This window comes from Bidens hawaiensis, unplaced genomic scaffold (genome assembly GCF_021521415.1).
Source record: "Bidens hawaiensis isolate Kalapana, Puna unplaced genomic scaffold, B.hawaiensis_p1.1 tig00001575_1, whole genome shotgun sequence".
Classification (NCBI taxonomy): domain Eukaryota; kingdom Viridiplantae; phylum Streptophyta; class Magnoliopsida; order Asterales; family Asteraceae; genus Bidens; species Bidens hawaiensis.
In genome coordinates, this window is record NW_027491088.1 from 1,730,524 (window position 1) to 1,873,769 (window position 143,246).

The 143,246-nt window shown below is 36.7% G+C and overlaps 12 protein-coding genes and 3 pseudogenes across 16 annotated transcripts in view; 6 read left to right on the forward strand and 9 right to left on the reverse strand.

The window, feature by feature from the left end:
- Positions 1–3,605: 3,605 nt before the first annotated feature.
- LOC143587523 (C2 domain-containing protein At1g53590-like) lies at positions 3,606–7,267 on the reverse strand. The gene is made up of 11 exons (XM_077068794.1): positions 6,962–7,267; positions 6,814–6,888; positions 6,404–6,547; positions 6,214–6,309; positions 5,837–5,968; positions 5,613–5,765; positions 5,483–5,524; positions 5,349–5,397; positions 5,151–5,243; positions 4,884–5,067; positions 3,606–4,798 (listed from the first exon to the last, which is right to left on the reverse strand). Exons 1-11 carry the CDS (start codon positions 7,085–7,087, stop codon positions 3,766–3,768), a joined length of 2,127 nt encoding a protein of 708 aa, XP_076924909.1. The 5' UTR covers positions 7,088–7,267; the 3' UTR covers positions 3,606–3,765.
- Positions 7,268–24,941: 17,674 nt separating this feature from the next.
- On the forward strand, positions 24,942–29,535 carry LOC143585561 (persulfide dioxygenase ETHE1 homolog, mitochondrial-like; annotated as a pseudogene). Its single transcript, XR_013144561.1, has 9 exons — positions 24,942–25,316; positions 27,573–27,701; positions 27,782–27,884; positions 27,960–28,094; positions 28,782–28,823; positions 28,914–28,973; positions 29,044–29,097; positions 29,205–29,229; positions 29,311–29,535. The product of XR_013144561.1 is annotated as a persulfide dioxygenase ETHE1 homolog, mitochondrial-like (transcript).
- Positions 29,536–30,680: 1,145 nt separating this feature from the next.
- On the forward strand, positions 30,681–33,836 carry LOC143585569 (large ribosomal subunit protein eL20z-like). Its single transcript, XM_077067332.1, has 4 exons — positions 30,681–30,903; positions 31,524–31,611; positions 32,985–33,099; positions 33,645–33,836. The coding sequence occupies exons 1-4, from the start codon at positions 30,681–30,683 to the stop codon at positions 33,687–33,689; spliced, it is 471 nt and encodes a 156-aa protein (XP_076923447.1). The 3' UTR covers positions 33,690–33,836.
- A 26,222-nt stretch (positions 33,837–60,058) lies between these two features.
- Positions 60,059–63,546, forward strand: LOC143585579 (cytochrome P450 CYP72A219-like). Its single transcript, XM_077067341.1, has 5 exons — positions 60,059–60,400; positions 61,925–62,142; positions 62,272–62,519; positions 62,596–62,959; positions 63,061–63,546. The coding sequence occupies exons 1-5, from the start codon at positions 60,121–60,123 to the stop codon at positions 63,484–63,486; spliced, it is 1,536 nt and encodes a 511-aa protein (XP_076923456.1). The 5' UTR covers positions 60,059–60,120; the 3' UTR covers positions 63,487–63,546.
- A 349-nt stretch (positions 63,547–63,895) lies between these two features.
- On the reverse strand, positions 63,896–67,869 carry LOC143587534 (dynamin-related protein 5A-like; annotated as a pseudogene). The gene is made up of 8 exons (XR_013144909.1): positions 67,391–67,869; positions 66,464–66,655; positions 66,182–66,388; positions 65,691–66,119; positions 65,387–65,614; positions 65,119–65,314; positions 64,482–65,040; positions 63,896–64,389 (listed from the first exon to the last, which is right to left on the reverse strand). The product of XR_013144909.1 is annotated as a dynamin-related protein 5A-like (transcript).
- Positions 67,870–68,914: 1,045 nt separating this feature from the next.
- On the reverse strand, positions 68,915–71,180 carry LOC143587544 (solanesyl diphosphate synthase 1, chloroplastic-like; annotated as a pseudogene). Its single transcript, XR_013144911.1, has 5 exons — positions 70,737–71,180; positions 70,583–70,662; positions 70,258–70,385; positions 69,895–70,182; positions 68,915–69,830 (listed from the first exon to the last, which is right to left on the reverse strand). The product of XR_013144911.1 is annotated as a solanesyl diphosphate synthase 1, chloroplastic-like (transcript).
- A 996-nt stretch (positions 71,181–72,176) lies between these two features.
- On the reverse strand, positions 72,177–74,301 carry LOC143585592 (ubiquinone biosynthesis O-methyltransferase, mitochondrial-like). The gene is made up of 9 exons (XM_077067350.1): positions 73,934–74,301; positions 73,733–73,822; positions 73,490–73,568; positions 73,311–73,388; positions 73,089–73,137; positions 72,919–72,968; positions 72,686–72,835; positions 72,516–72,596; positions 72,177–72,439 (listed from the first exon to the last, which is right to left on the reverse strand). Exons 1-9 carry the CDS (start codon positions 74,155–74,157, stop codon positions 72,332–72,334), a joined length of 909 nt encoding a protein of 302 aa, XP_076923465.1. The 5' UTR covers positions 74,158–74,301; the 3' UTR covers positions 72,177–72,331.
- A 1,466-nt stretch (positions 74,302–75,767) lies between these two features.
- On the reverse strand, positions 75,768–80,973 carry LOC143587554 (SH2 domain-containing protein A-like). Its single transcript, XM_077068818.1, has 12 exons — positions 80,647–80,973; positions 80,219–80,398; positions 79,958–80,146; positions 79,778–79,867; positions 79,585–79,662; positions 79,336–79,500; positions 78,635–78,979; positions 77,655–77,941; positions 77,389–77,551; positions 76,406–76,749; positions 76,240–76,302; positions 75,768–76,165 (listed from the first exon to the last, which is right to left on the reverse strand). The coding sequence occupies exons 1-12, from the start codon at positions 80,803–80,805 to the stop codon at positions 76,135–76,137; spliced, it is 2,094 nt and encodes a 697-aa protein (XP_076924933.1). The 5' UTR covers positions 80,806–80,973; the 3' UTR covers positions 75,768–76,134.
- Positions 80,974–82,552: 1,579 nt separating this feature from the next.
- On the reverse strand, positions 82,553–85,816 carry LOC143587566 (putative sodium/metabolite cotransporter BASS1, chloroplastic). The gene is made up of 7 exons (XM_077068823.1): positions 85,230–85,816; positions 84,496–84,589; positions 84,373–84,406; positions 84,227–84,281; positions 83,697–83,780; positions 83,321–83,608; positions 82,553–82,822 (listed from the first exon to the last, which is right to left on the reverse strand). The coding sequence occupies exons 1-7, from the start codon at positions 85,737–85,739 to the stop codon at positions 82,658–82,660; spliced, it is 1,230 nt and encodes a 409-aa protein (XP_076924938.1). The 5' UTR covers positions 85,740–85,816; the 3' UTR covers positions 82,553–82,657.
- Positions 85,817–87,567: 1,751 nt separating this feature from the next.
- Positions 87,568–89,224, reverse strand: LOC143586455 (protein trichome birefringence-like 42). The gene is made up of 5 exons (XM_077067996.1): positions 89,019–89,224; positions 88,554–88,725; positions 88,282–88,457; positions 88,050–88,208; positions 87,568–87,859 (listed from the first exon to the last, which is right to left on the reverse strand). Exons 1-5 carry the CDS (start codon positions 89,222–89,224, stop codon positions 87,568–87,570), a joined length of 1,005 nt encoding a protein of 334 aa, XP_076924111.1.
- Positions 89,225–90,208: 984 nt separating this feature from the next.
- Positions 90,209–93,277, reverse strand: LOC143587575 (protein trichome birefringence-like 41). Its single transcript, XM_077068829.1, has 5 exons — positions 92,849–93,277; positions 91,618–91,795; positions 91,363–91,541; positions 91,061–91,219; positions 90,209–90,524 (listed from the first exon to the last, which is right to left on the reverse strand). The coding sequence occupies exons 1-5, from the start codon at positions 93,091–93,093 to the stop codon at positions 90,227–90,229; spliced, it is 1,059 nt and encodes a 352-aa protein (XP_076924944.1). The 5' UTR covers positions 93,094–93,277; the 3' UTR covers positions 90,209–90,226.
- A 6,600-nt stretch (positions 93,278–99,877) lies between these two features.
- Positions 99,878–101,941, forward strand: LOC143585601 (uncharacterized). 2 transcript variants are annotated; one of them, XM_077067367.1, is made up of 3 exons: positions 99,878–100,154; positions 100,593–100,903; positions 100,980–101,941. In XM_077067367.1, the coding sequence occupies exons 2-3, from the start codon at positions 100,595–100,597 to the stop codon at positions 101,577–101,579; spliced, it is 909 nt and encodes a 302-aa protein (XP_076923482.1). In that variant the 5' UTR covers positions 99,878–100,154; positions 100,593–100,594; the 3' UTR covers positions 101,580–101,941. The 2 variants fall into 2 exon arrangements, with proteins under 2 accessions (XP_076923482.1, XP_076923476.1); XM_077067361.1 differs by lacking the exon at positions 99,878–100,154 and having other exon boundaries at positions 100,198–100,903.
- A 24,497-nt stretch (positions 101,942–126,438) lies between these two features.
- LOC143587583 (putative LRR receptor-like serine/threonine-protein kinase At1g53440) lies at positions 126,439–134,676 on the forward strand. Its single transcript, XM_077068836.1, has 24 exons — positions 126,439–126,713; positions 129,567–129,747; positions 129,821–129,892; positions 130,015–130,083; positions 130,163–130,234; positions 130,317–130,388; positions 130,473–130,544; positions 130,638–130,709; positions 130,798–130,869; positions 130,971–131,042; positions 131,112–131,183; positions 131,298–131,366; positions 131,437–131,502; positions 131,588–131,647; positions 131,730–131,771; positions 131,860–131,909; positions 132,001–132,359; positions 132,435–132,633; positions 132,715–132,849; positions 132,929–133,050; positions 133,127–133,337; positions 133,417–133,654; positions 133,808–133,958; positions 134,053–134,676. The coding sequence occupies exons 1-24, from the start codon at positions 126,587–126,589 to the stop codon at positions 134,398–134,400; spliced, it is 3,003 nt and encodes a 1,000-aa protein (XP_076924951.1). The 5' UTR covers positions 126,439–126,586; the 3' UTR covers positions 134,401–134,676.
- A 419-nt stretch (positions 134,677–135,095) lies between these two features.
- On the reverse strand, positions 135,096–137,787 carry LOC143587594 (uncharacterized). Its single transcript, XM_077068845.1, has 7 exons — positions 137,137–137,787; positions 136,319–136,558; positions 136,141–136,230; positions 135,908–136,057; positions 135,707–135,831; positions 135,506–135,635; positions 135,096–135,419 (listed from the first exon to the last, which is right to left on the reverse strand). The coding sequence occupies exons 1-7, from the start codon at positions 137,698–137,700 to the stop codon at positions 135,294–135,296; spliced, it is 1,425 nt and encodes a 474-aa protein (XP_076924960.1). The 5' UTR covers positions 137,701–137,787; the 3' UTR covers positions 135,096–135,293.
- Positions 137,788–141,846: 4,059 nt separating this feature from the next.
- Positions 141,847–143,246, forward strand: part of LOC143587603 (protein GRAVITROPIC IN THE LIGHT 1-like) — a 5,141-nt gene continuing 3,741 nt past the window's right edge. Inside the window, exons 1-2 of the mRNA XM_077068855.1 lie at positions 141,847–142,107; positions 142,376–142,461. The gene's annotated coding sequence lies outside the window, so the exon portion shown is untranslated. The remainder of the gene's footprint in view (positions 142,108–142,375; positions 142,462–143,246) is intronic.

The following is a 143,246-nucleotide window of genomic DNA, read 5'->3' on the forward strand; positions in this document are numbered from 1 at the left end:
GGGTTTTAGGGGATATTTATATCCCTTAAATCCCATGGACCTAAGGCTCATTCTCATTTAACCCATCTCAATTAATCCAAGTCCATGATCCGCTCCTTACTCGATATTAAATAATTAATAACGCGAAATCACTAAACATAACTTTCTTTATTCAACATTATAAATTTTAGGATGTTACACTCTTCAATTTCCAGTAACCAACATTAGTTTGTGTCATATTTCACACCCACTGCAAAGCGCGAGCTCTCGGCTAATTTACATTTACGAGGGTATCAATTAGCTGAACTGTAGTCTGTAGGCCACCGGTTCTGACACGGCCCTACTAGGCAACCGACCTGGAACTGGGATCGAATTCTTACGAATCTCAGACCCAAAACAAACTTGTATATGCATTGGTGGTTCGGGTTTGCAGATGGTAAGATGGGTTTCACAGGTCGGTTCCTCAAGAGTCACATGTTTGAACTTTTCTTCATGGTTTTAGATACGGTTCCGAAAGGTTTTTTGGTTTTACAAAAATACCACATTAAATACATTTATGGTATGTCAAATGTCCCATTGTGTTGTGTGTATAAACACAAATTTTCTTTGCCGTTTCCCTCTAAATGGTGTATGGGAAACTATCTACCTTTGAAGTATTAATAGTAGTTTTTTTAGATGCCGAATATATTAAAATCAAAACTGAAACCAGTGACTAGATACAATAGGAAAAACGTACACACAACTTAGTCCAAGTATTAATAATAAATGCCGAGTCATTTACAAATGCGGTAGTAATTCTCATCTACACAAATTACTTAAACTTATATTTAATAGAAACATTATTAAATAAGTGAGGATTGAGTAGTCCCGTCTGTTTTAATTTATGTTTTTAAGTAAACGTGTGTTGGTACTTTTACGGTTGGAGAAGATGATTGCAAGTTTGCAACAATACGGATATATGGATTTATCCAACAATACTGGTGGTATGATTAACTAGAATGACTTCACCATTCGGTTTGGGGTTGGGGTTTCGAGTGAATGATATGCTTGTTTCTTTCGAGTTATTTAACAAAAACCAATAAGAAACGCATTCATTTAGAATAAAAAAAACTAGTTTTATACCCGTCCGGTGGACGGGTAGTTAACGTCATAATGACAGTATGGCACAACTATCTCTGTTTGCATTCTCAATCAAAAACGATATTTGAATAAGATCAAAGTAAAACTCGTTCAACTTATAAGTAAAAAGTTACAAACTTCATTATTAGAAAATGTAAGCAAGAAAAATCCGTCCGATGATATATTAATGTAATTTAATTATTTAGATTGGCCACATTTAATCCCTTTCTCAACCACCGTACACTTGAAACTCCAAGGTCGCGAAGGGCTGCATCTAATACATGAGCAAGGTTTTTTGCACCAAGTACAGTTGTAACTGAATTACTATTAAAACCATCCATACCCTGTTTCAAAACAAATGTAACTTAAAAACTACAAGGAAAAAACATCAAATGAAATGTTGTTATAACATAATACCTTATTCAGAGATTCAGATGAACACTTAAGAATTTGGAATGGATTTTAATTTTGAAACATGCCAAGAATCTTCACCCTATATATCACACAAAATACAATAAGGTGAAAATGTGAAATATAATTTATATAACATGTTAAGACCTTTCCATTATACTAACGAGGACATTCATGTGGTCTATATGATGAACCAGATCCATATCACTTATCATAGAACCATTTTCTTTCGATCACCTATATTAATAATAACGAACATTTTTGTTATTAAAACACTATAAAAGAAAATTTAATAACTTGAAATAATTTCAAAGATAAAGGTCAAATTACCTTCAATCAGTAATAAGTTGCCATGTATGCGTTATAACTATTTGATCCTTGAAAATTGATGATGTGAGGTTTTACTCTATAGCCTCATTGCCATCATTAGTGGGATTATTTGAAAAACAAACAGAGCATACCTAGAGAATACCATGTGCCTAGCGTCTTTATGATGTGTTGATCCATTATGCTTCTTTAAATTCAAATCGGGATCCTTACCAAATGCATCCTGTACGTTCCTGCAAAACACATTATATGGGGAAGCCATCCAACGGTCATGTTCAAGTTGCTCATCACTTGTATATATTAGAGTTATTAAATGATTTTGAAATGAATAAAGATTCCTTTAAACCTAGCTAATCTGACCGGTGAATGCACCTCCGTTCTTAACTTTAATGTGTGGCCTAAGTTATCTCTACAAAATTGGAGGTATACGTGGATTAACAATGTCATTAATCTAACTATATAAGTAGTATAAGTATATATAATATAAGAGTGAGGGACCTCTTAAATTTTAAGAGGTACCACTCTTGTTGCATGAAATACAAGTAACAATGCATAAAATTTAAGAATGTAGGGGTAAAATAGTCTTTGCTTATTCCAAAATAATATACAATAATAGTCCTTCAACTTCAATCAAGTTTTGTTAATATATTAAATAGTTACACATTTCCCCCTAATTATAAACCACCTACCCCACGACTTTTTAACGGCCGTAACTTTTTCACACGTTAATATACTTTGTAAAAAATTACACCATAAAAACGAGCATTCTGTTCTCTTTAATTTGAGTATAGTATTGCTATAGTTTATTAATTTTTAAAAAAACTAGCATGTTACGTGATCAGTTATTACCGACAACGGGTCGATCAGGTTCGGCTAATGGTGTTGGAACATGTTAGGGTTGGAACATGTTAATACTAAAAGGGTTAATTTAGTTCATGTCGAGATGAGTTTAGATCGAAAGGGTTCATGTCAAAACGTTTTCGGGTCGGAATAGGTCCGTCGAAACGGACTGAGTTTTGAATTGTACATTTAATCTTTGCTTCTTGCTTTTCGCCACCAGTTACGCGCGTTTAAGTATGACTTTGTTTATACATACCAGGTTGCTCGCGTATAGGCATTATGTGGCGCGCTTACTGGCACTAGTTACACGTCTGAAGCCACGTTAAATGCATATCACCTTCAGGTTACACACATACCGTTGCGAGGTTACAAACGTACTAATACCGGTTGCGTGGCAACTGACTAGTTATATAAAACAATAGTGATCATGTTACTTAAAAGATTGACCAATAAGCGCTGAAATTGCTTACATACAACATCTTCAGAGTGATTCCATTCTGCGACAAAAATTGTCAAATCAACAAAAAGAATCATGTGTTTCATAATCAGTAAACCTAAATCTCAGTAAACCTAAATCTCAGATAATCAGTAAGCGTCAAAAAGCGTACCTTGACGGTTGGGCGCTGCCGGAAATTAGGGATTTAAACATGTTGCCGGAAACAGGGAGGCTTCTCTACAAACACTGTGGGTCCTCAGTTTCGGGGAACTATATATTATATAATGCGTTTGAGAACCACAAGAATCGCATAATGCATTTGTACATGTAACCTCCCACTACTTAATTATGTCATATACAATATGTACAAGTACATCATACGGTTGCACAGTTCTTAATATATTACTGATTTTAGAATAAACGTGCCACAATCTTGATATAGCGAAGACGAATAAAACCGCTATGGTTTATGTCCTTTCATGGATTACTCTAATTCCACCCACAAATCCATCTAATTTTAGAGCAAAATAACTAAGTAGATTCACCATACCGAGTTATAAACAAGCAAATCTTTCCATTTACATATAACAAATCCATTGAAACAAAGTACAACCACATCAAAGACAATATATTATCTCCTTCACAGTGAACTTTCAACATGTTTCTTGATCTGCTCTTCTGGAATCATCAATTATATCCGCAACGTCGGTTCTGACCCTATCTGGATCATCCGCATTAACTTCACCCGACCTGACAGGACTCATACCAGCTTCTTGTGAATCCACCTGACCCGGACCAGACAAACCATTCGGGCTTGCCTCACCGTCACCTCGGTATCCAGGTGAACCAACAGGCCCAACCTCGCTCGAAGTGTCTGACTTCACACCTATATCATTATCTTTCCCTTTACTAGACACCTTACGTGATACCGCATGCATCAAACCACGAGCTGAGTTCCCGGTTTGCTTCATAAAACCTTTGACCGTCTCTCTTTTCCTCTTATCCGGACTATTACTCACTTCACTTCCATCCGGGCTCTCTTCAAACCGGACTTGCGGGTCCCGACCAGGTACTTCAAGTTTATCCACCATCACCAACTTCACGTTAACCCCCTTTTCATTAACCGCACGCACGTTTTTATGCAGAATTTCAGTGTCTGCGTCTTCTTGTTTCTCAAAGTTTCTTGATTTATTATCATCCTCGGGTTTCGGGCTTCTTTGAAACAACGAGCCGACTTTATGGAACCCTCTCTTAACCATGTTTCTGGACTTCGGTTTGGCTTCCTCCACACTTTCATCAGTGCTGCTCGACTCATGTGGGAACGGTTCAGAACCAATGCTACTAATCACTGACTCACTGTCTTTATTGATCACCCGATTCTTCCCCTTTCTAGGCTCCCAAACTTGTGCCACCTCAGCACCCGGGCGTTGAACCCATATGCCAGTCTCCCTTTGCCCTTCGACATCAATCGGTTCAAGATGATCGGTTTCTGTTTTATTAGGTCTTTCAGGCGGGTTTTGTGACCCGTTTTCTTTCTGGAATTCGTTCTTAGGTGTGTCGATATCTTCTTTAGCTTTAATAACTGTAACTGCAATATGCAATCTTCCCGTTTTTATGTTTTTAAGGGGCAGCCACATGTCATGTCTCTCGCCATCTCTAAAATCATTAATCTTTACACAACAAACCCTGTATAAAACATGCGCATTGCAATCATATGAACACGAGTTCAAAGTTTAAACCGATGGTCAGGAACTTTTGAATAAAAACGAACCCGAGGGCGTCGTCATAAATGTGATCTTTATCATGGACTTCAATTTCAAGAAGATTAGGCAAATCCCATGAAGTGACAGGAATTTTGAACTCTTCAAGCCATTTTGGAGATAGTGTCTTCTTTTGCGTCTTGGTCTTGAACCGGTACGCACCGAACTGGCCTTTTATGTAAGGATCAGCCAACCCTGAAACACGGTTCGGTTAGCCCATAATCCACGTGTTGACTACACGGCAAGGAATATTAATGAACTTTTTAAAGTAAATTTACCGTTTATGTCTGATCGTTTCATATCTGATCCTTCCACAATTTCCACTAATGCATAACCAACCGGCTCCTTTGCGTCAACTGAAAACCAAGTTTCTAAAACATAACAAAGAAAAGAAAATAATTAGATTTAAACTTTATTACAATACGCGTTAAGAAATAAATTTCATTGTAAATTTCGAGTCAAAAAATCTTTCGTACCTTGTTCGGGTGACACAAATTTCTCAACATCCACCACCAACATATTAGGCTGCAAAAACAGTAACCACCATTTGGGTTATAGTTCATCCTTATCAGGCCAAAAACGTTATATGGGTCAAACAAAAGAAAGTTACCTCCACCAGTGTCTCCTCAAATGCAACTGTCAGAAGCTTATCCTAATAAAGTAAAACAACAGATGACACACATTAGATTGTGTTCATCTGTAATACACTCACTAGTAGATCAAGTTAACCGAGTACTAACCAGCCATCCTGCAATCCCAGGAACTTCAGTTACATCGACACCGTGAGAAAAGATCGGTTTCACTGTCATTTGAAAATATGGTGGTTCAACAAAACAGACCCTCATGCGTCCCAGAAACGGCCATTTTGGGAGAAATTTTATTCCCGCCAATACCTAACAAATTACATAATTAAAGAAGTAAATCTTGAGTTTAAGACAAAAAAATTAATAAATAAACAGCCGACCTTTCCTTCGACATGCATTCCTGTTATATGCATTTTAGCTGACATCCCAAAACCCAATCTTTTGGTCAGTTTCGCTGCTAATATCGCGCTCATGTCATCGGCCGTCTTAAAATTTAATCCCAGTTCCAAAACCTTAAACATAATATATTAGAAACCAAATTAGAATTAGAAATCACCAAAAAGATATTGGTAAGTGTATGTCTATGATTCCCTTCTAACACAGGTCTCAGATTTAAATAAAGCTTCCACTGGTTTTCTGCCTTAACCCGTTGAAGGATACGTGTCACGTAAGCTGTACTTTACCAGACCAACAGGTGGGGTGCGTGAGTCTTACCTAACGGGTTCTCATGGCAACCCAAAAAAGAAAGTTAACTTACCAAATGATCATCACCAGTAGATTGACGACAGACCCTCATGTCTGTAATCATAGGAGGAGATCTTCCCAGATACAAATTCTGAACCATAGCTTCTTTCTGTATATATCGTCACATACAAACATGAAACTATAAAGAGTGCAGATTCGATCATACAAGATTAAAATGAATAATATTAGGATCAGATTCGTACCACGGTCCACGGTTTGTACTTCTCCAGGAACCAAGGTATGATAGGGAGGAGAATCTTCTGTGAGACTATATTTTCCATACATATTGGCCAAATATTTTCAACCAAATGGTTCAACCACCGAACCGATTCTGAATCAGATAATACCTACACAAAACCAAAAAGGGAATTAATAATTTGATAAATTTCAGTTTTTGGGCAATTATTAACCTTATTACAATAAATAAACAATAACAATAATAATAATAATAGTAATAATAATAGTAATAATAATAATAATAATAAATTTACAAGTAAAAAGGGAAAGAATTCACAAGCCTAACAATTTACTAAATTAATTATCTGTAATCTAAGAGCATCATTAAAGCTTTTTGTATAAATATCTTGCAAAGTAATATAAAACAAAGATTTACCCTTTTTTGATTGGCTTGTCTTCTTTCTTCAAACCTCACCTTTCTTCTGAATCTTATTGCAAAGTTCTCATGAACCTTGTAACACAGAACACCAATTAAACTATGCAAACATAATAAAAAAATCTAGCTTGCTTTCTTGCTTACTTACCAAGTAAAGATAGATGAAAGAGATGAAGTAAACCAATGGGTGGCAAGAATTGAACGCAGAAAGCAACCATATCACCAAGAACACAATACCCACATGATGAATAATCGAAACCTCCGTTATATCCATGGAGTTGAGTTTTTGACTTTTCTATCGTTTTGTCGAATTTAGCTGTTTAAACCATGAAATCAAAGAATTAAAACAAACCCAGTTCAAAAAACACTCTATTTAAGGTTTTGAATGGAACCCAGAAACAGATTTTGGATTAGTGAACGGACATGAAAACCCCTAAATTTAACTAAATGGGTTTTGATTGACGAAGCAGCAGCTAGTGTTGGACTTATGGAGTCTGATACGTGTCCTACAAGTGTATTAATCACATGACAGACGTGTTGTCCTTGCACTGGTTTATCTTTTAACTTTGTCCATTTGGCAATGTGTCGGCATCATACGTGTAATTTTGTATTTCAGACGGATCTAAGAAATACTTTAAATAAATATATTTCAAATATTTGGATACGATTCTACGATTTTTAACAAGGTCAACTTTTCAACCTATTTAAATGTTATTCATGATAATTTCTTTAGGGTAGATCGAATATGAGATCGTGAAGAAACACTAACCGGACCCCGGACAGATTACTGATAACCTGGGGGTTAGAGAGATGTTTCCCACGAGGGGTTAGACCCTTGGAAAATGTTTCTTCTGATAACCTGCAAAACAGACACCGTGAGCTCGTCACTGAGAAGGGGGGGTTCCTCCTTGTGACCACCCTCCGGCGTGAGAATCAGACTAGATTGCTCTTTAAATATAAAAGTATATTAAGAGATTGCTAGAGCAGATATCAGGTATAATATGATGATATAAGATAAGATATGATGGTCATACCATTTGTGATATTTATAGCCGAAGGTAGGTTTCCAAGGAGGTATGGCCGGCTGCAACAGTGTTCCTGTTCCACCAACAGTAGCCTACGCACGTGTCCTGCTGGTAGTTGGTGGGTAGGTAGCGGCTGATAGTGACCAGACCTGCTGTATACTATTCCTTTCCCACCAACTGCCGGCTACGCACGTGGTATGACAAGAGTTGGTGAGTAGGCAGCGGCTAATAGTGACATACAGTGTAGGAGCATGCTGCTCGCCATACTGTTGTCCATAAGCTGTCGTATCTTTAGTCAGATCTTTTTCCCATACCTCGTCAGGTACAGTACAGAAGATCTTCCTGTATCGTACGGACTGGCTTATTTGGGCGGGAGTATTCCCCCTCCCGCCCTTGTGCGGGATAGTTCCCGGCTTCGCTCATTCCTTCAGGTGACACTGAGTGATTGAGAGCTAAGTGTCTTGTGCGTGTAGCCTTGCTGCGCGGGTGGCCTTCCCTAATGGCTTGTATCCGAGGCTGCGGGGACAGGCGGAGTCCTTCACCATTGGGAGGCATTTCCTGCGGGAACAGCTTGCGTACTGCGCGTAAGGACGTCACGTCTCTGAGCATGGTTGGTCCTGCGGATCCAGTTGGTTTCTGCGCAGACGTTCTTGTTTAAGGTGAGTCTTGCGGGTCCAACTGGGCTCTGCTGGGACCTACCTCTTCAAGTCCCCCCAGTCCAATGTTCTTCTCATGCGTGTTTAATAAAGTGAGGTGAACTTTTGGACTTAAGCAAAGGGTTTTGAAAAGGGGTTTTTTAAGGTTTTCCATAGGGATTCCTCCCGCGGAAGTCCTTGTCACTTGCAGAAATTCCCGAGTTTCCTGCTTGGTCTTTGGGTATGATGCGGGCAGGTCTGTAACCTCCTCGCAAGTCAGGAGCGTTGAGTCCCACTTGTGTGGATTCTCCATGAGGTTTTGGTAGTTTTGAACATAGTGATCAATTATGTTTAAACCACCAATTCCATCCTGGAGCTTCAAACAACCTAGTTCTCGACGTTCCCGCTATGCGGGGATGTTATTTCCGTTCCGCAAGCATTGCCCAGAAGATCCTTCTTGGTTTCAATTTCCAGCGGAGCGCTAGGTATGTGAAGGGTTTTGCCTTAACACTGTACCTGCGCTCGTCTTACGGTTACTTTACTTCCAAGGTATTCCTGGCGTCAATTCCCTGCGGGTGCTAGGTATGTGAAGGGTTTTGCCTTTATACTGTACCCGCACCCGTCTTATAGTTACTTGGTTGCCGAGGTACTTGGCTTCAATTCCCTGCGGGTGTTAGGTATGTGAAGGGTTTTGCCTTTACCCTGTACCCGCATCCGTCTTACGATTACTTGTTCGCCAAGGTTTACTTGGCTTCAATTCCCTGCGGGTGCTAGGTATGTGAAGGGTTTTGCCTTTACACTGTACCCGCATCCGTCTTACGGTTACTTGTTTGCCAAGGTAAGGGGTATTTTCCCGCTTACTATTTAATATTTTCAAATTTTGAATTTTGAAATTCGAAAGGTTGGTGGAAAGGTAGGAACAGTCCAAACCTCTGAAACGTCGTGCGACAGTTTCTTCTGACTGTGTCAGGACGTGCAGGAAGTTATGGTGACGTGACATTATATGGTCATTCCAGACGCTTTTTACGGCGCGTGGGCGCGATTTTTCGGGCGCGTGGCCGCGAAATTACTGGCACACGTCCTGTCAACAGCTGTTGCCAGCCTGCTTTTTGCCACGTGTCATAGTTTCATTGCACCTTAGATTTCTCTCTCCTCCGCATTAAATTCATCGCATTAATTGCGATTAGTATATAAAGGGGGAGAGGCCTCTTTGTAATCCACACTTTCACCTCTCTTCTTCTTTTTAGCGATTTCCGGCAAATACTCCCCTTTTCAGGCAAGCATTTTCCCGAAATCGCTTTCTTTCTGCAAAATGTCTTCTCATGATGCTGAAGCTGTAGCCGACGATAGGAGTACTGCTGGCGAGTGCCAGTGTGCTCTACCTGTCGATCAGTACCAGTACATCGTCAGGAAGTTCATGCTTGAGTCTCTTGAGCCTGAGTTTCCTGAACCCCACCAGACTGTGTACGATGCCCCCAGTGGCAAGATCGGGGTATATGCTGCATTCTTTGTTTATGGGAACCTTAGGTTCCCATTGACAAAGTTTATGTACCGTGTCCTGGAGAGGCACGGTGTGCACCTAACCGAGTTGCATCCGATGGCGATTGCCAAGATCCGGCACTTCGAGTGGGTGTGCCGGATTCTGGGTATTGAGCCCTATGTGGACCGCCTGATGACCTTCTATACTTGGAGGTGCATCCAGGGGTGGTACACCCTGACAACCCGTATTAAGGGTTTGAAGATCTGCGTGACCGAGCGCAGTCTCCGATCGTGGAAGCGGGAATTCTTCTACATCTCTGCCCGCGCCATTCCCATTGCCATGAAGTTTAAGAAGGGGCAAGCGCTTCCGAGCCTTCACGCTTCCAGCTACCAGGAGGCGGAATGGTTCGCGAAGATATCCCGGGTCCAATCTCCGGTTTACCAGTTTGCGGAGTCCGGGATGGTGATGCTGGGGATGAGCCGGGTATGGAAGGAGGCGTCTCGGTTTCCCATCCTTCTCGAATACGGTTTGAACTCTATTCCTTATGGTATGTCTTGTCTTTCTTGCTTATATTAGTTTGTCTTCTAACTGTTTCTTTTCTTTAGAGGGGAATGATTTGGAGTCGCTCCTGTACCCGCGGGAAGCTGACGGTCCCGTGCGGGTGGGCACTCGTGCTTTAGACGAGAATGAGTTGCCCATCCTGGAGCAAACGGCGGATCGGTTTGTGGAGGTCTATCCGCCGGGCCAAGAGATCCTGAGCCACCGGCGGCCAGGTAAGGCGCTATTCTATCCTCAACCCCTCAATGCTGTACCCGCTGCTGGAATTCCTTACATCCTGTCTTCTTCTGAGGAATCCGCAGATGGTCCTCCGCTGGTGCGGAAGAAGAAGGCTGCCGGCGGGAAATGGAGGGAGAAGGTGGCCTCCACAGCTGATCCGGTGCTTCTATCTGACACCGAGTCAGATAGTGAAGAGGTGGCGGGGCACCCCGGTGGTGAGAAGACCACTGCTCCGGAGGCTACGACTGTTACCTCCGGAGAACCAACGACGACGACGGTGACCGGCATCAAGAGACCGGCTCCATCGGGTTCGTCCCCGCCTGTCCGTACGTTCAGGCTCAAGAAAACCCGTAAGTACAAACATCCTTGTTTTTGTAGATTTATCATACTTCATAAATTTATTGTTAACACTTATCTTCTTGTGCAGGCGTGGATGTTGACGCATTCCAGGGTGGAGTGCCGAGTAGTACCTCTCCGCCGATGACGGTAGGCTTGGTCAGCCTACCTGAGGCGTCGACCCAGGCGCCTGCGCCTGCTCCCGCTGGTTCAGTTGCTCACTCTGAGCCGACTGTTCCAGCCGAGTTTATGCCACCGCCGGCCGTGAGTGCGATTTTTACGGCATCCTTCACTGAGCCGGCGGTTACGATTGCTGCGGATTCTGCGGCAGCGACTGCGGCGGCTGCCACCATGCCCCCGCCACCGGCACCGACGGCCGGCTCATCAGGTACGCATGGGAGTACTCGCCAATCCTTGCCACCTTCCCATCTGCCTGACCTTTTGGATGGGTTTCCTTTGGGTTCAGGTGATGGGTTCGGCGGCTATCGGCCTGTTATAGACCCTACAGGTGCGTAGGGTTCCTTTGGCCCTTTTTCACTTTTATTTTTTATTTTTTCCTAACTGCTTTTTTGTTTTTTGCAGTGTCGGATTCCAATGAAGTGTATGTTCCGCGATGGAACATACGCCGAGGAACAACCCTTCGTACCCCTGTGGAGTGCGTGGACTGGGCTCGCCACGCTGCTCCTCATGGTGCGTTGGGGGAAGCCATGGCTAGCTACCAGGAGGGTAGGCTAACCAATGAGCTTCGGGTTCTCCAGGCCCGGATGCAGCCGCGCGTCGAGCTGCTTTGTCGTGAAAACGACAAGTTGAAAGCAGCTCGCGCCAAGGACGTATCTCAGGCGCGGGCTCTTCGGGAGGAGAACCAACGGTTGGCCGCAACTGCTGCGGAGAAGGAGAAGGCCTTCAAGGCCCTCGAGGTTGAAGTTCAAGCGCGACTCGAGGCCCGCTCCAAGGCTGCCCAAGCTGTTAACGAACAGCTTCGGCTGGCTAAGGAGACTGCGAGGAACGCAACTGAGAGGGCCACCAAGGCTGAAGCCGTTGCTGAGCCTTTACGCGTGGAGAACGAGGAGCTCAAGGCCAAATTAGAGGCTCTCCAACGTGCTCATGATGCCTTGGCGATGGAAGATGCCAAGAAGCTCCAAGAGATCCTGGACCAGAGGGGCGTGCTTGACCACACCGAGCGGAAGCTTAAGGGCGTTGAAGAGGCTGCTGCAAAGGAAGTGCTACTTGCCAACCTCAACAAAAGCGAAGCTGAACGCGCCTGCACTCAAGCTCAAGCCGCCCTTCAAGAAGCTCTGGTTGCCAAGGAATGGCTTCTTCGAGAAGCGTTGCCTCAGGTATTTTAGCTTTGTCTTCACGCTTTCTTTTGCGACAGAAGTCTTACACTTGTACATTTTCTTTGTAGGTTGTGCATCGGGTCTTTTCAGAGACATCCTACGACGATGCTATGAGCGCAGCCCTCAACGCTTCTCACGAGGATGGGGAACGGGCTGGCTTCCTGCTTGGTCTAGGGTTCGTTGAGAAAGGCTTCCCGCCTTCCAACTTCCCTTTGTACAATGTTGATACTGAAGCCATATATGACCAAGCAGTAAATCAATACGCTGCCTTCCCGCATCCAGTGGTGGAGAAGGTGAACCAAGTAGCTGCTGCTGATGATGGGTTAGCTATCCTTAAAGGTTTTCTCGAACCGCCCCGTTCTTCTGATGGAGCGGGTCCAAGTGGAAGCGGCCCTGAAGCTTGATCTTGAAGATCCCTTCCCACTGTTAGGATAGTCTTGTATAGATGTATTTATTTTCTTTTCGTAGGCGGGTAGTTACCCGGCCATTCTTGTAATAATTCATTTGTGAAATATAAATCTTTTTGCGTATAAGATTGTTATTTCCTTCTTTGGGTTCCTTGCTTTATAAACTTATGACTTGCATACTTAGTTTAAATTAGCAATTTTCCAAGTGTTTAGAATAAGTTAACCTGTTGAACGTGGTTAATGGGTTAAAGTTTTGCTTCCTCTTTCGTGATTGTGCGGGTAGAACCGTCACTTGCACTTAGTAGGATGGCTAAACTTTAATCTTCATCTGACCTGCGTGTAGGTTTTCCTCATCTTTTGAGGATAAGTTAACCTTTGAACGCGGTTGATAATAGGTGTGAAGTTTTGCTTCCTCTTTCGTGATTGTGCGGGTAGAACCGTCACTTGCACTTAGTAGGATGGCAAAACTTTACCCTTATCTGACCTGCGTGTAGGTTTTCCTCATCCTTTGAGGATAAGTTAACCTTTGAACGTGGTTGATAATAGGTGTGAAGTTTTGCTTCCTCTTTCGTGATTATGCGGGTAGAACCGTCACTTGCACTTAGTAGGATGGCAAAACTTTACCCTTATCTGACCTGCGTGTAGGTTTTCCTCATCCTTTGAGGATAAGTTAACCTTTGAACGTGGTTGATAATAGGCGTGAAGTTTTGCTTCCTCTTTCGTGATTGTGCGGGTAGAACCGTCACTTGCACTTAGTAGGATGACAAAACTTTACCCTTATCTGACCTGCGTGTAGGTTTTCCTCATCCTTTGAGGATAAGTTAACCTTTGAACGTGGTTGATAATAGGCGTGAAGTTTTGCTTCCTCTTTCGTGATTGTGCGGGTAGAACCGTCACTTGCACTTAGTAGGATGGCAAAACTTTACCCTTATCTGACCTGCGTGTAGGTTTTCCTCATCTTTTTAAGAATTTTGTTTTGAACCGTTCGACGCGCGGTTGTCAATAGGTTATTGTTCAGTTTCCTTTCATGATTCATGCGGATAGACCGGCACTTTCATTTAATGGGATAATTGAACTCTTCCCCTTCAACTGACTTGCGTGAAGGTTTGTCACGTTATTGGGTTCGTGCGGGTAGGACCGCCTTCCCACGCAACGACTTCACGTAATGTGAATGCCGTCACCAGTGTTGCATAGTTTAACCGTTCGACGCGCGGTTGTTGATAGGTTATTATTCAGTTTCCTCGTTATGATTGGTGCGGATAGACCGGCACTTTCATTTTTGGGTGCTGAACTTTTTCCCCTTCAACTGACCTGCGTGAAGGTTTGTCACGTTATTGGGTTCGTGCGGGTAGGACCGCCTTCCCACGCAATGACTTCACGTAATTATGCGGTGAAAACCGGCATATTAGTGTTCAGAAAAGTATAAATGTAAAATCATCAGCTTCGATGTTCTTAAAAGAGAATCATTTCCATTAGAAGTGGCTCTTGGCCTTTTCTTTACAAATTGGAATTGATTTACATGCAAACTGTGTAAATGAGCTCCCTTCCATGTTGTTGGGATGGGAGTGCCATCGAGCCGATACGCACCTGGTTCGGGATCTCGTTCTTTACGCAGCATGTAGTCTCGATATTGAAGCTGGAATTTTGATTCGTGTTTTCCCCAGCTGGGGTTCTACACGCACCCGCCTGCTCAGCCTTTATTGCGCCACGAGGTGCGCGAGCGTCCCATCTCTGACAAATGCTTCGACCATGTCTTTTACGTCTGTGCATTCTTCAGTGTTGTGGCCTTTTGTCTTGTGAAAGTCACAGTATTTGCTCCGATCAGCATCGTGACGATGTCGGATTATTGGAGGCTTTGGCCACGGGAGCTCTTCAGTGGCGAATATCTCAGTGACGCTTTTGCTGAGTGGCGTCCATCTGGAGTTCCTGTGCGGCTGTGCATTATCCCTTCCGCCCAATCGATGTTGCAAGCCGGATGAGGTGTCAAAGTTTACCCTTGACTGCCAAATGCCTTGCTTCCGCTTTTTATTTAGTCGGGCGGTGAGGACGTTGTCTTCTCTCGTCTTCTGAGTGTAGAGGTTTGTGCTCTGTGGGAGATCTCTACCCAGTTGCTTCTCCGTTTCCGCATAGCGTTTTGCTGCTGTCATGATGGCATCCCATGTGGATGGCATGCCATCTTTACCCGTTAGGGTGCGGATGAGCTCTGGGTCATGCGCGCCCTGGATGAAGGCAGCGCGAACAAGATCTTCGCTGATATTGCCCAAACTTAGCTTCTTTGAGTTGAAGCGAGTGATGAAGTTTGGCAGAGATTCATCTTCTTCTCGTATGCATTTGAGGATTGTCCATTGCTCCTCGGTATACTTCCGTTGCTGGCTGAAGTGTTGGCTAAACTTCTGCTGGAAGTCTGCCCAGTCGTAGATGTGGTTGACCGGTAGACGATCAAACCAAGCTCTAGCAGCCCCAACAAGCGTCATTTGGAACATGTAGCACCACGTGGGTTCCGTCCAATTGCTGACGGTTGCCCCCGCTATGAATCTGTTCAAATGATCGTCTGGATCAGATATACCGTCATATGTGCCTATGTTAGGCATTTGTTTGGCACTCTTTGGGGCGATTGCTTCCGCAATGTCTCTTGCAAATTTGGACGTTCCCGCATTTGCTACGTTTGGTCTGAACGTTTTGGAGAAGTCTCGTGGACTTCCACCTGTGCTTTTTGGTTTGAAGGCTTGTCCAAAATGCCTTTTCGGTTGGGATTCCATTTCCTTACGCTTCCCTTTTGCCCTATGGCGAGGGTTCGCGTCGGAGTCGGATTCCTCCGAGTCATCCTCCCAGTATTCGAATTCGTCGGCCTGTTGTACGGAACGCAAGCGTTCGTCCAACTCAGCCTGGAATTCCTTTTGTCGTGCCTCCGCCCATGCCTTAACTTCATCGAGAGTTTGGCGGGGGAGTCTTCGTTTCTCAAGCTGGGTATCAGTGGATCCCAGTAGGCGATCATTTACTGCACTTGCCCCAGCTTGAGTAACTGGGGTAGTGTTCGTAAAATTTACTTCACTTGTCCCGGCTTGGGTAACCGGGGTAGTGTTTGTAAAAACTGTGTTACCGTTATTCACCCCAGTAGCTGGGGTTGTGGTTACCGGAATTTCTCTAACCATCTTTGTAGAAGTTTGAAAAAACTGGAGAAAAATAAAGTTCTAGCTTTATGCACGGATGACGCCAATGAAGAAACACTAACCGGACCCCGGACAGATTACTGATAACCTGGGGGTTAGAGAGATGTTTCCCACGAGGGGTTAGACCCTTGGAAGATGGTTCTTCTGATAACCTGCAAAACAGACACCGTGAGCTCGTCACTGAGAAGGGGGGGTTCCTCCTTGTGACCACCCTCCGGCGTGAGAATCAGACTAGATTGCTCTTTAAATATAAAAGTATATTAAGAGATTGCTAGAGCAGATATCAGGTATAATATGATGATATAAGATAAGATATGATGGTCATACCATTTGTGGTATTTATAGCCGAAGGTAGGTTTCCAAGGAGGTATGGCCGGCTGCAACAGTGTTCCTGTTCCACCAACAGTAGCCTACGCACGTGTCCTGCTGGTAGTTGGTGGGTAGGTAGCGGCTGATAGTGACCAGACCTGCTGTATACTATTCCTTTCCCACCAACTGCCGGCTACGCACGTGGTATGACAAGAGTTGGTGAGTAGGCAGCGGCTAATAGTGACATACAGTGTAGGAGCATGCTGCTCGCCATACTGTTGTCCATAAGCTGTCGTATCTTTAGTCAGATCTTTTTCCCATACCTCGTCAGGTACAGTACAGAAGATCTTCCTGTATCGTACGGACTGGCTTATTTGGGCGGGAGTATTCCCCCTCCCGCCCTTGTGCGGGATAGTTCCCGGCTTCGCTCATTCCTTCAGGTGACACTGAGTGATTGAGAGCTAAGTGCCTTGTGCGTGTAGCCTTGCTGCGCGGGTGGCCTTCCCTAATGGCTTGTATCCGAGGCTGCGGGGACAGGCGGAGTCCTTCACCATTGGGAGGCATTTCCTGCGGGAACAGCTTGCGTACTGTGCGTAAGGACGTCATGTCTCTGAGCATGGTTGGTCCTGCGGATCCAGTTGGTTTCTGCGCAGACGTTCCTGTTTAAGGTGAGTCTTGCGGGTCCAACTGGGCTCTGCTGGGACCTACCTCTTCAGATCGGTTTTTGGACTATTGGGTTGACGAATGAACGATTGAGGGTCATTAAATGTTTTTAAAACCGGACCAGTAATAAATCCGTTGTCTTACTAGTTTTTAGATACTAGAAAAAAAAACATCAATCTAACTGTCTTGATGTTTTTTTTATATTGTTTTTTGAGTTATGACTCTTTTTTAGCTTACTGTTATGGAATTAAATATTAGCTGGTTAAAATAATAAACTGATTTAGATGGAAAGATAGCACCCCCTCTACGCCACAACTTTTACCTTCTTCTATCTGTTAATCGATTTTACAATTGATCTCTTTTCTTCTGCTTTCATCTATACCAATTACATTGTAACTCATCGTGCCTCATAGAAGGTGTCAATATTCTACACACTCGCCGTATGAGCATAGACAAACGTAGATTGAAAGCTACCTTCGATCGATACGAGTGAGATCTACGGATACATAATCTATAAATTTATTTGCCATCATACTCGGCATTTTATACAACAACCTGTATTGAGTAAGATCACTAGATATGATTATCAGTATTGAATAATGATGGGTCGACCTCTGATCATGATTCGGTGGTTCAACCGTCACGCGTAAAAACCATCCGGTTCAAAGTTCAAACGATAACAGTTAAAAAACACTTAACCGAACTAGTGATGTTTTCATTCCATGGTCTAATATGCCCATGAAAAGATTGGTGTCACCAATTAATCTAATAAGATATCCAAGTTTGTAGAAAAGTTTATAACTAAACTCGTGTCATGTTCTAGTGAAAAAGTTAAAAAGTGGAATATGTTAAGTGAATAAGGTTAAAAGAAAAATCTATTTGAATGTTTGATTGGCCTTTCCTGTCGTTGTAAATGAAAATAAAAATAAGGTTATAAAAATTGGTCCATACAATTGGACCCGTCTTGTTTTAACTTTAGATTTATGTATTATAAAAATCAACTCAACAACTAAACTATAACATAGTAACATACTATACTATACAAAATATCTTAGAAGGGCCCTCAAATGCTAATTAAAGAAGATGGCGACGTGTGAAAAGGTCCGTGGAGCTTCAATTGTCGGCAACCCAAATAATGGATGATATATTAACTTTTGTTATTTAAGAAAATTAATAGCATTTGAAATTTGAAGGCATGTTATTATATATTTATGTCATTATAATTTTAAACTAGTTGTTTTAAACACGGGTTAGAGGAGAGACAATGTGGAAACTAGATCGACATCGGTTTGTTACAATATTGGTTCATACCGTATTAAAAACTTACAAAATTGTTTGTGTAACTTAATAAAACTTGAGGGTTACTAGTTTTAAAAAAAATTATATTTACGAGGTTAGGTATGTAACTTGTAACGGCCCTTATTTCATACGACTCAAACTGAGATTTTACAGTAAGTTGAATGTACGAAGTAAAAATGGAGATTCGTATGTTAGGTACACATTGTTTTATGCTAGAAGTATAGGGAATATATAATGAGAAGCATGTGCAATTACAAAATATATAAACAAGTCTCAATGGTCACGAACATTCTTGGTTAAGATGTGGATTTTCAACCCAGCATTTGAGAATATGCCAATGAGTGAATCCACCTTAATATTGTGGATTAAAAATAAGGAACACATGCGAAAACATTACTTAATTCTAAGTTATGATGAAACAGGAAAACGTAAATTAGTATTTTGAACGAAATGGTTTTAACACATATACCGATGAATTTGTGAAACAAATATTGTCGTCGTATTCAGGGTTTATTATTTGAGCAAAATAACTTGAATTGGGATATTAAAACAAAAACAAACACATAATTTTAGAATACTCTTGTATCATTATAAACAAGAAATTGACTTAAATCTCAATCGATTACCTACACAAATAGGCCTATTATAAGAAAATTACCGACAACAGTATTAGTGGTAGAGTGTAGACATGTTTTAATCTTAAATACTTATAAACGAAACATTTAAAATCTATGGTTTCTCTCTACATTATCTTAATCCACTATATTGCTTTATTTGTAAATGAAGGATACTAATGCATTTGATCTGAATTCTCGAGTATGAGTCTCACCAAACCCAAAATGCTCTTAAACGGGTTATAACATCTCATTAAATTAAAAATTATTATCACCAAATATTTGATATGAAAATCCTAATAAATAGGATATACTAAAAATTAATATATGATTTTGTAAAAAAGATATTATTTATAACTAAGAAACAATTTTATAATAATATAATAAGTGGTCGTGGGTCTCACTAAACCCAAATGATTTTTAAGCCGGGTTTTAATACCTCATTTATTTGTGAAACCATTTTATCATTAAATTCTAAGTATATTATTACTTTACTTACAATAAATAAAATTAAAATCCAAAATATCTAAATATTAAAAACAAATAATATAAAACAACCCCTGTAATAAATAAGATAAAAGCTAGTAATATATATAAATGAAACATTTAAAAGCTCTTTGGTTGATCTCTGCATTTTTCTCAAGCCACCAGATTCCATTATTTACGGGTATGGGTCTCACCAAACCCATATATTCCTTAAACAGGTTATAACATCTCATTAAACTAAAAATTACTCTCATCAAATATTTGATATGAAAATTATATAAAATAGGGATATACTAAAAATTAATATATGATTTCTGAAAAAAAAGATATATATTATTTATAATTAAAAAACAATTTTATATTATAAAAAGTAAGCGGGTCATGGGTTTCACCAAACACAAATAACTTTTAAACCGGGTTATAATATCTCATTTTGTGAAACCCTTTCATCATCAAATATTAAGTATATTATTAACTTTTATATAATAAATAAACTTAAAATTATATAAATATTATAAAAGAATAATGTAACACAACCCCTATAATACGGGGGATAAAAACTAGCATTATAAAAGGGATACAAAAGGCCCAACATTAAAATAAAAAAAAACCCAATGGGCATAGGCCTTGGGCGATGATGTTAATCCCAATTAAGGCTGTTCACGAGCCGAGCCGAACCGAGCGAATGGTTGCTCGTTGCTTGGCTCGTTTACAACCGAACCGAACCAAGCGGCTGAAATTCGAACCGAGCGAAAACCGAAACGAGCCAAAATCGAATCGAGCATTTTTCGATCGAACATCGAGCGATTTCGAGCATTATTTATTTATTTTTCACTTTAAAAACTTCAATAAGAAACAAATTTAAATGTTGTAAATAATATATTTTATAAATAAATTAGTAGTTTTTAGACAAACATGTAATATACTGTAATTTTTTATTATAAATAAGCTTAGAGTGAGATATAATGATCATGTAAACAAACTTTTAGTTTTCTAAAAACTTGAATTGAACAATCAATCAATCAATCATGCCCAGTAAAATCCCACCGACAGCAAAGCTATAAGTAGGGTCTGGGGAGGGTGGGATGTAGGCACACCGTACCTCTATCCAAAGGAATAAAGAGGTGGCTTCCAGAGAGACCCTCGGCTCTAAGTACATGTGTATGAAGCAAAATAAAGGAAAATAAAGCAAAATAAAGGAAATCAAAGTTTAACAGTTATATAAAAACTACTACTAATTATAATAATATTAATAATAAGATCACAGTTTAACAGCAATATAAAAGCTAATAATAATTATAATAATAATAATAATATATGTAAGGGAAATACCATTATGGTATGTGGCCTAAATAAGTTAAGTCTAAGCCTTAAGGTATTCAATTCTCTCTAAAAATCCTTAACTTTAATTCTACTTCTCCACGAATTCCTATCCTCAACCATGTCCTCGGAGAGGTTTAGGTCTATCAAATCATGCATAATCCTCTCATCCCAAGTCAATTTCGGTCGTCATCTACCCCTCCTCCCCTCTATAGTAATGTTTTCTACGGATCTAACAGGATTCGTCGTCTGTCTTCTCTTTACATGTCCAAACCATCTCAATCTCCACTCTCTTATCTTGTCTGCTATGTTCGTCACCCCTAATCTCTCGCGAAACACAACGTTTCTTATTCGGTCTAGCCTTGTGTGCCCACACATTCAACGTAGCATTCTCATTTCTGCTACCTCCATCTTCCGCACTTGTGCCTTCTTGATGGCCCAACAATCTGTTCCATATAGCATTGCAGGTCTAACTGCCACCCTATAGAATTTTCCCTTTAGTTTAGTCGGGAAACTCTTGTCGCACAATATACCTGTGGCTGCTTTCCATCTACACCATCCTACCTGAACTCGGTGGGTCACATCACTGTCTAATTCCCCATCGCTCTGTACAAATGATCCTAAATACTTGAACTTCGTTACCTGCGGGACCACCTGCCCTTCAATTGTGATCTGTGCGTCTTCATTGTCGTTTATCCCACCAAAATCACAGTGGAGGTACTCCGTCTTAGATCGGCTAATCTTTAAACCTTTTGTCTCTAAGGTTGTTCGCCACTCCTCAAGCCTCATGTTTAGATCTTGTTTTTTCTCAGCAAGTAACACAATATCGTCTGCGAACATCATGCACCACGGGAGAGTCCCCTGAATCGACTTTGACAACTCATCCAAGACTACTGCAAAAAGAAACGGGCTCAACGCTGACCCCTGGTGAAGAGCTACCTCTACAGGAAAGAAATCAGTATCCCCCACTGGCGCACGGACACTTGTTTCACTCCTGGTATACATATCCATAATTATCTCTATGTATTTCCTGGGCACTCTTCTACCCTCCAAGCACTCCCAGAGCACCTGTCGTGGCACACTGTCGTATGCCTTTTCTAGGTCAATAAACACCATATGTAGATCACGCTTCTTCTCCCTATACTTTTCCATTAATCTTCTTATAAGGTGTATTGCCTCTGTGGTGGAACGCCCCGGCATGAAGCCAAATTGGTTGACCGTAACCTGAGTTTCTCGTCTAAGTCTACCCTCAATCACTCTTTCCCATAGCTTCATAGTATGACTTAGTAATTTGATTCCTCGGTAGTTACCACAACATTGGGCGTCTCCTTTGTTCTTATAGATAGGAACTACAACGCTGCTCCTCCACTGGTCTGGCATCTTACCTGATTTGAGAATACTATTGAACAGAGTAGTTAACCACATGACTCCTTCCTCCCCCAGACACTTCCACACCTCGATGGGTATGTTGTCTGGGCCAACCGCCTTAGACCTTCCCATCCTCCTAAGTGCATCCTTCACCTCTTCTCGTGTGATCCGACGACAGTAGCAGTTATTCGATTGTTGTCGTTGAAATTTTGTGTTGTCATGTTCTTCTTGGAAAGCTGTCCCATTGTTAAAAAGATTGTGGAAGTAGGTTTGCCATCTTAGCTTGATGTCCTGCTCCTTGACCAGTACATGCCCATCTGTATCCTTTATGAACTTCACCGGTCCTAGATCTTGCCTTCTACGCTCCCTGTCTTTGACAATCTTAAACATAGCATGTTCCCCCTCTTTTGTTTCTAGACTTTCATACATCCGTTTAAAGGCCGCCTTCTTTGCTTCCGCCACTGCCTTCTTCGCCTCTATCTTGGCTGTTTTGTAGTTGTCCCTCAATTCCACTCGCTCCTCTTCATTCGTGCACCTCATTAGCTCCCTAAAACATCTTTGTTTGTCCCTTATCTTGTCTTGCACTGCGTCATTCCACCACCAAGACTCCTTATGCCCACTTGTCTTTCCTGTTGTGACCCCGAGAGTCTCCTTTGCTACTTGGATGATCTTTGTCTCCATAGCTTCCCATATATGAGTTGAGTCCCCATTTAGTCGAGCCCGCGTATGCAGCATGAGTTTATCCTTAAACAGTAGGAGATTTTCATCCTTCAAATTTCCCCATCGAATTCTCGGTGTACCTTTCTTCTCTCGAACAGTCACCTTATCTCTGAAGGCTATATCTGTCACTAGTAGTCGATGTTGAGTCACAACTGCCTCCCCAGGTATGACTTTGCAGTCCTTCCACCAACGTCGGTCTCATTGCCTCATCAAAAGGTAGTCAATTTGCGTGTCGCGTCCGCCACTGCTAAAAGTGATTAAATGAGAATCTTGTTTCCTAAAAAAAGAATTTATAATACCTAGGTCATGTGCCACCGCAAACTCTAGAAGATCTGTTCCGGTCTCATTCCTATCACCAAAACCGAAACCCCCATGAACGGCTTGAAAACCATCGTTAGCCTTACCAATGTGTCCATTAAAATCACCTCCTATGCAAATCCTCTCCCCCTAGGTATGCCCCCTACCACTGCGTCTAGGCAATCCCAAAATTCTCTCTTTTCCTGATCCCCTAGGCCTACATGAGGCGCGTAGGCGGAGACTACTGCCACTACTTCCTCTCCTAGTACTAATTTCAACACCATAATCCTGTCATTATGTCTTATCACCTCCACCACACTAGTGTGTATTTCCTTAGCCACTAGAAACCCCACTCCATTCCTAGCTCCATCAGACCCCGAGTACCACAACTTATACCCATTACACTCAGCCCCTCTATGTCCTTTCCACTTAGTCTCCTGGAGGCATGCTATCTGAACCCTACGTCTTTTAAGCACATCTACCAATTCTAGCAACTTACCATTTAATGTTCCTACATTCCAAGAAGCCAAACGCAATATACGCTCCCTATCTTTACTCTTTCCTACACCCCTCGTTTCAGGACATGGTCTCAAGTAATAGTCATGGTTCCTACGCTCTATGGTTGCAACTAATCACACAAACACAAGCAATAGAACACCAAATCAATAATAATAATAATAATAGTAACAAAAACTAATAATAATAATAATAATAATAATAGTGTGTAGCAATAACAATAATAGTCAAGAGATCTTAAAATGAAAATAAACTCCAAAGATCCGGATCACGTATGTTCTAATGATAATAATAATAATAATACTAATAATAATAATAATAGTGAGAAATGAACGAGTATACCGTGAAGATGATGAAGGCAGATACAGCTCAACCGGGAGAACACCGAGATATAACGAATCGAGCTAGATAACCCAACAAGGTGAACCAACAATTCCGGCGACTTTTACGGCGGCCGTGGGTGGTGACGCAGCGGCAGGAGGCGGCGCGACAGCAGATCCGGCAAGCTGTGAGATCGGCGGACAGGAGTGGCAGCACACACCAGTGGTAGCAGCAAACAGATGAATTCCGGTGGCTGCAGCTCGTCGAAAATGGCGGCGGCGCGTCGGAAAAACAAACAGCAGTCGGTGGCAGTAGCGGAATATGAAAAATTTTAAGGGGTAAAAATAATTGTAAGCTTATATTTATGTGTTTTGTCTATATATTTATATATTTGTTCATATATAATTATATATAATATAAATTAAAAATATTCGAGCCGAGCCGAACCGAGCATACCCTTGCTCGTTGCTTGGCTCGTTTACAAACCGAACCGAGCAGAGCGGCTCGTTTTCAATCGAGCGAAAAAATGAGCGACCATTTTTCGAGCAATTTTAAAGCGAGCGGCGAGCGAGTTTGAGCGTCGAGCGGTTTTGACAGCCTAATCCCAATCAAGAGTCTCATTTTACTGGTACAAGGCCCAATTTCCATTCAAATGTTTCAGCCCACTTCTCAAAAGATAGAATGTGTGTGCTCCTTGGCTTTTGCCAAACTGGTTTGGGTCAAAGTCAAACCCATCTTTATATGAAGCCGGTTCGATTCAAACCTGGTTTCAAAGAGAAAAGATCAGGCTTGACCTATTTAAAACCACGGTTACAACCATTTCGGCTTAGGATCAGTTCAACCCGATTACAACCCTGCGGATTAAAATTGGGTTGGACTCCGGTTCCAAACCGGGTTAGAATCATAATAATTCAATGAAATGTCAAAAACAGAAGTTGTAGGTACAAAAGTAAACAATCACTAAACTCAGAGGGCAAAAGTTGCATTCATAATAGACGGAGCAATAATAAAATAACAAAAACACACACCCAATGAAGTAACAATTAGCCAACCGCACATCAACCAATTGTTTATTCGCCAACTAGCAATGAAGATCAAATAACATTACAGTTGGTTTAAATAAATAAATATTATAATTAAAACCGCCTGCCTGCACATAGAATCAGAATCTGTTGTTGATATTATGCTACGATTACGAAGTTTATTGCTCACCAATTACAATTCTCTTCCATTTAAACATCATCATCAATTTCATCCTATCCTATCGTGTTCATCATCAGCATCAGTTCGATCGAAGATGGAATCAAAGTCGTATACAACTCGATCATCGAACAAATTGCTGTTTCGTCAGTTGTTTGAGAAGGAATCGTCGACTTACACGTATCTTCTAGCTGATGCTTCTCATCCAGATAAGCCTGCTCTGGTTCGTACTATTCGATTTTACTGAATTAGGTTTCCTTTTGATTTTGCTAATTTAGGTTAGCTTGTCTTATTGTGAACTTTTTGTAGAATATAGCATCCTAAAGATGAATAGCAATTTTAGTTTGATTAGTTATTAGCTGGCTTTTGTGTATTGAAATTTAACTGAGTTTAAAGAGCGTCGAAGAGAAAATTATTTACCAAATTAGTGTTAGTTCAAAACTATTTAAAAAAAAGTGTTTTTAGGAAGAATAAATTCTTTCTCTCTCCTGCTATCATTTATTAACTTATATTTTATTTTTTTAATACCATAAAACCTATTTGTTACTATTATATATATAATAAAATATTTTTCTACATGAATAATAAAAATTAGTATACAGATCATTGATTCTAATCCAATTAGCATTAACGTAACAATTATTTCAAACCATTTAATGTTCTAATAGATTTTTTCTTTGTTAAAAGCAGTTGTATTTTTAACAATTTAATAATCTAATAGTTTTAATAAATCATTGTGTAGAATTCTATAATGTTACCAAATAAGAGGTTTTTCTACACCATACAACATTTTTATTACTATTATTATAATATATTTCCATATTAAACATGTATATATACACGTAGGGGTGTAAATGAACCAAAGTTTCACCAAATAATTCATTAACAGTTCGACGAGAAGTTCACTTACGTTGATTCGTGTAATAAATTAACGGACATAATTTGAAGCATATGAAAAGCACATGTTTTTTTTTCAAACAATATAAACTACAAGAATAAAAATACTCATGTCATAGATCCCGACATCCAGTGTAGGAAAAAAAAACATAAAAACAAGTTTTCTTTTTCTTTTTTTATATTATTTTTTATAGTTTCACTAGTTTATGGAGATATCTTTGAAATTCATATTCTTGATAAAAAGCTTATAGAAAAAAAATGTATAAGAAAACAAAGATTTCAATCATTTTTCGCTAAACGTTTTTTAAATGAATTTTTTTTTTGTTAAGTTTCTACTTAAATGTTTTTATCATCGCTTATACATACTAATTTGATGCCAATTTTTATTACTTATGTAAAAAAGCCCCAATTGAACAATTTTAAAAGAAATAAAATTAATTGTATTAAAATATATGTTAATTAACGATAACAGGAGAGAGAAAGAAGTTATTATTCTCAAAAACACTCTTTTGGTAAATAGTTTTGAACCAACACCAACTTGGTAAATAATTTTCTCACCGACACTCTTTTGGGAAAAAACTCGAAATTTAACATCCAGTTTTGTATCCATAATTCATAAGCCTATAAACGAACCCGAACTGTTCGGCGGAAGGTTTTTTTATGGTTGTTTATTGAATAAAAATGAGCACGCACAAAATAATTAAACGAACGGACATAAACACGCCTTTTGTTCGTTCATTTATGTTCATGAACGTCCGTTTATTTGCATTCACTTGTTCACTTGTTTATGTTCGTTTAAAATTTAATAAATTCGTAAGTAGTCATATACATATGTATAGTTACCTGGTTACTTCTTATTCAAAAATAAAAAAGATTAAATGATCGTGATCGCCCACTAAATTCTGTAGAACAGTAGAAGTGAAGAAATATGTTTTTTTGTTAGAATCATGATGGATATTTAAATGAATCATTTACATTTAAACCATTCATTTAGATGTATTTTTGGATGAATTGTGATGTATTGGACCTGTATTTGTGTTCATTCAACTAGTTTATGTTCGTTTACGTTCGTAAATTGTTCATTTAGGATTTAATGAACAAACACGAACGAGCACAAACATGCCCATTTACTTAGTGAATGAACACGAAGAAAAATGGTGTTCGATTATACGTTCGTGTCCGGTTAAAGTTAAATGAACAATCACGAACATGCCCCCGTTCGTGTTCGTTCGGTTCGTTTACATGCCTAAGTTGATTCCATATGCTAACCTCACGCAACGTGAAGTACATAAGTCTATAATAGAGGATATATGTTAATGTTAGGCATTCTACTTGAAATTATGCTATTACATTGAGGAACATGAAAGGCTTGATTAAATAACTCAGGAAAGTGTTTGAATCTGATTTCTGTTGATGTGGGTTTTTTTAAAGGTTAATCCGCTTATGTGCCTGAAAGCATATAGATCCACCTAGTTCCCGTTGAATCTTTCAAGAAAGCCAAAGATTGTACAATAAATACTGCTATGATTGTGTTAAGAAGACAATTTATTTGATTTGTTATGTTTTTGATGGAAACTTGCAGTTGGTTGATCCAGTAGATAGGACAGTGGATAGAGATCTTTCTCTTGTAAATGATCTGGGATTGAAACTTGTATACGCTATCAACACACATGTGCATGCAGATCATGTCACTGGGAGTGGGCTGATCAAGGTATAATAAAACAGACTTCACAATGTGTACTCTTTTTTATCAATAACTAAACTTGAACATATATGACATGATCATTGCAGACTAAAGTTCCCGGTGTCTATCATTTCCAAAGCAAGTAAAGCATCAGCTGATATTCTTGTTGAAGCTGGTGACAAGATTCAGTTTGGTGATCTTTATTTGGAGGTATGAAAACTTTAAAATTGAAACTTCAACTAAAATATTTACCAACTAGTTAATTATTATCATGTTTTACTTCAGGTTCGTGCAACACCGGGGCATACAGTAGGCTGTGTTACTTATGTTACTGGTGATGGACCTGATCAGCCTCAACCTAGAATGGCGTTTACTGGCGATGCAGTATTGATACGCGGATGTGGAAGAACGGATTTTCAGGTGCGGGAGTATGACACGGATTTAATAGCAACATAAGTAGGCATGTGAACGAACTGAACATTCAATGAACCATTCTAAACCATTCAACAGGAAGTTTGTTTATGTTGGCTTATTTAATAAACAAACGAACGAACATGAACAAATTTTTTTGTTCATTTTGTTAGTTGAGTGAACATGGACACATGTCTGATCCATTCATTTATGTTCATGAACGTCCGTTTATGTTCGTTCATGTACACTCGTTTTTGGTCATTCATTTACATTCACTTATGTTCGTTAAATTTAGTTCGTCTATGTATTCATTTAATTATTTATGACCCACTGCAATTTAGTTTAGTATTATTAGTTTTTAGACCCAATAGATGTTCAGTCGGTTATGTTCGTTCACCCATGTTCAGTTTTGTTTGTTCCTTTATGTTTGTGAACCGTTTGTTTATACTCATAACAAACGAACATAAACAAACATGAACACACTCATTTACTTAGTGGACGCACACAAACAAGAAAACACCGATAATTTAATTATTCGTGTTCGCTCGTTGTTTGGTTGAAGTTAAACGGACGAACACGAACATGTCCTGTTTGCGTTCGTTCTGTTCATTTACAAGCCTAAACATAACTGGGATAAATTATCGATAATAATTAGTTTGTTTTATTTTTAAATTTTTTATAATATTTGTGTTGCAGGGTGGAAGTTCTAAGCAGCTCTATGAATCAGTCCACTCACAGGTAAAAAAACACAATTTTACCAGTTGAAAGATGAAAGAAATTTTCCCTAAAAATGAAACTGAATTTCTTTTGGTTATATTATATGTCCAGATCTTTACATTGCCAAAGGACACATTCATTTATCCTGCTCATGATTACAAAGGGTTCACGGTTAGTAGATATTTTATTCTATTTTTTAAATACAGAATGCACAGATGCTTACATAACCATTGATTTTTAGGTTAGCACTGTAGGAGAAGAGATGCTCTACAACCCTCGCCTCACGAAAGATGAGGTACCCATACCATAAATTTGTTTTGTGTTCTGCATTCTAATAAAGACTTGTAGATGGAGATTTTGTTTTGTATTCTGCATACTAAACCAACCTTTTATTTATTTCAGGAAACATTCAAAAGCATTATGGAAAGTAAGTAGATGATGGTATTCATATTTATACAAATGCTCAACTTATAACAATATGTCAATTTCTAACCAAATTTCTTAACAGATTTGAAGCTGTCATATCCAAAAATGATAGACGTGGCGGTGCCAGCTAATATGGTCTGCGGGTTGCAAGATTTGGAGTCGAAAGCTGCTTGATTTCAATTATATGGTTCATGTGTGCGAATGTTTCCGTTTATGGAAAAAATGTATGTAAATAAAATGTTTGCAGGATTCGCAAGTGTAACCTACTGTTTACAGATGAATAACTTTACTGGGTGCTTCATGGCTTATTGCTTGCTATGTAGTAGTATTGATACAACATTTAGTCTTGTGTTTGAAAAATAAAACTAAAGTTTATTTGAATGCTTCATTTCGTAGTCTTTATATCTTCTCACAATAGTAACAACAATAGTAACCGATTATAATTCATTAGGTGTTCAAGTGTTATGGTTTTTTTTTTCTTTTGGTATACATTTTTAAAACCAAGTGAGCCAAAAAAAACATATAAAACTAAATTTAAGTAACCATTGGAGTCTACCACACCTTCTGCACCTATGGAGTTATGTACGTGACATGTGTAAGCATAACGTACTCTCTTAAAGTCAACAATCTGAAAAAGTGTCTATGTGCATCAACATGATAACTTGGAGTACCAAAGGAGAATATTGAATCCAAAATGCACAAAGGACATGCTCAGAAGGGATCAAACACAAGTCAAGAATATCAAAAGAAAAAAAAATAAAAAATCTTAGGCGTTTATCCAAAACAAGACAAAGTTTCCAATAACACTCAAGTTATATATATATATATATATATATATATATATATATATTTATATATATAGGTATACATATATATATAGGGTACGTTGACTTTTTCTCTCAGGTATTCCAAAGGGAAAAATCTAGAAGAATTTATATTTTAACGCTACGTGTTGTGGAGGGCTACAAAATGGAATGATTTGTAACATTTGACGCCCAGCCAGCAGAGAAGAGATTTTTATTTTAAAGATGTAATGATTTTTTAGCCATATATATATTACACACACAGAGGTTAATATAATAATATTAAATCAAACAACACTCCGACGACAAAAACTACCCTAAGGTACCGAAATTTTGTATGACTCTGTATGGTGTATACAAAGCATACACATGGTGTCGTATTAGGAGGACCATTTTTGAATTTGATACAAGTGTCTATCTATAGACAAATTTTTTGATAGCAGGCTGTAGTCTCAGTTCTACAACCACGTGTCCACGCCCAATTAGTCAATGACATAGCTGTACAGTATACACAAACAAACAAACAAACAAACAAACAAACAAACAAACAAATTCAACTCATTTTCTGTTATACAAACAAAGATCCAATTCAAAACCCTAATTGAACAATTCATTCAACTTCAATCTCATCATCTCCAATAACAAAACCATGACTGAACCAGAGCAAAACAACAACAATCAACATCACTACCAGCACCATCCAGATCAACCACCGCCAGCAGCAGCAGCAGCTAACCAGTACGGCACATTCCAAGGCGTCCACAACTATCCTCCTCAGCCGGTGATCGGCTTCCCGCAGCCGGTACCACCTCACGGAGCACACGGTGGACCTACGGTCAACGCTTATGTTCACGGCTACCAAACTGTTCCAGGTACTACTAACATATTGCATACAAGTTAAATACTATATGTTCGTGATATTGTGTAGCCTTTAAGTTTAGTTAATTGAGTTGGATTTAGAATATAATATGAAGTATGATTAGTAAGTAGTAACGTTATCTTGCAATGTGGATGATCTGAGTGTTGAATTGGATTAATATTGATGTTTGACTTTTTTTAGTCAAAATTGGAGGTGGTTGTTGATAGATTATGATTGTAAAATTGTAGATCCATGAGATTGACATCAAATTGTTAAGTCTAGATGTATATATTATCTAGCAATGTGGATGATATGAGTGTTGAATTGAATTGATATTGATGTTTGACTTTTTTCAAGTCAAAATTGGAGTTGTTGTTGATGGATTATGATTATAAAATTATAGATCCATGATATTGACATCAAATTGTTAAATCTAGCTGTATAAGTTATCTAGCAATGTGGATGATATGAGTGTTGATTGTTGAATTGAATAGATGTTGATGTTTGACTTTTTTTAGTCAAATTTAGAGGTTGTTGATGGTTGATAATGATCATAATAGCATAGATCCATGAGATTGAAATCCAATTGTCAAATCTAGCTGTATAAAAGCTATGTTGACTTTATTTTGGCAGGTTATGCAATTTCTGAAGGAGTTGCTGAAGGAAGACCTGTGAGGGAACCCCGCCTTCCTTGCTGTGGTATTGGTATTGGATGGTTCCTGTAAGTTTATTCTTGTTACATTAATCACGTAACATATTCATTTTTTAGAACTCTAATCTTGCATCATGTTTTGGTAGTGTCATTCATGTGTTACAAACAAGCATACTTGTGAATTGAAGTTTTATTACATTTTTCATATTAATATGTTATGGTGTAACCTGCCAGAGTTAGATAAAGTTTTCTTTTTTTACTTTTAGTTTACATATTTATTGGTTGCTTTAGAGAGACTTGATAAAAGTTTACTATTTGTAAGATAGGTAGCCAAAGTGGTGTTGAATTCCCACTATCCTGAAATTCCAATATGTTTACTATGCTTGTAATTAGAGGTGGCAAATGGGTTGGGTTGGGTCGGGTCGAACGAGTCATGGGTTGAAATGAGTCATGGGTCAAAACAAGTTTGGGTCAGAACGGGTCAATTAAAAAAAGGGTTGTTTTGGTTTGGGTCGGAATAGGTTAGGGTTGTTTTGGTTTCGAGATTTTTTTTTATGAACGGGAATAATGGCGGAAACATTTTAGTTTTTTAAAAATTTTTGTTTTTTATTTATATTTAAGTTATGATTTTTTTTATTATTTTTTTTGAATTTTTGTTGAGGGGTTTTCTATAAAGATCAAAAACCTCAAAAAAGTATTCAAAAATAATAATAAAAAAATTATAACTCAAAATATAAAGCATAAACAAAAAAAGTAAAAACGCTAAAATGTTTCCTACGTTGACCTTGTTCCATAAAAAAAAAACCCCGAGAATCGAACCGAAAAAACGGACAAAAACGAGTCCCGAATCGACCAAAAAGAAACCAAAACCCAACACGTCACGGGTGAAAACTCGTGTTGGCTTGAAACATGAACCGAACATGTTCCAATCTGAAACCCGTTTCGTGTCGAAACCTGTCTTGTATGAAAACCCGTTCCGATCCGAGACCTGTCACATTTCCTTTGGACGCTAACCCAAATCGACCCAATTCTTTGAACTTGTAAACCCATTTTGACCCAAAAATAAAATGATGGAATTTAAAATGACTCATATTGACCCATTTAGTTAAAACCTTTTACCCAAATCAACTCATTTAATTTTTAAAACAACTCAAATTGACCCATTTGAAAAGGTTTGAATCAAGATTGCCACCCCTACTTGTAATAAGCTTACCCTTTCTTAAGCTTTTTCTTAATTAATGTTTCAAATGCACTTTATACTTTATCTTCTACATGTCACATGTCATATTTTGCTTTTTTAGGAATCAGTTAGTATCTAGTGGGTCTGATTGGTAATAACCACTAAACTCACCTTTTACTAACCTTTAAAAGGAATCACTTTAGTCACTTACTAGTCAATCTGCTTTAATATCTATCTGATTTTTCTAATATTTTTCATAAAGGTTTATTTTGGGCTTCTTCTTTGCTGCAATCCCTTGGTATGTTGGAGCATTCATTTTGCTATGTGCTCAGTATGATATCAGAGAGAAACCTGGATATGTTGCGTGCTTAATCGCTGTAAGATTTCTCGTGTTTTAAGTAGACAAATGTTATTTGATCAAAACATGATTACCTTAATTATCAATTAATTTATGTGCATTTTCAATTATTTTTGTATATTTTTTCAAAAAGAAGTTTTATATACAACATAATAATATTGCTAGAGAAAGAAGAAAATTAATCAATCATTTTTTCATTTTTTAAAAAAAATTTAAAATATAAAAAATGGTTAAAATATAATGTTTATTCATCTTTTCAAACATTATATATAAACAAAATCTGTTTGTTTATAGAACCTATACATGTGTAGGTATATTTCCTTCACATAACCTACACACGTGTAGGTAAACGTTCAAAACTAACAGAAAATCCATATGAACAAAGTAATTTAGTAGGTTTTTATGTAGACTATATTGACATATGTATGTAAGAAGTAAATTATTTTAAATGCATTAAAAATTCCAATTTCTTTGACTGTTTTTTAGTTCCTCAGAAAAGTTAAATGATTAAAGAACCAAACGGTTTCTAGGATATCTAATATGTGACTTGCCAATGCCATGCAGGCTATTATTGGAACAATTGCTGTGATTTTTGGTGTTACAAGTTGATTGCGGATAATTCACCAAGCGTTTAAGGTCAGTTGTGTTTAATTAAGAAGTCTGACCGATGCATATAAGAAATCAATCTAATGGATGGTCCCTTTGTTTTATATTTATATGAAATTTGTTGTATTTATGGTGTGAATTTGTAATGTGGGTCAGTTTTACATGTACGTTTCCTCCTTAGTTGTTAATTGCATTTGCATGCATATAATAACCATGAGTCCTATACAAAGAATCATGTGAGTTTTTCTTATTGTAACTTGTAAGTTTGTCAATTCATATAATGTGTTTCAGTGATAAAAACATTCGAACGGTTTTACTTGGTTTTTATGCCATTGTTACAAAAATAAGCAAATTTAGACAATGCCAACACATTGTACGTTTGAGAAGTGACATTTATCCTAGGGATGAGATCGGTACTGAACCAATACTGGTACTGGAAATACTAATAGCAAGTTTCTGAAAAAGTGGGTATCGAATATTGTAACGAATCTATCGATTGATATTGATACTCATTACAGATATTTCATCTCTATAGGGTATTAGTACCGTAAGCAGTAGCGAAGTTTTGCCCTTTACCGTACAGGTACCAACACTATCTATACTGGATTTTAGATAAATTGAGTAGTAGATACCATAACGGATTAATTAGTATGGTATGGGTACCGGTACGGTGCTCAGTACCAAAGCTCACCCTAATTTAGCCTGGATTTGGTTATGCAGATTATGCTTGGTTTCACGCAAAAAGTTTGGCCTTAGAGTTGGTACGTGGATTAAGCTTTAATTTGATAAATAATAATTATTAGTTAGTCATTCTTTAACATAAACAAAGTGAGAGGAATGTTTTAAAAACATCTTATATATGATGTTAAAATAAAAAAAATGGTGTTAAATGGTAATATTATTGGTTCAAATAAGGTTTATAACAATTGGGAGTGAACCTGTGTAAATTGACCATTAAACGGGTCAGAGGTTGGACTAAAAGACTCAAAGCCAACAAGAGGTGTTAATGTGTTGAACAAATCTAATCACCATATAAAAGTTAATCAGATAATTGGCTAAACTGGCCATTTAGTTGCAAATGAGTCTTATGCTAAAACTTGCCTAATTGAGCTTTGAAGATGTTGAGGACGCCAATCACTTGTAGGAAGAACTCAAGCAATCGAAAGTTCTACGAGCAACAGTGGTTACATGACCTAAGTAGGAGAGCATATGTGAATCCAGTATTTGGTTAGAATATTCATGTGAGATTTTCTCAGATTTTGAGCGTGTGATACATGTTCCTTCGATTTCTCCAAGCAAAGCCCTTCGCATCGCAATGCCTATTGTGTCTGCTTGACCTTTCACCATGGCGTATATGATTGAAAGATAAGTATGGTTATGTGACCTGCGGGTCAGATGTTAATGGAGATCTAACAAAGAGATTTGAAGTAGTCTTGTGTCCTAAGCTCGAACTTGTTAAAAATATAGAACTACAGAACTCACATTGCATTAAAGACTTGAAGTTATGTGTTATTAAAGTAAAATGAAATGAGGTACATGTTTGGGACTAGAGAATGCTCAACTTGTAGTACGTCGAGTAGCCCGCCTACGTACCATACGCTGGTCTAGAAGGCCACACAGCCATATGCCCATTTGGTGCGGGACAATGGGAAGTGTTATCCAATGTTGCGGTATACAATACGTCAGGATGAATTTGTACACGACTACGAGGGGTTGATCAAGATCGAGTCTTGGATTGATCAGCAAACAAACACTTTTGGTAATGATGGCTGTTGGAACATTATTTCAAACTAAGTAGATGTTTTGAGTAATTCTAACGAGGATGGTTAACACTTAACCATTTACAAAATGGTTTAAAGATGCTCAAATTACAATGAGTACATCTTACAAGAGGTTAAAATGTCAAAAATAATATTATGGTCTTTTAAAAGAATACTAATTGGAGCCCCCTTAGGCTTCAAAACTATGAATTAAAAGATGAAACCATAAAGGAGTTTCCACTTTCCAGGGATGATATGAATTATCATGTACATTAGTAGCGAAAAAAAAATACAATAAAAATAATTTTATTTCAATAGCTGCTTGAGAAATAAAAAAGTACATAAATAGAAGTCAGAAATTAGCTGGTCCCCCGCCTATAAATTCATAGGCCTAACATGTTTCATTTTTCGTTTGATGCTTGACTAAAGTGATTGCACCACACAAGTAGAGATTCTTTAACCACTACATTATTTTATTTAATCTATTTTCAGCATCTCAATATTTAATTTCATTTTTTTTCCAATATTATTTTGAATAAAATATTATGGTCATGATATGTGAATATGGTATTTACGTGACAACATCGTATTTCCTTTCCGCTATCTAATATTGGTTTATCTAAACATCTATCAAATTAATAGTTTTAAGTCTATTAAAAAGTTTGTAAGTGGTATCAAGGTAACTTGACAATAAAAAGCGTCTTTAATCTAGTAGTATCAAGGTGATTCAACAACTAATAACTTATGAACTCGAATCCTATCTCAAACATGAGTGTAATTTAGAGGTGTACATATTCTCATAATTCAAAATGAATACTTTATAATCACACCGGTAACTTATTAGTAGCTCATTATTTGTTGCTTATTAGTTACAAACGAATATAAGATGAATTGCCGAGTCTTTTACATTATAATTCTTATGGTTCTGACATTTTGTTATCACATTACATGGACATATAGAACAATCTAAGATCAAATTTTTCAAAAAAAAAAAAGACAAGTTCAATTCACATGTTTTCCATCTTTCGTCAAAAATAATATTTTATCAATAGTTGTTTTTATATAATTTGACTTCAAATAGCTCTAATAGGATGAGTCATATGCTAGAAAGATATATTGTATGTAAACTAAGGTCAAAAGGATGTAAACAATAAATATTGATACAATTTTATTTTTTTTTTAAACGACAAATTTTATTAAAAATAAAAACTAGTTAGTCGCTAGGAACCAAAGAAAACAACTAAATTACAAAGGAAGTGGACTTTTGTAAGCAAGTTGTGAATTTAGAAAGTTAAATTTTAATGGTATGGTTGAGTTGAGTAGCATTATCATATGCCACGAACACCAAATGTTGAATTGTAGTATCAATTTAGATCCATCAACTCCTCACTATAATTGAGTCTAGCATTTGGCATGTGACTCTAAAAGGGTTTTGGTCAACTCCTACATCTATATTCTATACTAAATAAGTTATTATTCAATAAGTTCTCATTTACTATAATTTTATTAGTTGTGTCATGTGGTATTCCTGTTATCAACTGAGAGTTTTGTAAAAAGTGACGTAGTGGGCAAAACGTTACAACTCCTACAATAATTATATATATTCCCTTCTCTCTCCCCTCCCACACACGATTTTATCAAAATGCGTGCCATGGTAGCGTTTTGTGGGAAACGCTATACCCAAAACGCCGAAGGGAAAAGCCGGGGGGGGGGGGTCCTTTGAATATATTTTGATCGACAAGTACATTGTATTTAACAAAGTGAAATGGATAACAAGATTTATTACGTAGGGTGCTTCGGTATCACTATGTGTATTTTACCTCCGTGTGTGTTTCTAAAATCTATTTATAACTTTTTAAGTCCTAATTTTCATATAAGTAGAACAGGATAATATAATATACGACAAGTTTATATATACATGTCATAACGATCTAGTACAAAGAAATAATCGAGGTGTACGAAATTGCATATATTAACGGTTTGTATAGTGATGAGGAAATGGCAAAACCTTTTAATTTCTGTCACATAACTTATTTTTCAATTGGGTTTTAGAAAATAGAAACAAAATGAATCACGAAATCTCACATGTGGAAATTACAATTCGAATTAAATCTATTTGGTATGGAAATTAAACGTAATAAAATGCAAACTAGAATAATAATAATTAAATTTTATTTTTTTTATATTTATTTTAATAGGTAGCAGTAGGGTTGTACGTACGTATAGAAACTTATATATCTTCGTTGGAGTTATCTATAATTCATTAGCGAGTGATCTCTTAATTTCTCACCGCATCGTTGGAGTTCATAATATGAAAAAAAAGTAAGACAATTCAAACGGTAATACTTACGGCATGTTGGTATATATAGAGGACAATATACGAGACCCTCTCGACAACTAAAGAGTCTCAATTAATAGACTCAACAAAGTGATCAAGAGACATAGTTTTCATTGGGTAAATAATAGTGATAGAATGGGAAACATGATGCTTGTTTCCTCTTTGAATACGCGTTGTAATCGTGTGAACTTTATTTGTACTTAGACGTGTATATTATTGACTTACTAGTTTGAGGTCCGTGTATTACACGGGTAATTGATGAAAATTTTATACTTTAACCATTAAGTGAAATACAGTTAACAAAATGATCATATTTTTTATACAGTTACAATTTACATTAAAATTACATAAATTATATAACTAAGATAACACAATTATGATACAAATAGTAAAACATTCCTTGTACACTAAATTTGTGATTGTATTGGTTGGTATACATTGTTTATCACAAATCAAAATATTTAGTCTATGTCTTCTTGTAACTCTTGATAAGGTAACATATACGTATGCTTATAACTCTTTATATAGCCAAGTATAGTTGTCCGTGTGACAAATAAGATTCTTCAATTACATACCAATCCTAGTTGCCCGTGTGACAAAGAAGATTTAAATATGTATAAAGTGAAGATAGTAATTCTTATATATAATAGTTGAAAGTATTTGATAAGGAATGTTTAAGTTTTGAATACATTCACGTGTTATTAGTTAATATTACGGGAGTTGTTAGAATATTTAATTAATCGATATATATATTTTAACAACTTATAGGAAAAAAAAGCAAAAATTTCACATTTGTTGGAAGCATGGTAAATGACTTTTAACCGGATTAATTATTTTTTTTATATATTAATGTAAAAATATATGTTTCTGAAGGATTTTGGTCTAAGTTATAGAAGAAAATATTGAAAACTAAATATTGATTTTCTTATTGCTAAAACCCTTTATACTAAACAAAAAAAATCATATAAATAAATGACATATACTTCATATTGTAAATCGGTATACATATAGATTATAATTATAATATTCAACTTTAATAATTAATGCTAAACACCAAGATATATATATTATGTATTCTCCATGTTTGCAATATTTATACAAAACATTTCAAGAAAATTAAGAAAATACACATTCTCCTGAGTTCAAATGCATGCGAGAAAATTTTAAATCCAAATTTGAAACTAATCTAATATAAAAAATTATGCAATCTTGCTTGAATCTCAGTTTAAAAACTAACTTGTAGTTTACAATACAAATCAAAATTCTTCGACAATGATGCACCTTTTATTTGCTTTATTTGCAATTACCCGTGACTTTAAAATTTGATTCGAACAAACATGCAACGTCAATTTTAATATTTTCTTATTCTCTTATTTCACTATTAATGTTAATGAATGAATTGATTAGGATTTACATATAATAAAAACAAATATGAATTCATATATTGAAATGACTTAAAAGATAAGGACCATATATTGAAATAAGTGACAAAAAGGTGAGGGGGACTATGGGATTGACAAGTGGCATAAATATGTATTCTTTTATTAGAATAGAAAGATAATGCTAGTTAAGAACTTTGTTGGGTTGTAATAAAATTTGGCCATTAATAAAAAGATATCATCATAAATTTCATATGTGATTGCAAATACAAATTCAGGAATCTTTCAAGAGAAGAGAAAAGGATGTATATCGGGAATAATCGATCGGGTTAAGTAAAAACTACATCAAAATATAACAAACTTACAAAAGTGACTTTTTAGGACTTATTTTTTTTTTGGAACGACCAACTAAGTAACGTTGGATGCTTTGTACGCGGCCCTCATTGGCTAATGATAGCCTGAGCCGGCCATGAGTCCGGACGGACAGAGCCCCTAACGGTCCACCTATTGAGGGATACCACGGATAAAACCCGACCCCCACGCCCGCCAAATGACACGATAGCGAGGAGCCGGTAAAACCGGGTGAGATCAGGACTCAAACCCTGGCAAGCCAGAGTCATCCGTCACATCTCTCATATAAATTGATGATAATGAGGTTTGAACCCTTACCTTTCACAGTCTCACTATTAAAGTGAATGCTCTATCATTGAGTCACATTCAACTTATTATTTTTTTTTAACTTATTAATAAATTTAAAATTATAAGAGCCTATTAATATAATAACTGTAAGCCGATTATACCTATAACTTTTGGACTGAAGTTGAGCCGGACAATCTCCCACCTCCCCTCACTTACCTTCGCCTCAATTGATCAACACTGATATTATATTAAAAATCATTTTTATTATATTTATAGTAGTTTGAACAGAATAATAATAATAATTAATTATAATAATCTCATAACTTAGAGTCCTTTATGTTGGAGTTAATTCTCGAACCGAGTTATGGGTCGGGAAGGTGGGGCCGGTTCGAGCCAATGGATCGATCTCATTAATTATTTAATTATTGTAATTAGAGATAATTATCTATTTTATTTATTAGATCGAGATGGAATTTTATTTAATAGATAAATATGAGTTTGTATTTTACTCTAATTGTAATCGAGCCTCTATATAACCCTAAAGAATTCATGTAAGGGTTAAGAGAGAATTGATCAAGTTTTAAGTTATTTTCTTGATTAATAAAATTGGTGAGTTGTGCCAAATATATTCTCGTGTTTAATTCGATCCGGGCCATTAATTAGCATCAGAGCAAGGATTGAATAACCCCAAGATCGAAGGAGAAGCAAACTAAGAACAAACGGGTTTGTGTTCGAGCGGCGAGACGAGGGTTGCGGATCGAACAGAAGTTATTTGTTCGGGTTTGTGTGGTTCCAGCAGGTTTCGCAGGCTCCTGTTCAAGCACGGCAGGTGCGGGATTTGTTGTTCAAGAACTGTGTTTGGTTCTACGGCGGGCGAAGGACTCTTCGGCGGCGAGAATTAATTTGTGAGTTTTGTAGCAGGCGAGCGAACGACTTCTGTGGTTCTTTTTGTGTTTTTGTGATTAAAGATTTAAAACAAAGTAGTCACAAAAGTCAAAACTCAATATTCTTTTTGAAAAGTTACTTTGAAAAGGTCTTGTAAATAAACAGGGTATTATTTGTAAAGCAACTGAAGTTGCCTTGAAGCAAGTTTTTTTTTTCAAGAAGGTATTCGTGATTGGGGTGTTGCGAGCGAACGGGTTCGGTTCTGAAAAATTGTTCGGGGATGATTTGTTTGTGTTTGTTCCAACGGACAGGAGCAAGGGAGTTCGACACCGTTAAGTGTTTACCGACGGAAGAGAAAAAAGACGTCAATGGCAGATGCCGATGAAAGACCGATAATCCCATCCAAAGCGAACAGGGGGATATCAGTGCAGGTTACAAAGCTGAACGGAACAAATTACATCACATGGGCGATTGTGGTGGAAGCAATTTTGGACGATCAAGGATTATGGGAAGTCGTTCAACCAGAAGAGGGTGCGGCTATTGATGCGAAGAAGAATATTTTGTTCCAAGTTATGGAAGGTAATATTCTTCTTCAGGTTACTCAATACAAGAATGCTCGAGAAATATGGGCGGCTTTGAAGGCACAGTTTGTTGGGGCCGAGCGAGTCCAAAAGGCTCGACTCCTAACGTTGAAAAGTGAATTTGAGAAACTCAAGATGGTGGAAGACGAGACTGTTGATCAGTTTGCGGGAAAAATAACCGGTATGGTTTCAAAGGCAACGGGTCTTGGTCACGTATTCGAGCAAGATGTTTTGGTGAAAAAGTTACTCGACGCGGTTCCTGATAAATACTTCAATCTGGTAGCTTCAATCGAGCAAACGGTTGATCTCGATAGTATGAGGTTTGAAGATGCTGTAGGAGGACTTAAGGCGTTTGAGGAACGTTTACGAGGAAGAGATCGCGCTGCTTCGGAGTCTCAAAGTCAGTTACTTTTCAATCGATCAGAAGGTAGTTACAAAGGTAAATCGTATGATCAGTCCGGTAACCGAGGTAGAGGTGGGTCGAGTTCAAGGGAACGTGGAAGAGGCCGGGATACCGGGGACAAGGATCGTACCAAACCGAAGGACGGGTAAGAGAAAGGAAAGACCGCTCCCAGATTAAATGTTTTCTGTGTGACGAGATGAGACACTTTGCGTCCTCGTGTCCGGAACGAAGACGAGAAAATCAGGAAGCAAATCTCACTCAAACGAATGAACCAGCCGATCGTGATCAGGCAGGTTATTTAAATCTTCATGAGACGGTTTACTTAAACGAAGAACAAGTTAACCCGAAAAGGCTAGAAGCCGAGAAAGTGGAAAAGGACACTTGGTATCTCGACAACGGAGCGTCGAACCACATGACAGGTAACCAGTCGTATTTTTCCGAACTCAACAAAAATATAACGGGTAAGGTAAAATTCGGGGATGGGTCGTGTGTTGATATATGCGGTAAAGGAAAGATTTTGTTAAAATTGAAAACCGAAGGTGATCGGGTTTTATCCGATGTTTATATTATACAAAGTTTGAAAGATAATATAATAAGTCTCGGTCAAGCAACGGAGAACGAGTGCAATGTTCATATGAAGAAAGATTATATGCTCTTGTACGATGACGAGGGTAAACTTATGATGAAGGCGTTTCGAACGAGAAGCCGGTTATACACGATTAAATTAACCGTGGGAGTTCCGGGTTATGTTAAGAAACCCACGCCGATTCATATTAAGTTAAACGATTTGGGAACAAAAGGGGATCAAGGAAAACTGTTGTTCGCTCGATTACATGACAAGAATCGCAACCAAAGGAGCGGTTATGCGAGTTCATGCGGCCGAGGGAATGGTCGGAGAAAAGGTCATAAAGGAGGTCGAGTTCGGGAGAGCCGAAAGAACAAAGTCATGGATCAAGAGAAGTTCCAAGAAGTGAAGACCAAGATGATAAGGACCAATATGGTTGTGAAAGCCGAGAATGTCAATATTGTGGGTCAACTTAAACAGAACAAAAGAGACATGTTCGAGGTTAAAGGTCTGCCTATTCCGGTTCGGAAATTAAGGGGGTGATTGTTGGAGTTAATTCCCGAACCGAGTTATGGGTCGGGAAGGTGGGGCCGGTTCGAGCCAATGGATCGATCTCATTAATTATTTAATTATTGTAATTAGAGATAATTATCTATTTTATTTATTAGATAGAGATGAAATTTTATTTAATAGATAAATAGGAGTTTGTGTTTTACTCAAATTGTAATCGAGCCTCTATATAACCCTAAAGAATTCATGTAAGGGTTAAGAGAGAATTGATCAAGTTTTGAGTTATTTTCTTGATTAATAAAATTGGTGAGTTGTGCCAAATATATTCTCGTGTTTAATTCGATCCGGGCCATTACAAATGGTTAAAACAATATGTCATTGTAAAGATTGCTCATTTTTCGGATTTTTGAAATTGTGATAAACACAACTAGCATAAGTCACTGTTATTTTTTACTTGGCATGCCTAAGGATCAATGATTGTTATGCCTATCAATGGGTCTTGATCATGAATGTGTGTATAACAACTAATAGAGATGAAACCTTGTGAGTCTTTGTGGTGTGATGAAATTAAAGTAACAAAGTTGAGTCATTGTGCAATTCAAGTTGCTTATGGACGAACTGGACAAAACACAAGTTTGGGTCACATATATAGACCTTCTTTGTGGAATATGTTATCATAAGACATAAGACATAAGATGTTCAGTTTAATGTTAAAACAATATAATAAGATGTGTTCCTCTGTTAAAAGTGCACTAAAAATGACTTGGAATATATTTGAAATATTTTTATATAAATGCTTACATATAACTTCCAAGGTAATAACATGGTATCCTTTGTCTTCTTTAGATCGACATTTTCATCTAGATACATATATGTGGTTTAGATTAGACTTCTTAACTTAAAAGTTTAAGGATCTAAATGACCTTTTTGCCCATCTAATTATTAGCTACGCATAACTAAATAACTAGCAATATAAGTTTACCAAAGCTACATAAACCTATAAAGAAGTACGCATCACTACCCTCTTACAAGTTACAACAAAAATGTAAACACTTACAATTTAACAAAACTGAAAACACTTAAAATTTGTGATGGTGAAAAACACATGTATTTATTATTTTATAATAACAAGCTATGAAACTACGACCCAACATTTTCAACTACATAATAATAATATATATTTTTTTTATTGAATGACAAATTTATTTCATCGTGTTGTTTGTGGGACTTAAACTTGAATTTCTTTCCAATGTGGTGTAGTTGTAAGCAATTTGGGTTTCTTAATGGAGACCCAAGTTCAAACCCCACTAACAGCACTTTGGAGGGGACATGAGTGGCTCAATGATGGAAGACTGGAACCTTTGTGATCTTCAGTTTGATCATGAGGGCGTCCAGGTTTTACCACCAGTGGGTCTTCGGGTGGGTGGGTTTTCTCCAAAACTGGAGATACTTTGGAGGCGCTTAAGGGTTCTGTGCGACTGAGTTGGGCCAGCTGGCAGTGACCTTTTGCCATTAGGTCACCCCGTACGAAGTACCTAGGCAATTCTATTTGTTGGTCGTTCAAAAAAAAAAACTTGAATTCTAGACATTCCTTTCCCATGCCCAAGTGTTTAAACAATTTGCCATGCAAATGAACTACCATCACATTAGTTATACTCATGAATCATGATAGTACTAGATATATCATATTCATACACAATTAACTAAATTAAAACGGTTAGCATTCAACTTTTTTTGGATTTCAGCTGATTTATTCTCTCATCATTATATTCCTGTTATTATATGATACTCCAATATAAATACTTAAATACGAACTTATAAACATATAATACGTTTTAAATCTGTTAATTAACATCACTTTATTGATTTTATATTACTTTCTAAGAAAAAAGATTACCCAAATTCCTAAGCAAACTATGTACTATAATACATCTTAGGCTTTTAGCATCTATCTAGGTTTTCATATATATAAAAACCTTCAAGCCACCTACAACCACTCTTTTCCTTCATCCTTTTTGTTTTTCTTCGAATCAAACAAATCACTGTTCCTTCTTAACATGCAACTTTATGTATAAATATATTATGATGTAGCGTTATAGAAAGAGGACCACACACATAATATTTTAGAAGAAGAAATTTATCATAATCACATTATTCATATCCATTGTTAAATGTAATACATGCTCAGAGACGTGACGTCCTAACGCGCAGTACGCAAGCTGTTCCCGCAGGAAATGCCTCCCAATGGTGAAGTACTCCGCCTGTTCCCGCAGCTGCGGATACAAGCCATCAGGGAAGGCCACCCGCGCAGCAAGGCTACACGCACAATGCACTTAGCTCTCAATAATTCAGTTGTAACCTGAAGAAATGAGCGAAGCCGGGAACAATCCCGCACAAAGGCGGGAGGGGGAATACTCCCGCCCAAATAAGCCAGTCCGTACGATACGGGAAGATCTTTTGTACTGTACCTGACGAGGTATGGGCAAAAGATCTGACCAAAGATACGACAGCTCATTGACAACAGTATGGCGAGCAGCATGCTCTTGTACTGTATGTCACTATTAGCCGCTGTCTACTCACCAACTCCTGTCATACCACGTGCATAGCCGGCAGTTGGTGGAAAAGGAATAGTACACAGCAGGCCTGGTCATTGTCAGCCGCTGCCTACCCACCAACTACCAGCATGGCACGTGCGTAGGCCACAGTTGGTAGAACAGGAATACTATTCAGCCGGCTACACCTTCTTGGAAACCTACCTTCGGCTATAAATACCCCAAATGGTATGATCATCTCATCTTATCATATACAATTTTGTATCTTACATATTATACCTGATATCTGCTCTAGCAATCTCTTAATATATACTTATATTCAAGAGCAATCTAGTCTGATTCTCACGCCGGAGGGTGGTCACAAGGAGGAACCCCCCTTCTCAGTGACGAGCTCACGGTGTCTGTTTCGTAGGTTATCAGAAGAACCATCTTTGCCGGGTCTAACCCCTCGTGGGAAACATCTATTTAACCCCCAGGTTATCCGTAATCTGCTCGGGGTCCGATTGGTGTTTCTTCATTGGCGCCATCCGTGCATAAAAGCTAGAACTTCATTTCTTTTAAGTTTTTTCAAACTTCTGGAAAGATGGTTAAAGAAACCCCGGTAACCACAACCCCAGCTACTGGGGGGAATACCGGCGACTACACAGTTTTTACGAACACTACCCCGGTTACCCAAGCCGGGGCAAGTGCAGTAAATTTTACGAACACTACCCCAGTTACCCAAGCTGGGGCAAGTGCAGTAAATAATCGCTCACTGGGATTCACCGATACCCGGTTAGAGAGAGAACGAACGAGGCTCCCCCGCCAAACACTCGATGAAGTTAAAGCGTGGGCGGAGGCACGTCAAAAAGAATTCCAAGCCGAGTTGGATGAACGCTTACGTTCACTCCAACAGCCTGAGGAATTCGGAGAGTACTGGGACAATGATTCGGAGGAATCCGATACTGACGCAAACCCTCGTCATAGGGCGAAAGGGAAGCGTAAGGAAACGGACTCCCAACCGAGAAGGCGTTTTGGAGAAACCTTCAAACCAAAAAACGCAGGTGGAAACCCACGTGACTTCTCCAAAACATTTACACCAGCTGCTGCAAAGGCGGGAACGTCCAAATTTGCAAGGGACATTGCGGAAGCAATCGTCCCGAAAAGTGCCAAACAGATGTCCAACATCGGCACTTACGATGGTATATCTGATCCAGACGATCATTTAAACAGATTCATAGCGGGGGCAACCTTCAGTAATTGGACGGAACCTACGTGGTGTTACATGTTCCAAATGACGCTTGTTGGGCCAGCTAGAGCGTGGTTCGATCGTCTACCGGTCAACCACATCTACGACTGGGCAGACTTCCAACAGAAGTTTAGCCAACACTTCAGCCAACAAAGAAAGTATACCTAAGAGCAATGGACAATCCTCAAATGCATTCGAGAGGAAGATGAATCTTTGCCAGACTTCATCACTCGCTTCAACTCAAAGAAGCTAAGTTTGGGTAATATTAGCGAAGATCTTGTTCGCGCTGCTTTCATCCAGGGCGTGAACGACCCAGAGCTCATCCGCACCTTAACGGGTAAAGATGGCATGCCATCCACATGGGATGCCATCATGACAGCAGCAAAACGATTTGCGGAAACGGAGAAGCAACTGGGTAGAGATCTCCCCTAGAGCACAAACCTCTACACCCAGAAAACAAGAGAAAACAACGTCCTTACCGACCGACTAAACAAAAAGCGGAAGCTAGGCATTTGGCAGTCAAGGGTAAACTTTGACACCTCATCCGGCTTGCAACATCGGTTAGGCGGAAGGGATAACGTACAGTCAAACCAGAACTCCAGATGGACGCCACTCACCAAAAGCGTCACCGAGATATTCGCCACTGAGGAGCTCCCATGGCCAAAGGCTCCAATAATCCGACATCGTCACAATGCTGATCGGAGCAAATACTGTGACTTTCACAGGACAAAAGGCCACAACTCTGAAGAATGCACAGACGTAAAGGACATGGTCGAAGCATTTGTCAGAGATGGGACGCTCGCGCACCTCGTGGCGCAATGAACGCTGAGCAGGCTGATGCGTGTAGAACCCCAGTTGGGGAAAACACGAATAAAATTGCAGGTAGATATCGGCAACTGGATCCCGAACCAGGTGCATACTGCGTACTGCGTAAACAACGAGATCCCGAACCAGGTGCATATCGGCTCGATGGCACTCCCATCCCAACAACATGGAAGGGAGCTCAATTACACAGTTTGCATGTAGATCAATTCCAAACTTGTAAAGAAAAGGCCCAGAGCCACTTCTAATGGAAATGATTCTCCTTATCACATTAACGCTGATGATTTTACATTTATACTTATGAACTATCAACACTGATGCCGGTTTTCACCGCATACATAAGTGTGAAAGTCGTTGCGTGGGGAAGGCGGCAAAACCCGCATAAACCCAAAAAACGGCAAACCTTCACGCAGGTCAGTTAAAGGAAAAGTTCAGTCATCCCACTAAATGAAAGTGCCGGTCTATCCGCATGAATCATGATAGAGGAAACTGAACACTAACCTATTAACAACCGCGCGTCGAACGGTTAATTTATTCAACACTGATATGCCGGTTTTCACCGCATAATTACGTGGAAAGTCGTTGTGTGGGGAAGGCGGAAAAACCCGCATAAACCCAAAAAATGGCAAACCTTCACGCAGGTCAGTCATAGGTAAACTTTGGTCATCCAACTAAATGAAAGTGCCGGTCCTAACCGCACAAATCATGAGAGGAAACCGAACCTATTGACAACCGCGCATCGAACGGTTAACTTATCCTAAACACTTAGAAATTTCTAAAAAGATGAGGAAAACCTCCACGCAGGTCAGATGTAGGTAAAGTTTAGCCATCCTACTAAGTGCAAGTGACGGTCCTACCCGCACAATCACGAAAGAGGAAGCAAAACTTCAACCTATTATCTACCACGTTCAAAGGTTAACTTATCATAAACACTTAGAAATTTCAAAAAAGATGAGGAAAACCTCCACGCAGGTCAGATGTAGGTAAAGTTTAGCCATCCTACTAAGTGCAAGTGACGGTCTTACCCGCACAATCACGAAAGAGGAAGCAAAACTTCAACCTATTATCTACCACGTTCAAAGGTTAACTTATCATAAACACTTAGAAATTTCTAAAAAGATGAGGAAAACCTCCACATCTGTTAAGATGTAGGTAAAGTTTAGCCATCCTACTAAGCGCAAGTGACGGTCCTACCCGCACAACCACGAAAGAGGAAGCAAAACTTCAACCTATTATCTACCACGTTCAAAGGTTAACTTATTCTACACTTGAAAAATTGCTAATTTAAACTAAAGTATGCATGAGCAAGTCATATAACGTTTATAAAGCAAGGAATCCAGTGAAAGTAGCGGTCTTACCCGCACAAAGATTTATAATATTCATTACAAGGGCCGGGTAACTACCCGCCTACAAGAATATAAATCTATACAAGCTAAACCTATCCTAACAGTGGGAAGGGATCTTCAGGATCAAGCTTCAGGGCCACTTCCACTTGGACCAGCACCATCAGTAGAGCGTGGCGGTTCAAGAAAAGCTTTAAGCATAGCTAGCCCATCATCAGCAGCAGCAACTTCGTTCACCTTCTCCACCACCGGATGCGGGAAGGCGGCATACTGATTCACTGCTTGGTCGTATACAGCATCAGTATCCACATCAAATAAAGGAAAGTTGGAAGGCGGGATGCCTTTCTCAACGAACCCTAGACCAAGCAGGAAGCCGGCCTTTTCCCCATCCTCATGAGAAGCGTTGAGGGCTGCGCTCATAGCATCGTCATAAGACGTATCCGTGAAGACTCGACGCACAACCTACAAAAAAAAATATACAAGTATCAAAACCTTTTCTATTTACAAAGAAAAGCGTGAAGACATTATGAAGCTAAGCTTACCTGAGACAACGCTTCTCGAAGAAGCCATTCCTTGGCAACCAGAGCTTCTTGGAGGGCGGCTTGAGCTTGGTTACAGGCGCGTTCGGCTTCACTTTTATTGAGGTTGGCAAGCAACACTTCCTTTGCAGTAGCCTCTTCAACGCCCTTTAGCTTCCGCTCAGTGTGGTCAAGCACGCCCCTCTGGTCCAGGATCTCTTGGAGCTTCTTCGCGTCCTCCATCGCCAAGGCATCATGAGCCTGTTGGAGCGCCTCTAGTTTAGCTTTAAGTTCCTCATTCTCGAGGCGTAGAGGCTCAGCAACAGCTTCAGCCTTGGTGGCCCTTTCAGTTGCGTTCCGAGCAGTTTTCTTAGCCAGCCGAAGCTGTTCGTTAACAGCTTGGGCAGCCTTGGAACGGGCCTCGAGACGAGCCTGAACTTCAACTTCAAGGGCCTTGAACGCCTTCTCCTTCTCCGCAGCAGCGGCGGAGAGCCTCCTATTCTCCTCCCGGACAGCCCGCGCCTGAGCTACTTCTTGAATGCGAGCTGCTTTTAACTTGTCGTTTTCACGACAAAGCAGCTCGACGCGCGGCTGCATCCGGGCCAGGAGAACCCGAAGCTCATTGGTTAGCCTACCCTCCTGGTAGCTAGCCATGGCTTCCCCCAACGCACCACTGGGAGTTGCGTGACGAGCCCACTCCACGCACTCCACAGGTGTGCGAAGGGTTGTTCCTCGGTGGATGTTCCATCGTGGAACATACACTTCATTGGAATCCGACACTGCAAAAAACAAAAAAGCAGTTAGGAAAAGATGATATATATATATAAAAAAAAAACAACAGGCCAAAAGAACCCTACGCACCTGTAGGGTCAACAACAGGCCGATAGCCGCCAAACCCATCACCTGAACCCAAGGGAAATCCATCCAAGAGGTCAGGTATATGGGAAGGAGGCAGAGGTTGGCGAGAAGCCCCATGCATACCTGAAGGATCGGCCGTCGTTGCCGATGACGGAGGAGGCATGGTGAAGGCTGCCGCGGTAGTAGAAACCAACGGAGGTGAACTCACCGTAGGTGAACTCACAACCGTGGTCGCCGCTGCGGAGTCCGCAGAAAAAGTAACCGCCGACTCAGTAAAAGATGCGGTAAATACGGCACTGACAGCCGGCGGTGATGTCATCACACTTGGAACAGTTGGCTCAACGGGGTGAGCAACTGAACCAACGGAAGCAGGCGCAGCCGCCTGGGTCGTCGCCTCAGGTAGGCTGACCAAGCCTACCGTCATGGGTCCGGAGGTACTCCTCCCCGCTCCACCCTGGAATGCGGCAGCATCCACGCCTACACAGAAAAAAGTATTAATGATGGAAAGCTATGAAGTTAAAAATAAAGGAAGTTTGTACTTACGGGTTTTCTTGAGCCTAAAAGTGCGGACAGGCGGGGACGAACCCGATGGAGCCGGCCTCTTTGCGCCGCTCACCGTCGTCATCCTGGGCTCTCCGGAGGTGACAGTCGTCGAAGCCTCCGGAGCGGTGGTCCTATCACCACCCGAGTTCCCCGCCACCTCCTCGCTCTCGGTCTCTGAATCAGACCGAGGCACCGGATCGGCAGTGGAGGCCTTCGCCTTTCCCTTCCCGCCGGCAGCCTTCTTCTTCCGCACCAACGGAGGACCATCTGCGGATTCCTCATCAGAACACAAGATTAGAGGAATTCCAGCAGAGGTTTCAGCATTGAGGGGTCGAGGGTTGAATAACACCTTACCTGGCCGCCTGGCGCTCAGGATCTCGTGGCCTGGCGGGTAGACCTCCACGAACCGATCCGCCGTCTGTTCAAGGATAGGCAACTCGTTCTCATCTAGAGCACGAGTCCCCATCCGAGCGGGACTATCAGCCTCCCGCGGATACAGGAGCGACTGCAAGTCGTTCCCCTCTGAAATAAACAGGAAAGAAGTTATAAGAGATTCTAAATCAACAAAAAGAGACAGAGCATACCGTAAGGGACAGAGTTCGAACCGTATTCAAGGACGATCGGGATCTTTTGCGCCTCCGCATCCTTCCACACCCGGCTCATCCCGAGCATCACCATCGCGGACTCCGCAAAGCGGTAAACCGGAGATTGGACTCGGGATATATTCGAGAACCATTCCGCCTCTTGGTAGTTGGAGGCGTGAAGGCTGGGGAGTGCTTGCCCATTCTTGAACTTCATGGCAAGGGGGATGGCGCGAGCGGAGATAAAAAAGAACTCCCGCTTCCATGAGCGAAGACTGCGCTCGGTTGCGCAAATCTTCAAACCCTTGATCCGGGTTATCAGAGTATACCACCCCTGGATGCACCTCCAAGAGTAGAAGGTCATCAGGCGGTCGACGAAGGGCTCAATGCTCAGAATCCGGCACACCCACTCGAAGTGGCGAATCTTCGCGATCGCCATCGGGTGCACCTCGGTCAGGTGTACACCGTGCCTCTCTAGGACACGGTACACAAACTTTGTCAAAGGGAACCTAAGATTCCCATAGACAAAGAATGCGGCATATACCCCGATCTTGCCTCTGGGGGCATCATACACCGTCTGATGAGGTTCAGGAAACTCAGGCTCGAGAGACTCGAGCATGAACTTCCTGACGATGTACTGATATAGATCGACAGGCAGAGCACACTGGCACTCGCCAGCAGTACTCTTGTCATCGGCGTACACCCCAGCCTCCTGGGCTGTAGCCTCAAGATCATGAGAAGACATCTTGCAGGTATGAAAGAAGAGAACGATTTCAAGAGAATGCTCGACTGAAAAGGTGAGTATTCGCCGGAAATCGTTTTGAAGATGAAGAGAAGTGAAAGTGTGGATTATAAAGGACCCTCTCCCCCTTTATATACTAATCGCAATTAATGCGATGAATTTAATGCGGAAGAGAGAGAAATCGAAGGTGCAATGAAACTATGACACGTGGCAAAAAGCAAGCTGGCAACAGCTGTTGAAAGGACGCGTGCCATTAATTTCGCGGCCACGCGCCCGAAAAATCGCGCCCACGCGCCTGAAAAAGCGTCTGGAATGACCATGTACTGTCACGTCACCATAACTTCCTGCACGTCCTGACACAGTCAGAAGAAACCATCGCACGACGTTTCAGCAATTTGGACTGTTCTTATCCTTTCACCAACTCTTCGAATTTCAAAAAATTCAAAAAGATTCAAAAGTAAGCGGGAAAATACCCCTTACCTTGGCAACCAAGTAACTGTAAGACAGGTGCGGGTACAGTGTTAAGGCAAAACCCTTCACATACTTAGCACCTGCAGGGAATTGAAGCCAAGAATACCTCGGCAACCAAGTAACTATAAGACGGGTGCGGGTACAGTGTTAAGGCAAAACCCTTCACATACTTAGCACCCGCAGGGAATTGACGCCAGGAATACCTCGGCAACCAAGTAACTATAAGACGGGTGCGGGTACAGTGTTAAGGCAAAACCCTTCACATACTTAGCACCCGCAGGGAATTGACGCCATGAATACCTTGGAAGTAAAGTAACCGTAAGACGAGTGCGGGTACAGTGTCAAGGCAAAACTCTTCACATACCTAGCGCTCCGCAGGGAATTGAAACCAAGAAGGATCTTCTGGGCAATGCTTGCGGAAACGGGAATAACATCCCCGCATAGCGGGAACGTCGAGAACTACATTGTTTGAAGCTCCAGGATGGAATTTGTGGTTTTAACATAATTGATCACTATGTTCAAAACTACCAAAACCTCATGGAGAATCCACACAAGTGGGACTCAACGCTCCTGACTTGCGAGGAGGTTACAGACCTACCCGCATCATACCCAAAGATCAAGCAGGAAAGTCGGGAATTTCTGCAAGTGACATAAGGACTTCCGCGGGAAGAATCCCCATGGAAAACCTTAAAACTAAACCCTTTTCAAAACCTTTGCTTAAGTCCAAAAGTTCACCTCACTTTATTAAACATTCATGAGAAGAACATTGGACTGGGGGGACTTGAAGAGGTAGGTCCCAGCAGAGCCCAGTTGAACCTGCATGACTCACCTTGAAGAGAGACGTCTGCGCAGAAACCAACTGGATCCGCAGGACCCACCATGCTCAGAGACGTGACGTCCTTACGCGCAGTACGCAAGCTGTTCTCGCAGGAAATGCCTCCCAATGGTGAAGTACTCCGCCTGTTCCCGCAGCTGCGGATACAAACCATCAGGGAAGGCCACCCGCGCAGCAAGGCTACACGCACAAGGCACTTAGCTCTCAATAATTCAGTTGTCACCTGAAGGAATGAGCGAAGCCGGGAACAATCCCGCACAAAGGCGGGAGTGGGAATACTCCCGCCCAAATAAGCCAGCCCGTACGATACGGGAAGATCTTTTGTACTGTACCTGACGAGGTATGGGCAAAAGATCTGACCAAAGATACGACAGCTCATTGACAACAGTATGGCGAGCAGCATGCCTTTGTACTGTATGTCACTATTAGCCGCTGCCTACTCACCAACTCCTGTCATACCACGTGCATAGCCGGCAGTTGGTGGAAAAGGAATAGTACACAGCAGGCCTGGTCATTGTCAGCCGCTGCCTACCCACCAACTACCAGCATGGCACGTGCGTAGGCCACAGTTGGTAGAACATGAATACTATTCAGCCGGCTACACCTTCTTGGAAACCTACCTTCGGCTATAAATACCCCAAATGGTATAATCATCTCATCTTATCATATACAATCTTGTATCTTACATATTATACCTGATATCTGCTCTAGCAATCTCTTAATATATACTTATATTCAAGAGCAATCTAGTCTGATTCTCACGCCGGAGGGTGGTCACAAGGAGGAACCATCCCCTTCTCAGTGACGAGCTCACGGTATCTGTTTTGCAGGTTATCAGAAGAACCATCTTTGCCGGGTCTAACCCCTCGTGGGAAACATCTATTTAACCCCCAGGTTATCCGTAATCTGCCCGGGGTCCGATTGGTGTTTCTTCAGTTAGCATTCAACTTTTTTTGGATTTCAGCTGATTTATTCTCTCATCATTATATTCCTGTTATTATATGATACTCCAATATAAATACTTAAATACGAACTTATAAACATATAATACGTTTTAAATCTGTTAATTAACATCACTTTATTGATTTTATATTACTTTCTAAGAAAAAAGATTACCCAAATTCCTAAGCAAACTATGTACTATAATACATCTTAGGCTTTTAGCATCTATCTAGGTTTTCATATATATAAAAACCTTCAAGCCACCTACAACCACTCTTTTCCTTCATCCTTTTTGTTTTTCTTCGAATCAAACAAATCACTGTTCCTTCTTAACATGCAACTTTATGTATAAATATATTATGATGTAGCGTTATAGAAAGAGGACCACACACACATAATATTTTAGAAGTAGAAATTTATCATAATCACATTATTCATATCCATTGTTAAATGTAATACATAATGGACCTTGAAGCAACTAGCAAGATTATATTTTTTGTGAACTTGAGATTGTGTGTTCAAGTCGTGAAAAAAAGATTCATGTACAAAGTGTAGAGTAAGATTTCATACATTAGATCACGAAGCGATCCAGCCACTCATTGACCTATGCGCAAATACGGGAACTCAATCAAGCACTCGGTAAGCCTTAAGTCAACAATCATGCACCTGCCTCTCTATCTTCTAGTATATGTAATTATATTTCATACATAAAATACATGTGAATTATACGATTCTCGTAAAATTGGTTCAGCATTAAGCTCACCAGTTACGAATATTATAAAAAAACATGTATATTAAAACTAAAGTGGTCCAACCCTAGATTCGAAACTTGGTTAATTAACTATTAACTAATCAAACCAATAGTATGTTCGCTCCCTTTAAGGATACCCTTCTTCTATGCTTATAAATTTCTTACCTCCCCAAAAGAAACAAACATACATACATACATACTTCAATTCTGTCCATTAACTATGGCCACCATGTTGTCATTGCTTTCGTCGCTGGCCGTGATTGGCAGTACGTGGTGTGTGTGGACCGTGATCCATTGGGTCTGGCTCAGACCAAGAGCCATTGAAAGAAGTTTAAGAAAACAAGGCCTCAACGGACCACCATACAGATTGTTGCGTGGAGACACAAGCCAGGTTGCAACCATGGCTCGACAAGCCATCACCAATGCCAAACCCATCGGGTTGTCCGATGACTTCCTTCCCGTCATTCTGCCGTTCTACCACCACCTCATCCATACATATGGTAACTTTGCTTTTAAGTGTCTTTATTTTTGTTTTACTACGTTAAATTATTGTTCTAGCTAGCTAACTAGGGTTTTGAATAATATTTAATTCCATCACTAAAATAAATCCAATTAACATCATGACGACGGTCAGTGGCGGTCCTGAGATTCTCGTGTCTTGGCTGAGCCGGAAAAACTATGCTCCCTGGATCTTAACGAACTAAATAATGTAAACTAATTTTTTAAACGATGATTAAAGTTATGGCAATAAACATAACCATTAACAAAATCATGACTGTATTTGAATGAGTTTATCACGCAAATGAGCTTATAAGTGTTCAGGTATTCTAAAAAAATATATATAATAATATCAGGAATTTTTATAAAGTTGTACGTTGTGCTCTTAGAAAAAACGTGCCCTGATCGGGCATCCACATTGCCCCTCCCTTGGGGCTCCTGGCAACGGAGATAATGCGGACATGGAACGATGTTTCATATGTCGGAAGTGGTGGAAGCTTACAGCTAACACACATAATATCTTAAGTACCTAGTTGCATACAATCACATATGGCATATATATACACAATTTAATGAAAACATGCATGCATATGCAAAATTTACCAAATTCAAAGGACACCGAAGCATTTAGCTTGTTTGATCCATTTGGGAATTATCTAATCATTAAAATTTAAATTGTTTTTCTTTTTAAATAATATTTAGGCTTCATCAACTCATCATGTATATTTATACTTACAGTACCCATAAACGAGTCCTAAAGTCCCATATATACTTGCCCCTATCGTACCTCTAAAACTAACAAATATTATAAAAAGAAAAAACAAAAGAAAAACACCCTAGCTCTCTCTCTCTCTCATAGAAACCGCGGGTTTGAGAACCGCATCTTATCTCCAAGGGAGGCTCGGAGGGTGTGCGAGCCGCACCATCGTCCGGGGCACATAAGGCTCGGGGGCACAAATTTTTTAATACATATTACATATAGATGTTTTTTGACCTTAAAAATAAGGTTATTTGCAACCAAGGGTTTGAGAACTGGCGTCTTATCTCCAGTGTAGGCTCGAAGAGTGTGCGAGCCGGACCATCGGCTGGGGCACATAAGGTTCGGGGGTGGGGGGGCACAAATTTTTTAATACATATTACATATATATTTATTTTCGCCTTAAAAATAAGGTTATTTACAATGGTTTATGAGATAAGTATATGCTCAGAATGGTTTCTGCTTATAATAAACCGGTCAATAAAAGTTTTATCCATGTACGCTAGCGAATAAAAAATTTTCTTTAAGGCATACGGGTCTTTTATTTTTGCTCGGCCGAGACATTTAAATTTTCAGAGACGACCCTGCTTATCTCCTACGCATCATGGCCTCTCCGGCTCTCCTCTACATCTTAAAACGCCACAAAAGTACCAACTACCAACTAATGAAAATGTTCATATATCGCTTAATTCAGTTGTGTTTATGATCCACTAATTATAAATGAAAGTCATTAGTCATGTAATCATTATTAGTTTAAAGTGATTATATAGGGAATATGAACAAGTTTTTATAACCAATTCGTAGATTGTCACACATATGCACAATGAATCAATCACCTTATTATAATAAGTTATGTTAGTTGATAAATATGCTTTACAAAAGTCTTATTTAGTTAAAGAAGATTTATATATCTGTACGAAAGACTTGTATATATAAACGATTCCGAGTAAAGAGACTAGGATAAGAGAGATCACACATGCGTACATGCATTAGTGGTTTGTAACTTTGTGTATATATATATATATATATATATATATATATAGAGTAATGATTAATTGTTGACGTTCAAAAAAGAAATATTTCCCACTATTCTGAGCATTAGGTGGTATATTTCCGTTTAAGCTTTTTTAAATTTATTTCTTAGTATTATAAAAATATTTAAAAAATGTGAATGGAGAATAATTGGTATAATATAGGTTGAGTGGTGAGAGCGAAAATAGAGGAAATGGTCAGGTAGCGAATGGTGCAGAATGTAGAATGACGGGTATAAAGCATAACCTAGACTTATTAATTATTAATAGTAATAGCAATTTTCATTCTTCTTTCTTATCAAGATAGCTACAATCTTCAGTTAAGGATCACTAACATTTTGTTAGATATTTTAGTATACGTGATTGGATTGACTTGCAACAATGTAAATTTATAATTTATAATATTTATCAAACAAGTCATGAGGTGTTATACGCACGCCTGTGTTGAGTTTGTTATAATCTTCGGCATTACAAACTCATTGGTAAATACATAATTAATCAATCAATTACAATGTGTGCTCGATAATTGTGAAAATAAAGAGTTTGTTGTGACAAGTTGAAAACATAAGTTTCTCTATCAATTGAAGCTTGCGTTCATCAATTGATTGAATTTTGTTTTATACAAGTTTTTTTTCTCACGTTGACAATCAATTGAAATTAATTGCAACTTTTTAGTTTTGCCTGTATCATCGTTCAATAATGTTTCATTTAATTTTTGTTTTATATCAAATAAAGTAATTATTACATTTAAGTAGTTATGTAAATGTTACTGAGAAATTGGATCATATCATCATTCAGTAATGTTTCATTCAAATTTTGTTTGCTATTAAGAAGAGTAATTATATTTATAAATAGGGTAATTATCTACCTAGTTTTTTGAGTAACAATATAACTAGAGTTATTGTATTTTTTTTTGTAGCGTAAGTATTCATATAACTAGAGTAATTATTTATATAAACTCCGTAATTATTTTATAACTAGAGTAATAATTTTATAAGTAAACAATTAAGCAGTAAAACTATCACATAAACATTTTTCAACTACGTACTCATGATCATGTTAGTTATATCATATTCATACACACTTATGTCATGTGTTGTGGTTAATGGTTAGTCAAAGAAAAGTGATGATTTTTCAATAACTAGAGTAATAATTTTATAAGTAGAGCAATTAAGCAATAAAACTATAACATAAACATTTTTCAACTACATACTCATGATCATGTTAGTTATATCATATTCATACACACTTATGTCATGTGTTGTGGTTAATGGTTAGTCAAAGAAAAGTGATGATTTTTCAATAACTAGAGTAATAATTTTATAAGTAGAGCAATTAAGCAATAAAACTATAACATAAACATTTTTCAACTACATACTCATGATCATGCTAGTTATATCATATTCATATACACTTATATCATGCAAGCGTTGTGGTTAATGGTTAGTCAAAGAAAAGTAATGTCACGTCGCTGCCATATTGTCACGTAGACAGGTGGGGCATTAACTTTGTAAATTTTTAATGTGTTAACCTCACTATATTAACTTTGTAATACTTTCTAAGAAAAAAAATACTCAAATTCCTAAGAAAACCTTGTGCTATAATGCATTTTAGCATTTATCTTAGGTTTTTATAATTGTCAATCTTCGAAGCAAACAATCATTATTCCTTCATATCATCTAACCTAATGTATAAATATATACAACTAGTATATTGACTTCACCGCAATTATGAAACCGTAACAGAAGAAACTAACGATGACCACACGTTACCGTGAAATTGGTCGTTGATCCATTGTTGAAATGGAACTTTTATGGTGTTTCAGATTTTTATTTTTGTTTAACCACCATTTGGATCATTGTTTGGCGAATGACCAATCCAGTTGTCTTAATTCCACCCTCAAGGGGAAACCCCATATTTATTTGTCACACGTGGGACTTAAACCTAGATCTTTCATTTTAAGTACTTGCCATTAACGACGGAATACAATGACAATCTAGAATATGTAATTTCTTTTTAAAGGTAAATATATTTACACAAATGATCTTATGAAGTGAAAATGGAAATTGGGTATTTGTTGAGAACATGGCGCTCATGGGTAGAATGCATAAATGGTCATTTGATGGCATAGGTAAAGAGAGAAAAATAGTGGTGAACATATATTACGTATAAGATGCAAGTGGTGATGCATAAATAAGATTACTTCCTCTAAAGTTATAAGTATATAAATATATGGTATTATAGGGAGATGACCACTACACATATAATATTTTAAAGGTGGTAACTTTGTAAAATAGTAATCGAGTTTGAGGTAACATATTTCCTATTTTAAAGTAAAAAAGTTAGGATAATTAATCACATTAAACTCATATAGTCTCTCTATCTTGTGCTACTTTTGATTCTCTTATATACGTTAAATACAAATGAATTATAGAATTCTCGTAAAATTGACTCTGTAACCAGCGGGGCTTGCTCTAATGGTCAGGAACATGATGGATGACCCGGATTTGAATCCCTATTCCGACCGGATTTTACCAGAGCATTAAAACCTGTCGTGCCTTCGGGCGGGGTGAGCCAACTGGGTTTTACCGGAAACGCCAAGCCAAACTCAGATGCCAGCGTGGATCCCGATCATGTCAACATAGTTGGCCTGAGTGGGGTGATGGGACGTGACGTGTTCGCGCAGTAAGATAACTTAACTATGAAAGTCACCGTTAGGAAAAGAAAAAAAGAAAACTCAAAGTGGTCCTACCATAGATTCAAAACTTAGTTAATTAACTAATCAAATTAACCAATAGTATTGTCTCCCTTTAAGGATACCCTTTTTCCATGCTTATAAATTTCTTACCTCTTTAAAAGAAACAAAGAAACATACTCCTATACATTTAACTATTAGCTAGCTATGGGCACTATGTTGTCATTGCTTGCGTCACTAGCCGTTATTGGCAGTGCATGGTGGGTGTGGACGGTGATCCAGTGGATCTGGCTCACACCAAGAGCCATTGAAAGATGCTTAAGGAAACAAGGTCTCAACGGACCACCATACAGATGGTTGCATGGAGACACGAACCAGGTTGCAACCATGGCTCGACAAGCCGTCACCAATGCCAAACCCATCGGCTTTTCCGATGACTTCCTTCCCGTCATTCTGCCGTTCCACCACCAAGTCATCCATACATATGGTAATTAAGTCATTTCCTTATGTTTTAGTACGTTTTTTAACAACGTTTGGAATCAGCCCCGAGTGAACCTTACTGAGACGTGATGTAAGTATGACTAACCCATAAAAACTATATTTAGTCAGGTTTATAACACGAGACCTTAAAAGATTCAGGCGTATGTTTTAGTACATTTAATCATTGTCCTAGTAGTTAATTAAGGTTTTGAATATTAAATTTTATCCCTATAAAACTAAGTGTAATGATGGTGGGCATGCAATGGTGTTTTTATGTCAGAAGTGGCCGGTGGAAGCTTACAGCTAGCTAACACACATACAATATCTTAACTACCAGTTGCATACAAGATATATTATATATTCAATGAACACATTGTGCAAATTTTACCAAATTCAAAGTACACCTTAGCATTTAGCTTATTGTTTTGATTGTTTATTATTGTTTTTATAATATCTAGGCTTCATCAAGTATGTACGTGCATATATATATATTTTAAGTTTTTAACATCACTCACAACCGAGTCGATCCCAAAGTTCCATTAGTTACACAAAAAGTACCAACCGCGCGCATATTTATATATGATATTCCAAAACTTTTAGTTTAGTTACACAATTAACCTCGCCTAACTATGCATGCTACTTCACAACTTTCATTTACTTACACAAATAACACCATAACTTTTTAATATGGTAACCCTCAAGTTCCATAAATCATACAATTAGCCCCACAACATTTAAGTATGATAACTTTTAAGTTTCATTAAATTACACAAACAACCCCACAAGTTTTTAATATGGTACAAACTGATACCGTAACGATCCGATATCGTCCGAGTTCCCGCCACTTCCTTGCCGCAACACGGCGATACACGGGTTTAAACTTTAAAGCAATTTCTTTTAAGTTGTTTGATGTTATATATTAATAATATATATTGGTTTTTTAAATGCCTGGGTTCGGGTATGGAACCAGGTCGAGGTATGACCGGGCATTAGAAAAACAGATATTGCCAATACCCGGGTCAGGTCCGGTCCAGTTATTGTCTCTAAAAACCATACCTTATGTATCGGGGTCGGGTCGGGTATAGAACCGGGTATTTGAATACCCTATTTCCGGGTATTGAAAAAACCCTATTTTTGGGGTTTTTTGGGCTTTTTCCCGGGTATAGATTGAATTTTTAAAGAGTGCACTTTTTAGGGGTATTTTTCGGATATTTTTTTAGGTATTTTTGGGGTTATATCGGGTATTTGAAAAACCTGGTTCTGGGTATGGAACCGGTTCCGGTTTTTGGGTATTACCGGATACAAATCGGGTCCGGTTCGATTACGGGTTTTGATACTGAAATGCATACCATGTCCGTACGTGTATTAAAAAAAACCGATTATGAGTTTGGGCTTTTTTTGTGCACCTCTATTAATAGTAATAGGTATCAACCATCAAATGATCTGGATGGCTGGACTTGTAAAGTTTCTAACATGAGCCCAATCCAGCCCACTAATTTATAGTTTTATACTTGCATTTTGCACTTTTCAGGTAAAATTTCATTTACATGGTTAGGACCAACTGCAAGGCTCACCATCATGGATCCTGAACTAATTAAAGAGGTTTTGGTGAACAACAAGATTTACAAGAAACCGATCATGAACCCGATGGTCAAGATACTAGTTCCGGGGATGCCTAGCTTCGAGGACCAAAAATGGGCCAAACATCGCAAGATTATCGCTCCTGCTTTCACTCAAGACAAGTTAAAGGTACAAGTGATCATTAGGACTGTCCACATATCTCGTCGAAAATGAGATGACCCAAATTTATATTATACCCGAGCCAAGACCGATACCTGATCATAATTATTCTTTTTAACTATTGTTTTATAATTGTAGCATATGTTTTCGGCCATGTGCATGAGTTGTAACGACATATTGATAACCGAATGGACAAAGCTGGTCTCGGATAATGGTTCGTGTGAAGTAGATGTGCAGCCTTACATCGATGATTTTTCTAGTGATGTGATCTCTAGAAATGCATTTGGTAGTAGCTATGAACAAGGTAGAAGGATATATCAACTCCAAAAGGAACAAGCCTTGCTCACATCACAAGTTTTGAAATCGGTGTACATACCGGGACGAAGGTAAACAATGCTTCGTTATCATTTCTTGGCCACGTAAACCGATTGTTTTTAACAAAACTGTAATCTAACTATGCAGATTTTTACCTACGAAAACAAATAAGAGAATGAAGGAGATTAGCGATGAGTTGAGATCAATTCTAAGCAAAATTATGGAGAAAAAAGTAGTCAATCCGGTGCTTTCATCTGATGAAGATTTACTATCTTTGTTGCTAAAATCCACCAAGAGCACAAATAGGGAGTCAAGACTGAGTGTTGATGATGTGATTGATGAATGCAAATCATTCTATTTTGCCGGGCAAGAGAGTACTTCGAATCTCTTGGTTTGGACCATGATCTTGTTGAGCCAACACCAGACATGGCAGGCGAGAGCCCGAGAGGATGTGTATCGAGTTTTTAAACACAATAAACCGAGTTATGAAGGGTTAAGCCAACTCAAAGTTGTAAGTACACAGTTCATCAATTAGTATACAGTATATATAACAAGCTTACCTTTCAAATCAAGATTCCATTCATAATAGTTTTAAAATATTTGTGGAAGCAGGTAACCATGATTATATATGAAGCTCTTAGACTATATTCTCCGGCAACCATATTCACGCGAATCACATATGAAGAGACCAAACTTGGGAACCTAACCATACCAGCCGGCGTGCAACTCTTGTTGCCGGTTATATTTGTGCATCATGATCGGGATCTTTGGGGGGAAGATGCAAAAGAGTTCAACCCCGAGAGGTTTTCAGAGGGAATCGCAAAGGCGACAAAGAACAAGCTTGCCTTCTTTCCATTTAGTTGGGGTCCACGAATTTGCATCGGGAATAACTTTGCATTGATGGAAGTTAAGTTGGCTATATCAACCATCCTACAAAATTTCTCATTTGAGTTGTCACCTTCTTACACTCATTCACCTTCATATGTTGTTACTCTTCAACCCAAACATGGTGCGCACTTGATTCTGCATAAGATATAAAACCCAAACACGGGCTTTGTTTGCACGACCCTTGACACAGTGACTCAGTTTGCTAGTTTTCGCTATTTTTCTTGTTTTTTATTTTCTTAGAAGTGTGTTTTACATGGTTTGTGATTTGGTTGTGGTTCATGACTTCATGTAATTTGGTCTCTTGTATAATAAAATAATTGGTTTGGGCCTTGCATTCTTGCAGGCCTTTTCATGTATAATGAAACTATTAGCGTTACATTTGGGCCTGGCGGGCTTTTTCATGAGAAGATCTATCAACTGTCTTTAACCAAATCTACTTCAAATATACAACTTTGTATTTAAAATGTTAAGTATTCCATGTGCAGTAGCCTATCAGATGCAGTTAAGATATGAATATGGCCCATTACATTGATGAACAGCTTAAACTTGGCTTGACTGATTTGAGTAGAGACCCAAATTGACCCATTATATAAAACACAAACTGGGACCCGCATTTGACTGATTTTCAGGGTCAAAGAGCCACTTATCCACACGCAAAAATCAAACTTTTTGTTTGAATCACAAACAAGAGAATCAACAAATGCATTATTCATAAGGTTTGTTTGCTCACAAGATGAAAGCAATATCTCACATGACTTCACAGGTAGAATCTATCAATATATGTATGTAGTTTCTCACCAAATTGTACATGAATCAAGATATGCATGTATGAATGGAATATTCATCAGCTTGACTTGTCTCACATTATCACAGGGACGTTGCCACCATCTTAAACTCAGTCAAACAAGAATGTAGTATCTTCTGCCGCTTCAGAAGAGTCTCCCTTTCATTCTTCAGAATGTCAATAGCTCCAGGTGCAACAAACATATCCATAAACTTTTCATCTTTTACACCAAACAATCCAGTCCCAATGCCACCATAAGATCTTCACGGCTGAGACACAAAAACAATATAAGTTTCAACATTGATATAAGTAACTGATTTCATACTTTCATGTTAGAAACATATAAATAAAAGATATATACCATGGAGTTAGAAATCCTGAATTCAAAGCTGTCGTCACACTGCGTTCAACCAAAACTTCACGAATCCGTGCAAAATGTTGTGCAGCTAATGAGCATATCTGATCATAGGTTGACCCTCGTTGTGACCCGTGTTGACTGCCCAACGTTTTGCTGTCACCTAGTATTCTACGATGGCTTTTTCTTGCTCCACCATCAATGAAGTTTCCTTGTTCCTTTAGTGGTTCAGGTGATGGTGTATCAGGTACAGTCATAGAAGCTTCTCCTGCTGCTTTTAGAACCTTCACCGGTGATGTTTCTTGATTACGTACTGGAGATATGTTTTCTTGATCTGAAAAATCAAGGGATGATGTCCGGTAACCGAAACTAGAGTTTGAGCCTGGCCCATATAAAAGATCAGTCTCGTAGCACACTTGAGAATATGGGCTTGTGACCGAATCCAAGTGTTGTCGAACGAGTTGCTTGCGTTGTTTTGCAAGATCTTTTATGAAACAGTTGTAAGATCGCCTTAACGCAGCATGAAAGCCGACATACCCATCCATATCCCCAGTTTTCTTCCCATCTGCGAAAAGCATCCCATAAGTTTTTTCTTTTTTGTATTTTCATACATTGGTATATAAGATAATATTAAAGTTCTTACAATCAAAGTGAAGGTGTTGGTTTTTCTCCATGGCAAGATCAAAAAGGTTACTTAACACAAAAGCAAGTCGGTCACAAGCAGTATCAAGAAGAGGTGCAAGCCATGATTTGGCAGCAGCACGGGCAATCTCTGCAGCAGCCTCTGTAATTCCCCTTCCACCTCCTCTGCCAGCATGCGCAAGTGTTATATTTGACATCTGTCAAAAAGATGAGTCAGGTCAGCTCAACTTGTTTAGATTATTACATTTCAAGTATATTTTTGATATTACCTTCTCCCTTGAAACAGTAGGGTATTCAACTGAATAAGCAGCACATCTAAACTCATGCATAACTCTTTCAAAAGCAGCACCACCATAAAGGCGTATGGTGGAATTGGGTGGTTTTATATCAGCAATTACTCCTGGCCAACTTCCCATACCACTTTCAAATTTCTCTTCACCTGTTGTTCTTCCCCATTGCTCAGGGTCAGGATCTGCAGATCCATCTATCAACGCTCCCTACAACATTTGACAATATGATCTCGTTAGTTGTTAATATAAGCCATTGTTATTGTAATTATGAATGAATTCATACCACATGGTTGCAGATGGAGGATGCAAACAACATTGAAGTTCTTCTAAGGTGAGCAACATCAGAAGTTGCTTGTAATTTGGAGTCCAAGATATTTAACTGAGCAGTCACTTCACTGCAGCGTTGTTCAAGCAAAGCTAATATTGCGGGTGTAGCTTCTTTATATCTCCTGTGAAGCTCAGATTCAAGATAATTTCTCAGACAACCAAAACCTATGTGGGATCTGTATTTTTCTTCATCATATCCCCCTTTGACATTTTCTTTCAGATGGCGGATAACATCTGAATCCACTTGAGATATTTGCTTCCTAAATTCATCATTTGAAACTGCAGTCCTTTCTTTTGGTAGAGCCACAAAGAATGGCTGTATGTTCTCTCCAAGGTAGCCACTTGCACTCAGGTATCGATCAACCTCCCACCGTTCAGTAAATTCCTGCAGAGATCAAATTAAGATTAAATGCTTTGTTCATCAAGTAGGTTAAATCATCTATGTACCTTAAGCCGGTTATCAAATTTGGAGACAACAATTAGTGTTCTTTTAAAGGTTGGATCAATGTCACGAATGGCATCCAACCACAATGATGAGCACCACTCAACACTGCTTTGTTGTAGGAATAACAGGATGCGGTTAGGTGGATTAGCTAAAGATATCACCATTGAGAGAATTTCTTCTGGTGTGCTTTCTGGTTCTCCCTTTTTAGCCTACCAAATGTGGTTCAGATTGTTACAAACATGAACCTTTTTCTAACAATACAAACAGAGTTTGGTATAAATTACCTTGAGAACAAATCCTGGAGTGTCAATGATGGTGAGATTGGGACAATGGGCATACTCAGCTCTCATTACTATCGGTTTAGAAGAGACTGCAGTTTTAGTCTTCTTTAACATTGCATCAGTTCTTGATTTAATCGTATCAGCAATAGCTGATGATGATAAAAGAGGACTGCCATATTCCTCAGAATCCTCTTCCTGATATGTTATTTTCATACTTCAGTATAATTCATACATAGACAAAAAAGAAACAACTAGTACTCGGGATTCTACAGAGTTTCTATAATTCATATCCTCATGATCAACCAATTGAAACTCATTCAATACTAAATATCCAAATTTGAGAAATAGAAAGATTTCAATACGAAACCCTAACTAAACATTCGCTTCATGATCAATAATTCCAAACTCTAAACCCTAACTATGCAGCAATAAAATAATCAAATTCAATTCTACATGATTACTGAAAAGAGTAGCTGACCTAAGCGATAGGAAGCTTTCAATATGAAACCCTAACTACACATTCTCATCATTTTCAATAATTTTCGGAAACTCTGATCCCTAACTATGCAGCAAAAATTGATCAAATTCAATTCTGTATTGATTAGTTAGAATAAGAACAGATTAATATCCAAAGCCTAAAATCACTAAAATCAGCATGTTTAAATGCTTACCAAAGGCTCATAAATCAACCAATTGAAGCACATTTAAGTAACATTAACAGAATAATATCCAAAATTGAGCAATAATCACACAAACTGCTGATCCTGATCATGTATTGTAGTTTATACTAGTAATACTAAAACCTAACTACACATGCTCTCCATTATCAATAATATTCAAAAACTATAAACCCTCACTAAATAAGCAGCAACAAATTCAATCAAGTGATTAACTACTATTATATACAATTAATTCAAATAATGAATTGACCTGAAATCGGCATATAGGATCAAGAGCAGTAGGATCATGAACCATCTGGAGAATAAGTGGCCTGCATGTTCCCATCTCCACCTCACGTACATTGAACTGGAAGCCGAGAAGTGCTTCGAGAAGCGAGCTTTTGCCATCGGATTGGCCTCCGAGTGCCACGATCTCAGGAATCGGAAGCTTTTCGCCAAACGCAACGGCGGCGGACTGAAGGCGGTTGTAGGCGTCAAAGCGAGACTTGGAGAAAGAAGAGGGGTCAGTAGTGTGGTGGTGGTGGTTTAGTGATACTGGAGAAGAAGAAGCAGAGAAGGTATCGGTGGTGGTTGAGTATGCAGTTGGTGGCTTCATGAACACGCCGGTGGACGCCATTGTTGATCGAGTAAGGTTGGATTCTGTTAGAGAACTGTATAACTGGTAGTTAGTTATGGAGTTTGTTAGTTAGTGAAGTAACTACTGTATGCATATAATGGAAAGTGATGAAGAAGCTAACAGAATAACTGTAACCGTTTTAAAACGGAAAGTTTGTTTTAAAAATTTGAGTAGTGGGCCACGTGATCTAACCGGGTCTAGAGTCGGATCCGGGTCAATGGACTGGTGTCTATTGGACCGAACGGGTTTAGGGATTTTTAGTTACGGGTACCGTAGTATAGTTGACAGTTTAAACTTTAAACTGAAGCAAGTCGGTCGGTTTGAGATATCAGTAGTTTGGTTTTACAGTTTGTTGGTTTAATCGGTTCAGTCTGGTTTAAAACTTGAAAACTAGTTGTGTAAACTAGATTGGTCTTTTAAACTTGACTACTAATGTATACGTATTATAATTATAGGCCATCTTTATCATTTTAAAATGTTAAATATAATGAATTTGAAATAAGAAAAGAAAAAAAGGTTCATATAACGGAACCGGTAAAATAGGTAGGTACGGCCAGCCCACCCGACTCAGCAGGTTTGGTTTATCGTTTCTCAAAACCGTAGTTAGCAGTTCAAGTTATAATTTTTGTCATAACCGACTGAACTATGCCATTAATAGAAAAGAAAAGAAGGATAAAGATGGCTCGTTTATAGGGAATAAGAAGCGTGCTCAAGGACTAATGTGGAGGTGGAAGAAAACATGCGAATTTATATGTCAAACAACTTCGCGAGAAATTAAGGTTTCACAAGATTTCCCCAAGTTTATCTATGACAATGAAGTTGCATACATATCACCTCCAATAAAGTAGATGTCACAAAACACACTGGAATTGATTGTCATTTCATCCTAAAAAGCTCACTGACAGGATAATAATGATAACAGTCCGTCAATCTAGTGATTAACTAATAGTTGTGCTTACAAAATCTCTTAGAAATTTTCATGTTGAATATACATGTCATAAAATTGGAGTTTTTAATTTAAATTCTCTAGCTTAAGGTAAAGTGTTAAGAGTAGTAGAGTATATACATACTATGTTGTATCATAATATGTAAGTTACACATTAATTAAAAATCATTGAAATTACAAATGAGAGGTTGCAAGATGTTAACTTGAAATGATGCAAAGAAGTCCCTAGCTTTCATATGCAACCAAAATCAACAAAAAAAAACACTTGGGATCTATCTTACAAAATCTACATAACTTGAGACTGATAATGAGATTCAAATGCCACAAACAAATTCAAAATTGTTTTATATTATATTTATGATCTACCTTTTAAAATTACAAAACTTAAAGAAAACAGGATGAAACCAAGAACTTACATTTATGATCAATGTTAAAGAATATATTCAGTATACAACAACAACCATGAATGTTTCTTTCTTTCTTCCACTTATAAGTTTTCCTATAACTTCATAACATTTTACAGAACCCGATCGGAGATCAACAACGCCTTAAAACCTCCAAAAAATGAGCGTGTTTCAACCGTTCTCCCATTTCAAAATCTAGTCAATCCGCTCAAGATTAAATTTGACCATCCCCTCGAGAGCCAACTGAAACGAGCTCGGAGGAAGGCATTGCAGGCACTGGATTGCCACGTCAGCTTTCTGTTTAGCAAGAATCCGAGCCCTTTCAATCCCGTCACTCTTCATCACTAACTCAATAGCTTCATTAAGAGACCCCGGTTCACAAAACTCTGTCTCGATTATCTCTCTCAGCTTCGACTGTTTTTCAAGAGCGAATATCACGGGTGCGGTCAGGTTTCCTTTCGCCAGGTCACTGCCAGCTGGCTTCCCCAACTGCTCTGCTGACTGCGTAAAATCCAATATGTCGTCGACAACCTGGAATGACAGACCGAGATTCTTCCCATATTGATACATTTGCTCGCTGATGTCATCGTCAACCGAGCTAAAGATTGCTGCTCCTTTTGTGCTTGCAGCTATTAAAGAAGCGGTTTTATAGTAGCTTTTGATTAAATACTCATCAAGTTTAACGTCACAGTCGAATAAACTTGAAGCTTGTTTAATTTCACTGCTCTAATTAAGGTTTTAGCTTCCACTTTCGTTTCTTGATAGTCGTTTCAACTTAGTATAAAAACTTGTAATAGTGTACCTGGCTGATTAGCTTTATGACTTCAAGATTTTCAAGATTCGTGAGGTACCATGATGACTGTGCAAACATAAAATCTCCAGCTAGGACTGCCACTCGTGTACCATATAGCTGGTGGATGGTTTCTTGGCCTGCAAACAGAAAAAAAGACGTTTAATATACGATATCATTACAGGGAGCTAACTGTTTACAAAACTCGTAATAGATTATTCGAAAGTTCTTGGTATGAATCATTTCAATGATCTCAGCCAACCGTCTATGTTCTCTCGTGAGTTCCCTAAGACACAAAAAGGAACTTATTACATATATACCGAACAACAAATCATTCGAGTTTATTAAAAAAGGTACTCACTCTAAACCTGTAAGCTTTAGTGTGGCTCTTGACACTAAGAACACCAACGCCGGTCTCATTCTCTTCCCACCAGCACTAAATATCTGCTCAGCAGCCGACATCAAAACCGGATTTTCTGCACCAACAATCTACCACACAAATTATATACAAAATATCAACAATTTCACAAATTTTCAGAAACAAATTGGGAATAAATGACCAAATTATAATCACCAAATCATAAACTAATTCTAATATTAATCTATAATCAAGATTCTCAATTTTGACTGAAGAAAGTCAAAGTTGTCATTTGTCAACAATATTCAAATTCACATATTAAACTTACAGATTGTAGATTCTTGTTTAAGGTTAGAAGGTCATCAGAAACAGCTTCAAACAAATTTGTTTTAGATTCTTTCTTCTTACCTATTCATAAACAATAAATTAAATTAAAAAAACAAAAAACATTAACTCATTATAATAAAATTAACTAAAACAACCATTAAGCATAGTCTTTGGAGCTTCAGTAGAAAACACTCTACATTTTCCAATATTATTATCACGCCGGAAACATACCAATCTCCGGCCACCACCACAATATCCTTTATTCACACTCCTAATTATTTTCCTTGTATAATTATCAAAACATCACCCACAAGCACCAAAATCAAGATTATGGCATGTGGCCAGCATCATCATCATAAACACCCCAAGATCAGATTTTTATTAAACAACACTCAAAACCCAGTTATAAAATGTCAATAATTTGAACATAAGTGAAATGATGTTGGGACTTGAGAAACTGAGAGTCTTGAATGAATGAATAGATATAGTGTGAGTTTGAGTGGATGAAGATAGTCCACATGTGTGAAGAAATAAATATGGTTTTTAAAATTTAGTGTTTATTTAATTTAGAAGGTGTAGGTGCCACAGAAATTGAGGAGTTTAGCAACAGTGATTGTGTTGAATTGACAGGTGGGTGGTATGTTGTATCTGCCAAGAAAATTTAGGGGAAAAGGACATGGGTAGAATTCGTGTTGTGTGGTCGCTTGAGAAATGCTCGTTGTGAGATTACTTTTATCGTAGTCATGGTTGTAAAATTTTCGATTAAGCGTTGAATAATTATTGATTAATTTTGATTAATCGTTAGTTTATATCTCACTGCCTAACTAGCGACTGCTGGAATCCTGTTTCTTTTTTTGAGCTAATAATATATCAGAAATAAATGATGTGTTGTTATATGATTGTGCAAGTGGTAGAAGAAATAATCATGATAATTGTTTTGTATATTATATTCTATCTCACACAACTCAAGAAATTATTATTGTTTTGAAAACAATATTATTATTTGTGAATAAATGTAGTCAAATGTATGTACATGGTGTGTTTCTTGTATTTCTTTCAAATATAAAGGAACAATAATTTCTTTAGTTGAAAATTGAATTTGTTATTTTAATTTAGTTATTGATAATTGCAAAGTCAAGCCTTTTGAAATTAAAAGGTTTAATAAATAATTTCAAAAGATATTTTCTTATAATATTTGAAGTAAAAACATGAATAAGTATTGGAGAATCAGGGGAAAAAAACCTTTAAATAGTTCAATCTGGCCGGAACCATAGTTTGACCCGAATTAAGGCGTTTATTAAGAAATAACCCTTTCGACTTGAACTCGTTCAACCCGTTACCAATTTGTTTGATCTCAGCGAATGCAGGAAGGTTGAAATCATTTTGTAGAACAGTAGAAGAGACTGGTGTATAATTACTATGAATAACACAAATGATAGTTATAATACTGCATAATGTGCGTTATAGTCCATAATATGCATTTGTAAAAAATTAATTTAGTAAATTAATACGAATGCAATCTTCTAAAAATATAGTCAATCATAAAATTTTGAGACTAAAAGGCCTTCCTCTAGGCATAAGATGTGTTGCATTTAAAATTTGAGGATGTATATTACACTTTCTAAAGCACTAAATGCTTAACTGTAACCAAAGTGCAACCAAAGGGGTTTACTTATTGATACAAAAACAAGAAAATAAAAAACAGGGCCACACCATTCATACTATTGTTAAACCTGGCTAAGCTTATAAATTATTGGCTGTTTTTTGTACCGAATGCAATGAAATTGACACCGATATCATCAGTAAGGGACCATTGACCGGTCAACGGGTCATACGCAAAGCCAGCCATCTCTTCAACCTACAGAAATACTGTTTAATAACTGAACAAAAAGGATTATTATGATGTGATGAACTCAGATTATGTATTTGCTTACAGAAATAGAAGCGCGCTGCAGTATCAATACTAGTTCTTCAGGGGTTAAAAAACTCGACCATTCATGTGTCCCCTTAGGAAGCTGTTAATATATATAAATTCAAATTTTGGAAGAAAAGAAAACAAAAATATATAACTATAACTAGACAAGGTTAATTGTTATTTTCATACCCAATGCAGGATGTATTCTGCTGCAACAATGGCAGTTGCATATGCTCTCATAGAACGGTTAATTGTTGATATGACAGTAGCTCCATTAGATACGGTTAATGCAGACAAGGATTTGCAAAACTCAGCAGGGTCCGCCACGTGTTCAATTACCTGAGAATTGTATAGAATAATATTGATAATTCAGTGATTTTGTGCAAAAAGGTTGCTACATTATAAAAGGTGAATCATCATACCTCTAAAGCAATAACTGCATCAAACTCCATCTGCTCTTCAACCAAATTTTCTGCTCATATAGTTGTACACAAACATCTATTTTTAATATAATTTGTAAAAAGATGGATAACAACATTATAAAACTTAAAAGAGGAAATATTTAAAGATTAGAAAACAGTATAAAAGGTACCTGCGGTTGTACAACGGTAATCAATTGAGGAAGCTACTGGATCCAAATCCTAAACAAAGCAACAAATTGTGGTGGATTACATTTCATTGTGTACCCATAATAATACTAAATAAGAATATCTTCCCTACATTTCAAAGTAAATACAACAATATACAACTTTATATATTAAAACATGTGTATTCCAAAATCAGAGTGCAAATATAAGGTTGCAACTAATCATACCGCATGAAGTCGTGCAATCTTGATATTCTTGTCCACAGCATCTATTCCTGTCACCGAAGCCCCCATTCGAGCCAAAGGCTGACCAGAGTCAACACAAAAATAAAAAGAATTATGTTAAACTTATCTGCTTGACTTGTAGTACAAGTGAACAAATTCAACTTCTGAATATGAACATATACCTCAGATAAAATACCTCCTCCACAACCAACATCTACAAATTTCAGCCCTTCAAATGGTCTTGCAGAAGACGGATCCTTCCTGAGAAAGATAATATATGAAAAAACGAAACCAAAACGAATGTATAATGTGCAAAGGGACTTTCTCTATGTGGTGATGATCTAATCATCATGGATTCTTATGATGCAATGCAAGTCATGCATAATAACATAAATTGAACGCGCTAGATTGAAAGGAAACAATACCCAAAATGTCTGCAAAGAGTGGACCGAATAAAAGCCAGCCTTGCCGGATTCATAACATGCAATGGCTTAAAAGGTCCTTCTGCGTCCCACCTGTCCACATACAATATCTTTCATTTAAATTGATAAACAACAATGGTGATATCTAAAGGAACCAATTTCTTAATGATGCCAATAACTAAGAAAAGTAAATTCGGTTAGTACCAACTATCAGCTATAGCTGCAAATTTGGCTAGTTCAGTCTGGTTCAATGACGAAACAGAAGCAGCCGGCTGTTGCGTAGTTGCATAAAGCCTATTATGAATTAGTGGCTGGAAAGCCGCAAGAACTGCATGTTTCGAACTAACACTTGAATGAATGGAAACACCACTGCTTCTCGATACGTTTTGTAGTCGGTATAAACTCCTCAAAAACATCCTGCGAAACATATTCACTGCCTAGGATTATGATGATAATGTCGTGTTGTTAATCTTATGTTTAATTATTTACTCTCCCCTTGTGTTCTGTAAGTAGCTTGTTTCCAAATTTTCAAGCAGGCATTTCATCCAACACTCGGTGTGCAACAAAAAGACCTAACACATTAAAGAAAATTAACATCAAACAATACCAATTAGAGATTTTTTTTAAATAGATGGAGCCCTAAATCAGTAGACAATTGATTGAATAGATTAACAGATGATATTACGTTACTTTTGTACCTGGTTTTTTGACGCCGCAATGAAATTAAAGGACTGAAAATGGTGGGTATGAATTAAAAATCTGAACTTGAAGATCCAAGAAATCAATTGTGTACGTGGGTGTTGAAGAGGTGGTGGATGGGTATGTGATGCAGTTAACTCCAACGGGGTTATGAATTTATGATGCGTTAAATTAGAAAGGCAAAATGAACACAATGTACGTGTTTGGGATTGCTTATTTTCACAAACTTAAACTTAATTTAAAATTGAATAAGATGTTTGGTTATATTGATATAACTTATTAACTTAAAAATGTATAAGAAGGTTAAATTAGGAATTCCGAACACCCCCTTTGATCAATACTCATCGGTTTTATTATGTCCAACCCAAAAATAATCGGGCCGTTTAGTTATTTTACCCTAATGACCGAGCGTCGCATGCCAATAATGTTTACCGTCGGCCACCTTTTTTTCTGACTGCTGGAAAAAATGTTCACGACGCCGCCTGATTAGTTCAAAACCAGGCGTTGGTTGGAATTTATAGGAGTCGGGTGGTTTTTTTTAGGCGGCTACTAGATTAATCTAGGCGTCGCCTGGTTTTTCAAATTCAAAACCTTTATAATTTTTTTTCCATAAAATTGTTTATAATATCATATTTGATTTTTTTCCATAAAATTTGATATTATTAAAAAAAACGCTATTATTAAACGATCTTACGACGTAAGTTACGAAAATTGTTTGGTTATTTTTTTTATATACGTAAGTTTTCATATAGCATTAGATTTTTTATAATATGAAAAAAAAAACTTTAAAGGATTTAAATTTGAAAAACCAGCTGGCGCCTAGATTAATCTAGTAGTCGTATGGATTCATAAAATCTAACATGCGTCTAGAGAAACCACATGAAGCCTAAAAAAGTCCACCATATGCTAGGAACATCTTTGTCAGGCGGTCAAAAAAGGAGGCGACCGATGGGAAACATTCTTGACATGTGACGCTCGTTTATTGAGGTAGAATAACTAGACGGCCTAGTTGGTTTTGAGCTAAACATAATAAAACCGGTGGATTTGAATGGACATTTTAATCATTTTGAAGATCAAAATAGACAATTTAGTCATTTTCCCAATTAATCAACTCATAATCATATTAACTTAATTAATCGAACCGGTATAACCGAATCTAACCAAACACCGATTAACGGTGTGGATTTTTTTCTTGAAGACGAAATTAGCAGGCATGTTCGATTATTCGTATTTTCATCAGACCCACGATTTAGTGTAAACAAATTAACCGACCTGTCTCGCTACCTTTATATAACTTCTTTGAATGCTAAGTAGACCAAACATTTCATGACCAATTCTAGTTCACGGTTAACTAACCCATAATCATATAGAATCAACATGTATATCATTATTGATCGATAGCTCGGTTATTGCTATGTTTTGGACTAAAACGGACCCAAACCGACCTATGCAACTGGGTCAGCCAGTGAGCCAGGGCAGGGTAATGTTGAGCCTTTAACAACAATAAGATCAGACTATTAGGCTCATTCTACACCAACTAATAAGAGGATAATGTTCCATAACCTCTAGCATATAATCTATTAAAGATATCTATCTAGTTATCAAACAAAGACTTTATAACCATAACACCGACCACAAAGTTAAAATCTGCGGCAAATATAACTCTCGATTTCGCTTAGCCCCAACTATATATAAACACATACGTCTCAAACAAACCGCAAACTTCTCGTTGTAATCCTGCAGTTCAAGAAGTCCCCTAATTAGTCCCGTAAGTGCACAAACATTAACCCAAACAAAAACCGCCACCTTACCATCCTAGTCGAGACAACTCCCGCTCCTCTAGCAGCATCTCTTTCAACGACTTCCCACCACAACTACAAATACAAAAAACCAAATCAACAAAACATATATTGAATAATCAGAAGCAGATAATAATTTTTATATATCAATTTTTTACATGCGAATATACTAATGTACCTGTGAAAGAAGTTGAGTGAGAGGAGCCTATGGTGTATGACAAAATCACTACCGACATAAGTGACGATAAGGTTGCCTGCATCAGGGTGGGGCCAGCTTCTTGATGTTGGGAACCTCAGGACAAATGTACCGGGGTCCACAAGGCTGTTTCCCGGGCCACGAAGTGAAGATTCCGCTTCTTCTTTTGTAACGATTCCTTCAATCCATCTTGAATCCCACATCTCATTAAGCCCGTTTTGTGACAAGCCGAACGCCGCAGGGTATAGCCAACACCATAACTTTTCAAAGTTTTCTTGGGCAACGTGCCCCTGGCAACCACCGATTCTCCTCAAAACTTCCAAATCCTGCAAAAACAAGTAAGTTTCAATATGTTATAATTGTCGGTGCCAATTTCTAGCATGTCGATTTCAGTTGTGTTCTATCTTTAAAGGGTTATACAGGTTAAAAGTTAAAAGCTTTATATTAAAAGGATATTAACCAAGTTGCACTAAAGTCACTCAACATTCATTAGGTGTTCCAATCCTATGTAACTTTTATATAAATGTTACACAGTTTAAAAATTGAGGCAAATTAAACATATATGAATCTTGGTTACTATTTAGTGATTGTTTTGTTAAAGTTTACTAAATTCAACACTTATGAAACTTGACCATTATTAGTGAATTTTGTTTCCTCGCTAAGTCACTATTACCTTCTAATTCAAGTTAATTAAACAAAAATATATTAATTATAAGTAACCGAGATTCATATATGTTTCATTTGGCCCATATAACTAGTGATTATTTAATTCCCGTCATTATTATTATAGGTATTTAAAGGGTATTCAAATACACAAATAAAATTCCAAGAAATGGACAAAACAAAAGTGTTGCAAGAACGGAACCGTATGTCTGTAGCTGACCTATTTTGACCCATAATACAAAATGCCCGTTTAAGCCTGTGACGAATCAAAGATATGATCACACACACATACACACGCTGACCTGTTGTGTCAAGATTCTGTTCCGGCAGCATGAAATTTTCATAAACTGGTCTCGAAGCACGGGAATCACATTATTCCACAAAACATGGTAATTGTTTTGTGATAACAAATTCCAAACCTTTGTTCCGTCCTCTATCATTCTCTTTGAAATTCTTATTTGATCCCTGAAACCCAAAACTCAATTATAAATAAAGATTCATAATCTTGACTCATATATAAAAATATGAGATTTTATTTTATTTTTTCAAAAAATGAGATGCAAATTACCAGTTATGAAGACAACCCGAGAACTGGGAAACCTGCATTGCAAAGTCCATAATGTCTTTCTCAGAAGCTGAATTTGCAAGGTCTTTTAGAATAAGTGACTTTTCGGTTAGGTTTCCGAGGCAGTATTGGAAGACGGTTTGGTCTGAAGCCGGGCTCCCGTTGCTTTCAATGCTTTTACATGAGTTTGTTGCTTCACTACTATCCGAATCATATGATGAATTGTAACTTTGCTCACGTGGTTCATGTCTAGCCTCAAAAGTCAAAGTCCTACTGTTTGGCTTATCACCCTAATGTAAAAAAAATGTCAAAATCAACATCTATCACCCTAGTGTAAATAAAGTCAAAATCAACCTCTTCACCAAAACAAACACCAAAATTTTAAAAGCTAAAACATATGTCCACCTTCGTGTGTGCGTGTGTGTGTGTTTGGGGGTTGGGAAAGGTGTTTGGGGGGGGGGGGGTGCCTTTGGCTTTGATAAATTATCAGTAGGCGTGTAAACAAACTGAACATTCAGTGGGAAGTTCGTTTATATAATAAACAAACAAACATGAATGCATGTCTCATTCATTCATTTATGTTTCTTTGCCTGTTTACATTTTCATTAAAAAAAATTAGGCTCATTGCATTTTATTATAGTTTAATAAAATAAAAGTATCACTAACTATAATTTAGTCTAGTTTTATTAATTTTTTAGGTTCACATATTGCTGTTCATTCATCATGTTAAGTTATGTCCTTTCGTTGTGTTCGTGAACCATTTAGCTATACAATTAATGAAAGAACACAAACACACTCGTTTTCTTAACGAAAAAACACGGACAAGAATCTTTGTTCATTTACTTGTCCGTTTTCAATAGTTTGTTTGGTTAAAGTTAAACGCTGCGAACACGACCATGCCCCATTCGTGTTTGTGTTTGTTCGGTTCATTTACAGGCCTAATTGCCGAACTAGAATAAAACATTTAAATGAACTAGAATGACCTCATGGTTTTGTCGATCCCATTGTTTAGAAACATTATCAGGCATTAAGGTCATAAAGGGATTTCCTTGACCAATCTTGACACGTTTGGATGATGGGGTCGGTTTTGCCTCATGAACAACGTTGTTCATAGGCTCAACACAGCCACCATCAAGCCATGATGTTCCATCAACCACGTGTATGGCAGAGGTTGACCGTTTCCATATCAATGTAGACGGGCGTGCATTTTGGTTACGTGAAATACTCCGAATAGAATGTGAAAATGCTTCAAGAAATGGGTATCCTTTTTCCATCTTGGGGATGAAAAATTTAATGCGAAACAGCTTGTTATCACACTTTGATGATAGCTGAAACGATCAAATAGAAAATAAAAATATCAGCAACATGATTTATAATTAAAGTTAGTAACATTTTAAATACATTGCATACGGTTTTTGTTGCAAAGTAATAATTTTTCTTGCAGAAAGGAAAAAGAAAGAAACATTACACAAGAAATTACATATAATAAGTTTTGAGTTAATCAATTATAACTCTTGACTAATTAAGATCAAAATAATCATTCATTCATTTCTACAGAATATAGCTTCTTTTTTCTTTTTCTTTTTTTTTTCTTTTTCACATTCTCACAAGTAAAATGGTGGCTATTCTAAAAATTATTGACTAGAATCATATTATAAATATAAGTAAAAATTATGTACGATACCTGAGATATCTTAAGCTTAAAGGAAGCACGCCCGTTGACTAGTTGACTTGGTCTATCTGAAGAAGCAAACTCGATTCCATCAAAACTTGTCAGCAGTGGAGCTTCTAAATCATCTTGTTTTTCAACGCGCGCACCATTGTCAGCATATGTAAGTGAAGCAACAACCTGTAAGTAAAAACACCCTATGCTTAACTTTTACAAAATAACGTTAATAATATTAAATGAAAGTCTCGGTAAGCGTTAAAAAACCTCCATTTCTTTGTTCACTGGGCTCCCGAATGCATCCGTTAAAACAACATCCAAGGAGAAATTCCCCCGACACGATGCCTGCATTTAATATGTAAGTAACAACATTTAATGCTGGAGTGAAAAAGGAATCTCGATTTTAACATGTTACGATTTATAACAATTATAAAGCAAAAACATCTGTTTATGAACTAACCGTGCCACCAGCAACAACCCACGCACCGTCACCATCTTTTTCAATATCAGTGCCACTCAAACCATCAACAGTTAGTTGCAATGGAGGGTCCTAACAACATAAACCAGCAACTATAACTATGACAACAAAGGACACGAAAGTAATTTCAAACTTATTGCTGTAAAAATGGCAAACATTCACCTTAACAAAGTAATCTTTAATAGACGACATAACAGGCAACATTTCCACACCATACACATAACCCTTAACTGAAATATCTTCATTAGCCCCAAATATAGAAACAGTTTTTAAACCGTCCGAATCGCAAGTCGCGCACATCTCTCCCGTAACCTCGCCATTAATGTAAAGCCGCATAATATCAGTAGTTACCTGATTTAAACCCAAAATCAAATTAAATATCTAAAATCATTCATTTTTATTATGATTCAATATATGATATACCTCACAACCAATGTGCACCCATTTATTTAAAGGCACTTCATTTTTGGATCTCGCACTCGGGATTTTCGTCTCGTTCCAATTTGTTCCTTCTTGAGGTACAAAACGAGTCGGGTAAAGCACCAATTCTTTATTCGCAGTCAACGCAAGAAACAGGGCATTGCTGCTTGTATCGGAATTACCCTATCAAACATAAAAAAAGGGTTTTAATAAATCATCATTAGTAACAAATACAGATTATACCAGACACAAAAACTTAATCCCAACAATAAATCAATCAACTTTAACATAAATAAATAATAACTTAATGTTCTTGGCCACCAAAACCTATCAATAGCCATGTATACTAAAAGGGTTTCATTAAAATAACATAATAAACAAAACCCACAACGGAATTGAGTCCAATTGTATTAAACACAAATCAAACAAACCTGGTAAAGAATGATTGAGCCAAAAGCTGAAGAATTTGCAGGTAAATAAAGCCAAAAGCAAAGAGACAAGCTGCGATTATTAGCATCGGTGTTGTTGATATCCAATTTGAAGTCTTTTAACGATGAATAACCGTCGTATGTTATCTGGGTGGTGCCCATTTTGGTGGGTTGTTTGAATAATTTGAAGAAAGAAAGTAAAGGTTGAAGCTTGGTTGGATCAAGAAGTGTAAAGTTTGAGTCTTGACGACTGGTGTTGTTTGACGGTTAGGGTGGTCCGGTGGGTGGTGGTTCTTGAAATTAGGTGGAAATTTATTTGAACACCTAAAATTAGTTGCCGTCAAGGTCAGTCAATTTTATTATTATAATATTATTATTACTAGTTATGAAAACAGTCCAATGGGTTTTTGTTAATGGCAATTTTAGCTTCTTAGTTTCAAAGGTTCTAGTCAATAAATCATTTATCAATTACGCTCTGTCTCCGAGATTAATAAAATAACGAAAATAAGATAAAGGAGACTAAGAAGAGAAAAAAAAAGGAAAAGGAAAGTAAAATATATTATTTAACTTTGTGAGTTTGTGTTCCCGAGTTTGAAAGAATGAAAATAAAAAGAAATTTTAAGGAATATAAGAAAAGATTTTGCTTTTGCTCCAAATCCGTTCATTTTGGAAGGAACATTAGGAGGGAAAATATAGTTTCCATTTCTTTTCATTATAAACTCATGATCACAAATATTTTTTGATTTCTTTTCGATTTTCAATGTATTTCCTTGTTTAAAAAAACTCGGGTACATAATGTTAAGTTAGATTCATTTTTCTTGAGTTTTGTAAGTGTCATATACTCATGTATGACAAAGGGAACACCTAAAATGTATAGGGAAATATGTTTTATGTTGTTAAGGGGCTTAAATGTTTGTGTAATACTTTGATGGTGATAGTTGTAATTTACTTTGAATCTTCATATACCTTTAATATTTATAACACCTTCTATATTTATTTATATTTTCAGTTATAAACTATGAATGTATTTATGAAAACTCGATTCTTAGTTTGACATTTAAATTGTTCGGTTCATAGTTTGATTTTGTTGATATATACATGTTTAACGGTTTAGTTAAGTTTAAAACTTGAAACTACAAGTTAACCAAACCAATCGCTTAACTTTTATTATTTATATCAACATATCGGTTAGATCCGTATAAAACATTATTATAGAGGGGATGAGGTGTACATGACAACCTAAGTTGACGTGGGATGAGAGGATTATGCATGATTTGATAGACCTAAATCTCTCAAAGGACATGGTTAGGAATATGAATTATTGGAGAAGTAGAATTAAAGTTAAGGATTTTTATGGAGAAATGGAAACATTAAGAGCCTCTGTTTACCCTTTTTTGGTCACACACCATTATGGTATTTTCTTTTCATATATATATATAGTATTATCATTTTTTACTACGTGCTACTATCAATTACACTATAGTTGAACTGAGATTTCCTTTTTATATTGCCGCATACATATGTAGTCAAGAGCTGAGGGTCTCTCTGAAAGTCACCTCTCTATCCCGTTGGATAGAGGTACGCCACTCTCACCAGACCCTACTTATAGTTTTGCTATTGATGGGACTTCACTGATTGATATCTTTTATTTTTAAAATATGTATTTATGTATATGTTTTATCATTACACAATTTTCAATCTTTGGAAAAAAAATGTTGAACCAGTATAACCGGCCAACCCACCCACCCGACTGGTTTGGTTCGCCATTCACCAAAACCATAGTTAGTGGTTCGACCTAAATTTTTCATCAAAACCGGCATAGCCTGACCGGAAAAGTCCCTTGTGTATTATACTTGATATAGTCTATGCCCTTAAAAAGAGACATTAATACATTAACTTCAGCAACCTAAAACAGAATTTTGAACCAGATTAACCTAATCAACATACAATTAAGGATTTAAGTCATCCATAGTTATTTAATACAACAGCCAGTTTATACAACAAAGATTCAGATTTATGGGTCATTTTTCACTTCCTGAGTTTGAGGTTGCATTCTTCTCCATACTCCTGCTAACGCGCTCCCAAGAATCGAGTGGCAAACACTAGAAACCGCACATGGTACTGCAGTCAAAGGGTTTCCAAAGTGTTGTGTAGCAAGAACTACACCAAGCACCGAATTCTGAAAAATAAAAACAAAATGAGTTACTTTTATCAATTTTAAACTTGAAAAATGGTCAACTCTCGACTTTTCTTAGTCAAATGTAGATACTGTGTCTAGTACAACCACATTTTCGAACATTACATGGAAATAATTAGGTTTTGTGTTGGCATATCTATCCTGTTTAAAAAACGAGTCGTGTTCAGCCCCCCCCCCCCCAGCCCGTTTAGTTAAACAGGCTGACCCACTAATCTGTTTATGACCTATTTAATCCATATTTTACAACCCACCGACCCGATTAACACGTTTACAACTTGATTATTCGCTTGAGACGTTCAGATAAACGACTTAAACAGGTCATGTTCGGGTTACAAGATTTTATGTGTGTGCAGGTTACTAGGTTAGGGTTGATGTTTTTGACCCATCAACCCAAAACGATTGACACCCCTGAATAAAACACAACCCAGATAGGCCCGTTTGAAAGAAACAAAGAAATAAAGATAGTAAATAACTACCCACCTGCATTCCAACCTCGATAGATATTGTTTTTGAAGAAGACACATCAACCCCAAGAATTCTTGAAAAAACATAACCGAAAAAAAATCCACTTATATGAAGAAGAAGCGCAGCAAGAACCACTTGTTGACCCGACATAAGGATTGCAGAAGAGCTTTGAGCAATTGCATTCCCACAAAGTACAGCTACGGTTGCAACCGCAATTGAGGGCATCACAGGAGATACAATTTTCACAGCCCCTTTAAAGTATTGGTTCATAAATGCACCCACCAACACAGGAAGCAGCACAACCTTTAACAAAATTTCACACGTGATTACGTAAAATTACTTATTTATCCATTATCATCATTGGAAACTATTGACTTAAAACGAGTGTCACCTGCAGTGTGGATAGAAGAAGTCCACGTGCATCGACTGCAACATATTGGCCCGCTAACTTAGCGGTCAGCATTGGAGTCATAACCTGATATTAAAAATCTCATATATGATTACAGTTTATGCAAACTTAAATACACACACACACACATATATAGGGAAGGTTCTAGACGGAAACACAGTTCTTTGCGAAAATACGCAGAACAAAATAAATGATTCATTTTTTCAATTTTAAATGATTGGAATGCAATGTTCATTCATCTCCCATGAAATTCAAAAAAAAAAAGGGAACAAGTTTTATTTATATATAGAACCTACACATGCGTAAGTCAAGTGTATATAATCGTTTAAAATTTAAAAATACATACAAACGAATTAGCTTGATGGTTTTTTTATGTACATAACATACACATTTGTATTTAAGTAGTACACAACTTTAAAAAAAACATGAACAATTTGGGCTTGTTTTCTTTGTTCTCACAATATGTGTGTGTGTAACCATGTATACTAAAAAAACAATGGTTATGTACCAACCACAGCTGACACGGTGCTTGCAGCGGTCATTAACACCGAGAGGGCAACATTCCCCCTGGAAAAGTACCAAATTATGAGTTATTACTAGAAAGTAACTGAGGCTGTTTAGCCATATTATTATTATATAAACTTACAAAGTTACATACCTTGCAATGTAAGTCACAATGTTACTCGCAGTTCCTAAAATTAGAAATGACAACTTTAGCGACTAAACGAGGATAAATATAAGTAAAGATCAAACAGAAAGAGAGATAAAAGAAACTACTCACCCCCCGGGCAGCAGCCAACCAATATCAATCCCGCAGCATAATATGAAGGCAAATTCAAAAGTTTACTGACGAAATATCCTGATAACGGCATTATCTGCAACAAATAATACAGCTAATTACTTCAATATTTCAAAAAAAACATTAACTAAAAATCCACTTTTATGTTGATCGCTTCACTATTTCAGTACAGTCAAAAAATCAACAATAAGCCTAATCAAGAACTATAACCATTAGGGGTGTAAACGAGCAGACCGAGCCTAAGCTCGAATAGGCTTGAGCTCGGCTCACATTGACTTATGGGAGCTTGGGCTCGAGCTCGGCTCGTTTCGAGCTCTTTTTCTTAAGCTGCTCGGTTCGTGAGTTGTTTTTCAAACTCGGGTATATACGTTTTTAATTATTTTTATATATTTTGAAAAAGAAAGCCTTTAACGAGCCTAAGCTCGGCGTGGGCACGTGTAGTACCTTAAACAAGCTAGCTCGAGCTCGATTATGCAATGCAAAACTAATACATAGAAGCCTAAAAAAAGGAAAAACTTAAAAGTACACAAGGCTCGAGCTCAGGCTCGATAACTAAACGAGCTTTAACTGAGGTTTGGGCTCGGCTCGTTTCGAGCTTTTAATCGATCCGAGCTCGTTTGCACCACTAATTAAGCTTACACAAATTCACAAGCTTTAATTCCAGTACCAAGATTCATAACAAAATCAAGATTCAACACAAACAATAAACTGCTAACCGAATACTGAAGACAGAAACCGGTCAAGAGCTCTTTAGGCATAGCTAATGCTCCTTTAAGATCATCAAACGTGAGAGTCATACCCATTCCAAGCATAGTAAAAGTAATCCCCAACATAGTCCATTTGGGTTGGACCCAATTGTACGATTCGGGTCTCACAAGACCCAAGAAGCAACCCAATGCGACCCATATCGGAAACGCAGTCGATATCGCCTCCCCAACAACCTCCACGAAGCTCCCACCACTGTTATTATTATTCTCACTTTCGTCGCTTGCACTCAAGGTGTTCGACGAATTGCCGCAGAGAACTGGATGTGGGAAATACCGGGTTTGGGTTAGGAAAGTCGGGTTATTTCGGGTGGGGGTTGGATTTGGGTTGTGGGGTTTGGTGGGTTTTGAGGAATAGGTGAGATGGGTTGATGATGAGTTGGGTTTTTGTGAGTAAAGGTGGGATTTTGTTTTGAATGGTGAGGTTTGAAGGTGGGATGAGACCGGAAAATGTAGCAGCATTGTGTGTTGTTGTAATTCACCGGCGTCGGATGGATCTGACTGAGATAATAATAATATAACCGGAGATGCAGTACGAGGAGTGAGTGATTAGTAATTGGGGTCGTCTCTTTCATCCTGCTTGTCATTTTTATATTTTGTTTGTTTGTTTGTTTCTTGAATATAATAATGTCGGGTTATATAATATTGAGGTATAGTGATGAGCAAATTCAGTATCGGTGTCGAACTAGTACCGGTAAGTTTTGAGTTTCAGGAGTACCAAGAATTGGTATTTTCGGGATCGATATTTTCGGTACTGGTATCGGTACCGAGTTCGTCCCTATTGAGATATGATCTTCATAAACCACTCTCATTGTGACTATAGATGTCTATACGACTCGTATAGGGTTATACGGACGTATAAGTCTAACATGACTGACAATTATACAAAGGGGACACAAAAAATATATTTTCCAGGTTATCCCGTATAGGTCTTCCACAACTCAGGTCCTATACGAGCCGTATAGGCGAAAAATGGTGTGTGAAGATTCATGGTGGTGTATGAAGTTCCTATGTCATAATAATTTGTCATTTTTATACTTGAGTGACTCGCTTTTTCTCACATTAACTAGCCCATATTGATTTACATCATATCTTTCAATCGTGAAAATACTTGTTTTTAATTCTGCAGCTCTAGGTGCATAAGATACAACACACAAATGGGGTGCCTTTATCCAACTCAACGTCGTCATCGTTAGGGGGGACACCATAAGCGACATGATTTTCTGTGGTGTTCCATGCAAACCCTATCGACTACATCAGCCTGCAAGGGGAATGTGATGACCATACAGATGATCTTAAAGAAACGCGCTTAACGACTTTTTTACATACTTAAACTTCTAAACTTGTCTAAAGTGTACGCACTCCAAAAAAATTAATAATAACTTTCATTGTAACATTTGGTTTCTACCGGGTGGGAAGATGAAATCTTACCATAAAAACAAACATGTTCAATATCAAACTTTATGTAGATCAAATTTCAAACTTCAATAAGATTTGAACATGCAACTTTTAATTAGTTACATAACTTGTAGCGCTTGACAAGACTTTAGAAACAAGTCAACCCCATCTTCAACTATTATCATGACCACACATGGCTAAGATTTGAACAAATGAATATAAACAACCCTACAGGCTATAGATGCATGAAAATAACCCCAAAAGAACACACCAATGCGACACATTATAAGTACTTCCTTCTTTTAATATGTTGTTACACTTTTAATATGTATTATATTTTTCTTTTGCTTAATGTGCTATAAAAATGTCTCATAAAAATATATTAATACATTATCCTTTATAATGTGCTATTTTTCTAGAACACTAAACTCACAAGCTTTCTAAACTGCTCTTAAATCTGTATCTTTATGTCAATCATGGGGCTTGAACCTCATCATTTGAGAAGTTGAAGCTAGCAGTTATATCAAGTTGTAATTTGGGCACTTTTTAGGAATATACTTTGAAAGTGACTTGTTCATCATGTATTAGATTGTCCACTTTGCTAATCAAAGGTTGAAAAGATGTAAGCTTGAATCTATGATGCGTGATAATAGATTCTCATGGATCATTTGATTGTTTGGATCGCGCTTATTCTTCCAGTTGCAGATTTTGGTTTATGTAAATACACAACATTCCCTTTATTCTGGTCACCATGACACCATCAAGGGAATATGAATATTTGACCAAACAATATAGTAAATGTTGTACACGACCACTAGAATCTAGAGCATATTAATCAATATAATAAAACTGTTTTGTGATTTTATTTATATTGTAATAACTTAATCTAAACCTAATCCTTGAGCAAAACCGTGTACAAGATTTGATTCCACGTATCAGGAACACCCGCAAGACACCAGTGACTGCAATCCAACATTCCATCAACATATTTTGATGGGTGCCCGTCTTTTCTCAGTTGAGTAAGTAACGTTATATCGAGTAAATAAGCTGGATTTTTCATCTTTGAAATAACATCTTTCACCACTTGTTCCGCTTCATATCTTTTCCCTGGATAATTGGATCCTTGTATAGGCGCGGTTTGCTCGTCACAAGTCTCCAAACTTCCCGCCCCCCAATCCGTGCCTCTATTACAAAAAATAGAAACGCATATAAGTCAGTTACGTTTAAATTATAAAACTTTATGCCAATCGTCTTTTAGTTTTTAAACTCTGGCATAAGATATCCAACCAATCACCAGTTACGACATAAAACCACATTTAAAAAAATAATAAATAAATAAACGGGTCGACCCGTATGGTAAAGGCAAAACTTAACAAATAATGAACAGCGGAAACCCCTTGGAAAAAGACTTTGGTCTTTTTAGGATTAGTGTTGAAGTCAACCCATCTAGCCCATGTGGTCAATGCTATCTTATAAGCATCCATAAGAGCCATGTCTCTATATAACCTTTCACCAACTTGATAATAATCCCAACTGCAACCAAAAGCACTAGTTTAGAAACTTGTTAAGAGTCGGTTTGACTAGTTAGAGATAAAACAAGTCATACGATTTAAGCGGTCCACCATGAATCCACCAATGGTAGCTGTTGAAGATCAAAATATCCGCGTCTTCCCACATTCGTCCTCCGCTGATCGAGTCCAGCCTTATAACCCTTCCCTTTTCCTCGGTCACAAGGTCTACAAGAAACCCGTTTTTCAAATACATAATTGAAACTCCATGCTCCTTCAATCATACAAAACCAATGTTTTAAATCAAGCAACTAATTTGTGTTTTAAAAAAATATTTTTGATGCATGGAAATGAACTAATGAAGACTCACGGGATAGAAAATAGTTGAGAACGATCCTTGATGAGTTAGACGAAGGTTGTATAGTCGATTGTGGCTATAAAGCAAGCATGCTAACGATTGCCACTGGTTATAACTTAACGAGTCCCCGACAAACAATATCTTCTTCCCCGTGTTTCTTCTTAGAAAATCCTCACCGTTAAATCTAAAAATTTGGGAATATTTTCAACTCATGCATGTTTTTGCACTGTGTCTTGAAGTTCGTAAAACCGGATAAATCATACAAGAAATGGGGTTTCTTTTTGTCTTGTAGCAGTTGAAATTGTTATATCATAACATGTCTCATAATGTGACTTCAACTGCTACAAGACAGAAACCTCAAACACTTGTATGACATCAATGACACAATGATCAATATAACGACTAATAATATAAACAAGTAATATTAGTTTAGACATTTGGTTGCGATCAATGAGGAAAGGTGAAACGAAAACGGACCTTGAAAGTGAACAACCGTGAGGCTGCCATCGGAAGTTGAGGTACATGTTATCGGGTCTACCATTTTTCTGGCAATTCAAACCCGGGGTTATAAATGGGCATTCCAACGCGTTATACATTGGGTATGAACCTGATTTGTCCCATACCCACTTGCCTTTGAATAAATCACAATTTTTTTCATCTGTATGAGCACCACCACCTTCCATGGTTGATGATACATAAACAAGAAGAAAACACAGAGTTCTCACTCTCATTTTCAACATGAACAAATTAAGATACAAGAGGCCTTTTGTGAGTGGCTAGAGTGGTTGGAGGGTGTGTTTTTTGTTTTCTTCTTTTTGACAAAATTATGATTTGTGCCCCTGTGCTTTATGGGCGGGTGCACCCTATAGGTCTGATTCTTAATTATTCTTAATTTGAGCGATCCTGTGCCAATAGATGTAACAACTTTTGTCCTTTAGGAAATATGGAGTAGCATTCTAGTTTTGACAAAAAATTGATCCTATTAACTTTTTTGTTTCCATTTCAATTTGTGATCATAAGAGAATGTTTATACATAAATATTTATGTGTGTAACATAATTGTAAGTGAGTCTGAGCTTGAATCCGACATAATCGTGTTAGGTTGAGTACTTTGAATACAAATTGGTGGCTCCGCAAGTTTTCTTGAGTAAATTCAACGGATCGACTAGATCAAATTATTCATTACAATATTCATGCTTGCTTTGATAATAGGAATGCTCTTAAACGTCGAGCAACTAAAACGAAGTAAGTTGGCTGGGTCGAGCGGTTTGAGATATATAGGGTTCCAGCCGACACGGTTTGATTTTGGCGCTTTGATGGTAACGGTCCAGTCTGACAGCTTGGAACAAATTTTTTGAGTTATCTAATTAAGTATATGTATTATTCGCATAGACAATCTTTATCATTTTATTACTTAACATGGTAACACTTGGTGAATACTTATATACTTATGAGATTAAACTCTTGATATTAATTTTCTAGGATAGAAATATTTGCCCAGTCAACTTATCACCACAGGCTCTACCAATAACTTGCTATGATTAATATTTAATAAGTAAAAGCTTTGTTTGTTCTTGCATACTTAACATCAGCTAGAATGAAGAATTAATACCTTTTTTTTGTTTTAACCCCCCCCCCCCCCCCCCCCACACACACACAGAGCATACAACTACATTATACTTGGTTTTATGTGATCATAAGGTTGTAAAGCAACACATTCCAAGTATCAGGAACTCCAGCAAGACACCAGTGGCTGCAATCCCTCCCGGACAGCTTGCCAAGCCCGTACTTTGATGGATGACCGTCTTTTCGCAGCAGTGATAGGTTGGTTATGTCCAGTAGAGTCACTGGTTTCTTGATGGTTTTCAATTCCTTCTTTAGAACTGTCAATGCGGCTGGCGTTGATCCGGGATAGGTGGAGCCGGGAACCGGTAGTTTCTGTCCTATGCAGCCTTGTGCCTTTGGTTCTCCCCAACTAGTGCCACTGTCATGAAAAATACAGGAACATGATAAAATGAACAAATATATGATTACTTATTTACAAAGTTATATTAACAAATTGCATTGGGGTATGAAAATCAAACACATGATCTGAAAGGATTTAAAATAGAATTTTAGTAATTTAAACTATAACTTACTAGCCGATAATATAATTAATACTAAGAGTGTGATCAATAACACTCGTAACTTTTACTATCGTTGTCAAAGGTAATCTCACTAAAACGAAAAAGTAACTAACTCTTCTGCATGAACAACTGTCTATTTTTTCTAAAACGATAAGATCGAAGGTTGTAAATTGATTTTAAAACGACATAAACAAAAGTTTGGGACAAACGACATAAATAAAAGTCTGGGACAAACATCATCGTCGGAAGGTTGTAATATAATTGTTCTTGACAATGAAAGTGAAAGTTAAGGATGTCATTGAACACGTCACATATGTATTATTATAGGCTAAAGAGTTATAGTTTATGTGATTAACATATCCAATTTATAAAAAAAAATTAAAAAAAAACTTACTTGTAATGTGTAGGTGAAATTCCTTGAAAGAAAACCTTGGACTTAAGTGGATCAATGTTGTCATCAACCCATCGGCCCCATGTATCAATGGCCTTACCAAAAGCAACAAGTCGATCCATATCTTTATAAACTTTGTCCCCATCTTGTATAAAGTCAAATCTACATAATCAACATCATTAATTATTCATACACATAACTTCATTCAATACGTATCATATTCTTATGATATTGATGTATATATGTAACATTATTTACTATATACACCATTAGTTATTCATACACATAAAAAAAATGTAACATACGGTTGGGTCGGGCCTCTACGGCTCCACCAATGCCACGTGTTAAACACGAGGTAGTCGACGCCCAACCAATGTCTGCCACTTGTAATCGAATCCAATTTCAACACCCTTGATCCATTCTTATCCTTGACGATATCCACTAAGTATAAGCTATGATGGTAAATCACTTTCGCTCCATACGCCTACAAGTGAACTTGTATAACCACATTTCACAATTAATAAAAAACAACTTGTAGCAAAATAAACTGATCACTATACCTTAAAGATGTAAACACTTAAACCACTGTCCTTGGAGAGTTTCACACCATATTCAGCAGAGGGTACCGATGAATGAATCATACATAACAACGATAACCAATGGTTTTTGCTTAACGAGTCGCCCACAAACATTATAGTCTTCCCCCTTAATTTCTCCAAAAAGTTTTTACCATCAAATCTGTAGCAAATAATATATAGTACAAAGCGAAAAACAATGATAATTAATGATTAAATTTTTCATACAAGCTTTACATGATAGCAGTTTTGTATAATTAAAATTCAAGTAGGTCATGTGTCATCTTGGTATGGTCTAGACGTAAGAAAATTAGCAACAAAAAGAGGGAGATCGAGAATATATATATGGGCAAGATATATGATTATATATGCATATAATTTCTTTCGGGGTGATACTTTATATATTTATTTTTCTATGTTGACATATTATTTTGATGATATGAGATGAAAATGAGTTAACTATGATTCCAATAATTACACATTTAAAATAAAGTATCAAATTAAAGTAAAATAATAATAATAGTAAAATTGATTATTATTATTATTACTATTATTATTATTATTATTATTAATGCTAATAATAAAATTTACAATAGAAAGGTGTTAACATTATTAAACTTTAAAACTGAAAAAGCTTATATTAAATATGAAATTTGTGATAAGGAATACTAAGAAAAGAGTTTCCACACGTAATGATTCAAAAAGCTTTTTGGACTGGTTTGAATATAAACGTGTTGTTATTATCAAAACTGATAATTAGACACTAATTTTATAAAAGTGTTGCGTTACGTATAAAAAGGTGATTTGTTATTTTAAAATGCGTTAGGTGATTAGCGACGTAGTTTGTTGTCCGTTCACACCTTATATTTCGATGTAAAAAGAATATTGATAATGTTATAAAATTATAAAAATCTATTTGGATTACCTAAAAATATTTTTTGTCAGGCCACCCTATATACCGTATATAATTACGAAAATAATGATTAAATCAAATATACTTTGATTTGATTTCATAACTTCAATAATAATAACAATATGTTCAAATCAAATTTTATTGTACGTAAATACCAAAAATAAATTACCATTCATCACTTTAGTTAATTAATCAACAGTTTTATACAATATTTATTGCCTTGACTCATTTAATAATCATAATGGTGCATACCCAAAGTCTAATTCATAATTTTCTTAATAAAACTTGAATATGCACATATACCTTGATAAAGAGCATGCATGGGGTTGCCATCTATATTTGAGATATTGATGATCAGGTCGATTATTATTTAGACAGTCGAACTCTTTACCGACGAAGGAGCACAAAGACGCGTTATAGAGTGGATATGAACGATCAATCACCCAGTTTCCTTGGAACATATCGCAACGCTGATTCTTGCTTTCGACATTGATGAACACAATTGCAAGAAGAAGAAACACAAGATGCTGATGAACCTTAAAAGCCATTTTAATCTCTCATGCAAAGAGAGAGTTGCTTGCTCGCTCTTTGTATTTTGGTATTCAATATGATGAGAATAGGTATTTATAGGGCAGTGTCTACACAATGTGTATTATTATAACAAGCTTATTTTAATTTTATAGCTAGAAAATATTAATTAATCCCTTTAAAAAAGGTATGGTATTAATTATTCAAACCTTCATACAAAAATAAAACATTTTCTTTTCTAGGTAAGATTTTAATTCGTTTTAAGTCTTTATTTGCTTATTACGAATAAGAACAAGATATTAATTAGCTTAAACTTTTTTTTTATTGGCGAATTTATGTTATATGAGATACTTGAACCTAGGCATGTTCAAAACGGTTTGGGACTAGGAACCGGAACCGGTTCCTAACCGGTTCCTATATTCAAAACCCCCTTTTAAACCGGTTCCAGGCTCGAACTGGTTAGGGAACCGAACCGGTTCTCCCACCCTCGGACCCCTAACCTATCTAACCGGTTCTTACCGGTTCCTAACCCGGTTCCTGTACCGTAACCGGTCAAAAAACGGCTATTTTTGACCCCAACGGTCAAAAAACGGCCAAAAAAAACGGTTAGGAACCGGTTCCGGTTCCAGAACCGGTTCCGGTTCGGTTCCGGTTCCTACCCGCCCCCACTCAGAAATGCAAGAACCGGTCACGGATCATCGGGTTGAATCAGATAGGGTCCGGTTCCTACAAAAAACGGGTAGGAACCGGTTCGGGTCCGGTTCGGGTCCACCGGTTCGGTTCCAGGAACCGGTTTCGTTGAACATCTCTACTTGAACCCAAGACTTCTCAATTTTTGGTGTTTTTATATGAGAGACTTGAACCCAAAATCTCTCAACCTCTTGGTGTTTTGAAAGTTTTATCTTTATCGATGGGCCACCAACCCCGTTGTTTAGCTTTAGCTATTTCATGGAATTTTTTTGTTTTTGTACATTAAAAGACACATGTAATTTTTAATTTTATCAATTACAAAATTATGATCAACCTCTTGGTGTTTTGAAAATTTACTTATTTGTTTGTTTGCGCATCTCTAATGACTCATCTGATATTTTTTCACACGGCCAAGATTTAATAAAAACAAAGGTTGGAAACCCCTAGCAAGAAGCTAAGAGTAGAGGAGACAAAATAAACCAGTTAACCGAACCGACCTGATAAACGAACCGAAACCGAAACGGTAAAACCGAGTATGTAGAAACCGGTTGAAAACATAGGTTCGGAACTGATTTGTAATTTTCTCCACCAAAACCGGTTCGAAACCGGTTAACCAGCTAAAACCGGTCAAAACCCGAACCGAAACCAAATATACATCGGTTTTGACTTTCGTTGACCAAACTGAACTGGTTTCACCCAAACCGGTTTTGAGTTTTAAACTAGTTTGTGCACCTTTAGTTACGAGCCCAAAAAACATACAAAAAAGGAAACAAAAACAAAACGGGAACAAAGTTACATGATACCGTCTACAAATGAAAATTAACAAAACTAATTTTGCATAACTCGATCTCTTTCCCCTGATTTCCACCTTCAGTTTTCTGTATTTTTCCGTCTTTGTTTTTCTCCCGACCCTATTATTTTGTAGGTCATAAAATTCATTGATTACTAACTGAATCATTTTCAGCCCATATCAAAGCTCCAACACATTCATCTAAACCTCTCTTTCCAAATCTTCGTTTGAACGAATGTTGCTCGTAGGCACTTGTTCATCTAAGTTGGCTTTCTCATCCAAATTATTGAAGCGTGCCCAACAAGTTAAACGCAAGTTAATAAGCAAATGGAGAATGAGATTGTAGGCAAACATGAACTTGAATGTGTGTACCGTCTGATTTCCCATCTCCATTCTCTCTGTTATAGGATTTCGTTTCCCGTCTCTTTTTGTATCCAGTTTCTTGTGAATAAATGAAATTTGAATAGATTACTCTATAGATCTCGTGTTAGATTATTAGTTTGTATTGATTCGCTTCATTTTGTTTTGACATTTGACGTACAACATATTTTCTTTAAAATGAGTCAACTTTGTTATATATATATATATATATATATAGGGTAAGGATCCTAAGAGAACCATTTGCAAATTGAGAACTTTGAGAACCATTTTAGACCACTAAAAACACCTTAAAAAAATATTTAAAAAAATCATAAAACAAAAAATAATAAAAGTTTTAAAAAAGTAAAAAAACCAAAATTCTTATATTTCATTCCGGTTTCATTAAAAAAATAAAAAAAATACAAAAAAATAAAAAAAAAACGTCGTATTATACACATATGTATAATTTTATATAATCTTCAGTTACGTAATATACACATATGTAAAGTATCATTTATCTTAAATTATACACATGTGTATAAAAAAAACATGTAAATATACATATATGTATATATTATACATATGTGTATATAATTTAGCTAAACCAAGTTTTTTTTTATGAAACCGGGATGATAAAATAAAAAATTTGGTTTTTATACTTTTTTGATTTTTGTGTTTTTTTTATTTTATGATTTTTTTTCATTTTTGGGTTTTTTGTGGTCCAAAATGGTTCTCATAGTTCTCAATTTCAAAAAGGTTCTCTCATGATCCTGATCCTATATATATATATATATATATTTGTCGTTAAAAGGGAAAAAACGGCCGTTAACTTCTTGGTTAATTTTGACAACCAAAAAGTTGACCGGTTGATCAATCAACACTGATGTGCCAAGTAACTATGTGATTATGAATTTTCAGTTTTACGTAAACAAATATGATGTGTGCCCTTTAGGACCAATATATGATGGAGAAAAGATGTAATAAATACAAATAGGAAAGACTTGTGAGTCTCTGGAAACCTAATTCGGGGGAAGTAATGAGCATATTCTATGATCATTAGGTGCTTGATACGTAAAAATATTGGAACTAAACATAAAAAGGTTTGTTAAATTAACATGTTTTAAAAAAAAGTTATGCATGGACGTTGGTAAAACCCAACAGTGAGTCGACATGAATTCGATCAATATCGGCTACGTTCGTTACAGTATAAGCAACGTTGGTAAACCCCGGGCGCTGTCTGTCTTGGACACTGAGGCCGTGAGTTCGAACTGATTTCTTCATGTCTATTACGGTTCGGTAATGTTTATTATGGTTCAAAACTAAAACAAAAAATAACACAAAAGTTGGGGTGGACCAATTGGGTGCCGTAGGTCGTTAAAATCGGGTGTTATTAAAAATCGAGCATTGTCGGTCGTAATCGTTGAGGTGGTGAGCCTACATGAATTTGCCCGGCTTACGTCAGGCTCGTTACGGTATCAGAACTAAAAAAGGTTGTCCGATTACATTTGTCATGATACCATAACTAAAGCGAAAATATATAAAAAGATTGACGTGGGCCAATGGGGTGGCGGGATCACTAAACCAAGGCGTCGTTCAAACACGAGAATTATCGGTCCCGTGCGTTGAGGTGATCAGAGTATGCGATTTCGATCGGTTAAAGCAAGAAAGAATAACAAAAAAATACTTTGACCTGCAGTTGGTATAAAGAAAAAAAATAAACATTGTTATTGTTAGTATATTACCCAAGAATCCAAACATGGCAAATGGACAGAAAAACAATAAATCAAAACACCCACTGCCTGCCATCCAGGTAGAACTTACTTTGTGTTCACATTTCTAAATATCTAATATATTAAATCATAACACGTATAACTTTTGTGACATCAAAAGTCACATTTACTATATAAAATAAAATATAAATATAGGTAATGTCAGTTAAACAGTTAATTGTTTATTTTAAATTTAAACAAAACTATATGTGATTACTTTGTATTAACAATGTATACAGCAATAATAACAATACCTGAAGACATAGGGGTTGTTTTCAGCGAGACTCCGGCTCCAATACAAACAATATAATAAGACAAATAAAGTATAAAATAGAGTATTTGAGTGATGTGGTATTTGAATTTAAAAGAAGAATAATAGATAAATAAATAAATAAGTAATAATAATAACAACCATAGCAAATTTATATTAAGTACGTAAGGTTATGATTCTAAGACATACTTCTAACCAAAACTAGATATTTTCCTTAAAAGTCTTTAACCTTAATCATATGTCTTCGAGAAGTTTTCTCATCAACCATATCCTTAGAGAGATGCATGTCTAAATTGTCTCATCCCAAGTCGATTCAGGTCTGCCTCTAGTTGTAATGTTTTCTAATGATTAAACATTTTTCATCGTTTGTCTTCTCTTCATGTGTCCGAACCGCCTCAATCTTCTCTCCCTTATCTTATCTGATATGCTAGTTGTCTCTAATCTTTCTCGAAAAACGTTGTAACGTATGATAATTAAACTGTTAAATTGTATTTGGTTTTTTTATTAAATATTTTGTTGTAGTTAATTACTTGTGTAAAACACGATTCTCAAACTAGTAAATTAATAAACATAATTTGGATACCGTCACCGTTCTATGTCATCGTATTTACTTATTTTCTTATCTATGTGATATTGAATAATAATATTATTAACATAATATAACTGTAGAACTTTAAAACAAATTTAATTGTGGATACTTATTATTTCATGCAGTTATTACATTATTAACTAAATTTAACATGAAATTAATTATAAAATTTTCAAATAAACTTATATTTTTACTTAATTAAAAGCTATATCTAACTTTCTAAACACCATCAAGTCTAATATCAGTTTCCAATTTCCAATCAACAACGGGCAGATCTATAGGACATACACGAACACATACTTCACAAGCAATGCATTTATCAAATTCAAAGTGGATTCGGCCACGGAAACGCTCGGATGTGATCAATTTTTCGTAGGGGTATTGAATAGTTACAGGTAAACGATTCGCGTGTGATAAGGTAATCATGAAACCTTGACCAATATACCTTGCGGCTCGAACTGTTTGTTGGCCATAATTCATGAACTCAGTTATCATAAATTTGAGTCAGAGATATATGGATATATCCATTTCATGTAACAAAAGATCCCCCTTCTTATTTGTATATTGGGTCTTTAACGAGTCTTATTATCCTTGTCTTTGTTTATGTCTTGAGTTGAAACAAATTACTATAATTCGTCCCCGACGACGGATTAGTTGACATTTTTCACAAATTTTACGAACAGAAGCTCTTATTTTCATATTTGCCACTCCTTTAATTTTGAATCCATTTCTTGGACGAAAAAACGTTTCTTGAAATTTTCGATTTCAAATCGTATTTCCGCGAAAGAAATAATGAAAATACCTAATCTTTTCTCGCGTGTCTACCATTTCACCACCAAGGCATTTTGAAAGTGAATCGTATTCCATGAATATGATATCTATCTAGTGTGATGTATGGAATAGTGGAGTGTTGGAGTCTTTCTATTGATTGGTCATGTCATATAGGCCCGAATTGGACATCCAATTGCTTTGATTTGAATTATCCGGAGAATGCCTTATATAGATATCCAATATATCAAAAAGATGGACAATCAAACCTATTTCTCGATTCAATAGCCATGAGATGATCATATTAGGGTGATCCTTTTGTCGACGGATGCTCCTATTACACTCGTAGTCTCTGAAGGATGAGAACCAACTATGTAGCATCTATACCGAGAATTCAAGTATTGTATACGTCATTAGTCTGATCCTTTGTAGGAACTACCCGTAATAACGAACTTGCAAAACGGGAACCTATTACGAAATCTAATTAGTTAAAATGAAAGTAAAAGTTTTATAAGATTAATGTTCGCTCTAAAATTGAAAATAGATTCGATAAAAAAAATAGTAATAATTTTATAATTTGATTCCATAATGATTCGAAAAGAGTTTCGTTTTAAAACGAAATTACACGACCTAATTCTTATTAGTTGAATTGAAAAATGATCCAAGAATGCATTCGCTGATTGCAAACGCGGTATGCGTAGATGTTACAGACGATTAATCAATTTCTTTTTCTAAAGCTGTGACGGAATGGATTCATCAAAATGATTCTTAGCAACATTTTGGGGGTTTCGGTATCTTTGATTACTTTGGTGCTTACTTTTATGAACCAATGAAATACCTATGATTTGATACATAAAAAACTGTCCATCATTTTTTACACATAGACGAGCAAGTTCCATAATCAAAATTCCCTTTTTAGTTAATTGTGTATGATTTAAACGTCTCCTCATTATATGTATTAAAATTACAAAAGAAAAAAAAAGAAAAGAACAATGATATTTTTTTTTGAACGGCCAACTAAGTAACGCCGGGTACTCCGTACGCGGCCTCCAATGGCTAAAAGAATAACGATATTAACTGTTTTTTATATGTAACTGCTAAATATAATAAAGTATTTAATATGGTTGAATTATTTAATTTAAATAGTAAAAATCAAATAATGAAAAACAAATCCAAGTTATAGTTATTAAATTTGTATATGTATTTATATAATAATAACTACAATTTAAGTTCCTTAGCTATGCTAAAAGTATATTTAAAGAACTAAGTCCACTTTAATTGACTTAACATTTATCAACTGCATAAAATTATTTATTTATTTATTTACTATGTTAGCTACCCGTATAGCACACGGGTTAGAATAAATAAATTTATTTAAACAATAACATAATGTGACATACAAAAAAATATGTTGAACATATATAAAGATATATTATATGGTATAATAAATTACACAACAATATGGAAATAGAAAATTTATAAATCTCTAAATATTTCTTGATGCACAATATGTGTAGTTTTATTTTGTAAATTTAGGCCCTGTTTATTTTTCAGAAAAACCTCTTAATGGCCTCTGAAGTCTGATTCGGTAAGAGGAATTAAGAGGTTCGGCTGTTTGTTTTTTGTTTATTATTAAGAGGTAAAACTTCTAAATGGCTTCTTAAAGAAAAAGAGGTAAACAAACCTCTTATTACTCAAAAAACACGGTCAGAGCTGCCTCCCTCTCTAGGGTTCGCTGTCTCCACCACCGCCTCCCCTCCACCTACGACGGTCTTCACCTTCGCCGGTCTTCACCTCCGCCGGCCCTCCATCTCCGCCGGTCTTCCTCTTTCCCCCAATTTCAGGTGAGATCGATGCTATTGTTTATTATTGGTATGAATGTGTAGATCTGGGTTATCTTTTCTAGTTGAATCTTGATTAATATGGCTGATTTCTTGATGTTTTAAGGTTATTTTGTTCGTGGGTTTGTTAGGGTTTTGAATATTATCTATGACTTTGTATTTTTGATTGTTAAGAAGATGTTATACTTGTTAAATCTGTAGGTTGTAGGGTTATTGATTATCATTTTCTATAGCTTTAATGTAACAATATAGATAGATACTGTAGTTTGTATGCTATACAGATAACAACCCCTAATGCCATGGACTGTTGGTAAACAAAAACATATATACACAATTGTAACAGCTAGTTTAGGTGTTAATTTCTTAACTTTTTTCAAAGTCGAATGCTTAGAAACCTTCTAAAAATATTATGTCAGTGGCCCTGTTTTTTGTTGATCTTAGGCATGGGTGATAAAAGATTGAAACTTACGACAGAGCAAGAAAAACTCTTTTTAGAGACATGTATAGAAGAAACGGTTAGGGTGGGTTATATGGGAGTAAGCTTACAAAGGGAGTCTTGGGCTGTTGTTGGTAAAAAACTATTGGAAGCATATGGCATGGCGGTTGAACAAAAACAATTAAAAAACAAATATGATTACCTCAGAGCAAAGTATTTAGCTTGGTCTTATCTGAAAAGAAAGACTGGAAACATTTATAACCCTTACACAAATATGTTTACGCTAACAAATAAAGATTGGGACGCTGTTTGCAAGGTTTGTTTACAAGTATACTTTTCTAATATATATATATATTACCTATTAATTGTAAACGTCTCCAAATTAAATATAGGTTCATCCTAAGGCAGCTTCCTTGAAAACCACGCCATTAGCTAATCATGAGCTTTGTGCAACTCTATTCGATAAGAATTCAGCAACAGGTTCTATCCGTCGTCCCATTGCTCCCCGTCGAGCTTCCTCATCTTCCCAAGCTTCTGTCATTCCACTTCTTCAGATTGATAGTGGTCCTATTGAGAGTCTAGATGGTGAAAACACATACGAAGAAAACACATATGAAGAAACCAGCTATGATACAGGCTTTGAAGGTGATTCCTCAATCCCCGAACACACAAATGCTCCTAAGGAAGATCGGGGTCGGGCCAATAAAAAGGCTAAACACACCATTAATTTGACTGACCTAGAGGTAGACATGAGAAAGGTAATTGCCAATCTAGCTGAAAACAAACCGGTGAGGCCGACAATTGATGAATGTCATGATAAGTTAAAGGGACTTGGGTTGGAAGCCACAGATCCAATTTTCTTAGCCGCATTTGGTATCTTTAGCCAACCTTCAAACAACTATAGAGAGGCATGGATGACTCTACCATCGAATCCGGAGGTCTTAAAAAATTGGATTACAATGATGGCGAAGACTTTGGGGAGTATGAAGTAGTTATGTTTCGTGTTTTGTGACTTTGTTATGAACTAGATGATACATTTTGTGAACTAGTTGGTACCTTTTTTGAGAATTAGTTGGTACGTTTTATGTGAACTAGTTGGTTATTTTTATTTTTTTTGAACTAGTTGTGCTTATGCTACAAACTATTTGGTGCTTGTTCCATGAACTATTTGGTGCTTATTCCATGAACTATTTTGGTGCTTATCCTATGAACTATTTGGTATTTATGTGACTTTGTGCATTTGTGTTAACAGGTTAATGGATAATACTCAAAAGCTCGCTTTCGTTATTTTTGTTTACTTTTATTTTAAGTACTTCCGGCCTAGGTGTATGAAACGAAATAGGGATAATACATCCGCTATGTCTGGCCATGAAATAGGGATAATACAAAATGATGATATTTGCCAAAGAAGTTATGCGACCAACTTCATTTAATCATAATCCAAATATTCCTGGAAATAATAGGAGGGAACGACGAATTTTCAAGGTAACAATAGTTTAAATGCCACTCTAATATTTTGTATTATGTATATGTATATTGTAATAAACTTTTTCAATCAGGGAGCGGTTGGTGCCCTTGACGGAACATTGATACACGCTATTGTCCCTCATGATAAACAACATTTATATAGAGCAAGAGGTAGGAGTGAATGTTATCAAAATGTTTTGGCAATTTGTGACTTCAATATGGTCTTCACATTCATTGTGGCCGGATGGGAAGGCACCGCACATGATGCTAGAATATTAAATGAATCATTAGTTGATCCTGATTTTGAGTTCCCCTTTCCTCCGACAGGTATCATTACGATTTCAAATATTATATTCGTGATGCTGCATATAAACACTAACATTTTCTATTTTCTTTCAAGATAAATATTATCTTTGTGATGCTGCATATAAACACACTCGGGGATTTATGGCACCATATCGCAATGTTAGATATTGGCTTGGAGATTTTCGTCGAAGACGTGCATTGAATAGCAAAGAAAAGTTTAACCACGCACACGCTAAACTTAGAAATGTTATTGAACGTGCTTTTGGTGTGTTAAAGGCACGTTTTCCTATCTTGAAGAAAATGTCACCATATCCTTTGGTTAAACAAAGAGACATCACTATCGCATGCTTTGCAATTCATAATATATACGAAAAGAAGGCTTAAGTGATGAGCTATTCTTTCAATATGATCAATCTCAAATGCCTATTGATGGTGATGACGACAACGGTGATGATGATGATGACGATGTTGATGATGAGCTTCAATCAAATGGAAGTAGTGCAGATCAACAATACATGATAAACATGAGAGATCGAATCGCGACACAATTAATGCGAAATCGAATTTGAGTGCTTAGATGTTTTGGAAACATTGTAGTTGTGGTTGTACTTTTCTTTTTAATGTTTTATGTTAAGACAACTTTAATTTTAAATTAACTGCAAAAGGTTTTAACATTTAAAATGGTCAAACAGACGTTTATTAATATTCAGATGTTTTAGAAAAAAACAAACAGCATTAATGATTCAGATTTCAGACATTTGAACCAGCTCTTAATATTCAGATGTGGTATTCAGATTAAGACATAATTCTCTTACTGAAAACAAACGGGGCCTCACTTGTTTTTTCAAAACTTAGTAGTTTCAAATTGTTTTTGATTTTAACTCTAAATAATGCAACAAATAACTGGTCATGAGTTAAAACAAATTGTCTGAAAAACAAACCAACAATCTACAATGATTGACCTTCGCTTTTGTTAATCTTCATTCCAAACAAAAATTAAGTGAAAATTTCATTCTTTAAAATTAGTACTTTTATCTAAAGGTGTAGGATTTAAAAAAATAAATAAATAAAATTGTGAGTTCCAATATTATTTACGGATATGATTTCGGCTTCTATAGCACGGCTATCATATTGTATTTTCACATGTAGCTTAATTTCATTGCATAGACCAATTTTCTAGTTAATATTTTAATCAGCATCAATTCAACATCAGCTTTTAGAACTAACTTATGACTTAACAACCTTATATTTTGAGGTCATTTAAAAAGTCAAGAAACTAATAATTTCTTGTACCGTATCATTTTATGTCTGATAGATACCATATGAAGAATATAAGGATATACAAAGTCAATTCATCGTCTGATTTAACAGTGTGCTAACGTTTAACATTTGTATTCCAAAGGTAAGAAGTTGTCTTTACCGCATGAAAAACCAAAACATGTAGTATAGTGTTAATATTTTTGTAGATTTTTAAGATGATGAACTTAACATAAATGATGGGTTGATTAAATAGCAAATTAAAAAATGTTGTAAATGGCTACTTTTTTAAACCAACCCGTGGATCGAAACTCATTCTAATAATAAATTGTTTTGACTTGAACCATGTTCGATACTTTAACCGGTTAAAAAATCAGTCGTTTGAATTAACATAAACATCGAGAATACTTCAATAGTTAATTTGTTTTTTAAGAGTTTGAATGATTAAACAGAAAAAAAAATGTATTTAATATGAGAGAGGAAAGAAAATTTAAAATACAAAATTATTAATAATAAAGATAAATGTATTTAATATGAGAGAGATGAGGGAAAATTTTGTAAGAATTAATATGGTGATGACATGTGCCAATAAGAAAGTTTTGTTTATTATATAGTATAGATTTTTGCATAAAAATATTAATGCGGTTGAAAAAATGTTTCAAAAAATAATATAACAAAATTTATAACTATCATGTCAGAGTTAATTTTTAAAGACATATTTTGACGGTTGTAAATACTAACAAAATACATTATAAAATGCTTTTGCAATTTATGACCATGTGTCCCCTTGTTCCGCAATTACAACATTGATATGGAAAACGATGGTTTTGGGTAGGCCTCTATTCATCGGCTTGTGACTCTCGATCTTACATAGGTTCCCGGCAAGTCTTTGGTGTATCTTGCCTTCTTGGTCTTTCACCATAATTACAATTACTTGGGCCTTCATTCGATCGAAAATCTTCCTCGTTTCTTTTCAGCATAGAGTGTTTTGTCTTTGCTTTTTGCGGGGGATTGAATATGGGTATCACTCGTCTGTTTTGCAAATGATTTTTGACTTGCTAGCAAATTTTCAAATTCTCCAATTATGGGTTGGTTTGGCCATTCCTGAATTGCAGCCACAAAGCTACGGTATTAGGGCTTTGGGTCGTGAATGACATTTTGGTTCATTCGGGCGTCACCATTCGTGATTCATCATCTTGTTCCCTAATCTCCCAACAAAGAGTCTTTACCTTATAAAAGGATTTAACAATGGATAACTCTTGTTGAGTTATATAGATAATAACTCGATTTCAAGTAACTGAAGTTAGGCATCATTTCTTTAGAAAATCTTGGCGAGGACATTCCACACTTCATTGGGTGTCCCGGCCGAAGCTGCTATCACTGGCGAAGCTTAATGGAGACTCGGGGGGGGGGGGGGGGGGCACTAGTTAAAGCACTCTTCTTCGTCGATGGTCTTTTAACATAAACAGTATTGTTTTTTTTGGCCTTGATCCTCCACTTAAGGATTGCTGATCCGTTTAGATCGTTTCTTGGTAGGGTTGTCTTCGTTCCATTAACTACTTCCTGTAAGAATAAATATATAATATAATATATTTATATCTAGCCATTATTATCATTTATATAATAATGTATCAAAGTATTAATTATATCTTATTATATATTACTTTGGTAATTGTTAATGGATCATGTCATCCTTACTAGTTAATAAAGGGTTTCACCTTGAGTGTATATAAAAGAGATAATAGATTAATATCATAACCTAATCACACAAACAAGAATTTTACGTGTCTCTTCTCCCAGAATCGGGTTCCTCTAAAGAACTCCAACCACATCCTTAACTATACATCCTAAAGGGGAACTCGTCTAAACTGATAATCACGTCGTATGGATTATACTTCTATGTTATTGCTACAATTTCTGCTGTAACAGGTACATCATAGGGTTTATGTTATTATCATGTTTTTCATTACTATCATGAAGAACTTATCATCACTTCTAACGTATCCTGTCCTTGCATATACGACATCATGCAAGTTGAGTGTATTGTAGTTTTAATTGCTGAGTTTCCTGATCCCTCCAAATTAATCCATTGACTTGGAAAACCACCATGGTACCAAGTGGGCTGTGATAGTTACGAACCACCTTCTCGACTTCAGAAGCAATCTCGAATGATCTTTGAACTCGTATAGTACATAACTATGCGACACCTTTTATTAAACTTGAAAAGCAAATTTAAATTACAAGACACAAACCAATAGACTTTTGACTCTCTATTTTAACATGTTAATTTAATTTGTATGTTAACTTTTTTCATATCTATACTTTCTAATAAAAACTAAAAGATTTTGCCACTTATTACCTTCATATTAGTCATCACAATTAACTAATTAAATACCTAATACAAGATTCAAAAGACTTATATAAGGAACTAGCTTTTGAACCCGTGTATTACATGAGATTTGTCAAGTGATAAAAATAATAAGGTCGTTTTTTCAATTGTGATTCTCAAAATATTTATGAATTAATTTAATGTACAAAGTAAATTATGAATTTTATTTTTTTTAGTTCACGATTTATGAAATGTATCTTTTCCATATTTCACCACGTGTACTACACATGATCGAAAATTTGAACTTAATGTAATTTCTCGTGTAACAATATTTAAAAGATAATAATTAATGTGTATAGACAATAATCTAGATCATAATGTCATTAAACAATACAAATGCAGACCTAAATATATATTTTCTACAGTGCTGAAAAACATCCACCAACCCAATAATTGATTATATTTAGCATCAATTGTTTTAAAGGTGATTATAAATGTGAAATTTACAAATCTTTAAACAATGAAGAGTTAAGTGCCATTTTTTGTTTATTTTTGTTGTTAACAAAAGTGAATTGGTTCGTTTATTTTTGCTAAAAATAGTGGCTCGGTTCATTTATTTTTGTCAAAAAAAGTGGTTTGGTTTGTTTGCATTTTCAAGTAGTTCAATTCGTTTATCTTTGTTAAAAAAGTAGTTCAGTAAGTTTATTTTTTTGTTAAAAGTGGTTCGGTTCGTTTCTTTTTGTTAAAAAGGTGCTTCAGTTTGTTTTTTTTTTATTAAAGTAGTTTGGCTCATTAGTTTTTGACCAAATGGTTAAGTAAATGAGAGAAACAAAAACTATTTTATCCCTAATGGAAAAAACAAAAAGGTTAACAATAGGTAATAAATATCATGATTTCGGAAACGTCAGGTGTTTATTTGCATGAAATTTAAAAAAAGATACTAAAGTTGCATAGTTGGTCAAACCCCGGGTATAAAAATGCACTTAACTCAATGATGAATAAAAACTACACTATGTTATAACCCAATTAACAAAATGATATTGACCCATGACCCATGAAAATCTAGAATGAATGAGATAGAAGATTAGAAAATAAAAGAAATATAGGGTTGACACCTAAGCTTCAACATTTTCTTTTATTAGTATTGTAAGATAAGATAAGATTCTCGACTATATATCATATATGCCTCACAATGTCACTGCTATCTTAATCCCCTTGTTTCAAGAAGATTTAATATTAACCGACATTGGTGGGGAAAAAAACCTTTCAAAAATCATATAAACATAAAGGTTACTATATTTCACGTTTCATCAAGTATCTTACAAGTAACTTACGAGTCACTCAAATAATAATAACTAAATTAAGTACCTATCATGTGTGTTATACCTTGAAAAAAAAATCATAATATGACATTTAGTCGTTATCGTATTGTCAATTATATTCTTACCTCGTTTTTATAGGATTTGTTATAAACATGTTTGTTTAATATGCCACCGGTTATACATAAGATAAAAAATCATGGTTGGTGTCGCAAGCCCACAAGAACTTTATTGGACCACGTGAAGGAACGTTGTGGTGCCACGTAAGGTATTAAAAAAATATGTGGACTATTGTAATTTGTTGGTATCATTAGAGATGAAGACTTTATTCATCTTGAATCTAGCAATTGATGCATGTAACGAAATAAAAAATGACATGATTAACCAAATTGTAGTATACTCTTGGGATTTATTATTATTATTTTTTTTTTTTGTTGAACATTACTACATTATGAAAGTATGCTCTTTAATTTTGAATTTTTATATAGGGTCCAAGTGCAAAACACAAATACACATTAGTATGATAGCATCAAACTGATGGTATAACCAAGTAAATAATCTCGAGTACGATGCTTACTAAAACAAAGAAAGCACCCGCCGCAAAGATCCCAGGCTTTACAACAGGACACACAATGTAGCTTCTGTCAAAGCGATCATAGCGTACATCCTCTCCTTGCCTGTCATCCATCAACATGCCAGCAACATAAAAACTCAATGCAGCTAACCATGCCACCCTACAAAGGTCATGCACTCATCTTTTTTAAACAAATCTCAAAATTAGGAGCAAAAAGACGATCTAAATTACCATGAAGAAATGAGGCATAGTCGAGCCTTCGAAGACTTGTTACGAGTTCCAGGGCAATAACATCAGAAAACCAAAAGTGTCACAAGTGCTGTGATTCCTAGTTGATATGTAGGGTTGTTAGGGTATATGCAATTGCCAGTTATGCTGTTTTGAACCTCAGAAATCTGCATCCATATTCATGCAACTCTATAGATGAGTTTATGCATATATATTTTAGCTATGTTGTTAAGAACTAGAAACTTTTGCTATGAATGCTATTTTTAAACGACTTAATTAGTTTTGCTATTCAAAAAAGGCTGACGGCATAGTTTGTTGTTGGTCGTTTGCCTTCTATATCGATGCAAACACTACGTTTTAAAAATATTTGTAACAAGCAAAATATTTTTCAGAGAAAAAAAACATGGGTAATTTCTGAAAATAATTTAATGTATCCAAACCTCGCTCCCCCCCCCCCCCCCCCCGAGTTATCTACTTTTACAAAAAAAATTAAACAAACCACCTACAAATACAAGTGGGACACCTAAACCACCTAGAAGTAAAAAAAAATTCGAAAGTTGGGGTACTCCAACAAAACTATCTACCATGTGTGGTACATGAGATGTATGCTAGTTATGTGTATCCACATGAGATGTATGCATGATTTACCCTCGGCGCAGTGGCTTCAGCAGCAAAACCAAGAGCAGCAGATAGCAAGCCTATACTAACGAAGACGATGACAACGATCATTGCGCATTTTGATTCTTTATTGGCATCCATGCTTGTTCTCCAAGAAACTAATGATTATGATCAAACACATGGTGAAGTTTGCATGTAACTTGTGCATATAAATGCATGTACATGCATGATGCCATTAGCTAGAATTAACTAGAATCTGTTTGTTTCAATATTATTTGAGCAAATGGAACCTGCGAAGCAAAACAAGACAACTACTTACATACAAACTGTTGGATATTTTAGTGTTATTGGGTTAACTTGTCGATCGAGGAAATAACGTTATAGATTAAACGAGTTAGGTGATGCAGGAGTGCGGGCTCGATTTAATCCTAAAGGTTATTTGGGCTTTTATAATAACAATGGGTTTGTTATTTATTTACTTAGGTTTAAGTGTTATGTAAAATGGGCTTAACTAATGTTTGGGCTCATGTGGGAATTGACTATATATATATTTATCCATATTTTCCCTGGCACAAAAATAATGAAATGAACGATTGCATGCATACGAAGAGAAAGACGGTTACTCGTTCTCTCTGGTTCATCACATTCATAGAATCATCAAAATCCAATTCCAACTACAGAAAATCTCTGTCTTATCCGATAAATCATTGCATGTAACCCGCAAATAGGTTTATCTGAAAGTGATTCACGATTCAGAGATTAATCCAGGCAATTGTTCAGGAAACCAAGATTGAAATCATGATTACAGGTTTGCATCGTTGATCGAATTCATCCTCCAGGTACGCAATTTATACAACAAAGATAAACCTATTGGGTTTGATTTCAATTTTATTAATCGATTCACTATTTCAAAATATTAAACAGTGGTTTGAATTAATTTTGATGAAATTGGATGAAGTAATTTTCATATATAGATGACATATTGATAAGTGGTCGAATATTTTGATTATATGGTGATTTTAATATCTGACTTTAATTCATGATTTTTAACTGATTCGTGATTTTGTGATTTTAATATAGTGTAGACAAATTTTGATGCCACTATTAAATATGGCGTGAAACCCAAATTTTCATTTATTGAATCTAATATATATAGTTTATATACAGTTTAGTGGTTTGATTGGAATTGGTAATCTTGATTACTCAATTGGTTGTTCCCAAACTGTCTTTGAAATTGGGTGAAAAGGTTCAGGCATCATTATTTCGTTGTATAGGAATTATTTATTTCAAAATCATGATAATGTTTCATATAGGAAACTTTTGATTTTGGTGATTGAAAGGATTCAATCAGAACCTTGTTTATTGCGAACAAGAAGTTTTCTTTTGTTTTGGATGTGCAGCAAATTGGGAATTTTGGAATTAAAAAGAGTGTGATCGAAAATTGATACTGGTTTTGTATCTGAAAGTAACTAGACAGTTTTGTTCTTTGGTTTCAATTCATCGATCTTGGCCATTGAAATATGTGTTACAGTTTATCAATATTTTCAATCTTGCTTAAACAAAAAGAGTAATGATTGGTCAAATAAGAATATTATTCAATAGTGGAATTAACATCCATCCACTCGTCATTCAGGTATGTGTTTTATACTTTCTACATTCAATCTTCAATTTGAACAATCATGTTTATATGATTAACCATCATGCTTATATGAATAAAATTCCATATGATATTACTAATTAATATATGTTATAAAAGTAACATGTTACTATGGTCTGATTTAATTATGAACATAAATCACTTTTGTGTGGATAATATCTGTGTACGGCAAATAAATAATGTTTACTTAATAGCTTGAATGAAATAAAAATATTGTTAAAGCATTTGCCCCGGTAGTACACATATTGGGTTAATGGGCTACAACCCGGATTATATTTAACTCATTAGAAGTATACAAGTTGGAAAACTCTTTGGGGTGTGAAATAAACGGAACTCGATCTTTGGGTTTGTTATTGGACTCGAAAAGTCTATTGGTTCTAAAATTATTCGGTGAAGAATTATTTTGGTTTATTTCTTATTCCTATATGTACAGGATGACATGTTTGCATGGTGGGTAGACTCGGGCGATACGAGTCATATATGCAAGGATCTGAAATGGTTTGAAGTATTTGAACCGGTTGAAGACTTGTATTTACTTTGTGGAAAACAATTGTTTTGGATTATGTGTGTTATGGTTTAGGGATTGAAAGAACCTCTTGTTTGGGTTGCTTTAAAGAGTTTTGAATTTTTAGCAGGTTATTTGGTCAGGTAAATTTATTTTATCTCGACATGGAACCTTTGTTGGATTCCAATATTTGTGTAATGGAGTATTTAAACTAAATATTACTCCATTACACAAATATTAATGTCCCCTTGCTATTGAATCTGTTTGTAAGTCATAATAATTTTAAAGCATATACTATGACATGTCAGGTTAGGCCATGTGAATTATTTTAGAATGAAAGCAAAAATAGAATTTTAAAGGAAATGGTCAATTCCTTGGTATCTTACTCGGGTTTGAGTGATTGATTAGACAAAGAAATGTTGTCTTCTAGTTTTGATATAAAGGATCTAGGGGAGGTGATGTTATCCTAGGTAAACAAAATAAAAAGGGAGTAACAATGGTATAGATGATTCGATTTCATTATTGAGAAAGTATTGAAGAAATTCAATAAGTTTGATTGTTCTTCGGTTAGCACTCCTATATATAGATCCTAATATCAAGTTTGTGGCTAATAAAGGTGATTCTATTTCACAATTAGAGTATTCAAAGTTAATTGGATATTTGATGTATGCTATGATTTGCACAAAGACTTACGTGGTTTCTGTTGTGGGTAATTTGAGCATATATACTAGTAATCCTAGTGCCCAACACCGGCAAGTAGTATACAAACTGCTTAACTATAGATGTGTATTCTCTTTTAGAGAATGTTTCATTTCTTAGGTAATTAAGGAATGAATTTGCATCACTTAACAATGGAATTCGAGTTTCTAGCATTTGCAACAATTGATAAAAGTGGTTGAATGGCTAAGAAACCGTGATTACAAAATTCTATTGTGGTCAAACCGATATCGCCAAAATCTATCAGGTGAGATAGTGATGACTATGTCAAATGTATAATGGAAAGTCTAGACAGTTATATGTTATACAATGTAATGTGTGATATCAGTTGGTGTGTAATATATGAGTATAAGTTGGCTGATGATCTAACTAAAAGGTTAGGAAGAGATATCGTGAACATATCAGTCATGGGGATGGATTTAAAGTCCATACATTAATATCATATGTCAAGACAACCAATTCCCATCTAATACAACGTTAGATGCTGAATTCAATGCGGAAAGCTTGTTATATAGATATTGGAACACAATATCATAAACATCCCAAGGTTTGTGTTCGGACCGCGAGATAAAGTAGGTTGAAGTATAGCTTCTTAATAGTTCATTGATAAATTGCATTGCGGGTGCGAGAATAACGAACTACCTATAAGAATATGAAGTTTAGCAGCTTCAAGAAGCTTTGGACTTGAGCTTTGATATATTCTTTGAAGGATTAGGACACAGGCTAGTAAAATATTATGTCGAGTGGAATTTGGATTTATAAACGTATGTGTATTTTGCCTTGAAGTATTCAAATGGATAGCAAGGGTTCAATCCATAGGACACCCCGATATTCGAATATTTTGATCGTGTAATTTACTAAGATGAAAATTCAATCCGTATGACATTTTCATTTATGCATACGTTTGCGATTCTGTGATGATTAAGTTGATCATGGATATCATTAAAATGGTGGAGGATTGTTGAATATTTTAGTGTTATTAGATTAACCTGTCGATCGAGGAAATAACGTTATAGATTAAACGAGTTAGGTAATGCAGGAGTGCGGGCTCGATTTAATCCTAAAGGTTATTTGGGCTTTTATAATAACAATGGGTTTGTTATTTATTTACTTAGGTTTAAGTGTTATGTAAAATGGGCTTAACTAATGTTTCGGCTCATGTGGGAATTGACTATATATATATTTATCCATATTTTCCCTGGCACAAAAATAATGAAATGAACGATTGCATGCATACGAAGAGAAAGACGGTTACTCGTTCTCTCTGGTTCATCACATTCATAGAATCATCAAAATCCAATTCCAACTACAGAAAATCTCTGTCTTATCCGATGAATCATTGTGTGTAACCCGCAAATTGGTTTATCTGAAAGTGATTCACGATTCAGAGATTCATCCAGGAAATTGTTTAGGAAACCAAGATTGAAATCATGATTACAGGTTTGCATCGTTGATCGAATTCATCCTCCAGGTACGCAATTTATACAACACGAACTAATTCAAAGGTTGTAATTAATTAAGACATATTTATCCTTATTTAATTGGCAATACTAATTGGCCGGATGTTGTTTAACACTTTAACCATACTTGGTTCGTTGGTTATATATGAAGCTAGCTTTATTTGGTTGCAAAGTAAGCCTAAGAAATATGTTAATTTGTTACCCTAATCAAGGGTGGACTCATGACTTATCTTGACAAAGCGAAGCTTCAAGCCACGAGACACCAATGTTTTTGAAAAATTTTTTACTCTTATGTATACATACAATAATTACTATCTCACATACGCATTTCAGTAACGTATTTGAATTACCTACTACAAAGTAATGGAAACCCAAATCCGTGTACACAAGTTGTTCAGAGATCCATATCTTAAATTGCCGAATTAAAAAATAACAGAAATATAATCCTTGTGTGAGCAGTAAATTTTGCGAAAACCTACTATGTCGATTTAGAATCTAATTCGCTTTTTTAGGAGATGAATTTTATGTGTTCATGAGAAAATCTTAAAATGTTCTTGTATTTAAGAGAAATACGTAAGTCAAGAGAAATACACTTTTAGAATCCAAACGACACGGCAGCGAGGAGCCGGTAAACCCGGGTAAGATCAGGACTTGAACCCTGGCAAGGCAAGGTCATCCCTCATATCTCTCATTGGTGATAGTGAGGTTTGAACCCCCTACCTCTCACTAGTAAAGTGAGTGCTCTACCATTGAGCAGCCGATGTCATGCCTATGATGACAAAAGTGACGAAGACCGCTGAGCATTTTGGTTCTCTATGGACATCCATGCTTGATGGTTCTCAAAAAAACTATTAATGATTATTTATAATATTACAATTACAACTAATGTTATGCAATATAGTTTGTACACTCTGCATTGAAAGTTGTACCACTTCTCCATACACTGAACGAATACATATGGCTGAGTAAACATTCTTTCTGCTTTCTCTTCCATTTGTCTAACCTGCTTTCTCTCTATCTCTCTCCCTCCCTTCATATGTGATGTGTACGCCTGTTCGTCTCTTTTTGTTCTCCACCTGGTCATTGCCTACTGTTGCCGGGTTCGATTTTGGAACCCTTGGTGGCGGTAACGGTGGTGTTCTACGGGGGTGGATTTCGATTTCGGGCTCTTTGTTTTCTTGATGGTGTGTCGGTGTTGGTTAGGGTTTCTGGTATAAAGCCCCAAATCGTCTGTGACGGTGCGTGGGATGCCGCAGTTGCCTCATGACGGTAGTGGTCTAATGGTGGGTTTTTCTTGCTGCTCGATTGAACCCCAATGGTTGCCTTTTGTACTTCATGCTTGAAAATTTGACTGATTTATCAGCTTTGAGCTTAGCTTACCTTGAATTGAAAAGGGGAAATTTAATTATTTACAGGCAAATCATGTGTAAGCATAAAAAAAACACTACACACACACAATTTGACTGTGGTGAGCTTAATTTGGGTGTATTTTTTATTTCTCTATTCATGTTTTGGGCTTAAAATTAGAGTTTCCAGTTAGAATTACATATATATATATATACACATTTTTTCAATCTAGTTAATGGCTTGATCTGTTGGTTGAGTTTAGAATCTTTATTATTTACCATTGATTCCTTTTTCTTATAAACATGGAGCATGAGAGTATGTATATATAAAATTATAAATGTATCATGTGTCGCTGTGGTTACCGGTGGCTTTCCGACCGTCCATGGTGGTGGCAACGGCGAATGTAAGCATGTGAATTGTGTTGTGCATAATCGGTATGTACTATTAGGTTTAAAAACCGTTGCAGTCGGCTTTTGGGCCATCTATGGCGAATGTGTTCGTTGTCTTTTGTCGGTTTGGATGATAAAGGCTATGATGATTACATGCATATATCCGAGCCTATTGATGACCGTCGTTTGAGTCGTTTGAGTCAATCAAAAACCTAATTACTCTAAATAGATAGAGCAAGTAGGGTATCGTATCACAAGGAGTATGTGGTCATTGCAATTCGTGTAACAGATTTAATATTATGAAGTAAATGGTTTTAGTGCTGATCACACAAGCAATAGTTTAAATTAAGGGAACTAAGCAACAAACGAACAAGCGAGTTGTAAACAGTTAACAAAGCAAATCACACCCAGGAATTCAAGTAAGCAACCAAACAGTATCTCATGCAACCTAACAGATTTATTATTAACGATTAACTAAAAACTGGTCAACCAGACAAAACCTTAGACGTCAACAATTACTTTACACACGGCACTGGTTATCAAACAGTCCTTGCCAGTGTGACTCAGTTAAAGGTAATTGTAGGTTTTATCGTATTCAATCTAACCAAACAGTTCTATGACTAATTATCTAGCAACTGGTAACAGATCGTTCAGACCAACGTAAACCTAAACCGACCGAACACACAGAAATACTAAACATCAATAATCATATATCAATCATCAATAATCAAAACATAGGTATTCTTAATCACAAGAAAAAAACTGTAGAGGGTTACAAACTATACATCTCGGGTGCGATTCTAGGAGATTAGCCGAGCCTAGACATCATTGAATCTTCGATATGGATGATAGAAATCATATGTAGGATCTTCACACGAGCTAGGATGGTAGAAATCGCCTCTTGGTTGTAAAAACGGAGTTAGGGTTTTCTAGAATGAAAAATATACTTAAAACCTAATTTTCCCGTCTTTTGTGTCCATCGCGTATCGCGATGGCCTTATGACCATCCCATCGCGTACCGCGACCTAAGAAAACCTCATTTTCAGATTCCTCTCGTCGAGAAACCCAAAATTCATATATTATGGCTCTCGTAACTCATTTTCTAGCTCAGGATATGCTCGTTTTACTTCAAGGTCGCATTTTGTCAACCCATCTTGTTCAGTTTTAGCATCGGCTTATGATCACTCATCTATACTCTTCCCGAATCCTTGAAGCACTTCCCAAGACATCAAATAATGCTTCGGTCTTCCCGAGATATCATTCCATGTTCGTACAGGTCTCCAACTTAGAATCTTTAACGATCAATTGCCTGAAATACAAAAGCACGTATGAAGTACCAAAGTTCTAACAATATATTCAATAAAACTACATAATTAATACGCTAATATATATACAAAATACCCGACCATCACCTATTTGTGATTCTATTTCTACAACGAGCTTTGATTGTTAGTTGAGTTCTCTTTAGTTTGATTTTATGTGGTGTTGAGCTATTAACCATTAATAATCCAGAATACAAACTTAATGAATACTTAAGCATTTGTAGGCTTTGTGGGGCCAGTTCTTGCAAAAGAATGTTTCATGCCCAGTGTTCATGATTTGTTTTCTGGTACTTCTCATTCAAGAACTTACTGTTGGCACAGGTTTGAAAGTATATTTTGGAAAAGTCTATAATATGGTAGATTTTTATGTATTATATGCTCAATTTTCTGTACTTTACACAGGTATTCACACATTAGCGTACTGTTGGCTTATATTGCTCTATGCATGTGCAATTTAGTGTTTGATCATGAGGTTCTCCATGCTATTTGGAAATAAGAAGGAATGTTCACATTTTTAAGGGGTTGCAGGCTCCAATAATGAAAACGGTTTTAAGCTCGGCTTTAAAAAGAATAACTGCTAAAACATGGGTGCTCATACTTGCGGTTCAAAGTTGTGTTGTCATACAAGGAAGCTAAGGGATCGATAAAGAGGCAAGCATAATTTACCTTTGGTTAGTCAAAATGAGTTGGTTCACCTCACTAGAACTTTGAGTATGTTAGCATTTTTTGAGCAGTTAGTACTTAAATTAGACTTTGTTTTGACTTGCCAAAGTATAGTGTATGTCATTTATAGTTGTAGGTTTGTATGTGTTTAATTAATAAATGTTTTAGTTCAGGAGTTTGAAATGTCATTTGACTTGAGTGAATTCTTTTTCTTATAGGTTCAGTTTTATATTACAAGAGTTTGGGTGAACTCAAACTTGCTGCTACTGCAATTGTTAAGTGTTAGATGTCAAAGAATGATACTTGCATTTGATTCAACTGTGGCCACGATTTACAATCATGGTGTTTGAAAGCTACAAGCCGAAAAAAAAACCTAGATCACGGTGTATAAACAAACGCTAAACAACATTCAAAATGACAGCCTGCGGGGGGTCAAAATACTAGTATATATTACATTTGTAAAGGTCGGTATGCAGTGTTTGTTGTACTCTCTGCTTCCTATTTTGTACTCTTATCCTTTCATTCCATATGTTGCTAACCACGTGTCCACCCCATCTTGATCTTTCATTCCATCTGTATCATCAACCTTTTCTCTTTCAAATTTAGAGAATTTGGAATCCACCTTCTCTCTCTTTCTCCAGATGTAGCCATCGCCATTGACTTTTTTGTTCCCACCATCGATATCTGCTACGGTTGCGTCGTCCTACACACCCGTCGCGTTTTACTCTTCGATATATTCCGTAACTGTTGCCGGGTTCTATTTCCGGAATCTTGGTAGCGATGGTTTGGGGTTGGTGGTGGTCTCGCAGACGTTCGCGATGGTGATTGTTTACGGCAGTGGCCGATTTGTCTCTGTTGTTGTCCGGTTCCATCAGATTAGTATACGAGGCAATGATGAAATGTAGGGTGAGCAAAATTGGTCTTCGTAGATCCTGTATGCGTCTTGGCTTGGCAATCATGATGGCAATTGTTTTGCAGATGTGAATGAAGACATGGTGGATTTGGGCAGGAAGAAATTTTGTACAGATCTGAACTTTCGTTTTCCTTTGTTGTTTGTGTACGATAATTTTTTTGCTTTATTACGTTTTATGTTTAAGGTATGTTGTGTTTCTTTGGTTTTGTATATGCTAATTTAGCTATTTTGTTTCCGTAGGTTTTAGGATTTTGTGTTTCTAATCCAAGCATTTATTCTGTTTTATATGTTTCCATTACAGTTGGCTATAATTTTGATTCAATTAATCATTTAGGCTACATGTATATGTAAATATATTGTTGGTGGTGTTTCAGAATTTGTTTTTTTTTTTGTTGGTTACTATGGTTTTATCGATAAATATGTTGCATACTTTCATTTTGTTATTGTTTTCTAGAATTGTAGTTTTTAATTTTGTTAAATGTGTTCACTGTACATGTACCATTATCTGTTTCTATTTGCAGTGTTAATAAATATATATCTTCATCTTATATGTTATTGGGTCAGTGTTATTAGATTGGATAGTATGTCAACTAAATGTGATCGTGTTTTTTACATAATATGCTAGTATTTCAGTTCCTAACAATATTAGGTCTTCTTTAAAAAGTTTTGAGATCTAAGTCGAACCCCTTTCATGTGTTAAGTGGACATCTCCTCCCGCAACACGGGAGGTAAAAATACTAGTTATAATTTATAAACAATGGCAAAGTTTTTATGTAAATTTTGCTTTAAAATACATGCATGGTGATGCAATTAGGAAGAAACTAAACACAATCTGCTTGTTTTGTTTCAATATTATATAAATATGAGCAAGCGGAGCCTACGAAGCAAAACAAGACAACGACTTATATGCAAAAGTACTAACTATTTAAAAAGTTGTAATTGAGACATATATAGCCTTGTTTCATTGGCCATACTCGGCCGGTCATTGTTTGACACTAATTTTTAACTAGCAATTATATTTTGGTTTTGTAGGAACTATACTAATTAGTTATGAAATTTTTCGCGGGTATATAGAGATGCGTGTACCGATTTATTAAGTGACGCCTGAAGAGGTAGGTCCCAGCAGAGCCCAGTTGGACCCGCAAGACTCACCTTGAAGAGGGACGTCTGCGCAAAGACCAACTGGTTCCGCAGGACCCACCATGCTCAGAGAGATGAAGACCTTACGCGCATTATGCCAGCTGTTCCCGCAGGAAAAGCCTCCCAATGGTGAAGTACCCCGCCTGTTCCCGCAGCTGCGGATACAAGCCATCAGGGAAGGCTACCCGCACTAATAGTAACGCTACACGCACAAGGCACTAACTCTCAATAATTCAGTAATGTCACCTAAAGAAAGAATGAGCAAGGCGGGAATACTCCCACCCAAATGAGCCAGTCCGTACGCTTATGGGGGATCTTTTGTACTATACCTGCCAAGGTATGGACAAAATAGACAAGATCTGACCAAAGCAGCCCATCACAGGGTGACAGCTCACTGACAACAGTACGACGAGGAGCACGCTCTAGTACAAAATGTCACTATCAGCCGCCGCCTACTCACCAACCCTCATCGTGGCACGTACATAGCCTGCAGTTGGTGGAAAAGGAATAGTACACAGCCGACCATGTCACTATCAGCCGTTGCCTACCCACCAACCACCAGCATGGCACGTGCGTAGCCCACAGTTGGTAGAAAAGGAATATTATACAGCTGGCTGTACCTGCTTGGAAACCTACCTTCGGCTATAAATACTCCAACACCTTGGAACGGTATCCTATACTATCTTATACCATCATATATCATCTGATATTATCTAGCTATTTCTCTTAATATACACTTATATTCAGAGCAATCTAGTCTGATTCTCACGCCGGAGGGTGGTCACAAGGAGGTACCACCCCCTTCTCAGTGACGAGCTCACGGTGTCTGTTTTGCAGGTCATCAGAAGAATAACCATCTTTGCCGGACCTAACCCTCGTGGGAAACATCTACTTGACCCTAAGATTATCCGTAATCTGCTAGGGTCACTTAGTGTTTCTTCAACGCCGATACACCATATTTTTTTAGCCGATGACTTGAATTTTCATTATTCGTGAGAAATTGCTGTCAATAAGATAAAATTTGAAGAAGATAACCAAATGTGTTGAAGTGGGCCAATGACGCCACCCAGGATTTTCCTTTTCAAAGAATTGGGAGAAAATGAAATGCTTGGGTGGTTTTACAGGAGAGAGATGAAAATATTTTGGTTTCTAAGCGATCTGTTATTTAAAATGGCGGATCCTAATATCGTTGCAACCCTAGTTAGGAACCTTTTTCTAGTAAAATCATCATTTATTAAGGTTGTCGGAACTCTAGAACCACCATAAAAGTCAGTTGGTGGTGCCCAACTGGTGACGGTTGGTTGGTGGTGAGTAAGTTGGTGGTCTCAAGGTGATGGGTGTCAACGGTGGTGGTGGAGGTGTTCAATCAAGTCTAGAATCAATAAATAAACACGAAGTAAACGAATAAATCTCGTTTATTGAAGAGAAAATATAACTCAAAAACCCCTATTACACATAACTCGTGTTTCTTTAGATGAACCATAACTCGATTGCATTTCATGTGTATCTCTAATGTCTAACCATAACTCAGTTTATATAAACTAACCTAACTTGATAGCCAAGACATTACCAAATATAATGAAACCTAATTGCAGCCTCATAAACCCATTACATCGTTAATGAATCCCATAGGTCCAACCCGGTCAGGCAGTCACCAACACGTGACGGTGGTTGGTTGGTGGCGAGTAAGTTGGTGGTGGTGTAGTGTTCATGTTGTGGTCGTCGGCGGTGGTGTTCAGGTGATGGTTATAGACAGTGGTGTTGATCAGGTGGTGGTTGAAACCCAATTATATATTAATTTTCAAATATTTTTTCTATTTCCTTTTTTAAAATTTTTAGTATATGAAATACATATTCACCTATAAGATGTACATTAAGATTTGAAATTTTTAGTACCTTGTTTGGTACATGTGCTCTAAGCTAATAAATATATCATAATGTATAACGTATCCAACAAAAAGATAGTTGTTAAGTGTTGATACGTGATATCGTTAAATTACAAATTTACAATTGCGTGCTTTTGTAAATCTATGAATTCAACACCGAGAATTAAGAATACATTTCAAACCCAACACAAATCGTGGCATGCAATGTTTTAAAAACCAGCGTATATCGGCCGGTAATACCCAATTAAACCGGATGCTGGATAACAGGACAAGTGGCTTGTACGTTTTAGCCCGGTAAATTTGGCGAATAGCTTGTAGTTTGAACCGTATGTTACCTGTAATAGCGGTTTATAACATCGTACTTGTTTAAGCGCAAGGTAAATGTATTTGTTGACTTTAGATCAAATACTATTTATGGCCCATGTTTACCTCCAGTTAAAACTTTTAGCACGGCGGTCTTTCCTATACCATCGAGTCGACTAGTTTTAGCATATCAGTCTTTCCTATACCATGGTTACATGTACTATAGATTATTTTTTGAGTTGAAGTTGTAGCGTTATAAAATTATAGGGTTAACTAGTTAACCAGGTTGAAACGGCCGATACAACCCAGTAAGGTTCAATAACAATTAAGGCATTTTAGGGTCTATTAATTTCTGAACTTACGGAAATAAAGATTAGTTATGTAATATTTTAAATATAACTTTTTGTATAGTTTGAATATAAAACGTGGAAAGTTGAAAAGAGTTTTAATTTGGAGGCAATCGTTTTACGTTGTACCTAACTATTCTCTTTAAGGTAGTCGCTTTCGTTGTTCGTATATTATAATGGTTATCCTTGCATTATTGCCTTTTTTGATTGAATTAAAAAGGTTAAATAGATATTTGTATATTAGAATGGTCACCAAACAAAATTCGGATCCATAGTATATTGGTGTTATAAGTTGCTTTTTCACTTCGAGGTCAAGTGTTACAAGGGATATTTCTATAGCATTATTAAGAGTATATTAGATTGTCATTTTTAAAATTAATGTATCAATTAAAACAAATAGGACAAAACATGTCAAGTTCTGTACCTTTTAAAGGTCATACTCGACATAACATGTGTAATATCACTATTAAAATTTCACACGACACATTTAACTAAACATGTCATGTTTTTGAAAACCTAACACAAACATGTTTAATAAGTGAGATGCACATCACGTTTAACCCGATTAATATAACAAGTCCAGTAACACGAATGCCGTGATTAAATATAGTTAGTTTAAACTTTAATAATAGGATTGTTGATACGACTCACTAAACATGATTAACACAATGAAGTAAAACTTATAAAAAGTTAAAAACTTATAATCCACATCTGGGTTTAATCTATATTTTTCTTTATAAAGCTAGAGCGTTTTAACAAAAGGATCATAAATGTGCCATGTTGAACTATTAACCTATTTAACACAATAAGTTAAACCTGTTACTTATGTCATAAATAGGTTAAGCGGGTTGAACTCATGTCAGGTGTCGGCTTATTTATACCCCAAACTCGTTGTCCAATCACTCATATGTTTGACTTCATGCGATAACTTTCGAAGATGTAATGCGTTTAACCCGGTCTATCGTGACATAATTGATATTTTAAAATAGGAAAATTGGTTTTAAATAATCCCAACTATGGCCTATTGGTAAATATTCATCCCAACTTTACACTTGCCTGCTGGCAGTACCAACTACCTGTGCATTTGTTTTTAACGGGCCGCGACTAACGGATGTTAACTCCGTTAGTCTTTGTCTGACGTGGCCATCCCAGTTGGCAAAAACTTGATTACGTGGAACGCGACGTGGCGGCTGACTGTGTATTATTATTATTATTATTAATTATTATTATTCTTGGTCCAGTACCCCACCACCACCCCTCGTTTCCCGGCGAGCCACCACCAACACCCCTCGTTTCCGGCGAGCCACCACCACCACCCCTCGTTTCCCGGCCCCAGCAACTATTGCCCTAAAACCATCACAATCGGCCACCACCACCCATACCCAGTTTCCGAGCACCCTAATTCAACCTTCACGGAGCCCTAATCAGATTTCAAAGATCGAAGTTCAACCTTCACGAAGCCTTAGTCGGAGTTTGAAGACCCAATTCAATGTTCATAAGCCCTAATATGATTTTGAAGCTCCAAATCATAAACACTCAAATCTTCATGTTTTGGTCACCAAACCCTAACCGGATATGACAAACTGAAAATTTTTCTTACTTTTTCAGACACTCATCACGACTTGACTCAAATTTTCAGGACGAAAATTCTTTAACATGGAAATGATGTGACAATCGTCAATTTCAGGTTAACTCCGTTAACTCAACTCCGTCAATTTAAACTTAAAGATCACTGAATCTATAACGCACACCTCATTACATTTAAACTAGGGTTTAAATGACGCTTGACACTTACTACATGTGTAGTCTTTCGGGAATTGCACCGAAACGCAAACGAGTTGACGCAAACAATTGGTGAATAAACGAAAAACGTCAAAACAATAATTATGTGATAATTATGTGTTAGACTTATGTGTTATGTAATAACATTGTTATAAACGTTAACTCAATGTGCTAGAACTAGTTATTTAAGCTAGAAAAGTACAAACTAGAAGTTGAGGGACTAAAGTGTAACATGTTATTATTATTAATAAATATAAACCCTAACCTCTCCTCCCTCTCCCTCTTCCCAAAACCGACGGCCAGCCCCCCTTCCCCCTCCTCACGATCGGCTCACACACACACACATATCTTTTGGTTTTTGATCTTGTTTTTCACAATTGAAGCCTTCTACACCCGATTCTAGTTATCTTCTACCTTCCTCTTGCTTATTTTTGTGCTTTTGAAGGTATAATTATAAACCCTAAAATCTGGAAATTTCATATATTGTGTTCATATGATCTTTGTTTGATTTGATGATGATTTGATAACTAGAATTGATATTATTACATGTTAATTGTTGTGTCTTTGATTTTGAGATCAAATAAAACCCTAACCATGTATGTATGGTGTAATTGATATGCATGGATGATGGTTATGGTGTCTAGAATGTTATATGAACGGATTATGGTCCATAGATAGTTAATATATTGAGTTTGGATGCAAACAGTTTCTTGACAGATTGTGTTGTTGATGTTCAATTGACTGTAACGGGGTGTGAATGTGAAAATTGGTTGAGATTATTGATACTACAGTAAACTAGGATGAGTCTAGTTTCTAAAGAATGTAAATTTGCAATTTTTGGACGTGTAAAAGTTAACCTTTATGATTTTACAAAAACGTTGTGCAAAGCTGAGTTGTTAGACCTGCTGTTAGGTTGTTTTGTAAATGTTATATCTCATGAACTACAAGACCAATTAGGTTGGTTCCACTTCTGGAAGTTGACTTGTTGAGTTAGGAACCTAACCCAAGTGGTCTTGCATTTGTTGGATTTTTCATTTAACGGGAATTGAAAATAACTTTCTGTTGCGCATAAATTTGACTGTTATGAGTTTGCTGTGGTAAATTGATCATTATGAGAAATATATATGGAATAAAAATACAACAAAATATGTTCTGGAAACCTAACACATATATGCTTTTGTGATGATTTTTGGTAAATTAATTGAGATGCTATGATCGGTGGAATAGTACAATCTTTCAAGTAGAATTTCTGTCTCGGTGAAACTAGCTGCTGAATTTTGTGAAAATGCATGAAACATGATAATTGCTAGTTAATTGTTATGTTTTGACCAAATTGCCCATGTGGGGAATACTTTCTAATTGTTATGTTTTGACCAAATTGCCCCTGTGGGGAATACTTGCTATATAATTGTTATGTTTTGATTAAATTGCCCCTGTGGGGAATACTTGCTAAATAGTTGTCGTGTTTTGACCAAATTGCCCTTGCGGGGAATAATTGCTAGTTAATTGTTATGTGTGACCAAATTGCCCTTACGGGGAGTAATTGCTAGTGATGTACATTATTAATACATGACACGTAAATAACTGCTCACACATGTAATGTATCACGAATGTACTTGTTAAAGTCACACGCTATTCACAAACGAAACACGAAACACATTGTGTGCATAGGTATTATGTGCCGAGTCTAGAGACTCGATAATAGTTCCGACACTTAGAAAAATCTCTTTGTTGTTTTAGAACGCTAGAGAGAGTTTTTCTGTGACGCGCATCCTTTGGTGATTTATTTTGGGAATTCTTCGCAAACAGTGAGTTCACTTACCCCTCTAAACTATTTTCAAACGCTTTTCACTTGGGGAGATAACATACTCCGAAAACGCATTTAAGATTTTGTTAATATAAATTATATATCACTTGTAAAGACTAAGTGGCAAACGCAATAACTAAAGTCCTTCATTCACATCGAACCATTTAATATTGGATAATAGCGAGTCATTGTTGAGTAGTACTACTGGGTTTGACAAACCCCACCCAACGCTAAACTCGACTGGAGGTCGAGTGGGTGTAATCTTGGCTAAACACATACCATGGTCGGGATAGACCTGGTGGCAAGGCAAATGATAAACAGTCAGCTTCGGTGTCGAACACTTAGTAATACTTGTTTTATAGGCTAGCTACCTATAGATATATAATTGACATAACACTATCTGGTAACGCAAAACGCTGAACGCTAAACGCAAAACGCTGAACGCTAAACGCAAAACGCTGAACGCTAAACGCAAAATGCTGAACGCAAACGTAACGCTTTATTGATATAAGCTTGTGAACTCACCAACCCCGTGTTGACAATTTTAGTATGTTATTCTCAGGTAGCCGAGGTGGGCGCGCGGTATAGGATCATGCATTGCTTGAAAACGATTTTGTTATGCAAACTATTTTAAAACTGTTATCATTGGGTTTAAGTCGTCCTGCGTGACGCAATATTTTTTTTTATGGTTTTTACGCTTCCGCATTTAAATACTCGTAAACGTTTTCATGGTTTTGAAACTTTGTTTTATGGTTTGATTATAACTAATGAATCCGATCCTGTTAGTTCACACCCTATGACGGTAAAACTCCGTTAGTGGATTTTGAGGGTGTGACACCGGACGATTTTGAAGCTCTAAATCACAAACAACCATAACCGGACGATTTTGAAGCTCTAAATCATAAACAACCAAACCCTTGCTGTAGGGTTGGATTTTCCCGACGATTTCTCTATCGGAGATGGGGATTGGTGGTATACAAGTTAAGTTTTTATGGTACAACTCTTATAGTGCGATAAGAGAGGTTGATGGTGGCAGGTGATGCGATGGCGGTGGTCGGTGGCAAATGGTGGTGACAGGTGGGGTGGATGAAGATGAAGAGAGGTAGAGAGAGAGGGGGTGGGGGGAGAGAGAGTAAATCTCTCTATATATACATATATTTTAAATACACAGTCAGCCGCCACGTAGACGTCCACGTAATCTGATTTTTAACAGCTAGGATCGCCACGTCAGACAAAAACTAACGGAGTTAACATCCGTCAGTCACGGCCCGTTAAAAACAAATGCATAAGTAGTTGGTACTGCCAGCAGGCAAGTGTAAAATTGAGATGAATATTTACCAATAGGCCATAGTTTGGATTATTTAAAACCAATTTTCCTTTAAAATATCATGTAACAGTTACACTAATTTGAAAATTTAGAAGGTCAAAAGTCAACAGGATCCCGCGATATTTAGTTGAAAACCGGTCAAAAGAAATCAATAGTAGCATGTAGCAGTTTGTATTTCAGCGGCTAAACTATAACACGTTATATTCATATTCATATTCATATTCATATCCTTCCACTTCTAGTTTCCGAAATCCATCACTCTCTCAGTAAAACCCTAACTTCAATCACTCCTCATTACATCATTATCCGGCCAAATTCCGATTAACAAACTCTTCAATGACGTCATCTCACCGGCCACCTGCAACGCCGTCAATCGGATTGAAGCTCATAACCTTTGCCATAACTCTATTAGCGTTTCTGTACGAGTTCAGATCCTCTGCTCAGCTTCTGCCTGCTGAAGAAGGTTTAACTTTTGATTCCGTACACTTTTATGTTATGAATACTTGAAATATTATGGAGATGGAGGCTTAGCTGAATTTGACCTCATTTTATGTTGATTTAGGCATGAATTACACTGTATGTATGATCTGATTATTATTATTATTATTATCTGTTTCAATTGTGTGTTAAAATTATGAGTTCTTCTTAATTAATTTTGTTTATGTTAAAATTATGAAATATTATTTCAGTTGTAAAGAGAATTATTGGAGATATGCCGGCCAAAAATTTAAAATACGTGATGTTTGTCATGTTGTCTTCTTCTAGTTGTAGGCTTATTTGTTTTTGCATCTATTTTGGATTATATTATTAAATATTGACAGAATTACAAATTTTGTCCTTTAAAATAAGACGAATTACGGTTCGTGTCCTTTTCTAAGTTTCCTTGCAGGCGGTGTACTTTAAACATTTTTTTCCTGCATGTTATGTCCTTTACGCTAACTGGGTTAGAAAAACTCAGTTAAATACCCTCACGTGAGGCGCACGTGAGGGTATTTTTGTCTTTTCGACTGTACCTGCAAATTGATAACACCTTCTCCTCCTTTCTCTCTTCTTTCTCTCTCTAAGCCACCACCATCACTACACCATCATCATACCACATATCACAACCACTTCCTTCTCTCATCCTTCTCTCTCTATGTTCTACCACACCATCACCATATCACAACCACTCCTCAAACACCATCACCACCGCCACCATAGCTTCGCCACCAGCACCATCAAACACTTAAAACTGTTGCCCCTGTTCATCTTATTTGTACCTCCCAACTTCATCGATTTCTTGAGAGCTGTTTTGATGACCGAAGACAGTACCGGAAGTTTGGATTTTGACCGGATTTGTAATTCATCATCAACTCCCTTTCTTCTTAAATCCGGCACCATCTCCGGTCACCTTCTCCGGCGAGGAAGACGAAACCCTAATTAACTGCAACTATCCTTCTTGTTCGCTACATCTCGCTACATCTGGATGGGTCGGGTTAGGGTGGCGGCAGCGGGGTTAACTGGATCTGGGTTTGAGATTTTTAAGGGTAAAAGTTGAAAAAGAAAGAATTTATTGTTATTGGATGGGTAAACTGGATCTGGGTTAAAGGGGAGGTGGATATGGCGAAAATCATGAAATTAACATCTGACTTGTGTTCGATTTAGCGGTGAACGGTGGTGGTAGCGGATTTGGTGAAAGGGGAGGTGGATATGGCGGTGAACGGTGGTGGTGGCTGGTTGCAAAAAAGGCAGTGGTTGCCGGAGGTTGGATGGGGGCAGGTGATAACACCGTATCGAGGATCCAGTCCGTGAGTATGAAGAATAATGATTGCTGACGTCACGAATTAATATCCGGAAAGGATTACCGGAGTTAGTTATCACCGGAGAAAGCAGAGCAGCTTTCCGGTGGTTTAGATTAGAGAGAGAAAGAGGAACAGTGGAAAGAGTATGGAGTCAGAAAGACGAAAAGACAAAAATACCCTCACATGCGCCTCACGTGAGAGTATTTAACTGAGTTTTTCTAACCCAGTTAGCGTAAAGGACATAACGTGCAGGAAAAAAATGTTTAAAGTACACCGCCTGCAAGGAAACTTAGAAAAGGACACGAACCGTAATTCGTCTTATTTTAAATGACAAAATTTGTAATTCTGTCTTAAATATTTGTAATAGTTTAATATCTTCAGCTAACGGTTGAAAAACAGTTTTGTGTTGATTCATATGGACAACAGTTTCTCTTTCTGCTAATTTCTTAATTGGTGGCCTAGACAAATAGTCATTAGAATCCATTATGGGAGCAAACAGATAGCTGAAATTGATGTTATTTGCCTTGAATAATAAATAAAAAGGTGTTAGGATATTTTGAAAAATTCCTAGTTCTTGGAATGGGTAGTTGGTAACTTGGTATCTCTTTTTTGATTTTGTACACGTCAACAGTGGGCTGATTCATTGAATGGCTGGCATCTAGTTGGTCTCATAAATGCCTAACCCTACATGAATGGCTGATTGCTTATGGTCTATACTGGTCAAACATGGATATCTGTTTTATTAAATGGCTAGTTTAGTCAAACATGCAATATTTAAATAAATTGTCTACTAAGTATTAAAACATACTCTTGAACAGGACATGTGATGTTTGGCTTAGCTTTTTTAATAAAGCTTTTAGCTTTTTCAGCTTTTTTTTTACAAAATAAGCTTAACTTAAGGGGTGTATGGTTTAGCTTTTTTGACAAAGCTTATAGCTTTTTTAGCTTTTTATTACAAAATAAGCTTAACTTGGTGTTTGGCTTAGCTTTTTAAGCTTATGCTTATTAGCTTATATAAGCTAATTTGAAGAAGCTTATTTGAGTATGGTTTTTTAGCTTATTTGTTTAATGGTGTAAATTTCTCATTTGTCCTCAAATGGTGGTGGATTAGTAATTATTGAAGCAACTTATTACTCACAAATTAAAGAATGGTGGATTTAACAACTTATTAAGACACATAATTAACTCGTAGAATATACGCTAATCCAAACACTTAAAAAGAGCTTATCAAAATAATAGAAAATAAGCTAATTTGTTATATAAGCACAAGCATAAAAATAAAAGCTAGGCCAAACACCCCCTTAGTGTTTCACTACAAAACATTTATGGTGCTTTTAGCATGTAAATAATCTGTAGAGTAAATTACATGAATCATAATCTGGTTATAAGATGTCACATGAACTTTTATGTTTCACTACAAATCATTCATAATACTAAAAACTGTTGACCTCTTCCATTGGGGAAGAAATCTATTTTCAACACGTGTTTATAGTTTTAAATCGTTAATATTGTTTTATCTTATGCTACTACAATAGTTGAAGCTCTTCAGACAATAGCCTCAAGGCTGCAGTATAGTGATTGGCGGGTTGCTAGAAATTCATGCAGTGGAGGTGGAGGTCTTAATAGAACATATACTTCAAACAGCCAAGGCGCTGTTAGGTTTGGCAGCAATGTAACCTGCACATGTAACACTACAGAATGCCACATTACACATATGTAAGAATCTATCATAATAATACAGTTCAGTAAATCGCAAGTTAAATATTAACAACTAATATATAAATTTCAGCCAGTTAAAGGGGCTTAATTTGACTGGAGTTCTACCTGAAGAGTTTGCAAATCTCACTTTTCTGCAAGAATTGTAAGTGTACATTTTCAACTTATATTAACTGTCTATATCATCACATGTGAAAAGGCATTCTACAAAACATTTATCTGAAGGTTATCTAATATTCTGACCTAATCGAGTTTATATTGTCACAGAGATCTATCTCGCAACTATATCAATGGAAGTATTCCAGCACGTTTTGGGCGACTACCCCTTACCACATTGTAATAGTTACTGATTCCTTTAGTCATTATTTCATTTCTTATAATTTAAGACATTTTTTTAATATATTTTTCTTTACAGAAGTCTTTTGGGAAACCGAATTAGCGGTCCAATACCTGGTGAAATAGGGGATATTGCTACACTTGAGGAACTGTAAGTAAGAATCTTGATTTACTCGATAAGTCTTAAATTGCATCACAATTTTCACCTAATTATTCACACATCTGAAACCCAGAGTCTTGGAAGACAATTCACTTGAAGGACAGCTTCCTTCAAACCTTGGTCGTGCGCGTAGCTTGAGAAGAATGTAACACCGCCTCTATTAGTTATTTATTTATCATAAATTACAAAAATCGTATTTGTTATTCACATTTAAAAGTTTTCCTTGCAGCCTTCTTTCTGCAAATAATTTCACAGGAAACGTTCCTGAATCATTTGGATTTCTCACTAATCTAACAGATTTGTAAGTAGTAGCAATCATCATATTCTTTTACTAGTCCCTCAAATTTCTAATCTTGATGATCTAATATTCAATACTCATTTACAACACTTGCAGTAGGATAGATGGGAATACATTATCTGGGAGATTGCCGAGCTTTATTGGAAACTGGACCAGACTCGAAAGACTGTGAGTATTATCTTGCTTTTTCTTTCATCATTAATCTAATTGCATTTAAGGTTAATTTTTTATACAATTATATTATATTACCGTGCAGTGATTGGCAAGGAACATCAATGGAGGGACCTATCCCTTCTACAATATCTCTGTTGACAAATTTAGAAGAATTGTGAGTTCACTTTGAATCATCGTATATTTTTGTAAGCGGGTGGATTTGGATTTGACTATTTAACCAAATAACTTACTTCATATTTGTATAATGGTTCTTAGGAGGATAACAGACTTGACTGGACCAACTTCAATCTTTCCTGATCTGCAAAATATGACTAGAATGATAAGACTGTGAGTTGATTTCATTATTAGACTATTTACCCTAAGTTATATTAAAATTTCTGACTAATTTTCTTGCAGGCACCTGAGAAATTGCATGCTTACAGGCAGAATACCTGAATACATAGGACAGATGTCCGAGTTTAAAAACTTGTGAGTCAATTACATTTTTTTGGAACGGCGTGAGTCAGTTACTAACACTGATTTTCAAGAAAAAATGTTGTTCATTCTCTTTTTTATTTATATATTTGAACTATTTGTTTGCAGGGACCTAAGCTTTAACATGTTGGATGGTCAAGTTCCCGATTCAATAGGGAGGGTTGACTTTGAGGCTGTGTATGTAAACTAATTAGAAGAAATTAATATCATAACGTATAAAGAATTCTTATACTTTTCATGGATTCAGGTTTCTAAACAACAACTCGCTGTCGGGAAACATTCCCCAATGGGCTTATGTTGGCAATAAAAAGATGTTAGTTATTCTTCGCCCTCAATAAAGTACTGTTTAATACAATTATTACTGGATATTTCGATTTATTACCTACTTCTTATTATAGTGACTTATCCTACAACAATTTTACGCAAGCAGACCCACGCGGTTGTCAGCAATCTAGCTTGTAAGTTTTCTTTACTTCCACCACATGAAAATTTTCTATCTTATGCTTATTCAGTTGTTTTACACTTTTTGTACATTCACAGGAATTTAGTTGCTGCTCTTTCGCCTTCAGAAGCAACGGGCCCGTATGTTGCTGTCTTCAGCTTTTGAAACTATGATTTCATTTTGATTTTTGTTTTCTACAATTGTTCTAAACATGATTTTGTCATGTAGAAATACTTGGTGTTTAACGGACGGACTTACTTGCAGCCGAAATCCTGATCGTAAACCATTCTCCTTTTGTGAAATTATATTTTCTATTCCCATAACTATAATTAACTATCTCTAATATTATATTCTCTGTTGACATCTCAGGTTATAATTTATTTATTAACTGTGGCGGGAACAGATTAGAATTTGAAGGAAATGAATATGAACAAGATGCAAGCAGTGAACAGTCTTACTTTTATACTGCTTCTGAAAGATGGGCTTATACCAGCAACGGTAATTTCTTGGGGAATGATGATGCGCCATTTGTCGCGCTTCCGATAACTGATGTGACAGGTGATGATATTTACAGAACCGCCCGTCTTTCGCCTACTTCACTCAGATATTACGGACTGTGTTTAAGAAGTGGTAGCTATAGAGTACGCCTCCACTTTGCTGAAATACAGTATACAAATGATACAAGTTTTAGTAGTCTGGGAAGGCGTATTTTTGATATATCAATCCAAGTGAGTGATAGATACTATTCACATTGTGTGATATTGTTTTGATCATACTTATATAATTTGGTTTTTTCAATATAGGGGGAGCTATTAGTGAAAGATTTTAACATAAGGGAAAGAGCTAATGGAACCGGAAGGAGCATCGTATTAGATTTTACTGATGTTCATGTTAATGGGAGCACGTTAGAGATTCACTTGTACTGGGCTGGGAAGGGGACTACTGCAATTCCCGATCGGGGTGTATACGGGCCGCTTATATCTGCTATAACCGTAACTCCAAGTTAGTAAATGAAATTACAAATTTTTATTTATTTTCAAAGATAAAAAACGGTTGTAAACTTATTTATTGTCTTTTTTATAGACTTTGAAATACCAACTGATGGGCTCTCTAGTGGAGTGATAGCAGGAATCGTTGTTGGTTCATGCGCGTTTGTCGCTTTGGTTCTATTTATTCTTTGGAAGAAAGGTTATCTAGGAGGGGATAAAGAAGACAAAGGTTATAACTTTTTTTTACAAAATTGTTTCTATAAATCACTTTTGTTTTCTAATTATTCTGATAATTTTGGATGTCACAGAACTTCGAGGTGCTATTGAATTACAAACGGGTTATTTTAGTTTGCGACAAATTAAAGCTGCTACACAGAACTTTGACCCTGCAAACAAGATCGGTGAAGGGGGATTCGGACCTGTTTACAAGGTGGGTGTCGACCGTTTACATATAGTGCATATAATCAACATTATATGTATTGAATTTAATTTTTTATTTCTTGTAGGGTGTACTCTCAGATGGTTCTGAAATAGCAGTTAAGCAACTCTCCGCAAAGTCAAAACAAGGGAACCGTGAATTCGTGACTGAAATAGGCATGATATCGGCTTTACAACATCCAAACCTCGTTAAGCTTTTTGGCTGTTGTATAGAAGGAAAAGAATTGTTACTAATATACGAGTACCTGGAAAACAACAGTCTTGCACGCGCTCTGTTTGGTAAACAGCTTACTTTTCAACATTAACTCGTGTATCCTAGTTAATGATATTTAGTCATCACGGGTTGTTTCATGTTCAGGTAAAGAAGGCCAGAGGCTAAATTTAGATTGGCCAACAAGACAAAAGATATGTGTTCAAGTAGCCCGGGGCTTATCATACCTACATGAAGAATCAAGGTTAAAAATTGTTCACAGAGATATTAAGGCGACTAATGTGCTTCTAGATAAGGAACTTAACGCCAAAATATCGGATTTCGGTCTTGCAAAACTTGATGAAGAAGAGAATACACATATTAGCACACGAATTGCTGGAACTATGTGAGCCAACTCTTATGTTAGTGTTTGATAATATATATAATGTATATATAGGGACAGGATGATGAGAAAATTCATTCTTCCAGAAACTCCATACTACATATATATATATACACACACACATGAGAGATTTATGGTGTGATTTGTGATTTGCAGTGGATATATGGCTCCGGAATATGCTATGAGAGGATACTTAACAGATAAAGCAGATGTTTATAGCTTTGGAATCGTTGCATTAGAGATTGTGAGTGGGAAAAGTAATACAAATTATCGGCCAAAGGAAGAGTTTGTATACCTTCTTGATTGGGTAACATTTAAATTTACAATTTTTTTTATTATTACGGTAGCACACGTGACTTAGAGAACAATAATAAATATTTTTACGTTGGTCGAACTTGAAGGCGTATGTTTTACAAGAGCAAGAAAATCTACTTGAACTGGTGGACCCGGTACTGGGTTCAAACTACTCAAAGAAAGAGGCAATGAGGATGTTGAACATAGCGCTTCTTTGCACCAACCCATCACCGACCCTTAGACCCGCCATGTCAGCAGTGGTGAGTATGTTGGAAGGAAAGATTCCTGTTCAGACACAAGTAATGAAACGGGGTGCAATGGATGCTGACATGAGGTTTAGAGCATTTGAACTGCTGTCACAGGATAGTCAAATGGTGACCTCTATTGCCTCAGGGGATAGTCAAAGAGCGATGCGCGGGTCGACTGATGAACTGTCAGGCGATTCTTCTGTTTAGAGGACGCCATTCTTCCTCAGAATTTATTGCTGTGAATTATAGCAATTCATTCTAAATGAGTTGCATATATAAGTTAAGCTTATAGAGAGATGTCCCTGTAAATTTCACTTTTCATGCATTTTTTTATTAAAAGTATTGGTAAGATGCTTACTATGAATGTATCTGTGATTTAATTATTTTAGTACATGTATAACATTGCAAATTTAGTCAGTGTTTGTTTTGTTTACATTTGTTCACATATTGAGACAAAATATAAAAGAAAAAACTTTATTAGGGAATAATTGATGGTTTTTGAAAAATAAAAACTATTGTAGAGGAATTCTGAAATCAGTATTTGACAAAACTTAAGAAAGCAAAATTGACCATCTAGAAATAAAATTAAATGACTTGATAAAAAGATATTACCCTACTCCGGGGACGAGCAAATGATACCAGGATCGAATTCGGTACCATCAGTACCAATTCAATACCAACATTATGATACCAGTTCGGTACCGATACCAAGCTCATCCCTAGTCTAGAGCAGTGGTTAAATTAAATGTCTAAATAAAAAAGATTAATCAATGCAATCTACAATTTACACATTTTTCATTAAAAATAGATTATGCATGTCAAAACTCAAAAGTATACAAATGCTAATAATATAAGTAAGATTATTACTATTTAAGTATTTATGGTTGATTTGAGACAGTTAAACTTACACAGGATGTACGATTCATTTATTTTCCAACTACCAACCAGAATACAAGTTTACCACCATCCAAACATGGTTTCAAGCTCCGGTCATACAAAAAAAGCTGTATGTTCACAACATCACTTATATTTACATTAACTATAACCATTATAGCTTTAAAAACATAAGACTGGTTATAAATACACAGTATCCTTCATGATCAAAACTCAATACCACTATTTAACTGAACAGAAAACGAGGGCCGGCCGACATTCCCAAGAGGCATTTCAGCTCTCAATACTACCCCGGTTTTCCCAACATTCCCGTTCCACTTTGATCTACCTAACTGCATATACGGTCAAACATCCATCTTAAAAACAAACAAACAAAAAATACATAACTTTAATAATATCAAGAATTCAAGAAACTTACCGACAATGATGCAAAAGCAGTCGGGTGTGAAACTAAACAACACCCACCGATTAGACTCAGTTCCTCGTTTAGTGAATGCACAAGTTCGGCCTTAAGTCCAGGGTCACTTCCACCGAATGTTGGCTGCAAACTGGTCAAATGACAAAAGTAAGCCGATTAAAACACATGAATATGCGTTCGGTGCACCATATCTGATCATACCTGAACTGGACCGTGGGCCTGACCATGAGACCAGATCGTTTCCAAGCCAAAGCTTGTTCAAACCCCAAAGTAAATGACTTTGCAGGCCATTGAACCATGGGTGTGATCCGCGTTCCCCATTTATTCTGCCAACATATTCATATATTAAAAAAAATGGTTATAAAAATCAAAACTTTTAAATCTAACAAGTTAATAGCTCACCTTGCATGAGTAACTGAACTTCATTTCCCCGGGATATTGACCTTGTGCTTGAAGCAAACCACCAAAAAGAGGTAAGAAAGCACTCGTGGATATGCCTTCACCAGCAACATACGTGAGCTGCCCGTTTGGAAACTGGAAATCCATAAACGTCTACAACATGTAATAATAATATATGTTATGCTCAATGCTTCAAATTACAAGATTATCATCATCAACAGTTTGACTGGACTTACACAAGCCATAGGATTGAGACATAACATTGACATCAATAAATATCTTCTATGCTTTGACCACACAGCTGGACACAGAGAATGTATTCCATTCTAATAAATAACCAACAAACGATAAGTTCGTTCTCACACGGGCATAAATTAAAAAGATTGGAGATTGATTAACGGTTACTCATTATACCTTTCTGTCATAACCATACCAAAGTAAATGTTTTTTCGACAAATGAACCGGTAAAAGAAGAGTCGAATCACGAATAAACAGTACGGGTCCAAGCTGGACAAGAAAAAGAGATGAATTCACATTCCCTGAATTCAAACTTCCATTCGACGCTTCAATCCTCCATATATCTCCTCTTGCAGCTAAAGAACTTTCTAAACCACACGTTCGACTATCAAACATTGTCGAAAAATTAAGTACTCCCTGTAATCAATCACACACAAACTACATATCAAAAAAATACATATAAAAGTTATGCTTCATCTACTTAACTTGCAGTGTCATAAAAACCCGTGATCAACCACCAAACAGTGAGTTACTGACTACTTTTCAGCTAAACAATGCAACTAATCACTAGTCGGCCCAAATTAAAAAAATTATATGCAACTTTACAAAATTATATAAAACTATTCTAATCCCGATTAATTGCTAGTCAGTACCCCACCGCCCGACTAGCCCCTAGCGGGTTCTACAACACTATTCAGCTAATCAGTGCAACTAATCACTAGTCGGCCCAACTCGAACCTTGGTTTTAACACGTTAACCCAAATTATTGGTTTTTTCTAATCGATTTGTTATGTACTTATGTTCACGTATAACTGCTTATGCTTGAACTATACTATACTACAAGTATTTATGTGAGCTTTTATATATAACTTTTCAAAATTATATATAAACTTTCAATATGATTAATCCCGATTAATCGCCAGTCACTACCCCACCGCCCCACTAACGCCTAATTCAAAACCACCATTAAATTCTTAAACTTGATTTAAATTTACCTGATTCCTGCCCGAAAAGCCCGCAGCTTTTAAATTAATCCCGGAACCCTCGTCACCACCGGCATCATCCTTCCCCTTGTCGGTCTCATCAAACCCGAACTCCTTAAACCGTTTTGCAATCGTGCCCAAATCCTCATGAACCTGCATACTAATCCCCAAATCAGCGGCCCTCTGGACGCCATCATCCACTCTCAACATAACCGTATCCTCGTCATGCCGAAACGGGACGGGCAGCCGCCTGACAAACTGCTGAACCACACCGTTCAAACTGGCTCCAAAGTCGGCACCAACCTGACCCAACTTATTCCCAATATCAAGAATCGCAGAAACCCCATGAATCCCATGACTGGTGTTATCAACCAGCAGCCTGAAATCACGTTCTGCGAGGTGGGTGTTGAATTCGACGTCGAAAAGCTTGGGTGGGTTAGGGTTTGGCCAGGTGAAAGATGGTGGGGTGATGTGGGTGTGGATTAGATCGGAGAAGCCGTGGGTTAATCGGTCGGCGAGATCTAAGCCGTGACGTTGGACTTCTTCCCATGCTTCGAATGATCGTTCAACAGACATCGATTGATTGATTGATTCGATTGGATTGGATTGAAATTGGAAGACTAGAAGCTCATAATAAGTGGATTGATTGAAGATTTGGAATAAAGATGTGATTTTTATTATTTTTAGGTCAAAATTATGAGGCTGAGAAATGGAAGATATTAAATACGGAAATGGATGTATTTGACTCCGTTACTTGTCGGTTGTTGCCTTGTTGGTGTGTAAATTAGGGCAAGAATAAGAATTTGTGTTTCACACGATTAACCGACCCGGAAATCCCAACCCGGACCAAATTTCAAACACTTCGGTTCGGTAATCGGGTTCGTATGGGCCGAACGAAGACCGGCCCAAAGTGATAACTACAATATAGAAGTGGGCAAACCGGGTTTTTTTTTCTAGAACCGGTTTTAGGTTCGGTTATGAAAAGTCACTACTTGGGTCGGGTAGAAACTGAGGTCCGGGTATGATCGGGTTTTAGCGGGTTTGGGCCGGGTTGGGTCCGGGTTTTGATCAGGTAGAGGTGGAACTGGTTCCAACGAATCCGGATCCGGGTACAGTTTCTTTAGAGAAACTGAAGCCTGGTTTGTACCAGCAGGTTTAATAGGACTGAGTCTGGTTCAAAATCGAGTTTTATGTCCATCTCTACTACAAGGTATTCTTATTTTGACTAACTATGTACTAATCTAGTGTTACGTACCATGAAACACAGACGTACAAAGAAAATGTTAAAAAAAAGTACTTTAATAACTATGTTAATATTAAAATAATTTTTGTTACATTATGGTTTTGAAGAACAGTAATAATAGAACTGATAACAAAATGAATTAGACTTGTTATTACCACTCTGGTTTAAAACTACTTGGTAATAGCAAAAACTCTAAGACTAGCATAATTATTATAATGTTTTTACAATTCTCATGTTAAAAGTTGTATGTGTCATATCTCACTCCTACGCATCCTAAACACAACTCGAAGTTATTTTTCTCATGTATAGAGTCTTAAATAATAGACACATACTTAAAAAAATGATATTTGTTGGGATTAAACTCAAATTCAAGTTTTTACTGTTTTGTACGGTCAATAGAATTTCAAGGCCTAGCACTTGGCGGTTGGCGGTTACGCCTTGAAATTATGTTGACCCTGCAAAACTGTAAAAACTTAAATTTGATTTTAAACCCAACAAATTTCAGTTATTTAGTTTGTGTCTGCTTTTATACTTTAGACATAACAAACACAACTTCATGTCGTCTTTTAGATTTGTAGGGGTGAGATATATAACTATTTAAATAATTATGTAAACACCATAGTAATGGTTATTACGCTATAGTTTTGAACTAGAGTGACAGTCAAGTTTCTGATTTGTTTTGTTGTCAGTTATATTATTAGTATAGTTCATATTCATAACGTAACAAAAATTACTCTAGTATTAATATGATTATTGTAGTGTGTTTTACATTCCTTTAGTCGGTTTGTATTTAGTGGTAACACCGGAAGACTAGATTTCTAAATACTTATTTAGTCCCAAAATATGAATATGTTGTAATCAATTTGGGCTGGTCACCAGTTGCTCGGTCCATATGAAACCCACTATTCCAAACCTGTATTGTATAGACTTGTAGATCTAAGCCCAAATAATTGTATTGGTCTACGCCTAACAAATATCTACAGTTAGTACCTATTCGAGCAAATTTATATGGGCTAATAGCCTAGATATTTGGTAAATTTAGATATGACAGGTGTAATAATAAATTTTTAGTGGATACGTTATATAAGATTCAAGAAATAGTTAATGATTTTCTATAAATAATAAATTTCCTCATTTTTTTTTCTTTTTGAACCATATTTTCATTGATAGTTTTATAAAAGAATCCATAAAGAAAAATACTATTCACTTCTTAATAGTTTATCTTTTACAAATTAAAAGAAGATTTATAAAGTTTTTGACATTAAACCAATACATTTTTAAAATTTTATTTTGTTTTTTATAAAAATTTTTAACATATAATATTTTATTAAGTTTCAATTAGGCTATCTGTAGTTGGCAGCAAATATGGGGCGACGGGGGCGATAAGGGGTGCGAACACCGTCCCCCTGGGCGACTTTTGTGGCAAAAAGGGGTGGGGCGCAAGTAATTTGTCACCGGCCATTGTATGTGTTGTGTGTGTATATTATTATACTATTACTATGTGTGATATATATATTAGGCTACAACACCATTATACCCTAAAAACAAAAAAACTATCATTTGCTGACTGGCACCACAAGACGTAAAACGTCCCAATTTGTAAACTACACATAGTCTTATGGGTTAAAGTGATGTGGCATTTTTTATTGGACAATGATGTGGTACTAGTGGGTTGATGAGGGAGTGTCTCATTCACTCTTAGTCTTAGGTCATGCTTAAGGGGAGACGGGGCACCGCGTGGTGGGGAAGCCATCACGCGTGGTGGCCCTTAGCATACCGCCGCCGTCCCCTTGTCACGCGGAAAATGCCATAATTGCGTGATGGTTGTCAAGCGGGATGAGGGTTCCATTTCCAAGAAAAGAGCCGTTAGGGGGGCGGGGGATGTAGCCACTGGGGATGCTTGGAAAATAAAAAAAAAACATTATTTAACCTATATAAATATATCTTCAAAACATACACAAATCCAACTTAAAATATTTTATTACACACACCATTTTTAACATATCAAATGAAGGGTTTTAAGAAACGTGGGTCGGGTTCAAAGAAACCCAAACCCGACAAAAGGTTCGACAAAATCTAGGCGAACCGACGAGATTTCGCTTAAAAGTGGGGAACCGTCAAGACTTGGAAAGGAAGCGGTGGCCGAAAACTTCGCCGAATACAAGTCGGCTAATATGGCGGAAATGGCCGAGACGAAGGAGCGAATGAAAGAGGCTCATATTTTAAAAATGAAACGTGAGGAGACGTATACCAACCATTTGAATGAAAAACAAAAAAAACGCCGATCTAACTTTCCTCCTACAACCGCACGAACATCATGAGGAACCATTTAAATCGCTCATACTTCAACGCAAACGCGAGATATGCTAGAAGTGGGGTTGGGAAGGGCCGTAGGTTTTTTTTTGTCGTTTTTTTTTAATTTAGTTGTCTTTATTTAATGTAATCTTGTTTTTTTTAGTTAATGTAATATTGTTTTCTTTTTATTTAATTTAGTATTTATTAAAAAAAACCATCACACACCATCACACCACACCATCACCCCTAGTAAAAAACCATCACATGTGATGGATTTTGGGTTAGTGATGTGAAACCGTATAATTGGGTGGGGTGTGTGATAAGTGACGCCACGACATTCACCACCCCTCTCCCCTAATAAATAATGTCTTGTAAGAACATTGTCGTCAATCATCATCTTTCTACTTTTTTTTGCAAAAAAAAAAAGGTATGTAATGGATTATGCCCTTCATCATTTCCATATCAAGACACATATGTACACTATTGTATAAATGTTCATGTCCCTTCACGCCCCCGTAAAACCCCATTACATATACCTTTATAGTCTTAAGATCAAACTATTGTTCTTTGCATCAAACCACATTAACTGTTTATGACTTTATGTCACTAACTCCTTATATAACTTTACATTCTTTCTGATAAAACAATCATGCTTTACTCTGTATAATCCCAATCATAACATATAACCAAAATGAATAGCCCACATTCAATTTCAAACTTTCATATTGTCATTTAATCATATAAATAGCAATTACTCACATTAATCATTTTCTAAAAACGCCACATTTAATCATTTAAACCACAAAAAAGTAAAAAAAATTAAATTACCACACCAACCCTTCTAAGGCCACCGGTAGTGGGCGTAATGTTGGGGCGATTGGGGCGACAACCCCCCCCCCCTTGCGCGAAACGTGGGGCAATAGGGAGGGCAACTTTTTGTCGCTGGCTTGTGTTGTTTTGTTCTTATTATTATTATATTATGTTTGTGAAAGAGGGATATATATATATATATATATATATATATATATATAAGTTTACAACATCATTACACCCTAAAAACAAAAAACATACAATTTGTTAAATGTCCACAGGATGCAAAACGCCATTTTTTGTAGCCATCCATTACACATGCCTAAAAAAGCACACTAACTCAAACCACCAAGGACAAAACAGTAATTAACCACACATGAAGCTCAAAGTAGCTTCAAGCTGTTATTAAATTCCCAATGGCTTCTCAGCTGCCAATGCCAGCCATCACACATTATATTTATTTATATATTGACCTTTGTTCTCTCCAGTCTTCTCTTCCTCTCTTCTTCATAACTCTCTTAATTCACTTCCCATATTATTATCAGTAGGTTGGTGCAGACAGAATAATAATAATAATAATATTAATTATTATTATTATAAGTTCTCCAACAGACAATCGAAGGTTCCTTTTTCTGGTTAGTTAAGAATCTGCTCTAAATGGAATTGTTTTTTAATATGAATCTTGTCGGATCAAAGTTTTTAATTACTTTCTATATGTATATAATAATGAAAAAGACCTGTTTACAGCAAAACTATTTGTTTAGTCTTTTAATGTGTTGTGTAATACGTACGAACTACCAAACATTAGGGGCTTTAAATGTTGCAGGTTTTAGCTTTTGTTTTCTCACTTTCATTTCAGACTCTGTGTTTTGTTTAATGTTTATCGTTGGGTTTGGATTTCAGTGGTCGGCATTAGAGGACGTGTGATATGTGTTCTTGACTTTTGAATTGAAGGCTAATTATTCAACTTGTCTTCTCCACTTGTAAAGGTAAGTTTCCTGTTAGTTTCTCGTTGACTGATAGTTTGATTTGGGTCGGGTCGGTTTTGGGTTAAAACCGAAACTTTGGTTTTTGGATTTTTGAAAACCGTTATGTTTTGGTTTTCGATTTGGTTTTGGTTATTTCAGTTGCTTGAAATTTTTGAGAATAAAAAAAATGAAATCCAGAAATTTGGTTCAGTTTACATAAGCAATATAGCCAAAATGTTGGTTTTTCTTTAGATTTTTTTCGGTCTCATGCATAGCCAAAATGTTGGTTTTTCTTTAGATTTTTTTCGGTCTCATGCATACCCGTAGGCTCAGTGATGAACCTGTGTCGAGTCATAATTCCAATATATTTATTTTTGTCAAAAACATTAGTTCAGACAATATTAACCCAAATAAGGACATAAGGTATGTATATAAAAGGTGTAACGAGTCGTAACCTGAAAACATTAACCACAACAAGGCACGCATGTAAATGGTTTAAGATTTAATAAGTTTAACCAAGTTAGGATGAAAAGTTGAAAACAAACATTTTCTACGTAGGGGATAGAGAGATTGTTTCAACCAAGACTTCGGATTTAAAAACTTTATTTCGGTTACAAATATACATTTATGCTATATACCGAGCCCCCCTCCCTCTCCAAAAAAAAAAGAAAAAAACAAACTTATTTATGAGTCTTGTGTCTTTTGGTCCCCCGCCCGCACCCTTATATCCTGAGTCAAGCTTCGTCACTTAATTTCAAACACAACGAATGGTCAACTTTTTTATACACATTCTAAAAATGCAGACT

Excerpts from the sequence above, each read along its gene's own strand:
- LOC143587575 (XM_077068829.1), bottom strand. The coding sequence starts at position 93,093 with ATGGCTTTTAAGGTTCATCAGCATCTTGTGTTTCTTCTTCTTGCAATT. Across the intron at positions 91,796-92,848 it reads CATGCATGCTCTTTATCAAG|ATTTGATGGTAAAAACTTTT; the intron begins GTATATGTGCAT and ends TATTTGCTACAG. Across the intron at positions 91,220-91,362 it reads CGTAGAGGCCCGACCCAACC|ATTTGACTTTATACAAGATG; the intron begins GTATGTTACATT and ends TTGATTATGTAG.
- LOC143587523 (XM_077068794.1), bottom strand. The coding sequence starts at position 7,087 with ATGGATATAACGGAGGTTTCGATTATTCATCATGTGGGTATTGTGTTC. Across the intron at positions 6,889-6,961 it reads CTTTCATCTATCTTTACTTG|GTTCATGAGAACTTTGCAAT; the intron begins GTAAGTAAGCAA and ends CTGTGTTACAAG. Across the intron at positions 5,525-5,612 it reads CTGGGATTGCAGGATGGCTG|GATAAGCTTCTGACAGTTGC; the intron begins GTTAGTACTCGG and ends TTACTTTATTAG.
- LOC143586455 (XM_077067996.1), bottom strand. The coding sequence starts at position 89,224 with ATGGAAGGTGGTGGTGCTCATACAGATGAAAAAAATTGTGATTTATTC. Across the intron at positions 88,458-88,553 it reads TCTCAACTATTTTCTATCCC|GAGCATGGAGTTTCAATTAT; the intron begins GTGAGTCTTCAT and ends GTATGATTGAAG. Across the intron at positions 88,209-88,281 it reads CATGGTGGACCGCTTAAATC|TTGGGATTATTATCAAGTTG; the intron begins GTATGACTTGTT and ends TTTTGGTTGCAG.
- LOC143585601 (XM_077067361.1), top strand. The coding sequence starts at position 100,535 with ATGCTTAGAAACCTTCTAAAAATATTATGTCAGTGGCCCTGTTTTTTG. Across the intron at positions 100,904-100,979 it reads ATTGGGACGCTGTTTGCAAG|GTTCATCCTAAGGCAGCTTC; the intron begins GTTTGTTTACAA and ends AATTAAATATAG.
- LOC143587583 (XM_077068836.1), top strand. The coding sequence starts at position 126,587 with ATGACGTCATCTCACCGGCCACCTGCAACGCCGTCAATCGGATTGAAG. Across the intron at positions 131,043-131,111 it reads ATGACTAGAATGATAAGACT|GCACCTGAGAAATTGCATGC; the intron begins GTGAGTTGATTT and ends ATTTTCTTGCAG. Across the intron at positions 132,634-132,714 it reads TGCTATAACCGTAACTCCAA|ACTTTGAAATACCAACTGAT; the intron begins GTTAGTAAATGA and ends TCTTTTTTATAG.
- LOC143587554 (XM_077068818.1), bottom strand. The coding sequence starts at position 80,805 with ATGGGCACCACCCAGATAACATACGACGGTTATTCATCGTTAAAAGAC. Across the intron at positions 80,147-80,218 it reads GGGTGCACATTGGTTGTGAG|GTAACTACTGATATTATGCG; the intron begins GTATATCATATA and ends GGTTTAAATCAG. Across the intron at positions 79,663-79,777 it reads GGGTTGTTGCTGGTGGCACG|GCATCGTGTCGGGGGAATTT; the intron begins GTTAGTTCATAA and ends TATTAAATGCAG.
- LOC143585569 (XM_077067332.1), top strand. The coding sequence starts at position 30,681 with ATGACTGAACCAGAGCAAAACAACAACAATCAACATCACTACCAGCAC. Across the intron at positions 30,904-31,523 it reads CGGCTACCAAACTGTTCCAG|GTTATGCAATTTCTGAAGGA; the intron begins GTACTACTAACA and ends TTATTTTGGCAG. Across the intron at positions 31,612-32,984 it reads ATTGGTATTGGATGGTTCCT|GTTTATTTTGGGCTTCTTCT; the intron begins GTAAGTTTATTC and ends TTTTTCATAAAG.
- LOC143587594 (XM_077068845.1), bottom strand. The coding sequence starts at position 137,700 with ATGTCTGTTGAACGATCATTCGAAGCATGGGAAGAAGTCCAACGTCAC. Across the intron at positions 135,832-135,907 it reads AGTTCAGTTACTCATGCAAG|AATAAATGGGGAACGCGGAT; the intron begins GTGAGCTATTAA and ends ATATGTTGGCAG. Across the intron at positions 135,636-135,706 it reads AGGCCCACGGTCCAGTTCAG|TTTGCAGCCAACATTCGGTG; the intron begins GTATGATCAGAT and ends TCATTTGACCAG.
- LOC143585579 (XM_077067341.1), top strand. The coding sequence starts at position 60,121 with ATGGGCACTATGTTGTCATTGCTTGCGTCACTAGCCGTTATTGGCAGT. Across the intron at positions 62,143-62,271 it reads TCACTCAAGACAAGTTAAAG|CATATGTTTTCGGCCATGTG; the intron begins GTACAAGTGATC and ends TTATAATTGTAG. Across the intron at positions 62,520-62,595 it reads GTGTACATACCGGGACGAAG|ATTTTTACCTACGAAAACAA; the intron begins GTAAACAATGCT and ends CTAACTATGCAG.
- LOC143585592 (XM_077067350.1), bottom strand. The coding sequence starts at position 74,157 with ATGTTTCGCAGGATGTTTTTGAGGAGTTTATACCGACTACAAAACGTA. Across the intron at positions 72,969-73,088 it reads TTACCGTTGTACAACCGCAG|AAAATTTGGTTGAAGAGCAG; the intron begins GTACCTTTTATA and ends CTATATGAGCAG. Across the intron at positions 72,597-72,685 it reads CAGAATACATCCTGCATTGG|CTTCCTAAGGGGACACATGA; the intron begins GTATGAAAATAA and ends ATATATTAACAG.
- LOC143587566 (XM_077068823.1), bottom strand. The coding sequence starts at position 85,739 with ATGCTGCTACATTTTCCGGTCTCATCCCACCTTCAAACCTCACCATTC. Across the intron at positions 84,590-85,229 it reads GTTTCTGTCTTCAGTATTCG|ATAATGCCGTTATCAGGATA; the intron begins GTTAGCAGTTTA and ends TATTTGTTGCAG. Across the intron at positions 84,407-84,495 it reads GGTTGGCTGCTGCCCGGGGG|GAACTGCGAGTAACATTGTG; the intron begins GTGAGTAGTTTC and ends TTCTAATTTTAG.